Genomic DNA, 144,179 nt, shown 5'->3' on the forward strand with positions numbered 1-144,179 from the left:
AAAACTTGGCTCTTTTAGTAGCAAATGGTTTTTGACTGCTCCTTTTCAAGCAATTTTTGTGATAGGTGCCGGGAAACCCTTTTTGGGTAGCTGCGCGCGCTACAAAACTAATTTAGTAATAATAATAATAAAAATAATGACTATAATCTGGAAATACATTATTCTAATATTATGGCCTGGCTGTCATTATTTTGCCCCCAGAATCAACAATGAAATGAATCAATGTGATAAGGGTTCTTCTTGCTTTTTTTTCACATGAATTTCTAACCATATGTCTCTGGAGATATTGGAGGAACGCTGAGTACTACAACTGGTTGTTCCATTCCCAATGCACCATTTCCAACCTTTGATAAACGTCTGTTAGTGGATGCATGGGTTGGATACACCCTTGATCATCTCCTCACAAATCCTGGCTTCCATTGTCGTTGACCTCAAAATAAAAAATCAAGAAACCAACATGACATTTGTGAGGGCGTTCTTTGAGGCAGTTCAAATCCACACTGACCTTGTCATCTGAGTAGGTAGGGATACATTTATTATTGTTTGTATGGTGCACTAACAGTGTGGAAAGTGCTGCAGTGGTAGCAAATCAAGGTGGGCCTGTCTCTGAACAATAACTTCCTTATCAAACATGATTGTGTCCAAGAGTTAGAAGTATGCTAACCATGGCATCAATACATAGTTGTTATCATCAGAACTGTATGACACCGTTATTATAAAACAAGCATTGGCAAATCCAATAGGTCTCAGCAATGTACTTCAATGTGAATGTTTTTTTACCATGTTTTCTTGCAGCACATCTGCTTTTCAACATAGCTGAAAGTTACTGAAAGCCCAGAATCACAGGATGTTGAGCCAACGCCGAGTCTTTTTGACACATATGGTGGGTTATTGTCCTGCCCCTCCTAACAGAAAAAAGCAATATGATGTGTCAGCACTGCCCCATCATAGCACTTTTTTCAGTCACTTTCAGCCATGCTGAAGACCAGAGGTGCTGCTAGACAACATGGCGAAAAGATATTCACATTAACATGGCCAACATCTCGGGTGTTGCCAAGATCTTTTGGCTTTGCCAATGCTTGCTCGGTGAAGACAGGGTTTTGCTGAACAAATGTGGAAGTGATAGTGAGAAATAGTTGAGGAGCTTTGTAGTGAAGGGAGGACGTGGCGTAACAGCCAGAGCCGTTGACAAGGGAACCTGGTTCAAATTTCAGAGTCGGCTGAACAATTTCTGATTCTGGGCAAATCACATGCCCTTTCCCCTTCCTACAACAATGAATGTGTCATGGTGTAATGTAACTGGTAAGTTCTTAAAGTGCTCCAATGCCATTGGCTGGTGTTAGCACTATCGCAAGATGAAGGATGGAATAGGTGCTCCATTACAATCGGAACGTGCAAAAATAAAAAGCAGAAGCAACGTGCTGGGTAGTGGCAGTATGGGTCAAGCAGGGAAGCAGGCGGGTTAGGGAGATGGGCAAGAAACGATGGGAAAAAACCTTAATTGAAGCAGGATCAGTGACAAAAATTAATATGCCATTGTGAAATGTAACTGGTGAGCACTTAAGTGCTCCAATACCAACGGCTTGTGTTCATGGTATGGCAAGATGGATGACGAAGCGAGCATACCAATACCATCGGATCATGCAAAAATAAATAAACAAGTGTTGCTGTTTTAACTGTTTTTTAAGAAATGCTTAATTTATGTGCACACGCAGACTTTTTAGTGGTATGAGTGTATGTGTACAAAGGGAGAAGGCGTGAAAACACAAATACACCTATGAAGTGCTTAATAACGAAGAAAAAAGTAGCTCCATAAACAGGGATCAGAGTAAGGAGACATATACTTGGTCCATGCATTAGGAGAGGTCCAAATACAAGAAGACAGAATGGTGCCCACATCCCATGACGGATGGCATTAAAAAAAGGAGAGCGATGCTGAAGTTACATATGGGCAGCCTTTAAGCTCACACATAGAACATAACATTTATTTTTGAGACAGTGCATGCAGTGTCTAGCCGAGACCTATAAATAGTGTTGAAGGTTTCACGTGCGCAAAAAGCATGTACATGGCGGTATTGGTGGTTGTGGTCCGTCCGTCGCTCTGTCTCATCATTATTTTTCGCAGCACTTCTCCTGATATGACAGAAACACTCCACAACTCTCGCCAAGCATCAGGAGGCTGCATTGACTTTGAAGTTAACCTTTAAAATGTTTATGTATGCACAATCTTAGTAATTTTATGTTAAGTCACAGGCTGCGAGTGTGTCATTAAGCATTCAAACACGATAATAGAGGAGGGACACATAAATATACTCGCCAGGGTTTCTCAAGAATATTTTACTTTCCCTGAAAGAATGTCTTAACTTAGATTTCTGCAAAAGATATGCGCATGAATATAGATTCACAAACGGGTGTTTTTGTTTTTGATCATTTGTGATTTACAGGACTCTTGTTTTTTATTTATTTTTTAGCTCAAAATTGACCTACTCCTTGATTTACTCTCAGAATATTGATTAATGGTTTAATTGTTTGACATCAGTAAACATCTTACCTGAGTGGCTTAATTGTGAATGCATAAGGACTTCAAAAATTAAACACAGCCAGAAAAGAACAGAACAAGAAGTCAAACAGACATTTTTGATCGTGCCGGCGCCTTCATCAGATCTGGGGATTATTATACACTACCGTGGAGATATTGGGTTTTGAGTTGGTACATGTGTTTACCATCTGCACCACCATCAATAGCATTCATTTCCTGTCTGTCAGGAAGGGAAATAGACGTAGTCAAAGAAAGATAAGGCCTAGGTGACCTAGTTTCAGAAATAACTGCAAAACGTTATCCTTTCTGACAGGAGGGGGACAAAAATCAAATGCTGTTGCTAGCACAGCATCCCTACACAGCGACAATGACTTTTCAAGCTATGAGTTTGTGAAGAAATTGATGCAAACTGATTATATGGAAGAACATGCACTGATTGTACAAAGCAACAGTATTTATCTGCAGAAAAACAATCATTTGAGTCCTAGTCACAAAGGTAAGTTTGCTTATGGATATTGCCGTGCACAGGGATATTAGCCTATGTGTAGGTGGAGATTTCCGCTTGGATTCAATTCACCAATTCTGGGTGAAAATCTCCATTTAAAGGAGGTTTCTGAGTCTCCACCTCCTCAAATGAAGAATGACATCTCTTGCAACGGTATTTACCATTGTGGAGGACAATACTCGTAACTCCACTCTCATTTTTCTGCCTGCTTGGGTGATCTCTGCCACCGGGAGCGGGGGCATCTCCATCAATGGGCATGTTTGGTAATGAAGATGTCACATAATCCATGTATTAAGCAGGTCGTTCTATTCAAGTAAGATGTGCCAGGTAGAGCCCCCACCAGGAGCAGCCTTCCTCTTGCTCAGCCCATACTCCACATCCAGGCATCCTCACATTCCATTACATCACCATGCACATCAACATTCCACTGAACATTCACACTGGCTGAGCAGCAGGTATAACACATCTCCTTCTCTTTATACAAATGACAAAGAAGCTCTAAAAAGAATAACATTAAAAATAGCGCATGCAAAGGATGACAATAAAACTATTACATGCAACACAGAGACATCAGAACAAATGCAAGCAAATAATCACAGTAGCAAAGTGCTGATGCGAAAGCATGCAGATAAAAGATATAAACATTCCATGCATGTGTACAATAAGTGATAAAATAAAGATTAAAAAAGGGATATAAACACATCATCTCCCTTTTTAACCAAACCAAGATAATGCACACACTACCACGCCACAAAACACAAACTAAGCCCAGATACCAAAAAAACAAGCTGGCTGGCCAGGCCAACAAGAAAGTGCTATGAAGGGTACCGACTGGGAGGCGTGGTAGGGAACCATGCAAACAAGAGCAATTTAAAAAAAAAAAATTCAACTTCGAAATGTAGCAAATCATTCCACACCAAACACACAGCATGAACACTGCCCTCCACCCTTACCCATAGTAAGGGTGGTACGTGTGGCACACAACTCCAAACCAAACAAATGGCATTAAAAAATTGCCCTACAGTCAAACCCAAAGTTAGGGTGGTACGTGTTGAAAGTCGCTCCACACAGAACATATAAAAGTGCACAACTCTACAACCAATCAAGAAGTAGGAGAAAACAGCAATGACTAATAAAAACACTCACTCATCAATAATATGGCTTCAACTCAGCCCTGCACCCAAACCCTAAGTAAGGGCGGTAAGTATGGAAAGACGCTCCACACGGAACATGCAAAAGTTTACAACTCTATACCTAATAAAGTAGTAAGGGAAAAATAGTAATCAACAGCAAAATTTCAACATTATAAAGACGTACCATTAGAAAGGTTTAAACTCAGTAACTTGCTCACCAACAGACAAATCGATGCAATAAACCCAAATCTCAGCACAATAAAAAGTACAAATGGGGGTGGGGTCGCACACTACTCACACACCGGCGGTGTCGCCCCTAAGGACTCTGGTTAGTGTAGTTATGTGTTCGCAATGCATCATCTTTCGATCTTCCGCTATCTTTGCTGTCTTCGCCATCCCTGGACACGTGTTTCGGGGTATCACCCCTCGTCAGCAGGGATAGGCCGTGTTCTGGGGTTGCCGATGGCTGCCAAATATCTGCCAGGTATAGTACCACACAGGCGCGTAGGTGCGGGATCCCAGGCTCATCAGCCAAGAGCTCAAGGGAGCTTTAAAGTTACAAATGGGGGTGGGGTCGCACACTACTCACACACCGGCGGTGTCGCCCCTAAGGACTCTGGTTAGTGTAGTTACGTGTTCGCGGTGCATCATCTTTCGATCTTCTGCTATCTTCGCTGTCTTCACCATCCCTGGACACGTGTTTCGGGGTATCACCCCTCATCAGCAGGGATAGGCCGTGTTCTGGGGTTGCCGATGGCTGCCAAATATCTGCCAGGCATCGCGAACACGTTACTACATTGACCAGAGTCCTTAGGGGCGACACCGCTGGTTGTGTGAGTAGTGTGCGACCCAAGCCCCATTTGTAACAATAAAAAGTATGTAACAGATGAATCACAGTCAACTCAAGAAATTCAGCACATCGCCAGAACTGGTCAAGAATGGTAAAAACAACAACTAGATACCATCAGAAATGATTCCCAAGCACAGGGATCATGCACTCACACATTCTAGTACACCACTAAGTAAAAGGTAACAGTACAAAATATTCTGGCCATTTGGTAAAATAAAAATAAAAAACATGACAGTGGCAGAGGACTAGCAAAGTGTGAAGAGATCAAGCATGCCCCCTAAAGTCCCTGGTGAAGGACGTTCATCCGAACCAGCACAACTGCATAAATCCAAAGAGTTTCTAATCTTAAATGTGTGAATGTTGAACGAATTCTTCACCACTGTAGAATACTTGCCAGAATCACTGAAATCCAGAAAAAAAAGAATAATAAAGTACTTGTTCCTAGTCTGACAGGCTTCCCAGATTGTAGACAGAGATCTTAGTCTGCCAACAACAATATTTCACTCCAACACTCGCCGTTTAAAAAAAACAAAGACAGTACATACGTTTAAGCCACAGTACTCTACACTGACTGAAGAAGGAGATTTCCACAGGTTTCATTTCCTGAACTCTTGGCTGTGCAAAAATGTCACTTCGTAACACCTGCAGGGGCACAGAAACAGGCAGGCAGGCATAGAAGAATCACCACAGACAGAAGAGAGATATCCGAGACTCTCCGGCTTCATCAAATAAAATGGCGTCACGCTGTGTAACATGCGTCGAGTGGCTCCAAGCTTGTACGCACGCTAACATTGAAGTGTCATGAAGAATTCCAGGAACCTCGAGTTGAGACGTAACTGAAGAGGTTCAGCACGGAGCAGCTGATCAGGTGAGGGCACGCGAGTAGATTCAAACAGCGCTCTTTCAAACAAAAAACGCAATGCTGCTGCCAAACCGTCACTGTGTAAGTCACCTGTGTCAGCAAAAGACCAGTAAAACACGGGTTGATGCGGACAAACAGCTGCAAAAATTGCAATGGCGGTGGAAATCCAACTGTAATGAGTAGTATCCCAAAATCCTTAATTGGCAGGAGCATACGCTGGCCAGCAACCATCGTAAAAGGGTGCGGGAGAAATCAAATACACAAGCTGCTCACAATGGCTTACAGAAAGCAGTGATGTGGCAAGGCAAGGCAGAGGCCACGCACATTCACCATACTTTGTTTAGTAAACACCACAGCCAAGAACAAGCAAAGCGTAGCTCAACAGGATGCTGTTTAGTATGCGCCGGGTGGTAGGCTGTCCACAGGTCCACACCAAGAAATCCATGAAGAAACACAGCGGTATCTGGCACACCCAGGTTGAGGTTGACTGGTCTTGAGGTCACTTGTAGAGAACAGGGCTGCCAGATTGCTGTTAGACACTCCGTGCTTAGTTTCAAACAAGAATTTGCTTCAGGCTTAATATTTCATTAGATTATGTTTCCATTAGTCTTAGCTTCCACCATTCAGTTCTTAGACGCAGATTCTTTTACAAATCGACGCCAAAATATGTGGTAATGAAGATGTCACGTAGTCCACCTATTAAGCAGGTAGTTTTATTCAAGTAAGATGTTACCAGGTAGAGCCCCCCCGGGAGCAGCCTTCCTGCTGCTCAGCCCATACACCAACTGACACTCCACATCCAGGCATCATCTCATTCTATTGCATCACCGTGCACACCAACATTCCACATCAAATGTACACTGGCTGAGCAACAGGTATAACAGGCAGCCATCTCAGCCACCAGGGCAGCCATCTCAGAATGGACATGAATAGGGAATTATTGCACACCTGAGCAATATCACTCATGCCTGAGATGTATTTATGCAGCAAACAGATAAATAAAGCTCACACTCTAGGCTCCATCCTCTTTGTCTTGGACTGCTTCACTGCCATGACCCCACATACCAGTTCCAGACACAAGGACTCAGCCAGTGCCACACAAGCGAAGAGGGACTGAGGAGGTGACAGGCTTTTTACTTATTATTATTATTATTTAAAATCTTATATAGCGCGCAGCTACCCTTGGGCATCCCGGCGCTTCCAGACAACTTCAGATGGTAGAGGGGACAGCATCGAGGCGTTATGCCGGAAACAGAAAGGTTTTAAGACCTTTGCGGAAACGCAGTGTACAGGGTTCAGCTCGAAGTTTTAGGGGGAGCGAGTTCCAAAGCTTTGCCATATTAAATGAGAATCTTCTCCCACCAGTGCGGGCCTTTTTGACTCTAGGCACCATCAAGAGATGTTTCGTGTCTGATCGCAGTGTTCTGCCAGCTTTGTAGGGAGTCACTAGATTTTTTAAAATAAGGGGGCCTTTACCTGCGAGAATTTTATGCGCGGTGCAAAGTGCCTTAAAGGTCACTCTCTCCCGCACGGGGAGCCAATGCAATGCCTTCAATGCCGGTTTTGCTGATTGCGTCCTCGGAATGTCCATAAGCAGCCTTGCCGCGGCATTTTGGACCTGTTGAAGGGTCTTAAAGGTTGATTCAGGGGCGCCCAAAAAGATGGCGTTACTAAAATCGAGTCTAGATGTTATAAGACCCTGAATCAGCAGCTTCCTCGATGTTACCGGTAGTAGAGGGAAGATTTTCCGAGCCGACCTGAGCAGGGCATAACATACTCCTGCTGTTTTCTTGGCTTGTGTGCGGAAAGACAAGTCTGGTTCTAGCCAGACTCCAAGGCTTTTGATCGCATCTTTGGGGGCCGGGGGATCGCCCATACATCCCGGCCAGCTGAGCGGCGGGAGAAGGGTAGTTTTACTCCCCAGCAGCATTATTTCCGTCTTTGAGCCGTTTAACTTGAGGGAGGAATCTCCCATCCAAGTGTGAACATCTGCCAGGCAGGAGTTCAAGATGTCAGGATTGTCGGCCAGATGTGATAAGGAAACCACTAGCTGCGTATCGTCAGCGTAGCTGACGATTTTGATGTCATATGGGGATACTACGTCCTCCAGGGGGGCCATATATACATTAAATAATGTGGGGCTCAATGACGAGCCCTGTGGCACTCCACACTGGAGGGGAATGGATTTGGATCTCTCAGGGCCATTCCACACCTGGTAGGAACAATTCGAGAGAAAAGATCTCAACCACTGCAGGGCCACCCCGGAGACCCCTACCTCAGCCAGCCGTCGGATCAACACCTGATGGTTCACTGTGTCAAACGCCGCGCTGAGGTCCAGGAGGATCACCGCCACTGACCCTCCTGAGTCCAGGATGCATCTTGCTTCCTCGACAACTGCCAAGAGGGCCGTGTCTGTGCCCTGACCTGGGCGGAATCCAGTTTGTGATGGTCGAAGGAGTCCATTCGACTCCAAAAAGGCTGACAGCTGCCTGTTGACCAACCGTTCAGCAACTTTGCCGAGACCTGGCAAGAGCGAGATAGGTCTAAAGTTTGCCAGATCATTAGGGTCCAAATTGGTCTTTTTTAAAAGAGCCTTAACAACAGCCATTTTCCAAGTGGGTGGCACCACACCCTGGACAAAAGAGGCGTTCATAAGGTCTGTTACGGGAGCTGCAATGGACGCTGTTACCTGCTTGAGAAACTTCATGGGGACCGGGTCCATGGGAGAACCACTTTTAATCGACGATAGAGTTTTGGCGACGTCGCTCACTGATACTGGGCCAAAGGTGTCAATGTGGAAAACGTTCTCTCTGGCCCGAAATCCCACGACCTGCTTGCCAATGTCCTGAGATAGGTTCGGCTGGGGCAGAGAGATTAAGATCTTCTCAATTTTTGTGTGGAAGAACTCAGCCAGTTGTGTGCTTTTTTGTTTGTCATGCACCACATCCGGCTCCGGAACTTTGAGCAGTTCTTTGACCACTTTGAAACTCTCCCTAGAAGAGCTCGAAGCAGATTTGATGCGGTCATCAAAGAATAGGGCTTTCGCGCGTCGCAGGGCGGACTTATAGCCCCTAATTGCAGCCCGATATTCTTCTCTCCTAGAGACTTCCCAGTTCGTCCTCCATAACCTCTCCAGCCTTTTACATCCCTTCCTGAGGGTGCGAAGTTCTCCGGAGTACCACGGAGCCGAGCCAACTCGTTTGTCCCTCTTAGGAACTCTCTTTTTAGGGATCAGAGCGTCCAAAGAGGCGGAAAACCAGCTGTTGATATTGGCATCGGCCTTAACGGGATCCGACTCAGGAGGGGGAGGCAAATCTTTCAGTATAGAGGTCCAGTTATCAACCGATAGTCTGGCCCAGGCTCTGTCCACTAGGAAGGCCTGTTTGGTCCTTGTAGGTGGTAGGTCGATTTGCCACAAAGCTGATACCAGAAAATGGTCTAACCATGGAAGGGGAAGGGCCGGCCTAGCTGTGAAGCGGGGAATGTTCGAAAACATCGGGTCGAGTAGGTGTCCCTTTTCGTGGGTGGGGCCGGAGTTAATTAAGACCAACTCGCGCTCCTGTAAGTCGCTCTGGAGATCCAGCGCCGTTTGGTCAGTGGGCTCGTTGAAGTGAAGATTGAGATCACCCAACACCATGAAGTTGGCCGTCGCTGCGGCCAGGGCCGTCACTGATTCTGCCAGGGAGCTCACAAAATTACCCAGTGCGCCCGGAGGCCGGTAAATCAGCAGACCCGATATTGACACTGTCGGGGATATCCTGAGGGCGAAGTGACAGCTCTCACAATCCGAGAGTTGGCCACTATGCGTCCTGCAAACAAACAGGCTCCTATATACAATAGCGAGGCCACCCCCTCGTCCCTCTGGTCTGTCCACCTGACAGATAAGGTAGCCCGGTGGTGTAGGTCACCACAGGCAATTACATAGGTTGCCTTCATGCAATCTCAGTGGAGCTGAGAAGGCGGCCTTATGGCAGGAAGGTATAGACTCTTTCAATTCATAGAGGGAAGAGGCATGCCTCTGGGGGGGACATACAAATTGGCAGGATGAGAGAAGGCAGATAAAGGAGAAGTCCTTCAAGATTCAGGTGTCAAAGGCTATTACCTGAGGTGGATCCCCCTCACCAAGGAAGGTGCCCTCTTTAAGTTGCATTTTGATATGCCTGTTCCTGAAAACCTCAAACTTAGGCCAGTTAAGTAATTATAATCCTGTCTTCCAACAAGTTATCCTCTTTAACTCATGCTGCTCAAACCTACCCCCAAAATAATCATTTAGTTAGATACACACACTTGACCCTATTGCAGAATTTCTAACACAACCCTCTTTGCAGAGTAAACTGATTAAAGTTTGACACAAATCCTACCTTCTTTTACACATGGTCTGTCTGAACCCGGAAGTAAGTGCTAAACAGGTATGTTTCAACTCCTCCAGTGCCCAGACCACTATAGAGTCTTCCTTCTCTATGGCTCACTACCTCTGTTCCCGGGAGAGTAGCCTCCTACTTATGAAGGCTACAGGGTGTTCCAAGCCCTCTTCATTCAGCTGTGGGATCATGGATCATATGCCATGCTTTGATGTGTATCCGGACAATCAATTATTTGGAGAAGTCAGGGGACATGAGCAGCGGTGCTGTGCACATGGCTGTCATGATCACCCAGAGTACAAAATCATTCTTATCAGTGGTGTAAGACAGGCCCCCGGGCACCTGTGGTGCGGAGGGCCCCGAAGCTGCAGGGGGCCCCCTCAGCACAGTAATGTGACCTGAGAGCTCCTTATTGAATCGTGAGCCGCCCCCCCCCCATGTTACTTGCAGGGGGCCCCTCATGTTTCGTGACACCACTGATTCTTATCCCAGAATGCCACTAGTATCTGCAAGGACACTTCTTATGCCATCAACTCACAGAACTGCATCAACCTACAGAACTGGACCTTGTGGGTGCAAGCTTGGAGAGGCAAGTTGTGGTGTACAATCATCAACTCACACGACATCTGACAAACACCACTTATCACTGCAACATCAAATACCACAGTAGATGAGAAATGTGCATGGTATGTGTCTTGCACGGTTCTTGAAGAGAGTCCAAAAGTTGTTCAAATGCTTATGTGAAGAGTGAATGGGTAATGCATGGGTAGCACTAGCAGGACTTAGAAGAGATAAAGCAAGCTGACACATTCTCTAAAATCTTTCATAGAAGTCTTGCATGAGTTTAAATTCTTGGGGTCCTTTTTGCGGTGGAGACTATTTAAACAACACACTTAGAATCCGACCATTTGATAGGCAATCAGTGTATTGAGAGGTCATGCCTTTGTGGCTAAACTCACCTGAGGCAGATGCTGAACTCTTGCTTGGTTCTATGCTGGAGTGGCAAATACTGATAAATCCTAGTGGCAGTTGCCGCCCTAATCTCCAGCATCAGCAATTCCGGAAAGAAAAAGACAAAGAAAGACAAAGTCAGTGAGTACGGAAATCAGGGCGCATGATCACACACAACACAAAGTTAGTGCTAACAACTAACCAATAGAAAAGGACTAATGATCCAACTAACACATGCAGAGTACACAGGAGACATAACTCTAAAGTCACACTTGTGGATCAAATGGCATGAGCGAGAATTTCCAGAACAAGTGCATTGTTAAGTGCAGCACTCTTCACGGTTTATCTTCCCACCAAGACTTTGAATGTAACCAAAGGAGTACCCTTGGTGCTAAAATGCTTGATTCTTCAGTGTTTCATAGCTCCCCTCATTATTGAGACTTTGAACATTGAAACTTTTGAACATTTGTCAGTATAGCAAGTCTTGTGCTTATTGTTTAATTGGCTATTCCAAGTGTAATCTGGGGCTAACCAGGTAACAATGCTTGCATGAGTGTGAAATGTTTTACCTGTTAGTGAGGTTAATAATGGTTATGCAATTCTGCAATTGTAATACCTGTGCATGTTTGTTATCTCTTCCAGCAGAATGTGACAACACAGGTGTGCTTATTCTGAAAGTTGCCAGGGAGACGAAGGCAAAAGTGTGACAGCAGCTGGCCTCTTTTCTTATTTTGTTCCGACTAACCCTCGGCGAACGCGGCGCCTCTTCCCGTCGGGATTAGACCCGCGCTCGCCGAGACCCATACTGATTGATACAACGATCACAGGGTCAGTCGGTAAGAAGGGCTCACATAAGGAGCTTGGATGACCTAAACATTCCCTCATAGGCTGGTATGAGAGACAAAAGCTTAATGAGGTCTTTCTTGAATGATGTGTCCAACTTTGGTGCTGTGACGAGCTGTCTAGCCCTAAAGAAGTTGCCGGAAACTGTAGGCAATGAAACATGTTGGCATGTTAATGGGTATGCATAAATAGCAACCTGCACACATTTTTAACTTGACAGTTCACTCCTAGTGAATAATAAAGTAATTCTGTGAAAGGCGTGCCTGTCAATTTTAATCACATTTCGTCACTATTATAGAGTCCACTTACTTGTTACTCTCTTGCACCCACACAATTTGTTGTTTTTGGACACTTTTTTGTTTTAGACAAAGTGACTACCAATGATGAGAACAGTGGGCTTTGCTGGTGAGTACCTGCTTGTTACCCCCTTGGTGGTTCGCCCGTGAGGGGTCACTTTGTCTTCCCCACATTTTTTCACTGAGATTTGGTGTGCACTGCTTATTTAGAAGCGGTTTGGTAGGTTGAAAAATATATAGAAGTCAGTAACCATTTGTCTTCCTTCAGAAACACTGTCAGTGTAAAGGAGTTTTTATAAAACTTTTTAGGCATGGAAGTGTGGAAATTACCCATAAGTAAAGAATAGGTTTTTTTGCAGAAAATTAAGTCTTGTGATGCATACACTTCGTAGAGTAGAAAACCAAAGCGATTTACACATGATATCCTTTGCCTTGGAGAACGGGTTTTGTTGATTAATGAACTACATATGCGAAATACCTCTAATAATGACCTATATTGCTTTTTAACCGAGAGTAAATCTAAACGATCTTTATACAGAAGAGGATGTCAAAGAGGAAAGCTAACACTTGAAAGTATTATCAAAACATATTTTTACTTATTTTTTTATATGTATACTTTATATCGTTTTTTAAAAAAAATGTATGCATGTGCATATTTCATTATGTCAGTTTACATATTACACAGAGATTCACCATAATACAAAAAACAATTGGTGTAAATAGAAGTGCAAAAATGAAACAATTTGACTTAAGAAAAAGTGCCCCTAACAATATATTCGATCCTAACATTCTCACATACACACTTGCATACCATACATACCATAATAGTTATTAAAAACATTCCTAACAAACATTGGGAAACAAACTGGACATAATAAGACAGAGAGACCCAAAAGGTGTACTTGGTAGATTGCAGAAAGAACCTAGATGAGGTGGTTCTACCAGTTTAGAAATTGGTCTGTGTAGATTTGACCAAACTATATCCAAATTTGTGGATGCTGGGCCGACGTACGTTTCGGTGACAATGTCACCTTCCTCAGGGCCAAGGAAAACACATAACAAGGTAACATATAGGTATATTCTCCACACAGGTTAAAACAACAGGGGCATTGCACAGTATATTCCTTTTCTGAAAATAAAGAAAACATGTGTAAATTTACAAATACTATTTATGTAAATATTTTATATTCTTTGACATCCTATTTGGTGCATCTTTGGCATTAAATTATTATTTTCTAAATTGTTCGCACCATCTGCTCAGAGTTAGCACCAAGAGCCTTATTAGAATAGAATCTAAGTAAGGTGAAATATAGAAAGTGCAGCAGAGAGGAGTTTCAGTATGGAAGAAACAAGGGAGATTTGAGAGGTATAGAAGAGCCAGGTGGTAATTTAGGATTGACACCCAGTGTGCTCATATTGTTCTTCTGGTGAGCAGTGTTTAATTTCCCAAGTTGGAGAGAAGGATTTGGTGTTGTTACCTAAAGAGTGGGGCTCTGTATGATCAGATGCTTGTAGCTGTTGAGTCTGGGTAAGACATAATCTATAAGAGACGTTGAAAATGGTGAGTAGAGGTAAAGTAAGGGGCTACACCTACGGGTATTAGGTGTTTTTGCGACATGTTACCTTTGCGGCGCAGGGCGTGTCAGACAAAAAGAGATCCACAGCTATTTGGCAGAGATTTGAATCAATGGGCGTTCAGAAATGAGTGCAGGCGCTATTGGTCCTACTGTATAAAAGAAGATGGTATCTCTATTGGTATTAGGACATTTCACAAAGCACGTGCATGCACTGATTGGGCACAAAGAGACATGTTGTTTGAAAGTACCTGAGTATTTTCTTTCCTGAAGTTGAAAGTCTAGCACCAATCAGCCACTACATCTGTGATAGGATAATAAGATTTTATCAGGGAGCTTGTATTTAAGTCACTTATAATTACAGAGGCATTTTGATATTAGAGTTTCATGAATGAGCATGTGCATATTAGGTGCGGTTTAGCGCTGTAATGGGAGCATGATTATAGCAGTTGTGAAGGTGGCATCCCACAGAATAAAGCAATGGAAGCAGTAGCCGCACTCCTAACCAGAACACCAAGATCCAGACCTAACACTTTCATACTGGAATGTCTCAGACTAGTCTTACAAAATAACTTCTTTGAATTCAAAGATGACCTATACCATCAAGTCAAAGGTGTCAGCATGGGGGCCTCTTGTGCCCCCAGCATAGCCAACATATACATGGGAGAATTCGAGCTCAAAAACATCTTCAATGAAATGGCACCATTCTTCGAGAACATCTCCAGATGGCATAGATTTATTGACAATGTCTTTTTCATCTGGTCAGGAACAGAAGATATGTTAAAAGAGTTTCAGGAATGGCTCAATCTGGCAGACACAAATCTAAAATTTACCCACAACTATTCATCTGACAAAGTGGAATTCCTGGACATATGGATACGACAGACAGATGGAGAACTGACAGTCGATGTATATCGTAAACCGACAGCAAAAAATACCATTTTAGAACATGGAAGCTTTCACCCCAACTGTCAGAAAGATTCCATCCCGTTTGGGGAATTCTTACGAATAAAAAGAAATTGTACAAGCACTAAGGACTTCGTGTTTCATGCAACCAAACTAACAGAACGCCTACTAGCAAGAGGATATCCCAAACGCCTGATACGCAACTCCATGAAGAGAGCGAATATTTACAACAGAGATGCTCTGCTCAATCCAACACCGAAAACACAAGAAGAAAAGCTAGTATGTGTACTAAATCACTCGACTGTTAACAACAAAATAAGAAAGGTGATAAACAGCAACTGGAAGATCTTAAACACCAATGACCAGGAAGAAAACTATGCAAAACAACCATAGCCTTCAGACGGAACCAAAACCTACGTGACAAACTTGTACACAGTAGATGGAAAAACAGAGACACAAACAAACAGAGTACAATGGACGGGAAGCCACTACCCAAAGGGAACCACAAATGTGGAAATTGCCACGCATGCGACCAAATTATCACAGGTGACAAATGGACATATGGCCAAAAAAAAGGACATCTAAAAGAAATGACGAACTGCAGAACCGCAAATGTTATATATCTCATCAAATGCCCGTGTGAGATAGGATACATAGGAGAGACATCCAGAGAATTTCGTACAAGATTCTCCGAGCACAAATCTGCCATAAGAACTCAAAAATCAAATGCACCCATGGTACCTCATTTCCTTCAATATGGCCACACAGAGAAAGACATGAGATGGCAAATTCTGGAACGTGTCTTTGTACCGCCAGGCAAAGAACCCACACAGGTTCGCAAGAAGCGCGAAACATTCTGGATACATCATCTGGATACTGTCCGTCATGGACACAACGAAGAAATCTCCTGGATAGTCACGTTATAAAATCATAGATCACTTGCTTTCCATGCTCATCCTTCGTCATCTTGGACATTGAGCCAACTCACTATGTCTACACACATATTTAGCCAATGATGAGCGCTCTATGAATCACTTTAAAGCTAGGAAACTATGAATCTCCACAAAGCCCAATGAGCTATCTTATTTTTGCTGTTTTAAAAAAAATGTCCCCACTACATTTGCTAACTCGCATTGTCTAGGTTTCTTGCTCCATTCCAGCAATAGACTAACTATTGGAACCCATCCCAACAAGGCCCCCCTAACTGGTCACCATCAAGTCCCCAATTTATGCTCACCACAAAGCGTCGTGATCTCATTCATTTTTGGTGGTTTAAAAATTCTTACCATTATCATTTACCCTTTTTGTCCCAGTTATTGTTCCAAGTTTAGCAAAATACTGCCCATAGGAACCCATTCCAATATGGCCCCCTTAATTCACCACTATTTAGTCCCTCATCTCTGTTTCCCATCTGAGGCTCTCTCACTAGTCCATTGTTTCTGTCAACTTGCACCCAGCTGCAAGCAATAGCCTATCACACTTGGGAAACATTTAAATTGAGCACCACAATTGCTACCCTCTCTAGCAAAACAGACCTCAGAACCCCCAGATACGGCACCAGCCCGCACAAAAACAGGTAAGACCTCAGCCGCGTAATGTAAAAACTTTTGGCGCTCATTAGAATGCGTCCTTGCCCCCTTTTTAACCTGGAGGCTTAAAAACGTGCAGTTTAACCGTGCTGCTTGTGTGTCTCCGGGGCTCCCCGGGTGGCCTCTCGGAGCCTTCGCCTGTGTTTCGGTGTGTGTTCGAACGTGTGTTGATGCCGACGGCCGCGTGGGGGATTGGCCGGCTGTGGCCCCTCTCGGTGTTGTCTATGTCAGCACTCGATCTCTGCAACACATAGCAATTAACCGACCGCCATCATTCCGAGCATTTTATTTTTCAAAGCGCAATTGTAAACTCTCATTCAGAATCCCCCCCTACAACAAATCAAGCATGTACTGCGTTATACGTGGGCCAGCAGGCGAGGAAACGCCAGTATTTCCTTTTAGTAAAAGCAAAAACAGGAGCCCAATAGATCTCCCCACCGATGCCTTGGGTGTGCCTCTTTTGATAACAATCACCTTCACAACTGCTATAATCATGCTCCCATTACAGCGCTAAACCGCCCCTAATATGCACATGCTCATTCATACAACTCTAATATCAAAATGCCTCTGTAATTATAAGTGACTTAAATACAAGCTCCCTGATAAAATCTTATTATCCTATCACAGATGTAGTGGCTGATCGGTGCTAGACTTTCAACTTCAGGAAAGAAAATACTCAGGTGCTTTCAAACAAAATGTCTCTTTGTGCCCAATCAGTGCATGCAGGTGCTTTGTGAAATGTCCTAATACCAATAGAGATACCATCTTCTTTTATACAGTAGGACCAATAGCGCCTGCACTCATTTCTGAACGCCCATTGATTCAAATCTCTGCCAAATAGCTTTGGATCTCTTTTTGTCTGACGCGCCCTGCGCCGCAAAGGTAACATGTCGCAAAAACACCTAATACCCGTAGGTTTAGCCCCTTACTTTACCTCTACTCACCATTTTCAACGTCTCTTATAGATTATGTCTTACCCAGACTCAACAGCTACAAGCATCTGATCATACAGAGCCCCACTCTTTAGGTAACAACACCAAATCCTTCTCTCCAACTTGGGAAATTAAACACTGCTCACCAGAAGAACAATATGAGCACACTGGGTGTCAATCCTAAATTACCACCTGGCTCTTCTATACCTCTCAAATATCCCTTGTTTCTTCCATACTGAAACTCCTCTCTGCTGCACTTTCTAAATTTCACCTTACTTAGATTCTATTCTAATAAGGCTCTTGGTGCTAACTCTGAGCAGATGGTGCGAACAATTTAGAAAATAATAATTTAATGCCAAAGATGCACCAAATAGGATGTTAAAGAATGTAAATATTTACATAAATAGTATTTGTAAATTTACACATGTTTTCTTTATTTTCAGAAAAGGAATATACTGTGCAATGCCCCTGTTGTTTTAACCTGTGTGGAGAATATACCTATATGTTACCTTGTTATGTGTTTTCCTTGGCCCTGAGGAAGGTGACATTGTCACCAAAACGTACGTCGGCCCAGCATCCACAAATTTGGATATAGTTTGGTCAAATCTACACAGACCAATTTCTAAACTGGTAGAACCACCTCATCTAGGTTCTTTCTGCAATCTATCAAGTACACCTTTTGGGTCTCTCTGTCTTATTGTGTACAGTTTGTTTCCCAATGTTTGTTCGGAATTTTTTAAATAACTATTATGGTATGTATGGTATGCAAGTGTGTATTTGAGAATGTTAGGATCGAATATATTGTTTGGGGCACTTTTTCTTAAGTCAAATTGTTTCATTTTTGCACTTCTCCTATTTACACCAATTGTTTTTTGTATTATGGTGAATCTCTGTGTAATATGTAAACTGTCAAAATGAAATATGCAGATGCATAAAAAAAATTTAAAACAATATAAAGTATACATATAAAAAAATAAATAAAAATATGTTTTGATAATACTTTCAAGTGTTAGCTTTCCTCTTTGACATCCTCTTCTGTATAAAGATTGTTTAGATTTACTCTCGGTTAAAAAGCAATATAGGTCCTTATTAGAGGTATTTCGCATATGTAGTTTGCTTTTGTCTCCCCCCTCTGGACCTAAAATCATTTGGGAGAACTCTCTTTCTCTGTTTGTTAATTAATGAGCCAGTATATCCGCCCAGCCTCAGTCTAATGTTTTTCTGCAGATTGCTTCCCTATCTGCCGGGAGGAGCTTGAGGGCATGCAATGGGAGAACTCCTTCAAATTTAGGAAGAATGGCTACTTTTAAGAGGTGCACCTACACAAGTATCATAGACTATATTTTTGCTGATGTTAGAATATGGTCTTTAGTGGAGGATATGATAATTGAACCGAGGACAGACAGCGATCACATTTCTCTGTTTTTAAAACTAAAGGGCAAGGATCTGTTTAGGGGTGCTCATTGTTATATTTCTAAACTAATAGAGCCAAGTCAAACTAATAACCGTAGGAGAGTTAGATGGCCCAAAATCCAAGCTGATCAAGATCTTTATGCTAAATTATATAAATCTGTAGTGGCCACCTTAACCTGTATGTCCAGTCATAATGATAGCACTTGTTTCTCTAACACTTTGTATGTTACTGCCGCACAAACACCTTTTTGAGGAGTTGCAGTTAGTATTTTTAAAACCTAGGCAAGTTGGGAAAAGTGTCAGTGTAAGATCTCACAACTGGTTTAATGACAACTGCAAGAGTGGCAAAAAGGCACTACAATTAGTAGTCAGGGGGCGCTCTAGATTGGATTTAATTCTTGCCCGCAACAAATATAAAGCCACTCTTTGTAAAGCCAAACGTGAATACGCTGACACCAATTGGAATGATTTAGTTTTAGCAGCAAAGGCAAGAGATTGCCGCAAGTTCTGGTTGATTGTGTCAAAGGGTACTGCAGAGTATTCCACTTCTAATAGTCATATCCAGCCGGAGGTTAGGGTGGATCATTTCTCTGGCTTATACTCTGATGATAGGGTCATTATAGATGCCTACGCATCTTCAGACGTCACTGTTTCTGATGGGACCACAAATAATCCCCGAGTGTTTTCAGTCTTAAGGATACTCTGTCAGCAATACAGAAACTAAAAACAGGTAAAGCCCCGGGACCCGACCTGATATCTGGGGATTTGTATAAGTCTGAACCTGCAATATAGGTACCATACATTAACCTCTTATCTAACTGTATTATAGCTGGTGGTGATATTCCTGAAACTTGGAGGGGGGCAGAGGTAATAACCATCTTTAAAAAGGATAACCCTGCTATCTCCTCTAATTATAGACCCATCAGTTTGAATGACAACCTACAGAAGGTTTTTGCCAGACAAGCTTTAGATATGCTCCAGGACTGGATGGATGAAAAGATGATACTGTCCCCAGCCCAAGCTGGCTTCCGTGCAAAAATTAGCACATGCAACCAAGCTTTTAGATTTCTCTGTTAGCATGAAAGTAGGTGCTACTTAGGAAACAGCGGCTTTATGTAGCTTTCGTGGACCTGCGAGCTGTATTCGATTTGGTCCCACGTATCCTACTGTGGAAGACTATGCTTGATCAAGGTGCCCCGGTTGACCTGGTGTCTGTGCTTGTTAGATTGCATAAGGACAATTATGCCCAGGGTAGGTGGGGGGGGGTAAATGGGGAACTCACAGGGAGGATTCCAATTGAACGTGGGGTGCGTCAGGGGTGTGTCCTCGCCCCCACATTGTTCTCTCTGCATATCAATGATGTGGTGAGTTGTCTATTGAATTGTAAAAATGACGCCCCTTTATTGAATAATGCAAAAGTACCCATTTTGCTATTTGCTGATGATTCTTTATTAATATCCACTACTCCTATGGGTTTACAAGTTCTATTGGATAAAATCCTGAGCTTCTGCAAGGAGAGGAGGCTGGAACTGAATACCACGAAAACCAAATTTATGGTGCTCGTTAAATCAAGCGGTGGCATACGACAGGTCAAGATCAAATATGAGCCCCTGGATCGAGTAAAAGATTTTGATTACTTGGGCATTGGCATAAATGAGTCACTTAGTTGGGAATATCAGCTGTGGAAGAGTCTTTTAATGTTATGTCAGAGATCGAAATCAGTTTTAAGATTTTTTTAAAAATCCTACACACAACCCCTGTCCCCGGCTCTTGAAATATACTGTGCAAGGGCCCAAATTGGAGCTCTGTATGGAGCGGAGATCTGGGGATTCACTCCTGTAAATCAGTTAACGACTTGTGGGAACAACTTTGCTAGGGCTTTGATCACACTACCTGTCACAACACCACTTATTCCACTTTTTTGTGATCTAGGGCTAAAAAGAATTGGTGATCTGGCTGTCCCTAAACCCTTAACCTATTGGTTGGGTCTATGGCTTACCCCCAACTAACTGAATATCTAATTCTCTTCGGGAGTTATTGGCGCTCAACGGGGCTAAACAACTTCCCTGGTTCAAGCACATTGCTAAGTGGTGCAAGCTATTGAACCCTAATGGGCTTATGGGAGTATCCAGAAAGTTTTCAAAGAAAAGCAAAGATGTCCCTACAAAAATGGACAAAATGAAGGTGCGTCCAATTTCAATGAGTGTTCCCTGGAGTAAACCTATTATCTAAAAAACAGCACGCCATCAATTGGGCGGGAAAGGCAAAGGTACAAGGCGATGTGTTCAGCTTGTCACAATATGTTCAAACTGGACAACCAAAAAGTTATTATTCGAATACTGCTGTGTTTGATGAAAACCAAAATTAAAAAGAGATGATCCCCACACTATAGGTTTGGTAAAACTCTGTTTAGATTTATTCTGGTACAAAAAATGTTTTCATTATTCATTATCACAATATTTAAAAACACATGTTATACATTTTATTAAAAATTACAATTAAAAACACAAAGAATCAAACAAGTCGACGCGGCGTTTCGGTATTCTGCTAGTACACCTTCTTCAGGACTGATTCTAATTGGAATGATTGGAATGATTGGAATGCTACATAAAATGCTAGAAAAACTGGATCTTCATAATGTTTGGTGCTTTAATGTAAAAAGAGGAACTAGTGTTTGAAGAAGATATCCCAGGAATAATAGATCAAAGATAAAGGGTCTAATTCCAATCATGAGATGATGATATGATGTTGGTATCAGTGAGATGTACTTTGAATCTGCACCAAAAAAGAATGATAACTCTGTGTTTTTAAATCTATTTAGAATCAGTCCTGAAGAAGGTGTACTAGCAGAATACCGAAACGCCGCGTCTACTTGTTTGATTCTTTGTGTTTTTAATTGTAATTTTTAATAAAATGTATAACATGTGTTTTTAAATATTGTGATAATGAATAATGAAAAAAAATGTTGTACCAGAATAAATCTAAACAGAGTTTTACCAAACATATAGTGTGGGGATCATCTCTTTTTAATTTTGGTTTTCATCAAACACAGCAGTATTCGAGTAATAACTTTTTGGTTGTCCAGTTTGAACATATTGTGACAAGTTGAACACAACGCCTTGTACCTTTGCCTTTCCCGCCCAATTGATGGCGTGCTGTTTTTTAGATAATAGGTTTACTCCAGGGAACACTCATTGAAATTGGACACACCTTCATTTTGTCCATTTTTGTGGGGACATCTTTGCTTTTCTTTGAAAACTATCTTCCCCCCAGTCCCCTATAAGTCTGCGTGGGGTCCTCCTTTTATTTTACAACAGTATCCAGAAAGTGCCACCAGTCGCGAGATTTTGTTTCTTAAGGCTACTTTCTGGAAGGTGGTGGGCGAGCACTATATGAATAACCCAACTAGCGGTCAGCTAACTACAAACTTCCTAATCATAAAATCTTGCTCGCTTAAAGCTTAAAGCTTGTATATCAGGTTTAGGTATGGTAATCTGTTGTTGAAATTTCCAGGGAAAGAGGTGAAGGGCCTAACTATAGAAACTTGCCTGGCATGCTGCGCAGCTGCCGAAACTGAAGAACACATTCGGTTTGTTTATCCCAAGTATAGGCAGATACGTAGGAGATGGATTAGACCTATGTGCCTTAACATGAGTATTAGGAAGTACCAGATTGCATTTAGAATTTTAAAAACAGACACTTTTGGACCAATTGTGTTTTCTCTTAGTCGTTTTCTGTTATCTTTTTGGTTGATTTGTAAAAAATGTCTTTGCTAATTATGACACCATTTTCGAACCTTTTTTTAACCTATCTTTTTATGATATATATGTATCTCATACCCACAGCTGACTCAAATGGCTTAGTTTCATATGCTTGGTGATTGCATTGTGCCCCTCCTTTAGCATGATTAGATTGTTGGTACATGCTTTTATGTTCTTAAAATGATTCAAGATGTCATTTGGATTTGAGATTGCAATGGTTTAATACTATTTTAATTGTAGATATATTTATGGTTTATTCCTTCTGTGCTTTGATGGCTTTTTTTTTACAAATGACTGAATAAAGATATTATTATGATTATGATACAAAATATTCTGTATTTGTATAAATTAGGGTTGGATTTTTATTGTATTGTGTCTTTTACTTATTTATTGGTTTGGTGGTCTAAAAGGCTTTACACATGCCTGTTCCCTAAGCTAAGCCTAACTGCTCCTTTTCCAAGCTACCAAAGTTTGAGCAAGGACGAATTTACTTAGATTTGACTCTACCTATTAGTGACGGTGGTATTTTCACTTTTTGAGTGTGACCCCCACGTACTAATAATGAACTTTCCTTCACAGATGTTAAATCAAATGTGCTGAAGAACCTGGCAGTTCCCAACCAATCTGTGAGCTCTTCAGCTCTGGGCATGGAGTGAACATCAGTCTTGATGACCACATTGAGAGCCCGTAATCCACACATACCCTAGGTTCTGGGGTGGTACCTGGAGAAGCAGCCTTGGGGGCCAACACTACTGGGCTGGGCCAAGGGCTGTTTGAGGGCTCAATAAAACCTAACATCAGCATCATGGAGACCTCCTCCTTAATGCTCACTTTCACCTATAAGGCAGCCTGTAGATTTTACTCTTCACAGGAATGCTATCTCCAATATCAATATCATGGGCATACCATGTAGTGAGTCCTGGGTTAAGGGAGAGAAGTGAGGCAAATTGTCCCTGGCAGCAGTCTCTCTGTTGTTTTAGGGTTAGGGTAGAGAAGAAGCTGACACCCTCCATTGACCCATCCTGCTTCTTGGAAGACAGGCGTTCAGGGAGATGTTCACACTTCTCCTCCACCCCATCATCCGTGACCAGGGGTATGGTTACTTCGGACTTTTCAAAGTAGGGTTTGAGATGGTTGTATGGCAATACCCCCAAAGGATTACCCTGAGTCTTGAGATCCACCAGGTAGGTGACCTCACACTTGTGTTATTTCATAGGGCCCAGACCAGCAGCCGTACAGGGCCCTTGGCCCCACAAGCTCCGTCAACCACACTTTGTGGCCAGGCTGAGACTCAACCAGAGTGTCCTTCTGGTCATTACACAGATTCCTGACCTACTGTCTGGTTTTTAGATTCCTTGGAGCTTTCTTCTGGAAGTGCTTCATCTGAGTACAGAGTGCAGACACCTGTCTGACAACATCCTGGTAAGTACTTCCTGGGAGCTTCTCCAGGCTCTCCTTCACCAGACTGAGAGGTCCTCTCACAGGGTGTCCATACAGAAGTTATAATTGGTTGAAGACACCCCCTTCTGCGGCACTTCTCTGCAAGCAAAGACAAGACATGGCAGCAGAACGTCACACTTCTGCCCCAAGGCCACTGACAGGCCCATGATCGTGGCTTCTAGGGTCTTGTTGAACCTTTCATCAAGCCCATTAATTTGGGGGTGGGACGGAGTGGACAACTTGTACGTTACATCACACTTCTTTCATATAGACTTCATATATGCTGACCTGAAGTTGGTACCATGGTCAGATGCCACCTCCTTGGGCCACTGTGGGAAGAGTCATTGACCTCAGAAGTATAGTCTCTGGATACCGGGTGGCATTGTCCACCAAGACCAGGATGAAACTGTTGCCAAGGGCTGTCTTCGACACTGAGACCCAGCAATGTTGATGCCCACCCATTCAAAGGGAGTGCCAATGGCAGGGAATGGTTGCAGGGAAGCCTTGCACTTCCCACCTGACTTTTCATTGGCCTGACAGGAAGGCCATGACCTGCAGAACACATTTGAGGCCATCCTCATCCAGAGCCAGTAGAAATGGATGACAAGCCTTTCAAAGCCCTTTTCCTGCCCTAGATGACCTGTCAGGGGTACACCATGAGCCAGCTCCAGAAAGAAGGTGCTGTAGCACTGGGGGACCGCCAATACATGGGTTGCACCAGGCTCAGATACCTCAGGCCTACTACACAAGAGACCATTCTGCTAGTAAATCAGGTGATCACCAGAGGAGGCACCAGCTGCCTTGACCCCGGCTTGTTGCAGGAGACCCTCATGAGTAGGGCACTCCTTCTGCATCTTTCAGAACTCCACAAAGGGAACACCTTCCAGCTGTCAGTTGGTCAGCTCAGGTAGGTTTCCCAGGGTGGCAATGTTCTCCCCTTTAGGTTCAGGGCAGTCCCCCTCAGGTTCAGCCTCCTCCCAGACTGTGGGAGTTTCAGGAGTTGGTTTTCCATACCCCTTGCACTTCCACCTTTTCACAGGCACATGGGCCATTCTTCCAAGCTCCAGTTCCTCATGACTACCCTTTCAAGCGGCCATGGACCATTTTTCAAGCACATTCACTCAATCAACCCTAACATCTGCAAGTGTGCCCTGAGCTCTACCTCCTTCCAGATGGTGTACTCTAGGCCATTGCCAAGCAGACAATGCACATCCATGGACAGACTCAGAGCTACCGTCAAGGAACCAGAGACATCCCCCACTCAAAGGGCACCAGAGCCACTGAGTAGTGACTCTCATTGTGATCGGCTGCACCAACTTGATGGAATTCATTAGGGGCTACGTGCTCTGAGGTCACCAGATGTCATCTGACAATTGTCAAGCTGGCTCCAATGTTGCTCAGAGCCTCTACCCTCTGCCCAGGCATGCAAGTTCTCTGCACCATCTCCCCTTCACCCAGGGACACCAGGATAACCTCATCTCTATTGCCCACACTTTCTGAGGAAATCTTATCTTCAGGTGCTACAATAACCAACTCAGGTATCTGCCTACTAGTGGGGGGCTGTGCCTGCTTGGGACAATTGGCATCCCCTTTGTAGTGCCCAAACTGTTGACAATCATAACACTTAGGCGTTACCTTCCCTGATGACTTACAATTAAGTAATCACTTCTTTTTCTGCTCAGGTGGGGAGTAGTGGTCCTGACACTTAGAACTAGTTTGGCGACCTGTAGAGTACTCATTGTTTTTATGTTTGTCTTCCCCTCCTTCTTCTGGTAAGGAACCTGCATACCGTTGTGTTTTTTCCCACCCTTCGATAACTTTTTGTGGACCCTGGTGCCTCCTTAGCAAACTCATTGTGATCAGTGGGCTTACTGTCAATAAGTGCTGGTGCAGATTTGCAAAACAAAGATTGAACATATGCTCTCTTGCAATCAAGCTATACAGCCCCTGATAATCCTTTACTTTACTGCCCTTCACCCAATCCACTTAGGACTGCTGGGGCTTCTGGCTGTTCCTAATCTCCTGCCTGTACTTATCAGGTGTGACTCAATTTTTACTGACTAGGTTTTACTTCATAGAGGGTTACCTCACCCTGTACCCCTTATCTAGGGCTAGTACAATGTCTCCTCCCTCTCTAGCAATGTGCTTCCAGAGGCTGTCCCTTGTCCTTCTAGAGGAGCTTATGCATCTGCAGAGCCACCTCATATGCTTTAAACCACTTGTCAATATCGTCTCCGGCAACAAAGGCAAACACCAGACCTTTGGGAATGTGGGACTTTCTATCTTCAGAGGAAAATGCAGGTATGCTGACACCAATAAGGCTGGACACTGCCTGCCCAGATTTGAGGTCCAGCAATTTGAGACCCCTTCCATGAGCCAGTAGCTATTAGGCCAATTTCTCTTCCATGACCTGTTTCCTTTTATCCGTGGCCAGTTTCTTCTCTTCCATTCTCAACTGGGCCACCTTCAGCTTCACCTCCTTCTCTAGCTTCTTTTCCGCCAGCTCCTCAAGCGGGACAGATTGCGGGAAGGCATACTGCTCCCTGCTCTGGCAGGGAGTTCTAACTTGGGGTGTCAAGTTTTCCCCCTCAGTTAAAGGCTGCATCTCAGGGAATTCCTCGCCCTGTCCTTCCAACTCATCATCCCCTTCTTTGGCTTCAACCAATGACTGGTGAGCTTCCGCCTACGCCCTCAGAGACTTTTGGAGTTCAACCTTCCTGGTGGTACTTTTGGCTGGAAGCCCCCGTTCCATGCAGAACACCTTGAGCTGGGCCACAGTGTACACTTCCATGTTGGCTAGCTCTATTTCCAGTCATGCAGGTGTGGCTTCAGACAAAAAAGAACTGTACAAAGAGAATTTAAACCCAAATTTGTCTCAGATATGGAATGGTAGTGTACACACAAAAACTGAAAGGCACTGCACCAAGACAAAACCTAATCCTCACTGCTGATCATCAGTGTAAGGAATTGGGTTATTGGTTGACTGGGGTGTGATTACTGGTCAAGCAGCATCCACAATACTTGTCAGGGTGAGGCACAAGCCAACCGTATATGTATCTGTGCTCAACCCTCTGGTAGCTTTGCACAGAGCAGTCACGCTTATCTTAGAGGCAATGTGTGAAGTATTTGTGCATCACTTCAAATGAAAATAAAATGAAAAACACCACACAATAAGGATCCCTCAACGACTTTGAAAAACAGGCCTTTCTTTATTCAATTAAGCAAGACCAATAAAACAAAAATCCAATCAGTACAACTGGAGATGTGTAATTTTCAAAAATATTAGGGAAACAGCATTAAAAAGCACAAAGTGCCAACTGTTGATATCTGGTAGCACAGGACCTGAATAAAGTCACAAGTTCAGGCCGACTGCAATGGAGTACTGGCCAGCTACAGGGACCCATTTAGGTCCGCTGACAAAGTACCTTAAATTCTGGTTTGCTTGGCTTTGTGAGGATCTGAACAAAAGATGCGTCGCTCAGCTGAGACGACGCATCGGTTGTGAGGGGCGGTGAAGCTGTAATGTAAGATACTCCATTGGCATTGAGGATCTCTTGGCAAAGGGCTTGCAATGTGAAGCCCGGAATTGAGGATGCGTCCTGCAGTTGAAGCAATGTGTCGGTTTCCAGGAGCTGCGAGGCTGTGATGCTGAATCCATCGTCATCAAATCAGCTGTCGATGAGAGATGTGAGGGCCTGTGCCGTTGATTTGTTTTGCAGTGGCAGTTCTGAAAAAGTTGCAAACTGTGCTGGCGATGCTTGTTTTTGCAATGGGTCCATTCCTTACAGCAGTGGAGATACATTGGTTCTGCTCAGGGTAGTGCCAGACAGCAGAGGACATGCGTAGGTTTGCTGGAACCATACAGGCTGGCAGAGCACCTTGGGCCCACTTCCAAGTGTCCACGACCGGGGTGGCACCACTTGGCAGGTTATACTCAGAGATGGCTGAGTCCAGGTGCAGGGTTGTTGGAATCCTATTGTGTACCTGAGACATCAGCTCAGGAAGCCAGCCAACAATCCCTTGGAGTCACTCTGGGATAAAGAGATGCAGGTCCAGTCCTTCTTGCTAAGACAGGAGAGCAGCATGCAGCAGGCCTGGACAGCTGGGCAGCACCCCTTATGAGCAGCAGTCCCGTAGAGTGGCAGTCCATTTAGCAGCATATAAGAACATCTTTCTGGCAAAGTATCCAAAAGTCCAGAAATGTCCTGAAGAATTGGTGTCTGAGGTTCAGTGTGTATACCAAGTTGTGTCATTGAAGTGGGGAGAAGCTTCTAGAAGAATGTTTTTGAACTGTACAGGTGCCCTTTCTTCCTGGACCTGGCTCCAGTCTAACTTCAGAGGGCATGCAGCCCTTTGTTTGGAGGTAGGATAAAGCCTACTCAAGCATCAGTGGGGCTGTGTCCAGATCCTCCCCCCCATGCTGCCAGTGATGGTCCATCCAGGCACAACTAACCTTCCTATAGTGTGCGGCTGTCTATGAGGAATATACAAAGCCCAACTGTCAACTATACCCAGCCATATGACCCAGAGAAAGTCTGCATGCCACAAATGGCTAAGACAAAAAAATGACACCAACCTTGATTAACAGTGAGTCTAAACAAACAATGTACCCAAATATACAAGAAAACAACAGGGAGTAGTTTAACAAAAACGAGTTCCCATCAGTCCATCATCGAGACCGCCCTTCATCATCTGGGATCTCTTGTACATATGTATATATCACATTCAGGAGTCAAAAACCTGTGCTGGCAGATGATACACCATGCGCAGGAGTAACCACAATATTAATGCAGATGTGAAAAGAATGGCGTGTCTAATGGGGAACTGAGTAGCAGTGCTTAGAAAAAAGTGTATTGTGAAAAGAAAGAGAAGAAGGCTCTAAAATTAGGTCGTGATCAGGGAAAACAATTTTTAATATACACCCTCACACTCCTAAATCAATAAAAACAGTGCAAGTTAGTGGTATAACAAATGACCACTAAAAAGAGATGTAAGGTCGACATGTTTCTGCAGACAAACGGAGTCTAGAGATCTCCTGCTGCTTCCTCAGGACCATTAGTGCTACTGCTAAATGTAAACAACATAAACCATATCACCTGAAAAGTGTATGTATAATCGTCTTCTCATCCTAAACGTAGGAGGAAAAAAGTATATATAAGGGTACAGTGTCGAAAATTACATTAAAATAACATAACATGCACGTTGTGCCATCGTTAATGTTATGTAGTTTGTGCTGGTCATGAACAGTTATTGACCAACATCAAGACCGTCAAATTCGGTCACAAATCACCAATTAGTAAATTTGCAAGTTTAAATTCACTCACCCACGTGATGGGAAGGAACAGCCCCACCTCACCTGGCACGAGCTCAGGTAGTGGATGCACCGCACTATAAAGAAAAACAACAAATAAATAGATGTGTCTACACCTATATACATTCCTAGTCTAACCAGTCTCAACACGCGCCACACCGGGCGCCACATGCCTGCCAATGTCAGGAAACATCACCTGGTCGTATTAACTGATTATGGAAAAGTATTGCCAGTTGTTATCGGTCTTCAGACTCAAAAACCAATCAATAGCCGACCCACAAGGCCCACACAATAGCCGACCAATAGCCGACCACAAGACACACACATCCAGATTCGTAATCCTCGGTGGTTCTGAATGGAACTCACCTCTCTGTCGGTGCACCGGTCGTCCCTCTAAGCTCTCTCGTAGGGAGGAACCGACTCGGTGCACCGGAGGGACATAAATGCCTGTCTTGCTTCGGCCAAGAGCGTCTGGCGTGTCCAATAGTGCGGGAGATGCCTACTTTCCTTAAGGACACTAAGGATGTCCTAAGGATTTTGCCTGATATTGAATTCAATGAAGATCTTGACCTTTTAGTGTCTTTTGATATGGAGAGTTTATATACATCAATTCCACAAACCGAGACATTAGAGGCCATTGAAGCCCTTTTGACTAACAGAGATCTTAATTCGATCACCCCGGTCAGTTTCATTATGACTCTGGCGACGATCGCCATGACTGAGAATTTCTTCCAGTATGAGGAATCGATCTACTTACAAGTTAGCGGGACGAGCATGGGAAGTGTTTTTGCTCCTAGTCTCGCTAACTTGTATGTTCATACCTTCGAACAAACACACGTACTCGCAGACACTAACCCCCATCTTCGGTGTCTGCGAGTATGGAAAAGGTATATAGACGACATCTTGGTCGTGTGGCGAGGAACGGAAGATGAACTTCACCATTTTCATGCCTGGCTGAATGAAAGAAATCCTTTTCTGAAATTCACCATTGAGTTTGATAAACATCAATTATCATTTCTGGATTTGATAATTTCTGCCTCAGGAGGGGGTCTACAGTCTGAGCTATACCGGAAACCAATGGCAAGAAATTCCTTGCTAAGCTATGACAGTTTCCATCCTAAAGCATTAAGGGATAACCTACCCTTTGGGCAATTCCTCCGCATTCAGAGGAATTGTTCCACTAAAATGGCTTTCAGTACACACTCCCAAGCCCTGGAAAGAAATCTACAAGACAAAAAATACCCTAAACATCTTATCAAGCAATCAAAGAAACGGGCTGCCAATAACAACAGGGATTGTCTGTTAGAACCGGCACCTCCGAAAACTCAACAAGAGAGAATTACCTGTGTAAATACATACAGCACGCTCTCCAATAAAGTTAAAAAAATTGTTAAAAAACATTGGAAGATCCTCAATACAGGTACTGATTCAATATCTCCCCCTCTGTTTGCCTTTAAGAGAGGCCAAAGTTTGAGAGATCAGCTGGTCCATACCAGACCTAAAACCATGATCCCACGTGCGATTGGTACTCTATGGGACATGCCCGCAGTTACTGGACACCATCCTTGTGGTAGCTGTGCGGCTTGTCCCCAAACGACCAAAACACTCACCATAGACATAGGTACCAATAGACCTTGGCAACTTAGACGGTTCACTAACTGTAACAGCTCGAACCTGATCTATTTGATAACATGCCCCTGCAAACTGAACTACGTGGGGATGACCACCAGAAAAATCAAGTTAAGAATTTCTGAGCATAAAAGTTCGATTCGTTGCTGTAAACAAGCCACGAAACTGACGAATCACTTTTTGCAAGTGGGTCACCAACCTTCTGATATCTCTTGGACGGTATTAGACCAACCATGGATTCCTCCTTCTGTAACTGACACCTCTAAATTCCTGTTCAAATGTGAACAAAAATGGGTCTACAGACTTCGGAGCGATAAATATGGGTTGAACGAAGAAATCCCATGGATGTCCCTTTAAATGCTAGTAATTTTTCAATATTACATTTATCCAACTCTGTCCCTTAGATATCACACGATATGTGCGTAATAAGTGGCCTGAATGTTAATATTGATAATGTCATAGCTGATTTCAAGAGAGGATGTGGCTAATCCTTATATATACCACTTGCAGGTGTGACACGCATATTGTGATGATTATGACGTCGAGTGTAGAAACTTCCAACTATCCCTTGAAAGTTCATTGAAAGAGTAAGAACATGGCTTAATCTTAGCCCACTCGGTCATTTCCATTTTGTGGTATAAGAGTCTGAACAGGGATCAATACTGTTCCTTTCATGGCCAGGAGTAATAATGACTAATACACAAGTTCAAGCTATATAATTGTCAACCATTAAGAATCAGCGATAATTTATCTACTAGGTATATTTACATCCCCCTTCGGGGATTCGAACCGCCAAAACGGGATGTAACGTCCATTAGGAACTACATTTCCCTACAGTAACAGCGCGCCCGACAGCAACAGCGCGTTTGACGTCATCATGCGCCGGGCACGTCTGGACACGCCCGACGCTCTTGGCCGAAGCAAGACAGGCATTTATGTCCCTCCGTTGCACCGAGTCGGTTCCTCCCTACGAGAGAGCTTAGAGGGACAACCGGTGCACCGACGGAGAAGTGAGTTCCATTCAGAACCACCGAGGATTACGAATCTGGATGTGTGTGTCTTGTGGTCGGCTATTGGTCGGCTATTGTGTGGGCCTTGTGGGTCGGCTATTGATTGGTTTTTGAGTCTGAAGACCGATAACAACTGGCAATACTTTTCCATAATCAGTTAATACGACCAGGTGATGTTTCCTGACATTGGCAGGCATGTGGCGCCCGGTGTGGCGCATGTTGAGACTGGTTAGACTAGGAATGTATATAGGTGTAGACACATCTATTTATTTGTTGTTTTTCTTTATAGTGCGGTGCATCCACTACCTGAGCTCGTGCCAGGTGAGGTGGGGCTGTTCCTTCCCATCACGTGGGTGAGTGAATTTAAACTTGCAAATTTACTAATTGGTGATTTGTGACCGAATTTGACGGTCTTGATGTTGGTCAATAACTGTTCATGACCAGCACAAACTACATAACATTAACGATGGCACAACGTGCATGTTATGTTATTTTAATGTAATTTTCGACACTGTACCCTTATATATACTTTTTTCCTCCTACGTTTAGGATGAGAAGACGATTATACATACACTTTTCAGGTGATATGGTTTATGTTGTTTAAATTTAGCAGTAGCACTAATGGTCCTGAGGAAGCAGCAGGAGATCTCTAGACTCCGTTTGTCTGCAGAAACATGTCGACCTTACATCTCTTTTTAGTGGTCATTTGTTATACCACTAACTTGCACTGTTTTTATTGATTTAGGAGTGTGAGGGTGTATATTAAAAATTGTTTTCCCTGATCACGACCTAATTTTAGAGCCTTCTTCTCTTTCTTTTCACAATACACTTTTTTCTAAGCACTGCTACTCAGTTCCCCATTAGACACGCAATTCTTTTCACATCTGCATTAATATTGTGGTAACTCCTGCGCATGGTGTATCATCTGCCAGCACAGGTTTTTGACTCCTGAATGTGATATATACATATGTACAAGAGATCCCAGATGATGAAGGGCGGTCTCGATGATGGACTGATGGGAACTCGTTTTTGTTAAACTACTCCCTGTTGTTTTCTTGTATATTTGGGTACATTGTTTGTTTAGACTCACTGTTAATCAAGGTTGGTGTCAATTCTGTTCAGGGGGCTTAACAGGTATGGTCTCAAAACTTACCTCTGGGACCTTTTCTTTGTGTTTCGTAAGACAAAAAAATGCCAACTGCCTAAAAGTTTGATCAAATAACAATGACTCGGTCTATGATTTGTTGAAGGCCACTCTATTTATTTTTGAGAGATCTAAAGCATATAACCAAACCTATTCTTAGATGCCTGCATTTATCTTCAATAATTTCATCATTTAGCTTAGATACATTTATGCAATTTCAAATGTCCAAGTTTTGAAAAAACCATAATATATAAAACGATCATATGATTGTGAAAAATCAAATCAAAACAATAATGCATGAATACATTGGTTACAAAAATACTTCATACGATTCAAAATTCACATTTACTACAGAACACCAGTACTTTTTTAAACATATAGGTCCTATGTATCGAATCTTTCTATTCTAGGACCAGAGTCGCAGGGAAAAACATTTCAAATAATGCAATTTTCCTTATGAAGCCCTCTGCAAACAATAATAAACTCTACGAGAAACAGCCGACGTGTTTCCAAACCCGATAATGGATTGTCGGGTTTTTCATCAGGGCTTGACTGGGTACCTATTTAAAAATAGAGGGGGAACAGTTCAGTATTTTGGACGTCACCTCTTATGGTGTTGCACGCTGTCTGTGTGGGAATAAGGAAAGTTACCTCTGTCTCATAAAGGTTACTTGGTCACTGTACCAACGGACCACGCATGCAAACTGGGATTCAACCTGGACTCCTCCCTCTCGATGACCAGACAAGTCAACGCCGTCTCATCATCGTGTTTCAACATCCTACGCATGCTCCGAAAAATCTTCCATTGGATCCCCACTGAAACCAGGAAGACGGTCACCCAGGCACTCGTCACCAGCCGACTGGACTACGGAAACACCCTCTACACCGGAACCACAGCCAAACTGCAGAAAAGACTCCAACGCATCCAGAAAGCCTCTGCACGACTCATCCTGGACACCCCCCGACACAGCCACATCTACGGACACCTGAGAGACCTGCACTGGCTCCCCGTCAGCAAAAGAATCACGTTCCGCCTCCTCACCCACGCACACAAGGCCCTCCACGACCTGGGCCCAAGGTACCTCAACAACCGCCTGACCTTCTACACTCCCACCCGCCAGCTACGATCAACCAACCACGCCCTTGCAGCCGTTCCTCACATTCGCAGAGCCACCATGGGAGGAAGATCCTTCTCCTACCTGGCAGCCAAGACCTGGAACTCCCTCCCCATCCACCTCCGTCTTACCCAAGACCACCTCTCCTTCAGGAAGCAACTCAAGACCTGGCTGTTCGAACAGTAGTGGACCCCCCCCAAGCACCTTGAGACCCTCCGGGGAGTAGTGCGCTATACACATTTCTTGATTGATTGACTGTGTCCTTATGCTTGTCTACAAGCATAAGGACACAGTCAGTGACCTTATGCTTGTCTACAAGCATAAGGACACAGTGAACAAGTAACCTTTATGAGACAGGGGTTATTGTGTATGCTCTCTTTGAGCCCCTTTGCTGGCAGTTGGCTTAGGTTGGTTAATTAAGTGGCATGAAACATTATGGGAAGATTGAAGCGCTCCCACTTAAGTATGGGTACCTCATTCTTTTACTTAACCTGGTTCAGCACAGTCCATATGTCATAGCTATTAAAACTGAAGTAGGTAATTTAGACCTGATTGCAGACTTGCTCTTCTCAAGGAAATGTACCCATGAGATTATATTTATTTTAAAATAGAATTTGTCACTATTCTTTCGTTCCAATTTACAAAATATTATAGTTGTATCTTTGGGCCCTGTAGCATAATTACCAGGTATCTGTGTAGTTTCTACATTATGCAACTGTCACTTTGATCTTTTGGGAAATACATCATTCTCGACGACTGACCTAAAAGCAATGACGAGCGTAGCCTGCAGTTTTGCCAAGGCCTTACATTGGATTAACCTAATTGATAATTTGTTGTTTTCATCCTTTATTTTGAAAAAAAAAGAAATATATATATATATATATATATATATATATATATATATATATATATATATATATATATATATATATATACATAGGTTAATTTCTGCTTCCCAGGCTGAAACCACAGAAAATTACGGACCACCACACGGCTCGCAGAGTGTTCACAGCAAAGGTTTATTATCCATTCGCAGTTAAGGTAGGCATGGCGCGTTTCGGGCAGGAACTGCCCTTGATCACATGGCGGACATGCAGTAGTGTTCACTTTAAATAGGGCACACACTCATTTTTTTCATAATGACACCACGTGCTCTAATGATGGACATGGAAAATAGACTTCTAGTGTGGGGTGTTTACATGTGCACAAAATTGATGGCATTGCAAAAACGGCATTTTACAAGCATAACAGCACGTTAATGAGCACATATAATATTGTCAATTGTTCAAGTAACAAAGGAACATTTATAACCGCATAAATGCGTTTAAATTGTGCAAAATAAGCTAGCAGCATGATATTGTTTGATTAATACATCTAAAAAAATATATATAGCAGTTCACTCCATGATACAAATGCACATAATAAATAACATATAAATATGTTAAAATTGATTGTTAAAAAAAGACCCTATTTAAAAAAGCCATTTAATGATGCTTATATAGCATATCTGCATTCATGTTATGCTAAAATAGATGTGCAAATGACAATATGTATTGCCGCAATGGTGATTCTTATAGTTCTAGTGTATTTAGATGTGAATACATACTCGAGTTGCCTAGCTAGAATATTATGTTAGCCCTCGCGTTACATGTTTATATGGACAAATATCATTTAAAGTGCTGGTGCTGAAATGGTTAAGCATAGATAGTTTAACTGTGCTGATCCCAGGATAGAATCCTAGGTGGATTAAATAACCATTTATTGCAAATCTGCAATCCAAGTCTAAAGTGCTGAGTGATATTAGTGCAACCAAAAAAGAAAGTTTAAAAAGTGATAATGGGAAGAGATAAAATTCAAGGTTTAAGAGAAGAAGCTCATAGACACATTTTATATTGTCATATATTTACAAACGTAGCTATCAACAATTACTGGCAGGGAATATCTGCAATTAACATGACCATAATTAGAGAGATGGATTACGGGACAGGACACAGTAAGTTCTATTATAGAAAGGTATGCATATCCTCTCTATCGTTAAGGCCGTTAGGATGCTTGCTGTTAAGATTGAGAATGTATCTTGTTTCTAACTGCCTTAAAGCCCTGTCCCTGTCTCCACCTCGCTTGAGTACCGGTGCCTGATCAATCACAAAATAAGTAAGACAATTAACGTCTTTGTTGTGGCTTATTTTAAAATGTCTGGCTACCGGGTAAGCCGGGTCACAGTTAATGATGGCACGGATGTGCTGCAGGATATGCATATATACAGGATTTTTTGTACTGCCTACATACCGTAAGCCGCATGTACAGGTGAGAATGTATACGGCGTACTCAGTGCGGCAGTCATATTTACCCCTAATAGACTGTTCTTTGGTTTTAAAGGGGGTTCTGTATGTGGCAGTATTGGCTCCAAAGTTACATGCCCTACAAGTCGCGCATTTGCGAAAACCATTGCTTGTGGGCAGCCATGTTTGAATATTGGTAGACCCAGATGGGATCTCTTTAGATAAGAGATTAGCCATGTTTTTAGACTTTCTGAATGTTACACTAGGATGTTCTGGTAACGTGGTTTTCAAAATGGGGTCAGTTAACACTATGGGCCAATTTTTATTCATGATATATATATACAGCAACCTCTGTCACCAACGCAAGCTCGTCCTCCCACGAAAGCGCACAGGAAGCAGACACGGACCAAAGGTATTTGGATGCTCGTTTCTTTATTCTGCTGTCGCCATAACGTTTCGGCTCACCTGAGCCTTGATCACATGACAGCGAGTTAAGGTGAAAGGTGAATTTTTAAAGTGCAAGTGCTAACAGTTGATTGGGTCACAGTTTAGTTAACAGTGAAGACAGACCTGAATTCACTTAATATTGCCGTAACAATTCAATACTGTTTCTAGTACATAAGAATAACTAATTGTATTAAAATCAGCAATATATGATTTTTGCAAACATAACTCGTCATATATATCGACGTTAATGTTAGTAAAAACAATACTGTGTTAAATCCCCAATGTACAATGTAATGCCAAGTTAATCTAAACTATATACATAAATACAGGTAAACCATACCTAATGTGCTAAATACGTGTATGTGCAAATGTGCAAATAAATAATATTCAAAAATATATGGTTTTAAAAATATCCATTAAAACAGACTGAGCCCAGTTTGTTTTGATCCTAAGACATCATGAAGTAACCTTATGTGCTCCCTAATTTTAATATTTAGAGGATGTCCAACACATCCCTATTGGACATAATCGAAAATACTGATCACAGATGACATACCGATAATGCTAAGAAAATCTAAAACATATCCTGGGTATGGCGAAGGAGAAGAAATCACAGTTAGTACACTTCACATCACCTATGTCTCTTTCCGCGAAGACATTTGACCACAATTTTACCAGTATGTCGGGGGTAAAGGTCTTGGGAAAAATAGCGCAAAACAATTTCATCTATTGTTAATTCTGGATTACATTCTGTTATACTATACATGATGGTAAAAGCTTAAAATCAACAGTCATATTAAAATAATAAATAGTTGAAACACTAAAAAACCTTATTAAGAATTTAGATTCCAGCACTATTAATTATAAATGTAGACTATCTAACAAAATACTGCCAGATCCTAATGTAAACAAGTATACAGGTCTTGCGTGAGATTTAACCCACAAGGCTGCTTGGTGTTGAGCCTTAGAATGTATTTAGTTTCCAGTTTGCGCAGCTTTGCCTCCCTATTGCCTCCACGCCTACTGGCTAGTATGGCGTCCACCACAAAATATTTCGATTCCTTGTTGTTGCTTTGGTGTAACTGCTTAAAATGACGTGCAACCGCATAGGTGTTATCCTGAGACGTTATTGCTCTAAGATGCTGCAGAATGCGTTTATGTATGGGGAGCTTAGTGCTCCCCACATAACGTAGATCGCAGGGGGCACTCAAGGACGTATATAGCAAATTCGTTTTACACGTTAGCAATTTGCTATTCTGTTGTTCATGATCACTAAATCCGTCCTTGTATGTTAGTTTATTTGTGCCGTGTGTGCAGGCTTTGCAGGTTTTGCATCTGTAAAAACCTTTGTTGTTCTTCAGCCACACAGATTTATCCAACATCTCAGGCCCAGTATCCAACAACCTATCCCTCATGTTGGGGGCTTTACTGAATGTGATGGAGGCCTTTTTAGGTAGTACATGGCCAATAACAGGATCTTTAAGTATTATTAGCCAGTTCCTATTGATGATTCTCCGAATTTCTTTATGTTGGTTACAATAACCAATTTTAACCCGATAAGGATCTACTGTATCAGCGTCGCCTGCACTAGCTACTGTTCTTTGTTCAGATATCTCAGCCGAGGTATCATATTTGGCCAATAGTGCAGAACGGTCTATTTTCATGAATTTTAGTGTTGCCTTATTCATGACGCTGATGTGGTAACCTCTTTCTCAAAACCTGTTGGTGCTTGCTGCCTGTGCCTCCTGTAGGTCCTTGTCATTTCTGCAAAGTCTTCTGAGGCGTAACATTTCCCCATATGGGATACTCATTACCAAATGAGCAGGATAGGTGCTACCAGCATGTAGAGTGGTATTCCTGGCTGTGCTTTTACGGTACAGCCTGCTCTCCAATTTGTCACCGCTGGCATACACTTCTGTATCCAAGAAGGGGACTTGTTTCTGACTCATAGTAACAGTGAACTTAATATTGTATTGATTTTCATTAAGTTCACCTACAAATTTTACTGCCTCTTCTTGACTACCCCTCCAAACCACGAACAAGTCGTCTATGAAACGGTACCAGGCAATGAAATTAGTTGCCACTTCATTTTTGAAGCAAGTTCTGAGGACCAGTACCTCCCAAGCTCCCATGTGCAAACATCCGAAGCTTGGGGAAAAACTGGCCCCCATTGCTACTCCCTGTCGCTGTCTGTAGAGCAAGCTATTGAACATAAAAACATTATTTTCCAGGCAAAACTTAAGCATTTCAATGAGCATCTGATTATGTTGATCAAAACTGTCATCCCTTCATTCAAGGTAGTATTTTACTGCCAAAATACCGTCATGATGACGGATGCTGGTATAAAGGGCTGTAACATCTAACGCCAGCATCCAATCACCAGACTGCCACTGGATGTTCTTGAGTTTACATAAAAAATCCCATGTGTCTAGGATATATGAGTCCAGGGACTTGACATAAGTTTGTTAGAAGTAATCGATATACACTGATGTTTTTTCAAGAAGGCCCCCCCTGGCAGTGATTATAGGTCTACCTGGCGGGTTAGTAAAATCCTTATGAACTTTTGGTATAAAGTAAATGGAAGGGGTATCAGGATAATCGGTTTTCAAATATTTATATTTACAATCAGATATCAGTTTCATTGTTCTCCATCTAGACAGCAGTAAATGAAACTCACTCTGCATATCCTTGATCACACCTGCATTCACTCTTACATAATGATCACGATTATTTAATTGTGCATATGCCTCTTTATCATATTGAGCCCTTGTTAGTAATACAACATTGCCCCCTTTATCACTGGGGCGGACAATGATATTTTTGTCATTGTTGAGCTTGAACACCAGCAGTTCATAATCCACTGTCAGTTGGTTATGCTTGTAATGACCCTTGCATGTTTTTCTATGTAGATCCTTCAGTTCAATAGTCATGTTCTCATGAAATACGTCGATACCATCCAGTGGCATAACAGGGCAAACGGTAGATGACGGTTTAAATGGTGTCAATGGGGCAAACCCTGAGGTACTAATATCAGGTACAGGACTATTAGTGCCAATCGTCATTGAATCTGCTCCTTCGGTTACCCATAGATCTAACATCTCTTGTGACAAAGTAGTCGTTGAGTTCTCCTGACTTTACGCAGTGCTCGCTGGCTGAATACTGGCTTTTTTTGTCATATGAAATTTTTTCAATGTAAGTTTCCTTGTTGCTTTATATATGTCAGTTCGAGCCGCCGCATAGTTCAAATTTGTCTTGGGAGCAAAGGACAGTCCCAACTTGAGAATATCCTCTTCCCTGTCTGTTAGAACCATTGGTATAAGATTGACGATAGTTAATTGTGAATTATTAGAATTCATCACTTCTTGGTCCACTGGCCCCTGTCCCGTTTTTTGGGCTGACCCCCGTTTCCTTGCCCTTTGCCTCTGCCTCCTGACGTAGTTTTTGTGCTTTCGCTGTAATTCTTTCGAGTTCCAGGTCTTAGGGACTGGAGACGTTCTTGGTATAAAAAACCTATTTCATCACCTGTGACGGTTTTTTCTTTGCCGCTATGGAAGCAGCCCCACATTGTTCGGATTCTGACTCGCTCCCTGCTCCTGAGCTTAAGTCAGAAACTGTTGAGTCTGGTTGATTTTTGTGGGCTTTATTGTGAGACCATCGACCGCGAGTACTGGGTTGTACTCCCCCCGCGGCACCTGTGTGCAAAGAATCGTACTTCTTGGAGAACTTAAATATCTGACCAAGTTCGTAATCCGTTCTATCCCTTTGGAACTTATAGATCTCCTCCTCTTTTTTCATTTTGATTTTCATTTCATTAATCAATTTGTCTTTTTCATCTTCTGGACCCATAGATTCTAATTCCTCTTGTAATGCTGCAATTTCCTCCAGAAGTTTGGTGCGGTCTATATCAGCATACTTATTAAGAATTAAGACCAATCGCCTTGATGCTTCCAAATTACTGTCCGCCCAATCCCTCATGAGATCCGGATTCGGATTCTCGTAGCTGGGTGCAGTGAGAGTACGGAGCCCCCGAGGTATTCTGTTGACATCAATATACCTCTGAAGTGACTTCCATTCCCACCATTTACTTTGCTCTTGTCAGGATTTCTTCTCAAGTATTCTAATTTTCTCATGCAGTGAATCATTTCTGGGGCCACTGGTAACATCCAATCTTTCTCGGATAGCAGCTGGTACAGGGAGATCATCCGAGAATATAGAATTCGCCCGAGCCTCCCTCTCCTTAACGCTGTTGGCAGACATAGTGTTATGCAGTACGAATAGATGCGGGTCACACAAACTAGTTTGCACTTGTAAAACAAACAAAGTTCCCCCGCGCATCCACAGAGCTCTCCTCCCCTGAAATACCTGGTACAAACGATACACTGAGTCCAAAACTTGTCCCGGATACCCGCGTCCTTGCTCTGCGGTCCTCACAGGAATTGTTTCACTTCCGGTGTATTCCTCCAGTAACAGGAGGGTCAGACGCCAATCTTCCTCCCGGAAGTTCAAACCACCCAGGCACGCCTGGGTTCAATACCGCTTAGTATGGGCCGACCTTCTAGCTTTTCTTAAAGATAAATTACGGAAAGGGTCACATGTATAGCCGCGTGATATCAAACGGCTAAATATAAACAGCAACCTCCGTATCCAACGCAAGCTCGTCCTCCCACGAACACGCACAGGAAGCAGACACGGACCAAAGGTATTTGGATGCTCGTTTCTTTATTGTGCTGTCGCCATAACGTTTTGGCTCACCTGAGCCTTGATCACAAGACAGCAAGTTAAGGTGAAGGGTGAATTTTTAAAGTGCAAGTGCTAACAGTTGATTGGGTCACAATTTAGTTAACAGTGAAGACAGACCTGAATTCACTTAATATTGCCGTAACAATTCAATACTGTTTCTAGTACATAAGAATAACTAATTGTATTAAAATCAGCAATATATGATTTTTGCAAACATAACTCGTCATATATATCGACGTTAATGTTAGTAAAAACAATACTGGGTTAAATCCCCAATGTACAATGTAATGCCAAGTTAATCTAAAATATATACATAAATACAGGTAACCCATACCTAATGTGCTAAATAAGTGTATGTGCAAATGTGCAAATAAATAATATTCAAAAATATATGTTTTTAAAAATATCCGTTAAAACAGACTGAGCCCAGTCTGTTTTGTTCCTAAGACATCATGAAGTTACCTTATGTGCTCCCTAATTGTAATATTTAGAGGATGTCCAACAGATCCCTATTGGACATAATTAAAAATACTGATCACAGATGACATACCGATAATGCTAAGAAAATCTAAGACATATCCTGGGTATGGCGAAGGAGAAGAAATCACAGTTAGTACACTTCACATCACCTATGTCTCTTTCCGCGAAGACATTTGACCACAATTTTACCAGTATGTCGGGGGTAAAGGTCTAGTGCAAAATAGCGTAAAACAATTTCATCTATTCTTAATTCTGGATTACATTCTGTTATACTATGCACGATGGTAAAAGCTTTAAATCAACAGTCATATTAAAATAATAAATAGTTGAAACACTAAAAAACCTTATTTAGAATTTAGATTCCAGCACTATTAATTATAAATGTAGGCTATCTAACCAAATACTGCCAGATCCTAATGTAAACAAGTATACAGGTCTTCCGTGAGATTAAACCCACAAGGCTGCTTGGTGTTGAGCCTTAGAATGTATTTAGTTTCCAGTTTGTGCAGCTTTACCTCCCTATTGCGTCCACGCCTACTGGCTAGTATGGCGTCCACCACAAAATAGTTCAATCCAGTGTTGTTGCTTTGGTGTAACTGCTTAAAATGACGTGCAACTCGGTAGGTGTTATCCTGAGACGTTATTGTTCTAAGATGCTGCAGAATGCGTTTATGTACGGGGAGTTTAGTGCTCCCCACATAACGTAGATCACAAGGGGCACTCAAGGACGTATATAGCAAATTCCGTTTTACACGTTAGCAATTTGCTGATCTGTTGTTCATGATCACTAACTCCGTCCTTGTATGTTAGTTTATTTGTGCCGTGTGTGCAGGCTTTGCAGGTTTTGCATCTGTAAAAATCTTTGTTGTTCTTCAACCACACAGATTTATCCAACATCTCAGGCCCAGTATCCACCAACCTATCCCTCATGTTGGGGGCTTTACTGAATGTGATGGAGGCCTTTTTAGGTAGTACATGGCAAATAACAGGATCTTTAAGTATTATTGGCCAGTTCCAATTGATGATTCTCCAAATTTCTTTATGTTGGTTACAATAACCAATGATAACCCGAAAAGGATCTACTCTCTCAGCGTCGCCTGCAGTAGCTACTGTTCTTTGTTCAGATATATCAGCCGAGGTATCATATTTGGCAAATAGGGTAGAACAGTCTATTTTCATGGATTTTAGTCTTGCCTTATTGCAGCTCCCCTTATAGAAAAGCAAACTGCTTTGCTTCATTGAAGCGAGAGCAGGTTTTCTTGCTCTCGCTTCAATGAAGCAAAGTAGTTTGCAATGACAGGGCTGGAGCCACGAGGCTCCCACCCTGTCACAGCAAACATCAGTGTGCCGGGGGTCGTCATCCTGGGACACTGAAGGAGCGACCCTGGGGGGGTGGCGGTCCCAAAGGCCATCACTGGCTCCAGGAGGGGGCCGCACAGCCCCCTTCCCATCATTGACAAAGCCCTAGGGGGTGGTTGTCCCCGGGGCTCAGGGTCCATTATGGCTGCAAAACTATTCCTTCACCTTTAAAGTTTGACAGGCAGCAGCACCAACAGTAGTGGCCTTCCAGCGCGATTTCTGAGCGCCATATGCATTTCAGGATAGTCCCCTTATTCATTGGTATTACTTGTGGTGTAAAATGTGGTGTTGCGCTCTAGTCTACGAGCGTGAACGCGATGACGCGTCACGCTATAGACAAGAGCGAGGCGCGCGCAGCGTAGGTATAAGAAGAAAGGCGCGAAGGTGTGACAGCATTTGGCGACCGAAGCAGCTACTGGCAAGACGCTCGGCGCTCTATATGATCTTGAGTTGCGCTTGTTGTTCAATAAAACTATATTGAACTTAACCTTGCTTCAGTGCCTCGTGTGTGGGGAGAAAACGACGTACATTACAGTGGCGACGAGGTTTGGGATACCCCCACTGTCCACACAGCACAATTGGGAACCGGGTTCCGGAAACGATAGGAACCTCCCAGGCCGAGAGAGCAACAGAGGAGAAACTGCAGCAATGCGGAATCATAGAGCGTGGCAGAAGCGCTCCACCACAACTCGGCAGCAGACTAGTCACAGGCCACACCTCAGGTCAGTGCGGTCCCGGAGGAGTGGGGTCCCCCAGCTTGCACGCTGGCAACTAAAGGCACAGTCCAGAATCAAGAGGAGGGCGAGCAAAGCTCCAAACCTCCGCGAGGCACCGAGGACAACACCCCAGGCAGCCCCAGGAGCCAAGGAGACGCCGCAGGAAGTGCGGGAAGCTGCGGTGCACCGAATAGCCCCGGGGCCCAAATAGAAACACCGAAAGATGTACCCAAGATGGCGAACCAATCCTCTGCGTTGATGGCACACATCCCCTTCTTACCCAGGCCGGGTGAACCCCAAATGAAATGGGAAGACTGGAGGGAATATTTCAGGAACTACATAGAGGCGCTCGAAGACGAAAACGGAGGACCATATGCCCCGGCTCGCAAGAGGAGACTGTTGCTCCACAACTTAGGCCCAGAAGGAGTGAGGGTTTTCGCCAACATAGTTCCCAAGGAACGCGAAGCAACAGAGGACGACGTATTCAAAAACGCGCTGGAGGATCTAGACAACCACTTCCGTCCTGCTGTGTGCGTCTCCATAGACCGCTACAATTTCCAACAAAGGAAACAAGAAGCAGGGGGGTTCATCGATGACTACGTAGCTGCTCTACGGCGCCTGGCCATCACGTGCAAGTACGGAACACTACAAGATGAGTACATAAAGGACCAGATAGTGATGCACACCACCAACAAATCGGTCCAGGACAAACTATGGGCACAGAGCGAAACATCGCTTAAAGACGTCATAGCTATGGTGAAAAAAGCAGAAATGTCGAAGCGCTGCGCAGACGCGGCCAAACGAGAAAACACACAGAAACAAATGGTGAACAAGATCGATGAAGCCCCGATCATGCACAAACAAAAATGCTCTTTTGGAGACCAGAAGCAAGAATCCAGATGGACGGGGAAGCAACCCAACCGACCGCCCTCAGGAAACAAGTTCTCGTGCTACAGGTGCGGCAGCACAGCCCACTCGGCACAAGACAAACGTTGCCCAGCGTTTCGCGCCAGATTCGCGTTCTGCGGCCTGGTCGGCCATTTTGAAAAAGTTTGTCGGAAAAAGGAAAATAGATCCACCGTGAAGTGTGTCGAGTCGGCACCGTCAGAAGTGGGAATGGAGAATGACCTGGAAGACAGCGACATGGTGCTATGCATCGAAGGCCAAGTACTAGATGTGACAGGAAGGCGCACAGACAAACCGCGCACGGACATGTTCATCGGCGGGGTGAAAGTGCACGTGGCGGTGGACTCTGGATCCCCGTGGACGATAGTACAATGATCCATATGGGAAGGAGATTTCGTGCCCACAGTGGGGCCGGAGCTGCACCCACCGGACATCCGCGCCATGTCCTACACCGAGAACGCCATTCCCATGCTAGGATTCCGACCTCTGAAATTTGAATTCCGAGGCAGGTCGGCCACCTGCAAATTGTACGTGGCAGAAAGGGGCCCCTGCGTCCTAGGTTGGTGGAGATGCAGGATACTTAGGAATAAGACTGGATCCAGGGGGCAAAGAACAAATCCTCCTCACGGAAGAACAGCCCATCACGAACGGCGAAGAGTGGAAAGAAACCTACCCCAAAGTGTTTGATGGCACGGTAGGGAAATTAGACAAATTCGTCCACAAAATAATTCTCAAGGAAGGGGCGACACCAGTGACACACAAAGTCAGGAACATCCCCATATCTACGATGGAAGCCGTGCAAGCTGAACTCCAGAGACTCGAGAAGCAGGGCATCATAGAGCCCATAGACAGTTCAGAGTGGTTGGCCCCCCTGGTAGTAGCCAAGAAGCCCAATGGCAAGGTCCGTCTATGCGTAGACCTCCGTGGACTCAACAAGTCTCTTATTGTGGAAAAGTTCCCTCTGCCAAGGATTGATGAAATGCTGGCGAAAACGAAAGGCGTCACCCACTTCTCCACCATCGACCTCACGTCGGCTTACCACCAAATCGACCTGCACCCTACAAGCAGAAAATACACCTCCTTCATCACGCCCTTTGGGTGCTACCAATTCCTCCGCATGCCCTTTGGCCTGGCATCGGCAGCCGCGGTCTTCCAGAAATTAATGCATCGGTTGTTCAAAGACATTCCCGGAGTCCAGTACTTCCAGGATGATATCCTGGTAATGGGAGCCAACCGGGAAGATCACGACGGAAAACTCACCAAAGTGCTCACGGTCCTGCAGAACAAAGGCCTCACAGCAGAATGGAGTAAATGCAAAATAGGGTTGCCCTCCGTAACCTATTTGGGACACGAAATAGGAAGCCAAGGCATATCGCCGAAAGGTACGAACGTGAGAGCCATCAAAGAAGCAGAAGCTCCGAAGTCCAAAGAAGAGGTACGGTCGTTCCTTGGAATGGCAGAGTACTACAGTCGGTTTGTGAGACACTTTGCGACAAAGACGTACAGGATGCGTCTACTCATCCGAGACAAGACGAAGTTTGCATGGGACGCGGAAGCCCAGGATGAGTTTGAAAAGGTGAAGAAAGACATTAGTGAAGCTGTCCCGTTACAAGGCTATGATCCTGCAGGGAACACCATCCTGACGACAGACGCCAGTGACAAAGGCCTGGGGGCGGTGCTGGCACAAGTGAGGGAGAACGGCTCCGTAGAGACAATCAGTTTTGCGTCAAGGGCCCTATCCCCCACAGAACAAAGATACAGCGTCATTGTAAAAGAGATGCTGGCGGTGACGTGGGCAATGAGCAAGTTTCGGCAGTTCATCTGGGGCACCAGGTTCAAACTCCAAACGGATCACAAACCCCTAGTCAAGGTCTTGACGTCCTCAGGCCATGACACTGCCACCCCGCGCATTGCTAAAATGACGCTCAAATTGCTAGACTATACATATGACGTCGAATATCTACCAGGCACCCAAAACAAAGTAGCTGACTACCTCAGTAGAGCATCTGCCATGGAGGAAGCGCCAGTGACAGTGCCGGAAATGGACGAGATGGTAGCGAACATGATGGACAACGAGAGGTCGATAAGCTGCCAGGAATGGGCAGCAGCCTATGAGCGGGACCAGGAGATGTCAGAGGTCAAGCAACATCTCACATCCGGATGGCCAGACAAACGGAGGCTCAAGGCAGAGGTGAGGAAGTTCTATGAAATTCGTGAAGAACTGTCCCTGAGTGACTCGGGAATTTTTCTATACAGAGGTGAGAGGGTGGTCCCTCCCGAGACTCTCATACCGGCATTGCTAAAACAATTACACGAAGGCCACCTAGGCATTGTAAAGACCAAGGCCAGGGTGAAGCAGATGTATTGGTGGCCAGGCATGGACACCCAAATTGAAAGACTGGTGAGAGAGTGCGAGCAATGCCAAGGAGCTGACAAAATACTCCGACCCCTCAGACCAGCACTGGGAAAATTCGATAACCCCCAAAGCCCATGGGAAGACATTGCCATCGACATCCTGGGGCCAGTATTGGACAACAGAGGGATAAACAAATTTCTGTGCGTAGTTATCGACAAATACTCCAAGTGGCCGGAAGTGGACGTGCAGGAAGCCATGGACACTGAGACTATTTTGAGATTCTTAAACTCGTTGTTCCTAAGAGAAGGCATACCCAAGAGTATACTGAGTGACAATGGACCTCAGTTCGTCTCAGAAAAATGGTCCAATTTCATGAAGAGGAACGGAATCAAATCAAAGCACACGGCAATATACCACCCAGCGAGCAATGGCCAAGTGGAGAGGTTTAACCGCGTGCTGATGGGAACAATACAAGCGGCCATCATGCAAGGGAAGGACTGGGAAACTGAAGTCCACAACATGTTGTGGGCGTACAGGATCACCCCCACTGCGGTTGGATACAGCCCCTTCCAAATCCTAAGGGGCCGGTTCCCGTTCACCCGGGACAACGTGGTGTGGAAGGAAAAAACCGTAACCAGCAAATGGTCTCCAGCAGTCGTACAGCACAACTTAGAAAAGGCTCAAAAGGTGTACGCAGCCCACTATGACAAGCGGCGTAACGTAAAGGAGACTGCATTGGAGGAAGGGGAATGGGTTAGAGTCAAATTACCCATCCTACAGAAGAAAGGAGAGAGCAAGTACAGTCCGCCCTTACAAGTCAAAGAAATTCGAGGCAGAGCTGAGCTACTCAGCGACGGCAAAGTGTGGTCTCAAGATCGCATGGCAAGAGTCAATAAGATTGTAAGGTGGCCCAAACCAGAGGAAGAGGAGACACGTATAGGAGGAGAAGAGGAGACACCCGTGAGTGGGGAAAGCACAAGAGAAACCTTTGTGGACAGAGAAGAAGAAGGTGGACATGAAACACAGACTAATGAACGTGCACGTGACCAATCCAACCCCCCAGCTGAAGGAGAGAGAGACAATGAAAAAGACACTGAGAATTCTCCCGAAGTGAGCGGTGGTGAGGAGAGCAACCCGGTAAGGCGGACCCGCATGGGCAGAACTGTCGTCTTACCAGCCAAATATAAAGACTATGATATGAGCGGACTATAGTGTTCCTCCCCGGTTTTGTTAATAAAGTTTGTTGTGTCAAAGGGGGGAGATATGTGGTGTTGCGCTCTAGTCTACGAGCGTGAACGCGATGACCCGTCACGCTATAGACAAGAGCGAGGCGCGCGCAGCGTAGGTATAAGAAGAAAGGCGCGAAGGTGTGACAGCATTTGGCGACCGAAGCAGCTACTGGCAAGACGCTCGGCGCTCTATATGATCTTGAGTTGCGCTTGTTGTTCAATAAAACTATATTGAACTTAACCTCGCTTCAGTGCCTTGTGTGTGGGGAGAAAACGACGTACATTACATAAAACAAATGTAAAACGTTTCCTTGCACTCAGGATCATCTTTAAATAGTCCCGCCCACCTGGGCGTGTGCAACAGTGCATGATGGTTCTTCTAGTCAAAGTTAATAAATTCATAGTGGTGCTGCTGTCATTATTCCCTCCATTATTGCAAATCCGTCAGGTCGCTGTTCTGGACAACGCTGTCATGTTGCTTTTCTTCTGCCACACCACACGGTCAACATCGCTTCTTAATTGTGCTTGTAGTTAAAGGGCAAGGCCCCGCTCAGGAGCAGTGGAGTTTCTTCTTGGCCAGAGCAAAGTCACTACACATCCACTTGAAAACTGCTCACACATTGAAGACACCACACTCGACGTTAAAGATTCGCCTTTAATGTTTGGCAGGCATCAGCCCCAACAGTCGTGGCCTTCCAGTGCAATTTCTTTGCAACATATGCGTTTCAGGATAATCCCCTTGTTCACTGGCATTACCTGTTGTGGAAAAAAGCTGCAAAACTTTTCTTTGCACTCGCGATCATCTTTAAATAGTTCCGAACCCCTGGGCGTGTGCAACAGTGCATGATGGTTCTTGTAGTTAAAGTTAATAAATTCATAATGGTGCTGCTGTCATTATTCCCTCCATTATTGCAAATCCGTCAGGTTGCTGTTCTGGACAACGCTGTCATGCTGCTCTTCTTGTGCCACACCACACGGGCAAAATCGCTCCTTAATTGCGCTCGTAGATGAAGCGCAAGGACCCGCTCAGGAGCAGTGGTGTGTCTTCGTGGCCAGAGCAAAGTCACTACACATCCACTTGAAAACTGCTCACACTGTGAAGACACAACACAGGATGTTAAAGATTCACCTTTAATGTTTGGCAGGCAGCAACACCAACAGTCGAGGCCTTCCAGCACAATTTCTGTGCGCCATACGCGTTTCTGGATAGTCCCGTTGTTCGCTGGCATTACTTGTGGTGGAAAACAGCTGCAAAACCTTTCCTTGCACTCGCGATCAACGTTAAATAGTCCCGCCCACCGGTGAGTGTGCAACAGTGCATGATGGTTCTTGTAGTTAAAGTTAATAAATCCATAGTGGTGCTACTGTCATTATTCCCTCCATTATTGCAAATCCGGTAAGTCACTGTTCTGGACAAAACTGTCATGCTGTTTTTTTTGTGCCACACCACAAGGGCAACATCGCTCCCTTAGTTCTCTCGTAGTTGAAGCGCAAGGACCCGCTCAGGAGCAGTGGGGTGTTTTAGTGGCCGGAGCAAAGCCACTTCATATGCATTTGAAAACTGCTCACACAGTGAAGACCTCAGACGCGATGTTAAAGATTCACCTTTAATGTTTGGCAGGCAGCAGCACCAACAGTAGTGGCCTTCCAGCGCGATTTCTGTGCGCCATATGCATTTCAGGATAGTCCCCTTGTTCACTGGCATTACTTGTGGTGGAAAATAGCTGCAAAACGTTTCCTTGCACTCAGGATCATCTTTAAATAGTCCCGCCCACCTGGGCGTGTGCAACAGTGCATGATGGTTCTTGTAGTTAAAGTTCATAAATCCATAGAGGTGCTGCTTCATTATTCCCTCCATTATTGCAAATCCGTCAGGTCGCTGTTCTGGACAACGCTGTCATGCTGCTTTTCTTCTGCCACACCACACAGGCAACATCGCGCCTTAATTGCGCTCGTAGTTGAAGCGCAAGGACCCGCTCAGGAGCAGTGGGGTGTTTTAGTGGCCGGAGCAAAGCCACTACACATCCACTTGGAAACTGCTCCCACAGTGAAGACACAACACAGGATATTAAAGATTCACCTTTAATGTTTGGCAGGCAGCAACACCAACAGTCGTGGCCTTCCAGCACGATTTCTGTGCGCCATACGCGTTTCTGGATAGTCCCCTTGTTTGCTTGCATTACTTTTGGTGGAAAACAGCTGAGAAACTTTTCCTTGCACTCGCGATCAACTTTAAATAGTCCCGCCCACCGTTGAGTGTGCAACAGTGCATGATGATTCTTGTAGTTAAAGTTAATAAATCCATAGTGGTGCTGCTGTCATTATTCCCTTCATTATTGCAAATCCGTCAGGTCACTGTTCTGGACAAAACTGTCATGCTGTTTTTCTTGTGCCACACCACAAGGGCAACATCGCTCCTTTAGTGCACTCGTAGTTGAAGCGCAAGGACCTGCTCAGGAGCAGTGGGGTGTTTTAGTGGCCGGAGCAAAGCCACTACATATCCACTTGAAAACTGCTCACACAGTGAAGACACCACACGCGATGTTAAAGGTTCACCTTTAATGTTTGGCAGGCAGCAACACCAACAGTCGTGGCCTTCCAGCACTATTTCTGTGTGCGCCATATACGTTTCAGGATAGTCCCCTTGTTCGCTGGCATTACTTGTGGTGAACAACAGCTGCTAAACTTTTCCTTGCACTCGCGATCAACTTTAAATAGTCCCGCCCACCTAGGTGTGTGCAACAGTGCATGATGGTTCTTGTAGTTAAAGTTAATAAACCCATAGTGGTGCTGCTGTTATGTATATATATATATATATATATATATATATTCACAGAAAAAACCATAGGTTATAGTGGATATATAGTTAGGAATTTGCATTTACAAAACCTTGAAAATTCAATGAAAAAACCATAGGTTATAGGCCATATATAGTTAGGAATTAGCATTTACAAAACCTTATTTTACTCGCATAAAACCATTGAAATTCCATATATAGTTAGCTAACTATAAGCGCTAACTATATATCGCGCACCCGCAATCCACTGCTGATGATGTCACATATTACATCATTCATGACATGGTCAGTGACATCACTGATGACATCACTGATCACAACATCCAGTGATTGTATGTGTCTGTAAAGTTTAAATATTGAAGAATGAGTGGATGTATAAGTGTCTGGATGAAGAATTTAGTAGGTGCATGACTGACTGTATGAGTGAGTGATTAAATGTGTCTCATTGAGTACATGGGTTAGTGACTAAACTGTCTTAATTCGTGCATCAGTATGTTTGATGTTGTGTAAGCTGCTGCATGTGTTGATCAGTAGCTATAAGAGTGGCCATATGGGTTATTGATTGGTTGCCCAAATATTTGAATGGGAGGCTGAGTGTGTGTGTGGGTGGCTGGGAGGTGCGTGACTCTGTGCATAGATGTGTAAGCAGTTGATTCACTAGGAGTATGAGTTCAAGAGTGCATGTGGAAACAGCTATATGGGCGGTTGACTGTGCATGGGTGTGTTGGTGAGTGAATGGATTTCTCATTGCTACATGTGCAAGTAAGTACGTATGTAAAACACAATACATGTGAGAGTTGAGATATATAAATAACTGAACATAAGAGCCAGTGAATGTGTGAGTGGCTGTATCGATCACTGTGAGCTTGTATCAGGGATTATATAAGAGAGTAAATATGTGTTATTATATGTTTGAATAAGTAAGATGTGTATAACTGTATAGTTGAGGAAATGGAGGTGTGATTGATTCTTTGCATGACTGACTAGGTGTGTGAGTAACTCCATGGATGAGTGACAGTCTGTGAGTGTCTGTTTATACTGAGTGTATGTAAGGTTATATTAGAGTCTGAAGAGGTTCATTGTATTATCACATGAGTGATGTGATCAGTGATGACAAATGAGATGTCATCAGTGATGTCATTTGAGTTGTCATCAGTGATGTCATTTGAGATGTCATCATTGATATCATTTGAGTTGTCATCAGTGATGTCATTTGAGATGTCATCAGTGATGTCATCAGTGATGTCACTGACCATGTCATGAATGATGTAATATGTGACATCATCAGCAGTGGATTGCGGGTGCGCGATATATAGTTAGCGCTTATAGTTAGCTAACTATATATGGAATTTCAATGGTTTTATGCGAGTAAAATAAGGTTTTGTAAATGCTAATTCCTAACTATATATGGCCTATAACCTATGGTTTTTTCATTGAATTTTCAAGGTTTTGTAAATGCAAATTCCTAACTATATATCCACTATAACCTATGGTTTTTTCTGTGAATTTCATTGGTTTTTTAATAGCAAATATGAAAAGCTTTAAAATGTCAAGTACGTGATAGATAAAAACATTTTCGTATTTATGCACGCTGATGTGCTTTGAACGCTGCCCCCCCCTCCCCTCTTTTGCCTTAGTAGTACTCTCTCTTTGCAGATACAGAAGGGTAGTTAACGCAGGCCTTTACCCCCGTTGTAATCCGTCGTACCTCCTTGTCTCTCCATTTGATTGATTGTTGTCCAAGCATTTACTGTTTTAGAATTGGTTCTCTTTGGATCATTCTCTATTTACAAACAAGCACAAAGTCGCAATACTCTGTTTAGTCTTTGCAGATAGTGAAAAATCGTGTAAAAAAATAAAAGTAATCGAGCAAAATCAGTAGGCCACTAATTGGATCTCTTTTTGACCTCGCTAAAATAGAAATATTAGGAACAACCCTTCTTGAGAAATACGAAAATAGTGAGATGAACTGAGCTCCACACCATGAGGGCTGCAAGACAGCTCGGCTCCATCACCCATCCCGCACAAAATAATGACAAACCCTATGCAAATATTAAAAATATAGACAACACACCAGCAAAGAAACAGGGTAAAACATTTTATTAAAAAACTATTTACATAACGTTGGTTTATAAGATGATGTCAGTAGTGGACCGATGTGTGAATAGATCGAAAACAGCACAAGGCTCCAAGATCCGGATAGCAAGCTCCTGGATGTTGGGTGCCATAGTTTAGAGTTCTGAATTTCAGCCTTTTTCAATGCCTGTGCTTTGTTGAATCAAAATGGCGGCTTGACACAAAGCTGACTCAAGCGTTGCTACTGATGCTATGCAGACCAAAACTGGTTTTCAGTTTGTACATTTTTCTAGATTTTTCAATCCAAGTTTGGTTGACTTTGTAGAACGATGGCTTCAGATTTTCAACATACGATGTGGTGGCGCTGACTGGGAGGGGGCGCTTCGCTCCTGCCCCCTCCCCAAGTAAGATTTTCATACGTGAAAGTACGTTAATGGTTTTGGTCCCTGAGATGCTTCGATGTCACTACCATTCTCAAATAGCATAAGTTCTAGATGTTGGGTGCCATAGTTAAGAGTTCTGAGCAGCGCTTGTAACACTGTCTGAAGCTTATTTCCACCTACTGCAGCTTCACTATTCTCAAAGTAAGTGAGTGTCGTTTGTGGACCTGACTGCATTAGAAAACAATGTGATATGTTACCTTCCTAAACAGCTTGACGGAGGCCCCTGAGGGGCGCTGTGATGGCCATGGACTCGGAGAAGACGCTTGGCTCCGACACCCTCCCCAAGTCTTATAGCACTGGTGTAGCCTGAGATCGCCCCCGACATAGGCGGCCGGCTCCCGGGGTCCGGCGGTACTTTTTGCCTTTTGATGACTCTTCAATTCTGGACCTTGTCCCACAATCCGTTTGACCTGAAGACAAGCTGTAGTGGGGCGCCCCTTTATCGTTTTAGTTGCCATTCCGCCCGCTTTTGCTACACTGTGCCTCTTCCGCCATTCAGCTGTTTTCCGCCCGCTCTTGCGACTACAGCGTCTCGCTCACCATGTAGTTGAGATGCGCCCGCTCTTGCGGTGCAGCGATAGGCGGCTGCCACAGGACTCTCAAAATGGCGGCCGGCTCTTCGGTTTTGGGCCTGGTCCACTAAAATGGCCCTGGGACACCTTGGAACTCGGACGCTTGTCTGCTAGGGCTTGGGTCCCATTCTCGAAAAGCGTCCCCTCAGCCGTGAAGATTCTACAAAAGTCTTGGGGGCCTCCGACTCCCGCAGGCTTCTGGTGGGGAGCGGCTGCCATGATTGCTCGTGGAATGGCCACGACGGAGCTACGAAATGGTAGTGGTCTCATGCTGACGCCAGCTTTAGTCTGAAACATCCAGAAACACTGTAGACTACCAATTCGATCAGTTCCGGTAGCGCCCCAACATGACCCGGAAGAGAAGAACTTGCCCTCCCCTCTTTGACTGATGGTTCTTGTTGCCTGTCCCCTCTGTTGTCATTTAACAGAACTTTTTGGACTGCTGAAAGGGGTTGTGTTCTGAACGCTGGTTGGTGGAGACATTTAGACTATATTCTTGACCTACGTTGTCGCGTAATGCGTTTTATGACACGCCGCGTTAGCGCACCCGGAAGTGATCCGAGGCGCGGCGCGCAGCGCGTAACGTAAGCATAACAGGTCATGTGACTTGTTAATAAAACTTTTCATTGGTTCATTTTACTTTTGTTAATTTAATGATGAAAAGCTTGGTCATATGACCTAAAAATTACGCTTTTTATTATTTTCGAACAATATTTTTTTTTCAAACATATGTTATAATATTCCAAGCTAATGTACTTTCCCGGAAAATTTACAACTGTCTTGCAAGTAAAATATATTCCTTTTTCGAGAAAAAGGGCGTTTCTTCCTTCCATGACGGAGCCGTTGAGTAAAAGAGATTCGGCCTGCTGTCTTAGTCGCCGATACGCCTGATTATCAGATTCTTATCGATCACTTTATGTTGCAGACATGAAAAACACAACTGCCCTTGACCATTTATCTTTACTGCGTTCCTACATATTATACCTTTTATCCGTCATGTAATTGGACTGCTTTATTTCACTTGCCTTTTACTGATTCGAAAACAGTCACTAAAAGTAAAAACTTTACAAATGAAAATACTACTACCGTGTTTTGTTTTAAAAACCTTTATTGTGAAAATGTCAGTATACAAATACGGGCCTATAACCACGTGGGCCGGCCACGGAGCAAACTCAAATCGTATATGATGAGGAGACATTTACACTGTAGAAGAACGTAACGAGCGGGCCATTAGGTGACAAGAACAAAGGTGTCTAACAGTTGCGGAATCGGTGGACGTACATTTTGTAATTAAAATACGACAGGGCCACTTACAATAACATTTTCTAGATATACATTTGCGGGCAAAGAGTTACGAGTCCCATTTATACCGGCGCCATTTTGGGCGAGGCCGGGCAGGTCCAAGATATAGTCAAAATGTCTCCACCAACCATCGGCCAGACCAGAACCCCTTTCGGCCCTTTATGTTACAAGATGGTGTCTTCCATTCAGAAAATATTGGTGGCAGCATTTTGAAAGGAAACAGAAACAGCCGTTCTCCTAGTGAGTTTCACATTGTTACATTTAGGAAGAATGTTGAAGAGTAGTATGTGGAAAATCTGAAGCCATTTTTCTACAAACTCTCAATCAGACTTGGATGGAAAAAAAAACCTGAAGAATGTACAAACTGAAAACCAATTTTTGTCTGTATAGCACCAACAGTAACGCTTGAGTCAGCTTTGTGTCAAGCCGCCATTTTCATTCAATCAATAGCGTCCCCCTGCACACATTCAGGGACCTGGTCGTGTCTTCAGATGAAACGCATTGTAGGAAAAGATGCAGAAAGGAAAAGGAAAAAAGTTCCGCCGGACCTAGTGAAGCTGCAGCAGGTGCAAATAAGCTTCAGACAGTCTTACAAGCACTGCTCAGAACTCTCAACTGAGGCACTCAACATCCAGGACTTGCCATTCGGATCTTGGCGCCTTGTATTTTTGTTTTGTTTTTGATGGAGGGGAAAGAACAAAAAACAGACATTGAAAAAGGCTCAACAGTGCAGGGCGCCTTGTGCTGGTTCCGACCTATTCACACATCGGTCCGCTACTGACATCACCTCATAAACCAACGGGGCACCCCACGCCGACTTTCGGCGCAGCATTGTAGGATGGCCACACCAGTGCGGCAATTTGCTGGACACCACCTCGGTGCCATCCAGATCTCGGCGCGTTCATTCATTCAATAGCGTCCCCCTGCACACATTCAGGGACCTGGTCGTGTCTTCAGAAGAAACGCATTGTAGGAAAAGAAGCACAAAGGAAAAGGCAACAAGTTCCGCCGGACCTAGTGAAGCTGCAGCAGGTGCAAATAAGCTTCAGACAGTTCTACAAGCACTGCTCAGAAATCTCAACTGAGGCACTCAACATCCAGGACTTGCCATTCGGATCTTGGCGCCTTGTGCTGGTTCCGACCTATTCACACATCAGTCCACTACTGACATCACCTCATAAGCCAACGGGGCACCCCACGCCATCTTTCGGCGCAGCATTGTAGGATGGCCACACCAGTGCAGCCACTTGCTGGACACCACCTCGGTGCCATCCGGATCTCAGCGCGTTCGAGTCACTGTGCCGGAAGAGTAACCGGAACTCAGCTGAACACGCCGTCTTTCGGCGCAGCATTGTAGGATGGCCACACCAGTACAGCAATTTGCTGGACACCACCTCGGCGCCATCCGGATCTCGGCGCGTTCGAGTCACTGTACCGCAACAGTGACCGCAATTCTGCTGGACACGCCGTCTTTCGGCGCAGCATTGTAGGATGGCCACACCAGTGCGGCAATTTGCTGGACACCACCTCGGTGCCATCCGGATCTCGGCGCGTTGTGCTGCCTTCGGCCTATTCGCACATCGGTCCGCTACTGACGCCGCCTCACGTGCCAACGGATTTTCTACGCTTTTTGTAGCCCTATGTCGCATAACAGGTCATGTGACTTGTTTATAAAACTTTTCATTGGTTCATTTTACTTTTGGTTTCCTAAAGATGGAAGGCTTGGTCATATGACCTAAAAATAACACTTTTCATTGGTTTAGAACATTTTTTTTTCCCAAACGATGAAAGCCCCACCTTGTTTCTGGATCATTCAGACTGAAGCATGAGAGCACCACCATCTCGTGGCTCCGTCGTGGTCATTCCGCGAGCAATCATGGCAGCCGCTCCCCACCGGAAGCCTGCGGGAGTCGGGGGCCCCCAAGACTTTTATACAATCTTCACGGCTGAGGGGACGCTTTTCGAGAATGGAGCCCAAGCCCTAGCAGGCAAGCGTCCGACTTCCAAGGTGTCCCAGGGCCATTTCAGTGGACCAGGCCCAAAACCGAAGAGCCGTCCGCCATTTTGACAGCCATGTGGCAGCCGCCTATCGCTGCACTGCAAGAGTGGGAGCAACTCAACAACATGGTGAGCGAGACGCTGTAGCCGCAAGAGCGGGCGCAACTCAGCTGGATGGCCGCCACCTGGGGAGGCCCGTTCACGCCGCCTCACCCCCCCCCCCCCCCCGGGCCGCCGCACGCCAATTTTCGGAGCAGCATTGTAGGATACCAAAACCAGTGCGGCAGTTTACTGGACATCACCTGGGTGCCTGTCGTACATGTTGTGTCAGCCATGTGACACTGGACACAGACCGCTACTGACGAGGCCTCCCCCCGCACCACCCGGGACGCCCCACGCTGTTTTTCTGTGCTGCATTGTAGGATCCCTAAACCAGTGCGGCACCCAGGCGACATCACCTGGGTGCCGTCCAGAACTCTGCACGTTGTGCTGCCTTGGGACTATTCGCACAGCAGACCGCTACTGACGAGGCCTCCCCCCGCCCCACCCGGGACGCCCCACGCCAATTTTCGGAGCAGCATTGTAGGATCCCTAAACCAGTGCGGCACCCAGGCGACATCACCTGGGTGCCGTCCAGAACTCTGCACGTTGTGCTGCCTTGGGACTATTCGCACAAAAGACAGCTTCTAACCATTGTTGCTTTTTGTGTTAATAAATGTTTAAATGTTTTTAGTTTTTGTTCTGTTCATTATCGTTAAAAGTTAATAAAGTTTTATAACCTTAATTTGTTGGAGTGTTATCTATTTTTTGAAAAACGGGTGAATGGGGCCTTGAATCGGGTTATTGTCATGTGTGGGCTTTGGAAGTGTGCTGCTGCAGGATCGGACATTTCAAACTCAAATGCACGTTCTTTTTCTTACCTTTCCGAAGCATGGAGCGCAATAGCAGGCAGAGAAAGGGTGATGCACGTGTTGAACACTACCTGACCTGGCAAGTTGCTGGCAGTGCCCCCCCGCCCGCTCCTGAAAGAGGGCACACACACACCGCCGCCCCGAGTACTTCACAAATCTTTAAAAGACCATGCGCTTGTTCATGAGGCTTAAATGGTTTATCACCTCTTCTAGAACCCCTACATCGACCCTCTGACGTTTCATGGAAAAATTACCATGTAACACAATACCAAGCCCTGTCAGCTGAAACCCCCAAGGAATCGTGGGGCATATTATCAAGGGGGTTTATCTCCGCTTTTTTGGCTTTAAAAACCATGAAAGCGGAGATAAAATTATTTCCCTATTATCAAGCTGTCGCTAACACCAGTTAGTGACACCTAAAAGGAGATAGCGACCATCTTGGGCCCGGCTTTGCATGTCAGTGATACTTATCACTAATGACATGCAAAGTGGCGTGCCAAGATGTTAGCGACTGGAAACAGTCCCTAACATCGCTACCTTCTATTACCAACTTTTGGACATATTCGCGCTAAGCGCGAATATCTCCAAAATCTAACACCTGCCCTGAGCAGTTCTTAGCCATGTTATCCAATGGGAGGTGGATAACATGGCTAAGAGCATTTGCTCGATAATACATGAATATCGCTGACTTTTCTGCGATAATAGCAAGGTTTATCTGCGATAAAAATCGCCGATGTGCGGCGATAATTTTTGTCTCTAAACAAGTTATAGACAAAAATTATCGCTAGTTGTTCGTAATATGCCCCCGGGTTTTTGCTTGCAGAAATCGGGAGGCGGGAGACTAGCACTGAAATCAGTACTCACACGCCTGAATCAGGAGGATTGGCATGTCTGAATTCTCTACAGCTGGGGCCATAAACTACATCCGCAGGGGTAGGTGATAGCCTGGGACCAGCCTGGCATCTAAAATGGCTGCCGTGCACGACAAAATTGTGGCATTCGAAAAAAGGCAAGATGGCGCAGCCGCTGGAAGAGATATATCAACATATATCAGCCTCCTCAGCCACCCTCAGGAAACATAGGGGATTAGGATATGTCTCCCGCACCCCCTTATACCTAGTACTTTAATTAACGAAGCACAAAATGGCGAATTCCCGTTTCGCTACCAGTTTGCGGCCCAGTTCGCGGCCCGTGAAGCGCTTCTACCGTGAAAAATCATTTTTTTTTTATTTTCCCCACGGGACCCTTTAATAACCCCAACAACATTCCTAGGGGGTCAAGAGGGGGATACCTTGCCCCCTTTCATTAAATTCCCCCTTAGTTTTTCACCTTTTCTTCTCTCTCGATCCTACCGAGAGACAAGATGGCGGCCGCTCCGGACTGTCACGCAGCAAAAAAAAAAAAAAAGCTCACGCACAGCCGCTGGAAGAGATGTATCAACATATATCAGCCTCCTCACCCACCCTCAGGAAACATAGGGGATTAGGATACGTCTCCCGCACCCACTTATAACTAGTAATTTAATTTACGAAGCACAAAATGGCGAATTCCCGTTTCGCTACCAGTTCGCGGCCGCGCTTCTACCGTGAAAAATCATTTTTTTTTTATTTTCCCCACGGGACCCTTTAATAACCCCAACAACATTCCTAGGGGGTCAAGAGGGGGATACCTTGCCCCCTTTCATTAAATTCCCCCTTCGTTTTCCACCTCTTCTTCTCTCTCGATCCTACCGAGAGACAAGATGGCGTCCGCTCCGGACTGTTTAGAATGTTGACAGACACCGGAGAGCCAATCAGCTTTCTGCGCGCAAAGTTCCGATAAGCGAAAAGTAAGCGGACCGGATCGCTGCCCAGAGCGCTGTTACAGATATATATCTTGGTTTGAACGTTAATTTCTCAAAAACTACTGGAGCACATATATTGAGACCTAGCAAAGGCACATCGGGCTAACAGTCCCTACAATTTTGCCAAGTTTCGTGCAAATCCATTCAGCCGTTCGAGCTAAAAGTGAGTCCAACCGCCCTATGGAAAACTCAATGCAAAAAACGCGTTTTGGGACCCCCCTTTTTTCTCAGCCCCCCCTTGACGAAACCCCACCAAATTTTCAGGAGCTGCTCAGAAACAAAATGTGCCATTTTCCTGAAAATTTCAGCCGATTCCATCCACAAACGCCAAAGTTATTAGACATAGAATTTTCAAAAGTCCCATAGGGAATTTATCCTAACTATATATACCTACTGGCGAACGCCAGTAGGTAATATATATATATATATATATATATATATATATATATATATATATATATATATATATATATATATATATATATATATATATATATATATATATATATATATATATATGTGTATGTATATATATATATATATGGTATTAAAAATGGAGAAGTCCCTTAAAGATCAATTTTTCATTGTGCAGAAAAAGGGAGAGGGCCAAAACCTTCAGGTGCAGGATGCAATGCTAAGGTACATTCTCAACTCATTCTTCATATCATAAACAATTAACTCTTTAGAATACTTCTGAACACCTCAGTGATGTAGCCGGCCTTGGTAAGAAATGGTGGACTTTAGAACTATTTAGAGTTAGGCAGATAAGATACCAGGTAGCGAAGGTGAGAAATATCCAGTCAGTTGTATTACAAAGTCGAATTTGTTGCACTGCAATAGTAATACTGTAGATAGGACACCTGTCATGTTTGTGACAGGGTATCTTATCACCCCTGTTGTAAATGAGGCAATAAACCAGCTGCCAGACTAGACATAACACCCCTTAACCTGTGCAATTCACTCTACCTCCCCTACCTCCAATGACAACCATTTCCCTCCCTCTCCACTACAATCAAGGAGCCAGTCTTTTATGAATAATGTCATCACTGTGGCAACACAGATTAGAGTTGCATTTTTCTCACAGATAAAAAAAATACAATCCTCTACCCCTCCTTTACACAATTTATAGTAAGAATGTACCTATACCACTTTACTGTCCCTGCATAAACTTAAAACAGTAAGGGACACTTATAAATTATTTTTGTTCTCTCAGTAAGGATTACTTACTCCTGGAATTTCAGGAGTAAATCACACCTTTATCTGAAGTAAGCTTCATTAAATCACGGAAAATAACTTTGAAAAGCAGTGGAATAATCTATAAGCAGGAGCATGATGTGGCCTGAGGATATTAATGCATGGTAAAATACTCCCGGCAAGACAAAGAAAACTGATAAACATTTTTTTTTTAAATAGAGCCACAAACAGACAGACAGATGGACAGATAGATAGATAAATATATAGATAGATGAATAGATAGATAGATAGATAGATAGATAGATAGATAGATAGATAGATAGATAGATAGATAGATAGATAGATAGATAGATAGATAGATAGATAGATAGATAAATAAATAGGTCAACATCACCACTGTTACTATAATTTCAGGATTCTCTTATGTTATGGTACTAGATGTTTACATTATATTCAGTGTGGCTGTACCTTTCATAAAAGTTCAATAAAGCAAATATTGTAGATTTGCATTTTGTTCATCATGGAAGGGAGAAATGTTGCAACTGTATCTAGTGGTTACTGACACATAGGCACTAGGTAAACCCATCTTTAATCCTTGGAGTCATAAAGGGCCCAATTACGATGTGGGGCATAAAGCCTCCGACCATCTGTTGGAGGCTTTCTGCCCAAAACCGTAGGTTTCAGTCTGACCGCCATATTAGGATGACTGCAGTCAGAGTGAAACCTGCAAGGGATTCCAATACCCTTCCCAGTCTGACTGTCGGAAGCCACCATCATCCCCTAATGATGGCAGAGCTAGGCTTGGCTCCGTCATCAGGATTATGATGGCACTTTCCGACAGGCTTTCATGTCAGCCTTTCCGACATGCAAAGGATGTTGGAAAGTGTCTTTGGGAGCCCCTTTCAGGGCCCCTTCCCACGGCCCTCGGCTATGGGCTTGGGGGTCACCTATGGTATGTGCCACATGGTATAGGGATGTTCACAAACATCCATTTTACAATGGCAGCTTGTACTGCAGGCCTTCCCTGTCCGCCGCACACACTGTCATTATAAAATGGATGTTTCCCACCGTCCATAGAGTGGTCACATCCTAATTCTGAGGTCGGAACCACCGACCTAAGGTCGGACGGTACCTGACCGCTGCGGTGTTGTGCAGACATAAATCCACCCGATATTTTTAATGACCCCCTAAGTGTCAAGCAAGGGAGCAGCACGGAAATCTGTTAGGATAATGAATGAGAAGAGATATATGCCTAGATGCATCAACCTTTTTAGGAAGTGCAAACGATGCGATTCGCAAAAATCGGCCTTTTGCACTTCCTAAATTGGTTTCTGGGATGCATCAAGCATTTTTGGAAATTCGCTATTTTTTGTGAGTTCCAAAAATGCGATTGCTTTTAAGGAATCGCAAATTTGCGATTCCTTAAATGCAATGCATCATCCTCAAAACATTTGCGATTTTACAAATTGCAAATGCAAATTACCACGAAGTTGAACTTCGTGGTAATTTGCAAAAATGTGTAAAAACGCATAAAAATGCATTTTTTAAACGTCTACGTTACAGACACACATGTCCTTAGGACATGTGTGTATGTAACTCACATGTAAAAGTGCATTTCATGGGTGCAGGGGGGGGTCCTTTGGACCCCCCTCTCCACCCTTGAAAGGCTTTGTTGCATTCCGATTTCAAATTGCGAATTCGCAATTCCCATTCATTCCTATGGGCATTTCAGCCCATAGGAATGAATGGGAATTGCGAATTCGCTATTTGAAACTCGCAATTTTATTGGGATTCGGTAAAAATTGCGATTTTTACCGAATCTCAATAAAATAGCGAAATTAATGATGCATTGCCATTTGCGATTCCTTATTTGCGATTCCTTATTTCTCGCAAATAAGGAATCGCAAATGACAACGTTGATGCATCTACCCAATAGTGCTCTCATAAGAGAGATACCTGAGGTGGTTATGCCTGGGTACCGTAGGAGGGAGGAAATACATGTCAAGAGGGAGGAATTTTAAGTGACAACATGCTGCAGAGACCTATTTAAAAGAGATAGATGTAGGAATATCATACAAAGAAAAATTGTCTGTCATAAATACTTCTAATTCTGTCGGCCCAATGCAATAAGATTTTCTGTCACTAAATCCAAAGAGCTAATATTATTTTATACAATATTTAGGAGATGGTATTTACGCCAGACAATACTGTGACACCAATGTACTGGTACTACACCAGAGAGACACCAATTGGCGTCCTGCACATGATGTAGGACCACACAGTGAATAATATTTAAAGACGATTTATTTCCCCTACAAAACAAACACTTAATAGACAGGCAATTTAGTTATATTCATTCTGACCTTCAGAACCACACATTAGGAGTGCACTGCCCTTTCACAGTGTGCACCGTTTGGGGCCCTTGAAAGAGGGGAGGAGCACTGTTGTTCACTGGATGAGGTGCAGTGCTGGTGCAAATGTTTCATGATCAAGGCTGAAAATGACTGCTCAGGAGACTGGCGGTGCAGTGCGCAAATAACGAGAAAAGAATGACGACCTCTCGATAGGTGGGTAGGGGAGTAACTAAGCCTATGAGCAAAGTATTGCTTGATAATACCTTGCTGCAGATGGATTCAGTCAGCCTTGCTCTTCTCTTCTTTTGGTAGTATTGGGATGCTGGATGTTATTGCAGTGGCACGTTGGACAAGCTGGGGAAAAATCAATGATACAGGATGACCCACTGATTTTTGTACAGGACATCACTTAGCTAAGTGATGCCTGACTGTGCTTGTGTATTATTGGGTTTAATTGAAAATGGATTTGTAATCTCGGACATTTGGACACACTGAACACTGGAAAATTAAATCTCTTCAGGGACATTGTGCTGTAGTAAGCATAACCTACATGAAAAAACTGTACAGCCAATTATAAAATCACAGTAGTTGTGCACATTTTTAAGGACATATTAATGCTTTGTGAACCAGCTTAACATTCGTTTACTATCATTGTCTTGTTCAAGTATATGCAACAATTAGGAAGGAATCATGTACTAAGAAGAAGATCCTTTGATTTACACAATTAATGTAAGTTCCTTTACTTCATAACTATGTTGGTTTCAATATTCTCCTGGAGAAAGCATCAGAGAAAGTGGGAAAAGTACAGAGGCTACAATGTCAAATGTTCTGCTATTTCCAAGGTTCATATACAAAAGATGTTTTCTGCAAATCTCAGAATAGTTGTAACACAGGTACACCATGTTAACCACTTTATAATTGGCAGCAGCTATTACAAGAAATTCTCGACTGGTGTGCCATTGGTTTCCTATTTTAGCTGACAGCCCTACATTGAAACATTAGCTGTAAATCTAAGACAACATTAAGCTAGTCAAACATTTAATTTCATGATGTTGTTAAAAAGGTTCCCTTTCATAAAGAGAATACTGAAATGCAATTCAATGTTGGATTATCTGAAGACCCTGTGAGAACGATACAAGTTTTTCCAGGGTGTAGGTGACAACCTGGCCCCAAAACACACAATGGGTATACTGTCTGGGATTGCAATATAGTGTATCTTTAAATTGGTGTGTCTGGAAGAAAAAAAAAATGTTGCACTCAAATACCCAAAATACACTCAGGCCCATATTTATCATTCTTTCACGCAGATTCATGCAGCAACCCACCGTGCTGCGCTGCTTGAAAGGGCACAATGTGCCCTATTTAACATTATACGGCGCATTCCTGTCCTTTTCAATGCTGGTGCACTTTAGGGTGCCTAGTGCCAATGATGTCACCCTTGCGTCATGGTGCAAGGGTATCTCCAATGTAGACAGGATTGTTGTTGTGCCGTAAGGGACACCTTTTTGCACAAAAACAATCTTGAGAGGCATTTTCCTCTTTCTAGATGTCCCACAGAATGCAGTACATGTAGAAAGAAGACAAAATGAGGAGTAGTAAAAATATTTGTCCTCTTTATCCCTCACCTGCGGATGCATAGCATTTTGAGGCATTCCCAGGTCTACCACTAATGGTAAACCTGTGAATGCATCAAAGTCCGCGGAGGATGCATGGGAACACCCACATTCCCCCATGGGGCACCTTCCTGGGGCAGAGTAATGCAAGGCAGCAATTTGTGCTGCCTTGCATTACTCTAGATTTATCAAGCCATTCAGGGCCACTCAAGGTGGGCTTGTGTGGCTTGCTGAATCTCACTTAAGTTTTCCGTCGCCCTTGTCTCTCCTTGCGTGGCACAAGTGTGATGCAAACCTTGATAAATCAGGGCCGCTGTGTTTAGCTGAGATGTGAACCTTAACAGTTTGCATGAGTGCTAAGGAGAGTACATTTGTGAATGACAGCCTTGGTTTTAAATCGTGCTCTATCATTCATTAGAGTCTTACTAGCGTAACAAAAGATAGCTTGGGAAACTCGACACATAGATCTGGGACATGATCTCATCCATCACTCCGCATATCATCTTCCTGACAGAGACCTGGCTGAATCCGGCCTCCATGCCAGACTTGGGGGTGGAATTGCCATAATCAATAAGGACACCATCCACTGCATGACCCCCCCAGATGACTCATCCCTGATAATGGAACATCTAAACATCCAACTCCAAAGCACCATCGGAGGCCCCCTAGCCTAAGACCACCAGGACTACACCCCAGCTTCTGCAATGCCATCCCTGACCTCATCGCCCCGATTGTGATAGACTCCGAGCACTACACCTTCCTACAGGATCTTAACTTCCACCTCGACTGCCCGAGCAACACCAACACAACAACATTGTAGGACATATGCTTAACCCCATTTTTCTGACCAGCTGCACAGTCAAGTAGCGAAAAAGAGAACAAGGGAAACCCTACTCACAACGGAACCAGGGTAATGCGTTTATCCAGAAAACAATGGTTCCTGTGGCGTATTACTTATATAATACTTGGTCAATGTAACAAGCTCAATGGCAATTCAATCATTAGAGAGAGAGTGGCAAAAAGAAAGAAACACAATTGTACCAGTTTAAAATGTTTTTTTGTATTTCAATCAAGACAGATAATACTGCAATTATATCTTTGACATACACAAAATATATCAAAGTGCAATGTGTCCCAAGTGATATTGTGAGCGAAACAAAAAACATGTAAAATTGAGTGAGCTATACAAGTTTCAGCTGTGAATATTTACAGGGAAGGAAAATTGACCAAAAACAATCATTTAACCAATTATTAAACAGTGGCTATCTACAATCATAGACACTGTATTAGTCTGGTTCATTTCCTATTACGTCGACCCTTAAGGTAGGGGTCTCGTCAGGACTGGGCAGTGAGGAACATCTAAAAGAAAAAATGTGTGAAATAGTAACTTTATGTGCAGTCGCCATGAATATTATGTATTCACGGGTAGGGGATAAGAAATGTACCTTGCAGTGGGGTATTTTCCAATAGGTAACCCATGCGTGAAGAAGTAAAATAAATGTACTTACAGTGAACCCAGCCGGGCACTGTCGAGAAGTAAACAGAGGGATACACAGTTAACCACATGTCAGGAGGTGTAAATAGCGTAAGGACAAAGTGGGACTAACCCAAATGCTGGACTTACCACTGTGGATAACAATGGGCAGTAGTCCTATTTTAGATATGGCGGTCAGTGCCGTCAGTGCGAAGAGTATTCAGGGAAATGCCTGTGGTAAAAAACGCTATTTAGATAAGGTAATCAAAATGTTGAAATTACTAAAAGTCTCCGTTTAGGATAAAGGTCTCTATCGTACCTGTGCGCAACTTCGGGTTAGCTCAATCACTTCTTTCGATCGTCTGTGAGATTACAGAGTTTGTGTTCCTCACATCACAGCCCACCTCAAGAAGCTGCACTGCCTCCCGACCCAGGAGAGATGTCAGTTAAAGATGTTGACCCACACATGCAAAGCCCTGCAAAGTGAAGAACCAGAATACATCAACAAATGCATGACCTTCCACCAACCGACCAATCACATACGATCCACCTCCCTCTTCCTAGCAGACACCCCCTAGATCCGCTGAACCAACAGCAGAGAATGCTCTTTCTCACACCTGGATGCTAAAGCTTGGAACAACTTTCCCTTTCACCTCAGGGCAGGCTCATCTCTCCAACAACTTGAACAGATCACAAAGTGAACAGATCACAACGCAGCTGCTATCAACTGCAAAGTCTTGAGACCCTCACAGGTGATTTGCTGTACTTAATAAATGATTGGATTGATTGGTTAAGCAGTAAGTGATAATTATCACACCAGATACATTTCACACAGTGGTGGCTGATTTTATCGAGTGCCATAATTATCCATCCAGCACCATGGCGCTTGTCATTGATGACACAGTATACTGTCCTAAAAAAAAGATAACCAAAGTACAAAGGGTGATTAACTGCTTTGTATGGAATGCAAATTCTCAACAGACACATAGAAAAATATGAGATGAAGTATCTGTGTGGGGGCTAGAGGGTGGGCTCTACTTGACGTACAGCTGTACCTTTATAGTTGCTAGCAAAGGAAAATGAAATACATTTGAACTAGACAACATAGATTGCCACTACCAAATTCTATGTAGGGTTAGCTATTTTAATGTGCTCATGTGAAGTATGTCAAACACAATCTGAATATTTTGCAGGTTTAGGCAAGAACATGTGCACTTTCAAATGCAATGTTGTGTCTAGAGTTAGCGAGCACGTATTATTGACAAAACTGAAGTTTTCCTGAAACTCTTGTTCAGAGTGGGCTAAGCTGCATAAAAATATTAGTCCATGGGAACAAAAGTTTTGCTTTGAGTAATTTTAGTTTTTAAATGTAATTATAAGCTTCCATTCCTATGTCTTAAATTGATGAACTGTAAATCCCCATGTCTCACTCTCACATGAATTTGGGAACAAACTACTCTGTGATGCTGCTCCTACCCGTCGTTAAATGATGCTATGAAGTTGTTTTCTCTGTTTACCTTTTGTGTTCCTGGTTTCTGCTTGATAGCTATATTAACCTCTCACTCACCCTATCAACCGTTAATGTTAATTACATTTAATTTCTCAGCATTTTGTGTTTTTTTAATCAATACGTCAATATCTTTTTTTAGCCAAGTCTGCATTTCTTCCCAACAGCTGGCTGACTGGCTTGATTTTTTTCGTATACTTTATCCAATTATGTTTGTTTTCTATAGATCATCTGTTAACGCGTCTTTGGTAGAAATGACTGCGTAAAGATTGTGATCATGAGGGAGATTTTAAAAAGAGCGAATTATCTTTGATCTTCTGTAAGGAGGAACAAGTTACACTATTCCACTCCAATCAAAATGTTACCAGCCATATAATTAGTTGCCTTTGTGTGATGTCTTGTGTAAGTCATTAGTGCCTTATTACAATCCTTCCTCCTTATGTGAGCCACGATGAACGATTGCTTACTTTTTATCTCTTGCTGTATTTCCCACAGTAATTACTTACGCCGCGATTCTCATTTTTTCGCTGATATGGCATTCGTTTTCCTGACAATTAACATTTTTCACTGTCATCTTCGTTGATATCGCGCCTCCGAAATTCAAATTAAGACTGATTACCTGTACAGGGGACTCTTTTGAAGTTAACATCAATGTTGGGAATTTTTTTTCAGTCCTAGCAAAATATTCAGTAGGTTGATGTTCAATTTAAAGCCTTATTTTCCATACATATTATATTTTAAACACTAGCGGTTAGGAATCATCGTACGTTTTAAACAGCCTGTGTTTGTCTGTATTGTTTGTTCTACGTTTTGCATTTTGTATAATATTTACATGTACTGATTGTTTTATTCGATTGACAGTGCTCGAAAGAATTCAGTGAAACGAATCAATAAATGCATTAGTTCAACTTGCACTTAATATGTATACATTGCATGCAGCCATAAATAGACCACTCGGGGCACAGCCCTGCACTACTGCGGGAGAGGAATAATTTATGTTTGCGATCACCATTCATGGTTCATAAGTATAATGTAAGTAACACGTTTATTATATCCCATCTTATAGCCTGAATTGGACATCTCACAAATGTAGCATAAATTGCAATACACAAGGAATTTGGACGTTTTGACTGCAAGCAGCAGAATACATGCTTATTACATTTGTTCATGTCATCAACACCAAAGCTCTACCCGAAAATGACTTTAGGTTAGCCCCTTCATCCTTTGATTATTTTAGATCACCCTTTTTAGGATTTTTGTCCCATTAGTGCAATTTTCTTCACTGTAATATTCTTTTTTTTATACGTCAGAGAGGGACCTTTATTAGATTATATTCCGACTATATAACTGTTTAGGTACTTCGAAATGCTTTGCACATTTTCATAAGTTAAGCTTGCCTACTCTGTGTTACAGCTACTAAAGATTGACCCCAGGTTTAAGTTACTGAACTGTACTGGACCTAACAAGAATATGACATTATTACTTCTGGTGGACTAACATTCATTCCAAATAATAATCCCCTTTATCACACAGAGCATAAAGGGGATGTTAAAAATTAAACTCAACAGGGGGAGCAAAAGCTGAACAAGCATTTACAGGATTGGGGAAACATGGCGGCTGATTGCTAGCCGCTAGCGCCCGGAGCTCTGCGCCAGCCTCTATGGACCCAGAGAGCAACAGCAGCCCGTAATTGAACAGAGGAGGGGGAGCAGGAATACGGGGGCCGTTACCTGAGTGTCAGAGGTTGGAGCGTTTCTTCGCCACTCTCGCCGCTAGTGGCGGTGCCGGTTTCCTTCCGTGAAGCCAGGAAGCAGGGAGATGCCGGGTCATCACATGAGCGGCGCATGATAGGACTTTTTTTTCCACTTCTCGGATTCTCTTGTCTCGGGCCGGTGTCCGTAGACCGAGGTCTGGTCCTGGGTCCAGCTCTTTCGCAGTTCCTTCGTGGGGGCCGCTGAGGAAACGAGCTTGCTGGGGGAGCTAGGGATGTGAAGGGAAGTGGAGGGGATACGTTTTTCTACGCCACCCCGCCTGTTGGAAGCCACGCTGGAGATCAGGAGGGGGCGTAAGTCTGTAGCGCAGTGCCTCCTTAGAGGGGGCAATACAACCAGTATCACCTGCTTTTTTTCAGCGAGGGAAGGACCTAGATCACGGCTGCAAACAGGAAAACAAAGAGGTGCAGAAAGAAAACTGAGTCAGCGGTAAGGTTGGAGAGGGTGGGGAGGCTTTGGAGGAGTTTATTAGAAGCACTGAAGGCGTTTTAAAGGCAAAAAGGTCTTCTCCTTTATCAGCACAGCATTCTGAGACACAACAGTCTACCCTTAGTATACGGGAGGCTACCTCTCCTAACGCTGGAAGTTTACAGGTAGAGGCTGGGACAACACAAAAGAAATCTATAGGAGGGGCGATAGGAGGTCCTAAGAAAGCTATCGTAAGTGGTAAAAAGGTTAAAAAATGTATTAAAACTACCTTTGGAAAAACAAATAAAAGGAAGGATCTCCCTGAGCTGGCGGCGTCACAAGCTCTTGCTGCTGCCGAACTCTCCTCTTCCTGTGGAGTCCAGGTTTCTCTTCTCGAAAGAGCCAAGCTTACTGGTGGTGACTCAGCCTTTCAGGTTTAACAGGTGGAAGGGAAGTCTATTAAACCTAGAATGCCAAAAAGTAGGGTGCCTATTAACGGGGTTAAAGTGACTCCTTCATTACGCTCCTATTTTATGGTTCAGCCAGAAGTGTTGGTTATTGGCAAAAAATCAGGTCCTAGATCTCTGCGTCAGTGTCCGGTTAGTTTAATTCCTTTTACACTTCCATCTACCCTACCGGCTGATTCCTCAGACATAGCTCCTGTGACAGGAATGGAGACTATAGTTGAATTAGAAAAACCTACAGAGGTGGCCATTCTAAAGGACCTAGTCTCCCAAGTCACAGGTCCGGCCCTCCAGTCCAAGGATTTGGGGACTCCTTCAGGGGATTTGAGCGCTCTTAATGAAGATTTGTTAAGTGTTGTCTCAAGTTTAGCAAAACCACTATCAGGAGCGTTGGATACAAGCATTTCAGAATCACCAGAAAGGAGTTCCCTTTCAGCTCAGTCGGCTCAGCCGGCTTTGACTCTGCCTGTGGGTCTGGAGAATCTCTTTGTTGCATTAACAGAGGACATAAAGAAAGGGTTCGCAGCATCAACAGCGAAACTAGGGGAGATTAGGAATGACTGTGAATCCTTGGAAAAAAAGTCGACCTCATTAATTCCAGAACTGTAAATTTAGAGAATGCAGTGGGGGATATGAAAGAAGATCTGGGCCAGGCAACGTCGGAAATTGAACTTTTAAAATCCGAACATCGGGTACTCAGAGACAGAGTGGAGAAACTAGAGAACAACGCACGCAGGAATAATTTACGTTTATTGAATGTACCAGAAGGACGTGAAGGATCCGACATTTGATCCTACATGGTTTCTCTACTTAAGACCACATTACAGCTCGAAGTCCCTGAAAAAGAGCTTAGCCGTGACATTCAGAGGGAACATAGGGATCCTTTCTGGAGGAACCCTAATAGACCCAAACCCAGAAAAATTCTCATTAATTTCCTCCCATTTGCCTTGAAGTATAAAATTCAAAATTTAGCACTGAAATTTAAATTGGTGCGAGCAAAGCAATTTGCGTTCGAGATTCAGTCAGATCTCTCAAGCTGTACTTTGGAGAGGCAATGGGAGTTTGGCAAGAGACTGGAAGGGTTTAAAAAGTTAGGGGCGGTAGCCCAACTAAAATTTCCGACCTTTTTAAAGGTGATGTTTAACAATAAAATGTACAACATTAGGTCGGTACAGGAAGGGGATGAGCTACTGAACAATAGGTGAATAGGTGGCTTAACCTATAGTGTAGTTATCGAGATGGTACCCCTCTTTACATAAAGAAGGTATATTTGGAGGTGTGAGGAGCACTTCCTTTCTGGTGGTTCCTAGTATGGTTAGGGCCTCCCCGCTTCTCCCCCATCTTTTTGAAACTTATTTAACCCCTTGCATGCTGATGACGGCCCCCATTCGTCATGCACTACGGTGCTCGTGTGTTGATGACGGCTGGGGGCCGTCATAAACCTGCCCACTCGCGATTTTGCCGCACAGGCGCTCAATCGCTGCAGCATGCAAGGGGTTCATTGTTCGTTGGGTGTTTTGTTTTGGGGGTGTTTTATTCATTAAGGCTGGGTGGCGCAGATGTCTCCGGGACGCAATTGCCTGGACTCCATCTGTCCAGATAATTGGGGTTTGGGTTTCCATTGATGGGGGAGGGATGGGGCTTGGCACAGGGTAGGGGTTGGGGCTGAGTGTAGCAGAAAAAACATAAAAAAATCCTCATTTGCTGTTTTTCAGTTTGGTATACACTCACGCTGGGGCTTGGTTGAGAGTTTTTAGAGCTAGGCTGGACTTTTTGATAGTCGGCTACTATGGGCCCAATCAAGATGATCCTTAAATTCCTAACCACCCCCACACCGCCTGCAACTAAGAGCGCTTCGACGATTACATAGCGCCTGGTATCGTTGGCTCATTTATTTAATGCTGCCCTGCATTACGGTATTTTGGCTGATCTGTGTGTTACTGTTGGCTGTGCTTCGATTACGCTGCCATTTTTGTTGTGCTGTTTACTTCTGCCCCGTGTCTCCTCCCAGCTCCTGCCTCCCAGCTGCCCCTCCCACACACTAGCATTACTATCGAGCCCCGTCCTCCTTTCCCTCTGTGACCGTCTGGACTTACTTCTTTACGGTCGCTCCCCTCGCTCACTGCCCACCCCAGAGACGCTCTGCTGCCCGACTTCCACATCGCCTGCCCTGATTGAACTCCTAACCACCCCCACACCGCCTGCAACTAAGAGCGCATCGACGATTACATAGCGCCTGGTATCGTTGGCTCATTTATTTATTGCTGCCCTGCATTACGGTATTTTGGCTGATCTGTGTGTTACTGTCGGCTGTGCTTCGATTACGCTGCCATTTTTGTTGTGCTGTTTACTTCTGCCCCGTGTCTCCTCCCAGCTCCCGCCTCCCAGCTGCCCCTCCCACACACTAGCATTACTATCGAGCCCCGTCCTCCTTTCCCTCTGTGACCGTCTGGACTTGCTTCTTTACGGTCGCTCCCCTCGCTCACTGCCCCCCCCAGAGACGCTCTGCTGCCCGACTTCCACATCGCCTGCCCTGATTGAGCTCCTAACCACCCCCACACCGCCTGCAACTAAGAGCGCTTCGACGATTACATAGCGCCTGGTATCGTTGGCTCATTTATTTATTGCTGCCCTGCATTACGGTATTTTGGCTGATCTGTGTGTTACTGTCGGCTGTGCTTCGATTACGCTGCCATTTTTGTTGTGCTGTTTACTTCTGCCCCGTGTCTCCTCCCAGCTCCCGCCTCCCAGCTGCCCCTCCCACACACTAGCATTACTATCGAGCCCCGTCCTCCTTTCCCTCTGTGACCGTCTGGACTTGCTTCTTTACGGTCGCTCCCCTCGCTCACTGCCCACCCCAGAGACGCTCTGCTGCCCGACTTCCACATCGCCTGCACTGATTGAGCTCCTAACCACCCCCACACCGCCTGCAACTAAGAGCGCTTCGACAATTACATAGCGCCTGGTATCGTTGGCTCATTTATTTATTGCTGCCCTGCATTACGGTATTTTGGCTGATCTGTGTGTTACTGTTGGCTGTGCTTCGATTACGCTGCCATTTTTGTTGTGCTGTTTACTTCTGCCCCGTGCCTCCTCCCAGCTCCCACCTCCCAGCTGCCCCTCCCATGCACCGCCCCCTCCACTCTCCATTTATGACCAATGTCCCAACACGTAGCGTCCACGCTCTGCGGCCGTGCCGAAGGTGCGCCAAAGGTAAGCCCGTCTACGTCCGTCCGCGCCTGGAACCGTGCCCAGCGCCAGACCCCCTGACCCCCGCATCACCCACCCCTCCCGCATTACATACGACGCCTTCACCCTCTTAGCACTTAACCCCGGCCGACTCCCTAACTGCGCCCAAGCCGCACCGGGACACACCCATGGACCCTTCACCTGCCACTCCTGCAAATTCAACTGCATCAAGACCCACACCAAATCCACAAACACCAAACAGAGATCCGACACCAACCACCTTAAATGCATCCTTCTCAACACCCGCTCAGTTCACAAACACGCCATCGACCTTTGGATTCTACTCAACACCATTTCTCTGGACATCGCCTTCCTAACAGAAACCTGGATGAATGCCTCATCAGCTCCCGACATCGCCATAGCCATCCCGGACGGCTACAAGATCATCCGTAAGGACCGCACCAACCAAACAGGAGGAGGCATCGCCATCGTCCATAAGAACACCATCCGCATCACGACCAGCTCAGACGTCAACCTCGCTATCGCCGAACACCTTCATTTCCAGATCCACACCGACCCCAAGACCACACTCAGAGGCACCCTCCTCTACAGACCACCAGGACCCCGTACACTATTCAGTGAAGAAATCACTGACTTCATCACCCCACAGGCCCTCCCCTCAGAAGAATATATTCTACTGGGAGACCTCAATTTCCATCTGGAAAAGAGCAACTAGAGTAACACTACCACCCTTCTGGACAATCTCGCCAATCTCGGACTCAAACAACTTGTTAACACCCCCACACACTACGCAGGACACACACTTGACCCTATCTTCACCTCCAGCAAGCATATCTCCTTCACTCACACCACAGCCCTCCACTGGACGGACCACAGTTGCATCCACTTCATTTACAATAAGACCACGATCCACAACCACCCTCAACCAACTCTGCGAAGAAATTGGAACAAAATCACCATCGACCAGATCTCCACATCGCTTCTTCAAAAAACCCCTGCCTATTCAACGAACCCTAACCGAGCCACCATCAACCTCACACAATGGTTAACCCAAACCGCCGACAAACTAGCACCCTTGAAAAAACATCAAATCAAGCAAGGAAGCAAGAACGCCCCCTGGTTCAACGATGACCTTAAGAAATCCAAGAAGCTCTGTCGCTCCCTTGAGAAAACTTGGAAAAAAGACCCAAACACTATCACCCAAGCCGCCTTCAAAAACACCACCCGCAAACACCACCAACTAATCCGGACAGCCAAGAAATCAGCACTCAAAGACCGACTAGACAACAACGCCCACAACAGCAAGGAACTTTTCAACATCATCAAAGAATTCACCAACCCCACCGCCAGCTCCAACGACATCACCCCCTCTCAAGTCCTCTGCGACTCCCTCGCCTCATTCTTCCATGACAAAATCGCCAACATTCATTACAGCTTTGACAACCAACCCGTATCCAGTCCACCCCACTCACCTCCGAACCTGTACCGCCTCCGAACAACTTTTTCGACTGGAACCCAATCACCACAGAAGACACCATTCGCCTGATGAACTCCATCCACTCAGGATCCCCTACAGACCCATGCCCCCATCACATCTTCAACAAAGCAGACTCCATTATCGCACCCCATCTCCGAGACGTCATCAACTGCTTCCTCAACTCCGCCACATTCCCAGAAAGCTGGAAACACGCCAAACTCAGCGCTCTTCTGAAGAAACCCACAGCTGACCCCACCGAACTCAAAAACTACGGCCCAATCTCGCTCCTCCCATTCCCTGCCAAAGTCATTGAGAAAGCCGTCAACAATCAGCTCGCCGCCTTCCTCGAATCCAACAAATCACTCGACTCCTCGCAGTCCACCTTCAGAGCCAAACACAGCACCGAGACCGCCCTCATCGCAGCAACAGACGACATTCGAACACTACTGGACAACGGAGACACAGTCGCCCTCATCCTCCTTGACCTCTCTGCAGCCTTCAACACAATCTGTCATAGCACCCTGATACAATGCCTCAGCAACATCGGAATTCAAGGATAAGCATTGGACTGGATCATCTCGTTCCTCGCTGGAAGAACTCAGAGAGTCCTCCTCCCCCCTTTAAAATCAGAGGCCACCGAAGTCATCTGCGGCGTCCCGCAAGGATCATCACTCAGCCCCACCCGCTTCAACGTCTACATGAGCCCCCTCGCAACCATCGCACGCGAAACACAACCTCAACATCATCTCCTACGCTGATGACACTCAGCTGATCCTCTCCCTCACCAAAGACCTAATCACCGCCAAAACCAACCTACATGAAGGGATGAAAGAAGTAGCCGAGTGGATGAAGCACAGCCTTCTGAAACTGAACTCGGACAAAACGGAAGTCCTCATCTTAGGTACATCCCCTTCCGCCTGGGACGACTCTTGGTGGCCAACGGCCGTAGGAAAAGCTCCCATACCGACGGACCACGCACGGAACCTGGGCATCATCCTGGACTCCTCACTCTCGATGACCAGACAAGTCAACGCCGTCTCATCATCATGCTTCAACATCCTACGCATGCTCCAAAAAACATTTCGCTGGATCCCCATCGAAACAAGAAAAACGGTCACCCACGCACTGGTTACAAGCCGTCTGGACTACGGAAACACCCTTTACGCCGGTACCACCGCACAACTGCAGAAAAAACTCCAACGCATCCAAAATGCTTTAGCCAGACTCATACTAGACATCCCTCGCAAAGACCACATTTCCGGTCACTTGAAAGACCTGCACTGGCTCCCCGTCAACAAAAGGATAACGTTCCGTCTCCTCACCCACGCACACAAAGCCCTCTACGAACTTGGACCTGATTGTCTCAACACGCGCCTTTCCTTTTACACCCCCACCCGCCAGCTGCGTTCATCCAACCAAGCCCTCGCCGCTGTTCCGCGCATCCACAAAGCCACCATGGGGGGAAGATGCTTCTCCTACTTAGCGGCCAAAACCTGGAATTCCCTTCCCATCCATCTCCGCCTCACTCAAAACCACCTAGCCTTCAGAAAACAGCTTAAAACCTGGATATTCGATAAATAAACCTCCCCCCTTTCCTCAAGCGCCTTGAGGCCCTATGGGTATGTAGTGCGCTATATAAATTTTAACTTGAACTTGAACTTGAATGTAGTTCTAAATCCCGCCCTGGATAAAACCTCAAATAGTAGAGCTGCAGTGCCTTTTACATCTTGTGTTTATCTTTTGGAGGCATTGCAGCAATTTGCCCTTTTAGACATATGGAGGGAACGATCAGGCTTACAACAGGGGGTGTCATTTAAAAATCATAAATATCGGCACCAATCGAGAATTGATTTTTTTGGTGATAAGCTACTCGCTCAGGGATAGTGTTAATGACATCACTTATCTGGCCAATCATCTTTCTGACCATCCAGGGTTTTTTTATGCCTGGAGAGTCCATCAGTAGGGCTTAATTGCACATGGTCATTTGACCGTTCTTTACTATTGATGGAGGAGGAAAAAGCTTTCCTGATAAAAGAAACTGAATTGTTCTTTGAAGTTAATTTAGAGTCTTTATCAATATTAAATATCTGGGACTCTTTTAATTCTTTCCTGCGGGGTCAGATTACAAGCAGGGCAAGCTTCAGGAATAAAAAATACAAAGAGGACGTATCTTCCATCGAAGGGAAGCTGAAAGATCTTGAAACGGATATATCTCTTTTAGCTTCGCCTGTAGCCCAGCAAACGTGGAAGGATAAACAAGATAACTTAAAAGGGCAATTAAAGGGTATATTACAGTCTAGGCTCATACGCAGATGGGAGGCGAGTAAAATTGCCCATTTTGATTACGGAGAAGGTGCGGGCAAACTTCTTGCCTGGAAGGCCAAGTCTAATTGAGTAAGGAATCAGATTAAGGAGATCATTAGCGGAGAGGAGATCTTCCTCTCAGATTGGGAAATCAGCCTGGCCTTTCAGAGGTATTTCGAGGAGATATATTGTGAGTATAAATGCCTAGATGTTACCAGCATGCAAAATTGGTTAAAGGATATCCCTCTTCCCTTGCTAGGACAGGACCAACAGGAATATTTGGATCAAGCCTTCACTCAAACTGAGGTTAGAGAAGCTATCCAACTCTCCAAGTCTGGGAAAGCAGCGGGCCCTGATGTCCTTCCGGCAGAAATACATAAGATGCTGGGAGAAAAGATCACCCCTGTCTTAATGCAGCTGTTCAATCATGTCTTGGAGGTCCGTCTAGGGGTTCCAGTTTCTTGGAACGATGCTCTAATAATTTTGATATTAAAACCTGGGAAGCCTTTGTCAAGTTCTGGGTCATTTAGACCCATCTCGCTCCTAAATGTAGATTATAAATCTTTGCTTCGATTTTGGCAGTGAGATTGGGTCTTATTGTGGGAGATGTCCTTCATCCAGATGAGAAAGTTTTTTTAAGGAATAGGCAGCTTTCTGAGCTCACATATAACCTTATTGGGGCTATAGATCTTGCCTCTAGCTATTCCCTCCTGCTGGCTGCTATGTGTTTGGATGCAACCAAGGCCTTCGACAGAGTGAATTGGATTTACCTGATTGAGGACTTTCACCAATTCAACCTAGGGAGCAGATTTTGCCACATGGTACAGCTGATCTACCAGAATCCCACAGCTAGACTGCTGGTTAACCGGAATATCACCAAATTCTTTAGGATCACAAGAGGCACCCAACAGGGCTGGCCGCTCTCCCCTCTTCTATTCAATCTCTATATTGAGCAATTTGCTCAACGGCTTAGGGTGGATTCCAACATAGTGCCATTTAAGTATGAGGAGTGGGAGAGGAAGGTAGCCCTGTATGCGGATGACATTTTGGTCCTCTCTACGCATCTACAGTCAGCTTTTCCAGCGGGTATTATTTTGGCCAGGGAGTTTGGCTCTGTCTCTGGGTATGATATCAATGTTACAAAAACAGAAATTATGGCTGGAATTTGCCGGAGACACAGCAGGGTTACCAGCCTAGCTCCAAAATGAAATATCTGGGAGGTCAGGTGGTGCAGGACATCACAAGATAGCCGAGATCAACCTAGCTATGGTGGCAAGGGAGTGCAGAATGCTTATGAAATCATGGTCCTGTCTTCCTCTTTCAATTCTGAGAAGAACTAATTTAGTTAAGATGACGATACCCCCAAAGATTTCTTTTATTTTTAATTGTATCCCTCTTTAGTTTGAAAAATCCACGATTGCGAAGCTTCACAGCGTTATTAACTCCTTCATCTGGGCATCTAAGACTGCTAGGATTGCCTGGAAGAAACTGGGTAGAAGAGAAAAGGGTGGTCAGGCCTTACCAGACCTTCAGCTATACACCTTGGCGTTCCAACTCATGCATGTTATTGAGGATGCAGTAGACATCGGCTGGAGGGATGGTTTTGGCCTTGCTGAGTGGTGTTAATATGTCAGAGAATGGGTTTCAGTTCAAATTTGGAGACCCGAAGTTTAAAATAAAAAAAACAGGCTGAAGGTGCTCCAGGGGGTAGCTAAAACTTGGGCCCAAGTTAGAAGGGCAGTGAGACTTGATTATTTTTCCAGCTTAGCTCCCCTCCAGGATTTTCCTGGAACCCCAGAGTGCCTAAGAGATAGTTTGGCAATCCCTGTAAGGAATGCCGGGTTATTGGTTTGGGGAGACCTCTTTGAGGACGGTACCCTTCCTTTTTGCGAACATATCCAGGAAAGGATTGTGGGGGGTCTCTCTCGGTTTCAGTACTATCAACTTGTAAGTTGGGCTCAATCTTACCCGCAGAGGAATGCCTTGGGATGCGGAAATATTTTAGAACATCAGCTTGTTACCAAACTCCCAGGGAAGAAAGAAGTCTCCTTTTGGTACCAAATCCTGCTTGAGGAAGTAGATGGTGAATTTAAGCACGCTGAGGAACTGTGTGGGGGGGGGGGGTCTTTGCCCACACCGGATTGTGCTAAATTATGGCAGAAATCTTGTAAGATCTTATATGAAGTTGTGAAAGCAGCCTGGCTAATAGGAAATCACCTGTTTACCATCCACAGGGCTTATTATACTCCCCATAAACTGACTAAAATCTCAGTTGGACCTCCAGTTAGTTGTAAAAAGTGTGGCCTGGTTTCCGCTTCAGATGCCCATATGTTTATGGAATGTCCTTCTCTTGCTACTTTCTGGCAGGAGATTGGAGATTTTTTGTCAAGTGTTTTAGGCTGCGCTGTTAATATAAATTTGTCCTTAATAATATTTCGTCTCGCAGAAAACATCACTGGGCTCGCCAAAACTTTTCTTTTTTATTCTGTGTTGTTAGCTAGGAGGCAAATCTGTATAAAATGGATGGAATCTAGCCCTCTTACCTTTGCGGACTGGCAGTCATCAGTTTTAGCAGCTTCAAAATTGGACTTGGACAGACAAGGAAGCAGAAAAAAGAAGGCATTCTGGAATCTTCTCAAACTTAGATGGAACTCTCAGATGTTGGGGTGAACTTATGTTTTTTGTTTCTTCCTAGAGTCCTATGATTATGCCGCCAATACTTCTTGGGCTAAGCTTTACGCTGCCAGGCATGGTGGTGGTTAATCAGCAAAATCCATCCAGCCCTTGAGCTTGGCAGGTGGAGTATCTCAGTGGTTTCTTCTTTTGACACCCAAGGCAGGTCTGGTACTAGTAGGAGGGGCTGCATTCCAACATTCCAATAGCCTACTCCGCTCAGTGTTATGAGAGTGAGTAGACACCCACGGTGGATATTGAAGTGAGATAGATGGGAAATGAGGCCAAAAAATATATAATTAAACTCAACAGGCTTAAAGTCAAACCAACTTTCAATGCAAAATGGACAATGCAGGTAAATTATATTGGAAATGGGACGAGAATTTATAATTTTTTTCTAATTTCAAGTCAATGAAGCTTAGTGATGTGACTGAAACTTGTTACTAAAGCAAAAACATATCTGACGTGCAGATATCAAGATCTTCTCCCTGAGGCTGAACATCATTCATTATCAAACAATTCTTATTGGGTTTTATCAACTATAATCATTAGCATTAGTTGTAGGAGAGTAAGAACAAAAATGGTGCCTTTCTTATTTAGACATTAGCAATTGTAGCAGAATAAGAATAAAAATGAAATGAGTAGCAATCGTCAGATACATTTCAATTTCAGTACATGAAAGAAACCAAGCTTCAGTACCCACACAAATAATAGTCTAGGACTGGATTGCATTGGCTGATAATGAGGTAAACTGTCAGAATCCATCAGCTACATGCTGCCAAGTACAATTCCCTATCTGTGTGTCCTTAAAGGATGAGAGGGACCCAAGGAATAATGGGGATGGGTTGAGAAGCTCTCATCCATATACACAGTGCCGTGTCATTATTCTTCTAAAGTCATGGTTCCACGTGCCCTGTTACAGAGTGAGGGTGCACTGACATTAAATGTGCAAAGGAATAAACCTACACCCTGTGGTTTCCAGGATTCTACAGCCATGGAATTAACAGACCTAGTCGGGGTCACAAGAAGCTTTAAAACAACTATAAAACAACTTTCATATGTGGTTAGAATCGTTGCTACATTCTGATTTATATACATGATTACTGACACTATGTTACAAATGAGCATAACAATATGATAGAATCAAAATGTAGGTTTTCATGAGGATGAGGCTAATTTGCCAGGCTACAGACTGGAGCAAATGTAAGCAATTGAGGTATCCATATAGCATAAGATCTCGGGGAGCAATTTGATAGATGACATTTCCTAAACTCCTCCTGACCTTAGTGGATTGAGTGATGAAGTGGACATTTCTGTAATTTTTCTTCTTATGTTGCCACTTAGGAGTGTCAGGAGTAATATGCCTGGATTAATTGTGTTGTATTGAGAAACTGCACGTCATGACGACAAAAGCCTCCTGAGCTTAACGTAGTGAAAGTGTAAGATTTTGTCTGGGTGCGTTTTCATTACATCTAGGCATGGCTGTTAAAATGTTCAGTTAACCACCACGAATCAGCAAATTTGTATTACAGTAAAAGCCATAACCACCTGCAGCAGAGACCAAGTGTAATACTGAATGACTGCAGGTATTTCAGTTCCATAAATTCATCAAAATTGAAGTCTCCAACCAGACTGTACTGTTTTTTCCCTATATCTGTTATAGCAGTAAATATGTCCACTTTGTGATCTGGCAGTAACTTTTGTTGCATTTTATATTCATATTTGCATACACATTTATCATCTGAGTGAAGAGTTTAAATGGACTATTTTCAACCAGTAAATTCATTTTTTACAGAGTTGTGGGACTACCCACAAAGAAGCAAATACATTGAGCTTCCTGCACAGCATGTCATACTTGAAAAACATGGAATCTAGGTATGGGGTTGCTTATGTTCCCATCTGGAGGGGACCTGTCTTGGCAGTAGGGGTTGGCAAAATGTTCTGTTCCACCCTTGGAATTGGCAGAATTTTGGCCACTGCATGTTACTCTTTAACACGGAGTTCAGGCCAAATTACTCCAATCGCTGCATGGCAGAATTTATCACCCACAAGGCTACAGAATAGGTGAGCTAGCAAGCATGAGTAAAATATGGCATCCCCTAGTGAAATTTTGTAATGCATGCGGTCGCTGGCATTCACGTGATGTCGTGGTTAGAGTGCTGCTGTTTGATTAGATTTGCTGCTGTTTGAGTAGATTTTCTACTCCAGTGGCTGCAAAATTAACTTGAATAGCTGTTCACTCCTGCAGAAGTTTGTGCAGTTTTCCAGCTCTGTTCGGACTACCAGCGCTAAATTGCAGTGTGAGCAGCGCGAAACAGCACATTTGCTGCCCATTGGTGGTGCTTGGATACATTTCTCAGAGTTTTTCCGTAAGCCTGCAGAATTCTGCAGAGTGAAACAACACGAGTTCCACCCACCCATACCTGACACTTGTGGCTGGACTGTTCCTATTAGAGCAGTATCAAGACTGATTTCCATGAGGCGAGTATCATCTAGAATGACAGAGTAGATAAAAAATGATCATCTGGAATGCTGCCCCAAGCAATCATCACAGGCTGAAATTAATGTAAGCATTCTTTCCACCACCTTGTTGTAATTATTGTTGACAACGACCAAACGATTGACAGCCATCAATTTGCGGTGTTTTGTGGCTGTGCTCCACAAGCGCGGAGCCACCACCGCAATTTACTGCCCGCAAATACATGTGTACTCCACAACTTCCGATACCACTGGTAGCGGGCGCCGCCACCAGGGCCGGACTGGGAACTGAAAGCAGCCCTGGCAAATGTTGCCAGACCAGCCCCCGTCCTGCGCGTAGCGAGCGAATGCAGGAAGCGAGCCTGAACCACTACTAGGGGGGGTTCTCCCCCGAGAAAGTTTTGGAAGAAGACAGAACAAAATGGCGAATTTTAAAGCACATTTTTCATTACATATTCAATTGCATCAACTTTCAAGGCACAGTACATAGTAGATGACGACCCTAAAGAGCACCAGGTTACCCACCCATAGACATTCTTTCAGAGAGCACCAAAAATAGACATGAGTAGTGAATCAGAGAGAGCAAAGTAAAAGTAAAAGTGAGACCAGCCCCCACATGGTGTACAGCGGGCAAGCGCAGTGAACAACCACTACTAGGGGGAGTTTGGGGGATTCTCCACCTAAGAAAATTTTGGAGACAGAAAGGCCAAAACAAAGCATTTTTCAACACATTTTTTTATTACATATTAGATTGTATTAACTTTTAAAGCATAGTAAATGATTACCTTATGGACCACCAGGATACCCAGTCATAAATCACAGACATTCATACAGAGACCACTAAAAAAAGGAAATGTCCAGCACGAAACATGAATTTAAATATAACCTATTTGTTCTTCATACAAAAAATAGTATAAAGACATTCAAAAACGCACTAGAGTTCAAACAATTGTGCAAATGTTCAGAGGAAAAAATGTACAAGACAATGTGCAAACACTCATATAGTGCACAACATGCAGACACCAACCACACAAGACATGCAATCACCTACCATACATAACATGCACATACCTACAGTGCATGATATTTACAAACCTACAATGCACAACATGAACACACCTATAGTGCACAACATGCACACACCTACCATACATGACATGCACACACCTACAGTGCGCAACATGCACACACCTATACTGCACGACAGGCAGACACCTATATTGCATAACATGCATACACATACCGCACATGAGATGCACACACATACAGTGCACAACATGCACACACCAATACTACACAACAGGCGGACCCCTATATATATATGCATTCACCACTTGGGTGTGATGTCCAGATATCTATATTGCACCACCTCTAAAGCACGGCATGCAGACAATTGTGGAGGCTCATCCGTGTACACTGTTGTGTTGGTTCGCAGCAGACATGCTGCCTAGTGCTCACAGCCCAGGCCTGTTTAGCGGAGCTGAGGAGCACATAAAGTTGGGCCTCAGAATAAGTGGGACACAGACACAGGTGTAATAAGTTATCAGCATCCCTATAGCGGTCTCCCTGACCCCGCCTGCTCAGCCATCACTTTTCAATTTTTATAACTCTAGTATTATGTGAACTTTTTAAGGAGACCCTAAGAATCAAGGGTTAATTTCATAATTCCAGTGGCCGTGTCTGCAATCACTTTTCTGCCAACACTGTACAGCCCGGGGAGATGCCAGTAGTCACTCTATTAAGAAAATGAGGTGCGCTTGGTGTGCCCTTTTAACTACAAAGCCCCACTCTGGGTCTCACTCCAGATCATGGATAGCCCTTAGTGCACATGCATGATCATTGTATATGCTGATGCGAGGGACAAAAACATTACAGCTTCCTATGGCCCATGGAACTTCGAGACAAGGTTGTGCGTTGTGTTCTCCGGAGCAATGCAGGGGACTTTATCCAGCCCAGCAAGCAAAAAACTCACCTTTTTGTGCAAGCCCGATTTTTGTAGTTACTCATTGTACAAGTAAGTCTTCTTTTTTTATTTTTTTTACATTACTGCGACCGTGTAACTTCGATTCTAGTGAGATCATTTGGTTTATCAAGAAAATGTCTTGAGGAAACTGTCAAACTAGATGTGTGCCAATCCATGGTGTTCTTTGCACAATTATAAGAACTGGTTGCACACAATGTACCTGTAAAGTCGATGGTGAAAATGAGGCCCTTGCAATAAAAATGCATCGAAAAAGCCCTGATTTCGATTTTTATGTATATGACCACCAGCAGGCTCCAGCACCTCACATGACGCACAAGCATTGCACATATTAATCTTAGGTGATTACACCCACCCCTCTTCTTTAAAGTGTTTCAGCTTTTAACAAATAAAATAAGTTTCAATTAAAATGCCTGGAGACTGGACATGGCTTACCACGGCCAGTGGTAAGCCACTGGCTGTGGCTTACCACCTGCACCATGCAGTTGCGCTGCGGACACCAAATAAAAATTGTAATCATGATGATTGTCACGGTCCCTTACGGTGAGAATCATCATGATAAAAATGTTTGATTTATTGCCGCATCGGTGCACAACTCAAGCAGGCCTGAGCTCAAGCCACCTGCCCTCGTTCCACCCTGCTCACAATTAAATCCACACTGCGCAGTCAGATTAGAACCTGCTTTGTTTTAATCCCGGCCAGGTCACGACGTCCGCCCAGTGCCCACTGCCACCCTCCTGTTGTCCTTGTTGCCCTCCTGCCATAAGAAAGCAAGCATTTGGCAATTCTAATAGGTCTTGCATTTGCGAGATTTTGTGCTATTGACGTAAATGCTGCGCCTTTTAGCTATGTGTTTTGGTTTGAAGTGGAGTGGAGTGGATGTATGTGATATGGAGTGGAATTAAGTGGAATTATGCAGGTTGGGTTGGAATTCTGTGTGGTGGAACTGTGTGGTGTGGAGTGGATTATGTGACTTGGTGGATAGATAGGGGTGGAGCTGCACAGAATAGATAGTCCATATCAGGGTGTATAGACACCAATATATGCTGCATTGAATCTGACCCAGGCTGGCACAGTCTAGTTTCCACCAGCAATTTATAGCTTAGCCTTTGTAAAATCACGCTGGTCTGAATGTGGAACTGTCAAGCTCACGTAGGTAAACTAGTCACATAGGTAAACTGTTGTGCACTTGTTTGTGATCCCTGCAAGGAGGGCAAAGCAAAGAATATAATAATAATAATAATAATAATAATAATAATAATAATAATAATAATAATAATAATAAGGACATTTGTAAAAGGCCTGGTTACGCCATCTCGGCGTGTCCCCACGCTGAGTGAGAGGGAGAGCAGAAGAGCGGTAGCCGGCAGATCGGGACTAGGCAGTGAACAGAAATGTTTTAAGCAGTTTCCTAAATTTAGGTTCCGAACTTTCTAGCTAAGCGCGAATATCTCCAAAAGCTAACACCTGCCCTGAGCAGTTCTTAGCCATGTTATCCAATGGGAGGTGGATAACATGGCTAAGAGCATTTGCTCGATAATGCATGAATATCGCTGACTTTTCAGCGATATTCATGCATTGCGGCCGTTTTTTATCGCATTTGCGATAAACCTTGCTAATAGCAAGGTTTATCTGCGATAAAAATCGCCGATGTGCGGCGATAATTTTTGTCTCTAAACAAGTTAGAGACAAAAATTATCGCTAGTTGTTGGTAATATGCCCCCGTGTTCTGCTGATAAATTGATAATGAGGGTTGCCCCGTACCTATGTGGGGTGGTGGAGCAGATGCGGTTCATGGTTCAGGGGTGCCCGTTGCTCTACAAGCTCTGTCTGCAAGTCATTCTTCACACTGTCCCCAAGAACAGATCATCCCTCAGAACCACCTCAAGTAAACCCTAAAAGGTGTGTGGGATTCAAGGGGGTGGCTGCCAGTAACCGGGCATCGTGACACACTCCTGTAGGCACAAAGAGTTGGACGCGGTCTAACAGGTGGGGCGTGGAAATAGACACAAAAACGTTTATACTTTTTAACCCACAATTATACCAACACCTTTAAAAAACGTATGCCTGCTGAAACAAACTAAAAAGATGAAAAAGTATATTGCCAAGAACACGCTACGCACACCCTTCACAAAAACACACATTTAAATCAGTGAGAACAAACAAACTTATGAACATATGCAAACTCTCAGCAAAACACGCAGCTCTACACATACAACCACTTACTTACATGCAAACATTTTCAGCAAAGAAGACACACACACACACAGGCTGATAAGAGACACACAGAAAAATAATAGGGAGGAATGCAAACGCCATCAGAAAAACAGGGAAACACAAATAACTAATATAGATGCAGAAACAAACGGAAGAACACAGGCACACAACAGTCAGTCTCTCAATCTCTCTCTCTCGCTCAGGCACACCCAGACACACAGACAGGCACAGGCACATGCGTAGACGCACAGCAACATTGTTTTTCCGACACATACATGGACAGATGGCCATACACAGGAAGAAATTGAATCATTTTCTGTGATGTTCTATACTTCTGTAAATGTTCCTAACACTGCCTCATGTAGATGCATAGCAACAAACAAAGATGCACGCCTACACTAATTCAAACACACAACAACACATTAAATACGCAATTTGCCCACCCACAACAAACAACAAATAGACAGCAGAACACACATGCCAAAGCTATACGCAGCAAATATTTGCTGACAAATGCATATTTTGCCACAACCAACTTAATTATTACAAAAATGTATGATCGGTACAAGCGCCAAACAGAAAGACTCGCTAACTTGGGGATGAATATTATACCACCTGGCCATTGGAGCGTAGTAGTGGAAAGAATTCTGCCCACGATTATTGCCAACAGCCAGGGTGGACGAACAAACTCACCTGCTGCAGGCGGCAGACAGGGCCCAGGCCAGGGGCCTAGGAATATTTTAATTATGGCCACAACGGTGCCTCTGCTCCAGCCTCTGTCTCTCTCATGCCAGGCAGTCACGCGCACTTGCGCGAGCCCCAATGCGCATGCGGCAACCCCACCCTAAGGGTGAAATTAAGAGTAGGTGGCGCGCAAACGCGGTGGCGGCGGAGGAGACATCTGCGCGCTTAAATTCAAAAGGCTGACGCTCGCTGCTGCTTCACTGGGTGGTGTGCAGTGCACCACTGCAGTTGTGCTTTTTTTCTCCGCACAATCTGTCTGAGACTGACCTCCGCTGTTGCTCCGCAGCGGTGGTCAAAGAAAACCGGCCCCCAGTAAAAAATCCGGCCCCCACCCCACCAGCCTACCGGGGGATTGCCCGGTGCCCGGAATTGCCAGTCCGGGCCTGCTGTTCAGTCCTACACACATTGGAGCAAAGCCTTCTGTGTGGTCCGCCGGGTACTGTTGATGCCTTGGTACTTTACTGAATTGGGTGAGTCCAAACCTTGCATATCTGCTGTACCACTGGATTTCCACAGGGGCAATCAGTCACAATAGCTCACTGTGGGGATTCACCACTTGTTTTTAAAGTTTTAGATGTCCTCTAACGCATTTGCGTTCACTCAATATGAGTAAAGAACAGAAGTCAGAGTCATCACGATGGTCGCGTCCACAACTGTTGTGAACCATGTGTGCTTGAATGATATCTATATATTTTTCTCCCAGCACAGGTAGATCCAGGTCACAACAAGTACATTTGTCAGTAGACACTTTTTCTGCTGTGAAATAACTGTATTATCAGTAAATTTTAGGTGTAGGCAGTTTTTTTCCTTTTTTCTGTCCTGAAGAATCGCTAGTACATTGATGTTAACCAAGAAACATGTTGACCCACATTCTCTAACAAAGGGCGCTCCTAAACGAGACATTATACTCGGATGAATGCCTTGTTCACTGTTTTTATTTAGGGTAGGAGAACCCCAGAGTAAATTACTTCTTGCTAGGTACTCCCAATCCTATTTTAAACCACCTTACTACATCTACACAGCTCTAGCCCCACACCCGCACTTCACCATACGGCTGTTTGATAAAAGATCTCCAATAAAGTGCCCCTTTTACAGGGAGCCCGTTGGGTATTGCACCGCAGACCCAATGAGGAGCAGCCCATATAATGAAGCATGACACCTGAGAGGGTGTGTGAGGGCATTACAATCCAACAAATGGATTCCCAACTGTAGACCCCACGTGGGCATAGCTGGTTCCGGTCTTTTGTTGACTCTGTAACTGCCATTTGAGGAACATCATAAATCCACTTCTTGGATAGTGACAGCTTCCTGCCACCTTCTCCACTGATTTTTTTAAAGTAAAAATTGGTTCTGTCGGATCTTAGAGCTACAGCTTACTTGTAACATATATCAATGACTTGCGATGGGAAAAGAAAATAATAACACACACCAAAATTAGAATTCAATATTATATTCAGAGAAAATCAAATAGTTATTGCTGTCACAATCTTCAATTTCATTTGAAATATGAAAAACTTGACTGTGGTGAAAAAGTGACATGTGGTGGTTGGTGATAAAAACAGTACACTATATACAGAAACAATTGCACGTGCAATAAAAGAAGGGAGAAAGAAGGATTTGCTATTATGTTCTTGTTATTTTGGCACATATGCTTCAGGTTCCAAATGAAAAAATAAGACTGTGATAATGAGCGTTGTGCAGACATATGTAGTACGTTGACATTTCGACCCTGTAAGTTGTGCAAAAGTGAAATGCGTCAAGGTGGGTCTTCTTCAGGACAGGAGAAGCAATGGGCACCCAGAAAGCAGATTCTTTTAGTATCACTGCATTTAATCTAAAGTCTCCTAGTTAGATATGGGTTTCAAATTAAAACCTCATGCACCTCCACCAGCCGGTTGGAGCCTCAAGCTTATTCTGAAAATGACTTCCACCCGTCGGTTGGAGTCTTTATAATTGCCAGTCAAGTGATTTGCGTGATCTGGCAAGGAAAACTTTCATTCGTCCATCCGCTGCTTCGTTTGAACTACTGTTCACCAAAATAGAGAAAGGCCCACATGATAAATCTGTTTCTACCTTAGTAGGTTCCAGTTGAATGTAAAAATCATCATGCACAATCAATAGAAAATGCAGTTCAAAATGATTTATTGTGCCTAAGCAACGGGGGGGGGGGGTTGGGCAGTATAAAAATACTCATAGGTTAGGATATACCCCCAAAGGTATGTATATGCCCTTCCAAGGTGAGTGAGTGTAGTTGTGCAGAAACCAGTTTATTGACCCCGTATATGATGTGGCAGGGGGAATCTCTGACCATAAACTGACATTGGTATTGTCAGCACCCTAACCTTGGGAGTGATTGGAGCCATAATGCAGTATTAGCGTAACCAACTCTGAAAACAGTAATGGGGGACGATGGGTAGTAACAGCTACATAGCTGATTAGCCCGAAAGTACCAGGTCCTAGGGTATATACGTGTTGCTGTGGTGCCAACACAAGGCAAGTTATAATCAGTAACGAGAGACAGGGGCAATTACCCACCAGAAATTGCCTTTTCCGGTTAGTAATAGGAAACGAGGGGCACTACCACGCTATAAAGGCCGTTTTTTAAACTGGGCTGGCACGAAGTTAAAAGGCCCGATATCCCAACAGATTTACTTGTTAGTGATCAGGACTCTGTGGTCTCACCTACCCTCCTCCATCGTCCTGGAACACTGCGGCTGCGGAGAGGGATCTCTCTTGTAGAGGTGCGGGTCACCTGGATGCATGTTCGTTTAATCGAACTGCTGTACTAGTTTCCCATAGGATGGGCATCCAGTTCGGCTGCAATGTTGGGGGTGAAAAAAGTATGTCATATTTATGTTTTTCATTTCTTGGGTTTGTTGACTATTGTTCCAAATAACGTGAATAGAAATAAGGATACAAGTTAAAATAGATCTTTACCAGGATGCCATAACTGTACCTGTAGCCCAGGTAGGTATGTGGTGAAAGCGTTACGTAAAGGTATAAATAGTAGTTGGGTTTAGCGGCCCTATTGGGAGTGGTAGAGATTTTGGTGATGTAGGTAGGGGACGACCAGGAGAGGCGGTCTCCAACCCCAAATTACACTTTTTGAAATTGCTGTAAGATAGCATCTTGTCATAGGAACAGGGGTTTAACATGGGGGCCTTGTGGAGGCGTTAACATAATTCATGTATGTGGCCATTAGAGATGGTCTAAATCATCAAGAAGGGAGGGAGAAGGAAGGAGTGATCCATTCAGCTTTCTTGAACTTAATATGCAAAAAAATCAAATGGGGAAAGGATCACTTGTCCTGCATAACCTGGGTATGCAATATTCCGACGTGTTCGAATTAAAAACCCTCATACACGTGTCTTTTAGATAGTAGGGGCGGTATATCTTGGTTCTCCATCTATTAAACACGTGTTTGCATCATCATCAGGTTAGTGATTATGCAACCTCCACCCGGAGGAATACCCCTGGTTAAAAACAGTAGTGATCAGTGATTTGTTTGTAGGGGCAAACTCTATAAAATACTCGTACAGCCAGAATTGGATTTTAATAGGTCTGGATTCGAGATAGGTGTTAAAAATATCTGTTGTACGTTTCTAAGAGTGTTTAGGGCTCTCACGCACTGCATGAGCTGGTATACTTAAAATGGTCGACATGTTTCAGCCCTTGTTTGCACAGGTGTGTCAGGTGGGCTTTCTTCAGAACCAGTGTGCAGCGTGATCAGAGATTGTGGGTGTCTATGAAAGTGTAATCCTAAAAAGAGATTTTCTTTTCAGGAAACAATGTGAAAGAATAAGATATATTAGTCTTAGTCTTAGTAAGGTCTTGTAGATAGCTGTAATACACAAGAAACAGAGGGGAAGGGAAGGGGTTTACGGACACATGTAGGAAAACATGTTTCCATATTGTTTACAGCAACTAGAAAATGGCAATACTTCGTGAGACCACACAGCCATCACATGGCAAAGAGTCACTCTCTGACTCCTTTAGTTTTCATCAATAAAGGTCATAAGTGCAAAATATCTCTACTTATTCTTATTAAACCTTTTAATGCTATAAATGCATTAGGGCGATGGAAATTGTCAACACATTGTTGATATGTTACTCTGACCATTCAGTCAGTGTTGATAATCGTTGGTAATAATCGTTATCGCCATGTAGGAATGCGGCAAATGACCAAAACACACCATTACTTTCATTTGCTACCTTTTTGTTGCGTGAAAATTGTTTAATGTGCTTTTTCACTCTCACAAAATTCACAGTGATGTCTACAGTGATAACGGTACTCTGACCATTCATTCAGTGTTGATAATCATTGTTAATAGTCGTTATCGTCATGTGGGAATGCAGCAAACATCAAAAACACGCCATTACTTTAATTCGCTACCTTTTTGTTGCGTCGAAAATTGTTAAATGTGCTTTTTTACTCTCACAATATTCACAGTGATGTCTACAGTGATAACGGTCTTGTCGTGCGGATTACGGCTTAAAAAACCCAGCCTTATTGCGAGCGTTTAATGTAGAGGAAGCCGCGCCATTGATGTGGGTGTTTGTTAGAAGAAACTGCAGCGTTTAACCGCCGGTATTTAGAAAAACCTCCCACGTACCTTCTATGATAGAATTAGGTGCCTCAACGGGTGCCCGGGAGTGTACGAGGCCTGCTAATTGAAGTTTTGACAAAACGGCATATTTGGTAAAGAAATCAGATACTTTACAGTTTTGTAGGGAGGGTGTTGATTCCCGTGGTACCTGCGGTCTCGTTTCAAGCACGACTTCTGCTGACTCCTCCACTGTAGACCCGGATGTCTGATACTGCATCCGGGTGTTTGTTTTATCGTTTGGGAAAAGAAAGACGGTAGGGAGACTTAGGAGTGAAGCCTACCTCTTGTTTTTTTTAGATTTACTGGTTACAAGATTCTTAATTTAAATTAGGTAAATGAATGTTGTATCATGAAATGTGTATTATGAAGCATGAAAAAAAATGTTGGTAAACGTAAATTGGAAAACAGACTTGCATTAGCGGTCTTGCCTGATTTTTGAAAGGAGTTACTTGGCGCCAATATTTCAAGATTAGATCAGTCATCAAGAATTAAACGCTGATAACATCGCTTATTGTTTTCTTGTTTACAGGGTACAGATAGGGTGGTTTATTAACCGTGTCCCTTAGGATATAGCTAGTTAGGTGGGACTACGGCCAATTTTTGGGAAAAGTGGATGTAGCATTCTCTACTTCATGAGGCTCATATCCCTTATTAGTATTTTGAAAAATGTCAGTTATTAAGACTCAGCCAGGGAATATGATCATTGAGTCCTTGTGTGTCAGTTTTTAATCTATTCACCCATCTTTGCTCCTTTTCAAACAGAATTATCTCCTCGTTGTTGTTTTTTACCATCAGGGTTTCCAAAACAATCCATTGTAAATCTGCTATTGTGTGACCTGCTTCTATGTAGTGATTACTCATTTTTGTTGTGCTTTTCCTGCATTTGACATTGCTTCTATGCTCGCATATTCTTTGCTTCACTTTTCGGCACATCATGCCAATGTAGCGCATGGTGCATGGACATGTGATCATGTAGATCACAAGGCTAGTATTGCAATTTGTGTGATTTCCCATTGTCCAGTTCAGGTTAGGTAACAATTGTATGTTTTTTACAGTGCTTGTAAGGGCGCAACCTGAACAATTTCCACATGGGAAGTACCCTCTGACTGGGGCGTGGACCCATAATCGGGGGATCTCTGTACCTTGTTTTTTGGCTGGTGGTCTAGTGTGGACTAGTATATCTTTTAGGGTTTGTGTCCTTTTATTAGCAAACCTAGGTTTAGGCCAAGTCAGATTTGCAGAGGTCAGGATCCTCCAGTTTTTGTTGATTATTTTCTTCACATTATTGGACGCTATACTGTATGTTGTTACACATGTCAGTTGGTCTTGTTCAGGAGCCCTTTGGACTGTTTCTTGCATTAGCGATGGTCTCCAAGCCCAGCTGACACTATCAGAAGTGGGTAAGCGACAACTAGTGGGACCAGAGGCTAGACGATGTACCCTCAATGAATTCCCTGTGTGTACACCCCCTGCTGGCCCAGGGGGAATGCACCCCAGGTTAATGGAACCGGGGAAAATGCAATATACTTATAAGGCTCTAGTAAACTACCTGTCCCATGACCTGTTTATTGAATGCTACAAGTGTGATGCAGTACTCATTGTGCCACCAACTAAAGTAGCACTGTAAAACATTTCTTTGACCTACTATTTTGACCCGGCAAAACATTTTTTTGCCTTGACCTAAAACATCCTTCATGTACTTAGAAGTCACCCCTAAGGTAGATACTAGAGGCTCAGAGAGCAAGGTGCATGGCATTTATATAGTAGGATACGTGTATTTAAGTTTTACATGTTGGGGAAATGAAAATCTCCGAAAGATAATTCTTCAATGGATTAACACTGAGTTACCTTATGACACTAAAATAATTATAACTTCAGTTTGGAAGCAGGTAGAGAAATACTTCTTCCACTCTTTTGAATTACAATTTAATGGCAAATTCTGATTTTAAACTACTCTTCTGAAAATGCCACTTTTAGAAAGTTGCCATTTTTCTGTGTAAAACAAATGTGCCTTTTTGCAAAGGTCGCATGATGTTAAAGGCTCACTTGAGGTGTGGTGTGGTGTGTTTTCCTTCCAGAGGTGACAAAAGGGACTTGGGCATGGGAAAAGCAAGAAGGATAGTCTGAGGGGTTATACTCAGCCCTTTCTAAACTTCACAGGGTAGACTGAGGGCTGGGTCTATCCCCATCCTAGGTTCTGAAGCTCTCTACCCTGTCACAGGGAAATGCAGCCCACACCTGGACCTTGCTGTGCTTTGTTACCCTAGATAGACTAGTGCCAAACCCAGGCAGGGCATAGGGAAGAATAGATCAGAACCAGTTTAGGGATAGATAAAAAGAGGGACCACCAAACGCAGGCTGGCACTCTGCATAAAAGTGGCATCTTGCACTTCAGCACAGGAACACTATTTTAGTAGTTATGCGCTTTACAAAACACCTCCATTCATTCATTCATTCATTCTACCTAAGAAGCTCTCATCAGAACACTCCTGGGCCTGAGAAGATTCAGGGCTGGTTGCCTTGAACCAGGATCCCAGAATTACTCAAAGAGAGCATTAGCTGACCTCCTGTTTGAGCTACTGGGATGCAAAAAGCTCCCAGAGTACTTTCCTACAGCTGCCCAGCTGACCAGTCTTAACTGCATATGCATGGACCCTCTGCTGGAGTTGAACCCTGAACAAACTGGTGTTGGTTGAATAGGTAGAAGGAGAACTAGTGAAGGATATTGTTGGTGAACCTCATTGGGAACATATGAGGGTGAGATGGTCAATTGTTTACATCCCTTAGAGGTACCTTCCAGGTACTTGGCCCTTGACTGGTGTCAGAGTGTATACCTCCAACCTAAGACCTGGACTCCAATTATTAAGAATGAGGTTCTGGAATGCTCATTTGAAAAGGAACAATCCCTGGTCTCCTCACTAACATTAGCTTACTTCAGTAATACAGGACCTGCATCAGACTAATGAATCAATTGTCCGAGTTACAGACTCTGGACTTCACCTTGATGGTGCTGTTCGCATCAAGAACCACTGTCCATCATTTCCCGCAAATGTGAAGCTCTAATTGATAACCATCTCTTTGTGCCAACAATGATCTTCTTGCAGTCCACTGCAAACATGAAGCTCTGACTAAGTGTGCCTCACATGAAACTGAAGCAAGTTAAATGATAAAGTTTCCACCGGGACAGTAATGCTCCTTGTATTTGAGTAGTGCTCCATCGTAGTCACTCTGAATTTGTGACTTTGAACCGGTCCAGCATGAGCAAGTAACTGAAATTAGCAATTTGTACTTCTTGCTGCTATTTTGACCTAATACTTTCACAACTTGTACTTGCTGGATTTTTGTTGTTTGGGTGTCATTTTATGTACTACAATTCACTCTATTGTTCTAAATTGTTTTGGGACATTTCTTTTGTACTGTTTTCACTTTATTACTGTTTGAGTGCTGCTTAAATACTTTACCCATTGGCTCTAAGTTAATTCTGACTGCTTTTGTACCAGGCCACAAGAGTTACCCAGTTTGTTTTGTGACTTTTGTGGTCCACCCCGAGATGGATTGTGTTTAGTATTTGAGTGGTGTCAGGCTTTCCGGAGCAACAAGTTAGAATGGCCCAGAAGGGTGTTTGAGGGTTGTTGAAAGCTAAGCAATATGATTGCCATCCCTAGGTTAGCATACATCAAGATTGCCTTTCATGATCTAACCTTGAACCTTTATTTGACACCCTAAGATGTATCGGTCTTCAAACCAAGGATCTGGTTAAACAAAGATTTTTACCTCATAGACAGGAGGCCAGAATAGTTAAGTCACTTGCCATGGCCTCAGTTTCCGGATAAGTGCCAATCTCCACAGCCTCAGGAATTAAAGCTTACTTGACATGGATTGTGAAGCCTGAATATATATTTTACTTAAACAGGTTAAGATTAAACAAAGTTCATTTTCTAGTTGCATTTCCCTTGACAGGCACATGGCTTACTTTTCTTCAATGCTGTCTATGTGATGCTGGTTCTACTAAATCCATGATGCACTTTATGCTTTTTTTGTACTTTGTATCACACTTTAAGACATTCTTTACATTAGATTTTAACTTGTATGCACTTTACTTCATATCATGAAGGGTTGAATATTTTACAATGTTTAGCCTCTCCTCCAACTTGTTATGCCATGCTTAATTATACTTTGGCTGTATAAAGCTGAGAAGGAAATATGCCTTATAATTTGTTTAATTACAGCTTATGACTAATTGTACCGAATGTATTTGCTTTTAACCAATATGATAAGATTGCGTGCTTTTTTTTTAAATCATAGTTTTTTCATGTTTATACTTAGTGCATACAGTGGATTACTGATTATAATGGATTACTGAGCATGCCTATGTAATAAATAGTAAGTAATGTATTCATGTAATATGCTTTATCACATTGAGCATGTCGATGAGGGTGAACTAGAGTATCTCTTGTTTCTTTTTGGAGCTTGTGCTGCCCAGGAGGTTGATGTCACCCATGAGGGGAGTGTCAGCATGTGAGAGGGAAGAGGTGGTTATAAGTTTTGAGAATTCATCAATGAAGTCATTGTGCTGACAAGGAGGCTTGTAGAGGAGATAGAAGGTGGTGGTCTGAGTTTCCCACAGTGTGAAATAGCATGTCAGCAGCTACATGGAGTTGTGTGCTACTTGTTGCCTAAAGTATACAACTGGGAGGACTTATGGATGACAGTGTGTCCTCCTTTCTTCTTATGTGTGCAGTCCACATGGTGAAAGCTGTTGCTATAGCCTATGGCAAGAAGGATTTCTAGGAAGTTCCACATTGTGGGGTGAAACATGTTTCTGTGGTGAAGAAGGAATTCAGCTTATAATGATGGTGGGGTCTGTGATGCCTGGTGTGTACTGCAAAGTGAGAATTATTAGGCATAAGTTGGAATGTGTGTTCTGTAGTTTAATGGTAAGTATTAGTAAGTTGGATGTGTATGAGTTTAGGTCTATGTGTTGAGGGAATCCTATATGACTGTTTTAGTCAACGAGATTACAGTGTGGTGAAAGGGATTGCCAGCATGGGGTGTTGATGAAGCACATGATTAATTCTTACCTTGTGCTTGTCAGTTGAATAAGGGTTCTAGCTCGAGACCCTTCCTGACCCTAACAACCCATATAGGCAATAACCTTGTCTGAGTCCCTCCTTAATAGTTTCAAACTGGGGATATTCTTGTCTTTGTTCACATGTAACAGGCACAAACAGATGGTATCCTTGTCTGTGTCTGCCCTTTCAGAGGAATTCCCGGAAAGTGCGAGTTTATTGAAGCAAAGAAAAGACATGATATGATGTCACTTTCTGTACAGATGGATGATAGAAAATGCAGTGATGTCACTTCCAGTGCAGATGGATCATCGAAATGAGTGCTGATGGTATACTTCACAACCCGGTAGATGGATAGGCGGGCACTGTAATGAGCAGTTCTGACATAATACAACCATAGGGAAGTTGCTAGAAAAATACAAGTGTGACATTCCAAGAAGGAAGATATCTTTATATCTCTGTTGCCAAACCCTATGAAGATCCAGTTCATGTCTGGGGCAAGGTCCTCTCAGGCTCTCGGGGTGCATCCTTGGATAAACTCTGCAAGATCCACTGCAGATTGCCTTTAATGATTCCAACCTGCTACATAAAAGAGCAAAAGTAAGAGGGTGGGGGCTCCACAAGTCTATAATCTCTGTAATTAAATGACAACTTGTAAAACCCTTTGTAAGATCTATTTTGGATGTTTAAAGCATCTAGGCAGGGGCCAGGTCTGAGAAAACACAGAGCACCGAGAACACAGCTGGATGCATTCAAGCGCCCTCCTCTCAACTTCTGTCATGTATCTGGGCCATAAGTAGAAACAAAGACAGGGAAAATCTGCTTTAATTAGCACATTTATCAGAGCTGCCCAAGTGTCAAGCGTTCTAAAGCTCTATTTGAAGATTTTTCATGCGGAGTAATCAAAATGTGTACAGAGCAAAAAGATGAAGCAGCAGAAATTGCTAAAGACATATGTTATTTCGTGTCTTGTGGGTTAACAGCTCGCATGACATGTCCCATGAATCGGCATCATATGTAATGTCTGCATTTTGATTAAGGTATAGACGAATACTAACAATGAACATTTATATAGCCAGTGACACAAACGTATTTTTTCATGGTGCTTTAGGTGTTCTATCCAACTCCATAAATTCAATTTTTTCGAGCTCAAAAGAATGATCCTTAAGGTTAGTCCTGCATGGATTCAAATGCTAGCTTGGTATGTTGCATGTTGGTGTTTCCACGAGGCGCAAAACCCACTGAGCTAACTTACAAAGATTCGTATGTGTGACTTGTATGGTACGCATTGATCTTTGAATCAAACAAAGTATCCTATTCAGCTAGTTGGGCTCTTAACCAGGACCAATAACACTTTGAGTTATCTAAATTATATTCTGGACTGACAGACTACATACACACCTCTTCCGCAGTCATTGCAGTAGAAAGAAATGCCAGCACTTTCCAATATTCCCTTGATAATCAGTCAAAGACCACATGCTGAGTACAGTTGAACAACCTTTAAACTACAGGAAACATGTAATTGACGTGATTAGTAAGACTAGAAAGAAAATGCCATTAAATTAAGTTCTCTTAGCGAACAAATCTCATTTTTGAAATATTTCTGCAATTCTACAACAATAAATAATGTATATATTTATTTATCTACTTATTGATTCTTTTAACAGTTTTATGTAGCACATAGCATTAAGGTATAGATGCGCTTCATATAGTAGCAATAACAGCGAAGACAGTCTTTCAATTAACTGGAGCTGGAAACAATAAACTGGAAATTACACGGACTGGAAGATGGTGGGTGACAAGGAAGAGGTAAATATTAAAAATGATGTCATAAATATAATGAAAAATATGAAATATAATGAAAAATAGATAAACACATAAATAAATATGATCAATAAATAATAGAATATAATGGCTATACACAACAGGCGGTCCCACACAACCTTACGAGCGTGTCAAGTTCTCAATGCTTAGCTTTTTTATGAAGTTTTCTTCAAACCATGCGAGCATTACGTCGTGTCAACTTTTAAAAAATATGGTTAAATCATACAAAGAAATGCAAATGTATTATCAAGTGGCAATGACATACAGTAGTGAGCGAACATATGGCGATACAGAGCCGCAGATGTCCCACATGGATTGCCATAGGCACTATTTGCACAGTTGCAATCTAAAATGTGCTAGGATTAATTTATTATTTAAGAGTGATTCATTGGAAAATTGAGTCCATAGATGAAAGCAAATACATTGGTGGTAAACAGAGGTAATCATGGATCATATCTGCGAATTTATACTTACACTGACTAGGTAAACGCGAGAATAAAATATTTATAAATGAGTAACAACTGCCTCTTGCAAGGTAGTCAAAGCTATTGTTATGTGATGTGCTATACCCCCCATCACACCTTGCCTCAGAAGACTCCAAAGAGTCATGGCAAAGATGCCCTGCAATCTCTTTCATTCATTATTACTAATGTGATCGCTCACACTATTAGGCACTGAAGTGCAACAGGTAACTATTCAGTAAAAAAACAGGTAAAACATGTGACGAATATAAGGTTTAAATCAAATTCTAAAAATGGAAAAAATCGAGGGATAAATAAGGAGCAGCATTTTCATAAAAGTGGTTATTCGTTTACTCCTGCTGTGTATGAACCACTAAACAACCACATGTATCAGGCTATGGAATACAATATGTTTCCGTAGGAAATGGGAATAATGTCCTTATGACCCTTTTAGAAAGTTAAGTATCTGATGAGTGCTCCTTGAGGATCAGGAAAAGTGTGTGCAGGAGCTCACTGTGGAGAAGTAATGTTGAGACAAAACAACCCAGAGGTGCACAGCTTGTCTGAAAGTTGGTGAGACGAATTCCTTTCAGGATTAGTGTTGGAGTCAAGTAAGTTTTTTTCCAGTGACTTTTTCAGAAAATATAAATTTCCAAGTCAAGCAGTGTAAATATACCACTCATTGGGGTCTAGAAATCAATGTTTGCAGTGTTTGGATCCTCCAAATCGGAAAGGATTCTTCAGCCTGGTCAGACAATGAACGAGCCCAAACTCCTTCTATGCCACCTGACGTACCATCTGAAGAGAAGTGGCTGCTCCTCTTGCCGCCCCATGGCTTTAAGAGTAGTGCAGCGGAAAAATAAAATGATAATAACATGGTTATTATAATTGTATTATTCACTATGGGCTGGGTTATGGGGGGGGGGGCAGCTAGAGTCCTGGGGGAGGAGTGGTTTGACCACTTCAAGTGTGAATGACTGCCAACCAATCCTGCACACCTTGCATCTTCGACACTAAGCTTGCTTTACACAGCCTGGTGGGGAACATGCAAAGCCTCCCAGTCCCCGTCTCGGTGCCGAACCATGGTGCTCAGACTTTGAGGAGGAATCCAGTGTGCTTACTGCATCATTCCGCTATAGAAGCAGAGGAGAAGGCGACTGAGGGGACCAAAGGGGAGAGACAGCCGGCGGGCAGCAAAAGGTAAGTAGATAAAAAAAAGGCTTTTCTTCCCGCTTCCCCTTTCCCAACTACCCACCACCCCGTCCCCTGCCAGGCGCCACTGCTGAAGAGGGAGTTTTGGCACTCCAAGGAGCTTCCTGCTGCAGTAATTCCCGATCAGGGCCAGACTGGCCTACCGGACATTGGACATTTCAATGGGCTGGCAGGGTGGGGGCCTTGCCTCTATTCTTTGAGTAACAGATAACAACACCATTCTTCCTATTAGAGAGGTTTAACCCCTTCACTGCGGCGGCTATTCCGCCGCAGTTCTAAGGGGGCGGGGTGGAAGAGCTGCGGGCGCATGCTGGTGACGGAACCGCTCCATCACCAGCGTCAGTTGCGCTGTGCTTATGACGGAGCGGTTCTGTCATGGCCCCACCCGCTCAATTGAACGCTCAGCGCAGACGCGGAATTCGCGCCGCGCAGGAGCGTCGGGTGGGCCATGACGGAACCGCTCCGTCATCAGCACAGCGCCACTGCAGCTGATGACGGAGCGGTTCCGTCATCAGCAGGAAAGGGGTTAATAATGTAGAAGGTGTGTGGTGGCCGCAAAGCCTGGAGTTTGTAGATTGAAGGCTTTGCAACCAAAGAAATCCCACTTGCAATGTACCACAGGACAGCTGAGGCCCATGCAGGTAAGAGCTTTGGGCCAGGTAGGGGGAGATTTCAACAGAGGAAAACGTAATTATTTATTTAATTTTCCCTCGTTGTCATCTGTCAAAATCCCCCCCCCCCACCACCACCCGGCTCCTCCGCACCACCGCTCTTACCTGCACAGGCTACGGCTCCCGAGGAATATTACTAGAAGCAAATGTTGCAAAAGTAATTCAGAATCATCAGTAAAAAGGGGTATGAGTTGGACTTTTCGTTTCCTGGCAATGTGCAACGCAATGTGGTGCTTAATCATTCAAGAAATAGCACCTCAGAGGGGGTGATATTGAATTTGGAAAGTGAAAGCTGTGCAAGAGGAACAGCTTCCATCATGTGGGCAGCGGGTATCAGAGAGAGGACAGCAGCACAGGTCAATGCAGCATGCTCTTTTCTGAGGTGCCTTTGCATCACATCTTTTATATAACATTGCAGGCAGTGGCAAATATCAGCTAAGGAATGGCGGTCATTGGTACCAATCACAAAGGGAATCTTATCTAATAAATATGTATGAGGCAGACTTTTTAAAGAATTTTTCCAAATGTCAGATTTTGCGCTGTGAAGATAAGCACGTCGGTTGAAGGATAAAATACTCTCAGATCACAAACCAGTAGCTGTCCAAAAACTGTGAAGGCTTGGAGACCTCATAATAACACATCAAGATTTATTTCTAAGATTCGGCTACATCCAAAGCACAGTCAGCTATCACTCAGAGGCAGGTAGATGTATTACTCTCTGAATTTGGTACTGGTCCACTAAGAACAACACCTGTTCCATCTGGATCAGTTAGCCTAACTATGTTTCTTCCTGAGCGTTACAGTTCACTAGTAAAACTGTCAGGTTAATGCACATGATGAGCATGTTCTACATTGTTTCAGCAAAGTTTTACATTTTTTTAAATTTAGTATTAGTTTTAGTGTTAGAATTTATTTTAATGTTTTTTTTTACAGTTCATCTTACTCTAATTGTTTAATTATTGTGTGTCGTTAAATAGGTGGAATCCATTTTCAAATATTTTGTTAAATTTAATTTGTTACATTTTAATAATAATTGAAACTAAACCTGTTTTCTTACTGTGGGTGTAATGCCCCATTCATTGAAGTTACTGATGCTGCTTGAGAGCCAATGGATCTCATCAGTGGACAGGAGTGGCTGACAGATTGTTGTGTACCATTTTAGGACCCTATTGTAATTTTCCCGATTCATGCCTTTATATATGTCCTTATATAGGCATAAGAATCATAACCATATTTACACATAGCTCATGCAGTCCAAATACGTCAGGGCTAGTTCCATTAGTTCCGAAAATCTATAACGATTTCTTGGAAAACTCGGCTTCAGGAGCTAGGGAATTCCCCTTGCTCGTGAACTGACTTGTCCAAGAACTCATGGGGTTTTCAAAGAACTGAGACTCTTTTATGACGTTATTATGCCCACCTTTACATCAAACTCGGCAACTTCAAGGTGTAAATATGACCACACTTGCCTTAGCAAACACACAGTGGTTTGGAGCAGTTCGACTATCTACTTGCCAGACGCGCCCTGCTACTGCAAGTTCCGAAGGAAGCCGACCCTCCAGCAGACGCACTGAGAGAGATGCTGTCTTTTCTCTTGCCAAGAAATCCAGCTCCAGTGTTTTCAAGCTCCCCTTGCACGGTGTTGGGAAATCAAGTCTGGAGCCTGACCTTCTTCATTCCAAATCAAGGTACGGAGCTGATTAGACCCTAAGAGAAATCTTGGACAGATTCTTGGCAAAAGAATACTATATTTATTCTACACCTCACTTACTTCTTCCCTCGTACTAAGCTTAGGTTAGGTACATCGGGGTAGGCGTATTTTAGAAACACCAGTTGAGTACTTTTAGCCTCTGTTATATATGTATGCATTTATTTATGATTTAGGAACCATACAATGCTCTTACAGTATTCTTTTATTCTACTCTTTCTACTGTATGCATTATATTTTGCAACCAGTTTTACGATTGTAGCAGTTCATTTCTTATGCTTGAGAAAGAAGACTGTTCAATAAAACCTTGTATTGAAAACGCCCAGCTATCTATTTCTCAGCACCTCTGGTGAAACGAAGCATGCACGATTGACTGAGTAAAATATCTGTCTATTGTTTCCATGACTCTGAAGATCAGTTTTATCTTGGGGAAACAAAGTTGTCATGTTTATGCGGTTGTCAGAAACTAATCCCTACTTGTTTATTCAAGAAAGTTTCTAGTGATCTCTGAGATAGCTGGCACTCACAATTAAGTCTAATATATTTGTTAGAGACCTAGTAGACATAAGTGCTACGTCACATCCATAGGATATATTATTCTAATGTGCAGAGCCTATTGGGAATACAGGAACTACACTTCAAGATGAGTGTTCCCGATTGGGAGGCAATTATGTCTTTTATTGTTCTGTCATTTTTATGCCATCAAGACTGATCTATGTTATTCGAGAGAAGCCATGTGCAGTTGACGTATTCTCTTTATTGACTTGAACTAGACAACACTCTGGGTCATATGTACAAGCCCCTATTGCCACGTGAAAACCACTTTCTGTGACGCTTCCATGGCGATAGGGGCTTTGTCTTGTTTACAAGGCAGCATTAAGCCACTTAACGTGGCTTAACGCTGCCTAGTGAATAAGGCCCCCTTTCACACTATGCTTAGCGTGAAAGGGGTGGGCAGTGGGTGTTGTGGTGGGCGATCCATCCAACACTCATTGATTTTGGCGCAGCCACCTATTTACAAGGGCAGCATAAATAGGAGGCATACGCCAAAATTAAGACCAGTCAAAACCTGGTCTTAAGTTGGCAAAACGAAGAGAAATGCTTTATTTCTCCTCATTTTTGCTTTTTCCATGTATGCTGCCTTGTTCAATACACATGGAAAAAGCACAAAGCTTTGAATTGATTGTTTATGTACAGGAAGGTGACCCATCCTGTACACCAAAAATATATATGTTTTTAAGTACATTTTGTGACTTCCATGTGTGCTGTATTAAGCAGCACACATTGAAGTGACCCCCAGGGACCCCCAGTATTCAAGGGTATTTAGTTCCCACTCTGGAAACGCGCCAGGGGGCTGCGTTGCAGAAAGGTGTAATGAGGCCACCCGCCTGTTTACACCTCTCTGCAATGCAACCCCCTGGTGCATACTGGAGGTTCCTAGTGGGCTAGGGGCAATGACGTGATGTGTTGCTGTTTGAGAGGACAAACAGAGACTTCCTGCCAGCCCCCTCCCCAAACTTTAAAAAGTGTTTGAACAGGAAGAGGAGCTCTCTCTGGGGTGTGGTCTGCTGAGGAAGACTGGTGCTGGAGCCTGATCCTGATCAGTGCCAGGAGAAGAGACCAGGACCAGTGCGCAGAAGCAGGGTGCTCTGCGCAGGGAGAAGAAAGGCCCAGGAGGAGAGCCAGGTGACAGGTTGGTGCAGGGAGCAAGTGAAGGCATCTCCCTGCTGAATCCACCCTCTGTAAGACCCAGAGGGTGAAAGAGAGTGCTCTCAGTGGCTGGGAAACTCCACCAGGAGCAAAATGAGGCCAAAATCAGGAAGATCAGACCCCTGGGAGCTGAGATATCCCCCCCAGAAGGTAGGCTACCTTTGACCTATGGCCAACCGGCTACGAAGCACGTGGGGCTCCACGACCGCTCCGGAGAATGCCCCTGGGTTGGGTCAGGTCCCGGGGGATGCCTCCCTAAGAAGAAAAGTCGGGGAGCGCTGTCGCGCTCATCGTGAAAATACCCCCTTGGGGTTCCAGGAGCCCGCCCTGGCCCCCACCAAAACCGGAGGCAGAGGAGCGCTGTCTCACCCCCCTGGGAATGGGGAGAGGAGCCTAGGATTTCAACTCCGGCCCGCCGAAGCTCGCCGTGAAAATGATGGTGCCATGGAGGATGACGCTGGAAGGTAGGTGGGCACGCCGTCATGCAACTCCCCTTGTGGCGCGAAGTAAAGCCGGGGAGCGCCATCGTGCTCCCCGTGAAGATGACCCCAAGCAAGGTGCCAGGAGCCCACCCTGGCCCCCGCAGACATTTGTTGGAGGGGAGCGCCATTGCCCCCCCTCGAAGATGTTAGGGGGTCCGGGACCCCAACCCCAGGCCCGAGTGCAGGAAGGGGGGAGTACCACTGCACTCCCCTCCGTGGCAGGAATGAGGGGGGAGTGCTGTTGCACTCCCCCAAGGCCTCGCTGGTCCGGCAGCAGTCTCTGGGTCCACCCACCAGAGCGGGCAGACCAGAAGAGGAGTGTCGGCTCCCGCGGTAACACGCGAGAGTACTGGGCGGGCAGGGAGGCAGTGGGGCAGCCGGGGGTGAACTCCCCGGGCTGCCCTCCAACGTGAAGGCAGGTGGGCGTACCAGGTGGAACCGAGACCCCAAGGGGACACTGCGGGCTGCCCGGGTGGGACCGGGCTCCCGTCGAAGAACGAGTGAGGTGCAAGAGGCCCGAGTGAAACTGGGCCCCCGAAAATGCGAGATCAGCCGGGGGTGGCCTTCCCAAACCGTGCGACTCACCTGGGGGTCCAGGTGGGACTGAACCCTCCAACACAGCAATGACGCAGCTGGAAGCCCAAATTGCGGCTCTCCCCGAAGCAGCGGGAGAGCAGCTGCTCTAATATGCAAAAGTGCCCATAATGCCTTGCAGGCCCGGACCGGCCTGCAAGGGCAAACAGCGGTTCCTCTGGTTGTGGTTGCCCCAGAAGAATGGGTGACTAGGTGCAGGGGGAGATGCAGGAGAACGCAGCCTCCCCCAGCACGAAGAAGAGGAGTCCCTCCCTAAGGCTCATGGGGACTTGAAAAGAGTATCCCCCCTCAAGGGCTCTGCCAGCATTTTAACACCTCTTGGGCTGGAACATATGTTCTACAGCTGGGTGTGTATGGAGAAGTGCACTAAGGGATGAAGGACGGAGCTGGGGATGTCTGGAGGAGGGCATCCCCTGGAGATGAAGAGGTGTAATTGCAACAAAACTGCATTTACTAACGCTATTTCTTTTTAGAGGGTCTGCCAGTCACATGTGCAATGTGAAGTGCCTGAGTAAGGTAATGTCATAAGCAAAGTAGGGAAATGTTGCCAGAAATTCCTGCTAGGGTGTCTGGCTGTATACGCTTAATCCTGTGATTTTATCTGTGAAGCCTTTAGAGCTGTAATTGCAGTGCATTCTAATGACCAACAAATGTGATGAGTACTGTCATTCTAAAGTGATGCTTAAAAATTGATTCTTGCTGCTGTGCTTAGGTGAAGAACCCATATTGTTAGCCCTTAAGATGTAGAGGTGTATACTTCATGGTCAGTAGGAAATGCTCAGTCAGGGTTGTGTGTCACCAATGCAGGTGTATCTATTTTAAATGCTTGTGAAGGTAATGGGGTGGGTCACCTCTGGGATGATGCCAGTGTGCAGGGCCCTCGCGCCAGGTTATGTTCAAATAACTGCAATCGGGGGCATTCATAGGAGAGGTGGTACTAGACCCCAGCCCCCTGCGGGAGGGGTGGAGATATTATGCAATGCCACAAAGTAATTCCAACAGCTTATGTCTATTTGTAAATTGGTGCATAGTATTGAGTAGTGTGTGTGTTAGATAAATGTACTCTTACTTTTACAAAACAAAGAACAGACTGCACAATTAATTAGAGTGTTATTGCTGCGCACCTGTAATGAGTTGAGTATAGGTGTATTCGATTTCGTTTTTGGTAGTTTCTGAAAGTCTTCAAACGACCTGATGGTAGGGACAATATAGAATCCCCTATTGGTGACGTCTCACGTTCCGGTGCTTAGAATTTTGGCAAGGAAAGTCAGGTCACTCCCTCCTCCCACAATCGTTTGTAGGTTCCGAAGTTGTGAGCTTGGGACCATCCATGCCGTTGCGGTGAGACGACCGAAGATATTTCTCCAGGTGCACTACTTCGGAACCTACAAACGATTGTGGGAGGAGGAAGTGACCCGACTTCCCTTGCCAAAATTCTAAGCACCGGAACGTGAGACGTCACCAATAGGGGATTCTGTATTGTCCCTACCATCAGGTCGTTTGAAGACTTTTAGAAACTACCAAAAACAAAATCGAATACACCTATACTCAACTTCAAGGACAAGTAGAAAATTCAACCGTCAGGAACAAGAAATACAAACTCAATCTATAAATCTGGAGGATCCATACGTGCGTTTCCGGTGAAAATTCTTGTCGCCCTGAAGAAACTCCCTGGTAGGCAATGAAACGCGTTGGCTGATTTGTTTGTAAAGTGCACGGTGATTGCTTTTAAAAGAATGGACAAAAATAAATAAAGAACTTTTCTATATACGCACGTGACTATCTTTTTGGACTTTTTTCCTGGTGCCCCCCCATAAAAAACCAAACAAAGGATTCTGGAGAGGTTTTGGGTCTCCTCATCAGCAGCACAAGCTGCATGATGGCACAGGTCCGATGGCCCCTCCTACCACTCCTACCCACCTGAGCAGGACTTGTTGGTAGTGGCACAGTCAACACTGAGCCTCCTTCCTCGTTGACAGTGGTGTTGTTGTCCGCAACTCCAGAGTGCCCTGTGTTGCTGTGCTGTTGGTGGTGCCTCGGGCTAGTGTTTCTATGAGATTAGGGGTCAGCTGGGTATTGTTAGCTGAGGCAGGAGTGATTGCAGAGGATGCTGATGTTACTGCAGCTGGTGCTGTGGCCTAACCCACACCTGATGTGCCAGGTAGTTCATTGTTGTCTGAAAACTTTTCAGAGACCTCAATGCCGGAGAGCTCAGGGTTAACCAAAGTCTGCGACTGGCTATCTTGATGTGTTCCAGAGGTGTTTCCAGCTTTCCCTTTGGGTACATGAAAGGCACAATGATTGATGTGAATGTCCACAGACCCTCAAATCATACTCATTACATAGACTAATGAACCTAATGAAGAGTTTATGTACATAGATTGGCCTCCTTCTGCCATGATGCTGTCCTATGTTTTTAGAATGTAATTTGGATGAGATGGGGATTGATGAGCATGTTCAGCTCTGTGCAAAAATGAGCATGTTGTATTTAGTTGACATTACATGTCCAAAGACATTGACTGGTTTGTGATACCCTCTGAATGACACATGTGTGTTGGTGTTTTCCACATCGGTACTTTCACAGTGACATAGTTACTCTACTCTTTCTCTCCCAATGTAGTTATTTTTTAGGCCTGTGTACTGGGCTTAGTGCATGTCTTTAGCAGTCACATTGGTGTGGCTACCTACACATTCAGAGTGGTTTTTTTCAGATTTATTTTCAATTCTTTAAAGTGAGGTACTTCTTGTTTTCAACTTATTATACATGTGTGAATAGCTGTAAGTAGCACAATGTGTTACTGCTTAGCTTTGTCCCTACACAGATCATGTATTTTGTACATAAGAGTGTGTGTAGAACAGAGCCTTCTGAAAGATGTAGTCAGGGCTAATATTCCTCCTACCACCCAGTCTAAACAGTCCACCATAAACAATGCTTACCTGCCAGTGAGTAGAACTTTATGTTAAAGATGTTTGACAGTGGTTCATGTTGTTTGACTTGACTGCAACACACATCAAGGCCTTCGGCTCCAGTTACCATGCAACAGTGTAAGCCATTTTGGCAGCTCATTGCCAGTCACTGTCAGGAAAACAGAGTCTCCGGTAAGATATTTGTAATGGCTGACAATGTTGCATGGTGTTTGGAGCACAGGCCCTTGATGGGAGTTGGCTTCAAGTTAAACACTATGCAGCAGTGTTAGCCCCCTTACACTTCCCCTCACTGTGAGGTAAGCATAGGGCCAGAGGACTTCTCTATCCAGGGTGTGAGAGGAGTATTTCCAGAGGCTGAAACTACCATCAAGCCTTGTCCCACACACTCCTTCCCACCCAGCACCAGAAGCCTACCTGTAACTCAGCTTCCATGACAGTGGACCTGTTGCCAGATCTCCCGAGGCTTCTCCGGGAGCAACGTTACTTTTAGAATCTCTTGACTTTTTATCTCTCCACCTACCTGCACTGCTGCAAAGCGCCTCGGACCCGGCGCTCTGATCCTTCCTGGCTGCCCCTCTCCTGCACGCGACCAGACCGCCACCGCTGATCGCCCCCTCCTCGCCTGACTCTCGGAGGGGGACGGGCGGCTCCACCATCGTGGGCGGGTCTGGCCTTGGCGCTGCAGCTCTTTGGCTCCTCCACCCCCTGCCACGCCCCCTTGACCCTCCTCCCTCATGTGTCATCCCTATATAACAGCCCCTGTATTCCGGCGGCGCAGCGGGTGGGCGCAGCGGGCGCGACGAAGGCGTGCCGAAGTTGCGCCTAAGTCAAGCCCGTCTGTGCCCGTCCGCGACGGGCCGGGACCAGGGGCCACACACCCTGCTCCTCACTTGGTCTATACCTCCTCCCAACTCATAGCACTCTCTGCCTTTTCCTCCCCCTCTGCTCCTCCCCTACATCAGCTACACACACTTGGTATTCTTTCGTCTCCCTCGCATCACCAGATGCCGATCTCTCTCAATTCTTCTCTTTCTCCTATTAAATCATCTCCAGTTTCTCCTCCCCCCCTGTTCTTACTGTGGCCTCTGCCTGCTTACTTAACATCCGGTCTGCAGTTGAAAACATCAGGCAGTACTCTTTAATCTCTTGACCACTGATTCCCCTGACTTTCTATTTCTGACCGAAACTTGGTTTTCTGCTGACTCTCTCCCTGATCTTTTAGCCATCCTCCCCGGCCCCTACTACGCCCTCCGAGCTGATCGCTCGGATGGTAGGGCCGGTGGAGGAATGGCGATGATCATCCGGTCGGCACTCAAATTTCAACTTCTCCCTCACTCCCCCATACCCAACGTGGACTACCTTGTGGCCCGTTCCCTTAATCTTCCCTCTCCTCTTACTGTTGTTCTTGTCTACCGTCCCCCCAATCAATGCCTTCTTTCGTAGCCTCCATCCAGGACCTCTTGGCCACCTTGGTGATTAACAATTCCTCCGTTTTACTTCTCGGAGATTTCAATTTCTGGCCGGGAGATCACAAGGAAGATCTCCCTTCCAAAGATTTCTCTGCCACTCTTCACTGCTTGAATCTCACTCCCTATGTCACAGCCCCTACCCACGCTCAAGGTCACATCCTTGATCAAATCTGGTCTTCTTGCCCCCTCGCCTCACTTCCCTCTATTTCCCCTTGTGTTTGGTCGGATCACCATATCATTTACTTTTCTATTCACTTGGGTGTGGTCGACAAGCCCTCTGTTCCCAAAAATCTCCTGGTCCGCAATTGGAATCAGACCGACCTGGACTCTCTTTCACTTTCTCTGGCTTCTTCCGCTCCTGATCTTACCAACCTCCCTCTTGAGTCTCAGGTAAATGCTATCGGTACATGGCTCTCCTCTTCGTGTGATCGAGTGGCCCGCTAAAAAAGATCAAGGCGGTCCGCCCTTACGATGCGCACAGATGGTTTTCTCCAGAGCTCAAAGCTTTAAAACTCGACCTCAGGCAGTCGGAACGTCTCTGGAGACGGCAGTACTCTCCCTCTCTGCGCGCTAAATACAAACTACTCCTCACCGATTACAAAAAAGCTATCCTTGCGGCCAAAACCTCCTATTTCACTGAGAGAGTAGCTCTCTCTGCAAACAAATCTCGTGAAATCTTTTCCCTAGTTCACAACCTTGCCACTTCCGATCGCTCTTCCCCCTGTCTGGTCCCCTCTCAGTCCCTCTGCTTGTCACTTAATGACTTTTTTATAGACAAGATTGTGAAGATTAAAGCTTACATTCCGACGGTGCCCCAACCCATTCCCACCTGCCCTGCTACTCCCTCTCTTTCCTCCTTCGGCACTACCTGCTCAAGGTTAAATCTGGCTCCCCTATGGACTGTGCACCGGCGCGCATTCTCAAAACTCTTCTCACTAACTCTTCTGCTCTCCCGCTTACTTTGCTTAATTCCTCTTTGGCCTCTGGTTCCGTTCCCTCATCATTTAAATCCGCCGTTGTTCTCCCTATTCTCAAAAAACCCGGTCTGGATCCTTCCCTCCCTGCTCATTTCTGTCCCATCTCCCTGCTCCCCTATTTAGCTAAGATCCTCGAGACCCATGTCACTTCTTGCCTCTCCTCGTATATCGAGGACAACGGCCTTCTAGCCTCCCACCAAGCGGGCTTTCGCCCAGGCCATTCAACGGAGGCAGTGGTTCTCGCGGTTCTGGATGAACTCAAGGGGAAGGCAGATTCCAACCTCCCCCAAGCCCTGGTCCTTCTCGATCTGTCCGCTGCGTTTGACACGGTCGACCATTCCATTCTTCTCGACCGTGTCAGCGCAGCGGGCATTCGGGGCGCGGCCTTCTCCTGGCTAGCGTCCTTTCTTCGGGATAGGCACCAGGCGGTTCATCTCTCTGGCTTCTCTGCCCCCCCCCCCCCGTCCGGTCACCTGTGGTGTTCCCCAGGGCTCGTCTCTCTCTCCTCTTCTCTTTAATCTTTACATCCGTCCCCTTGTCACTTCTCTTCTTGAGCTGGGGGTCTCGGTGTATAACTACGCAGATGACCTCCAGCTCGTCTTTGATCTTTCTTCCTCTCCTGATTCTCTCCCCAAGTTCAGTTCCACCTTAATTTTCATTTCTGAGTGGATGAGCGCTAACCACCTTAAGCTCAACCCCAATAAGACGGAGCTTGTCCTCACGGGTGGTCCATCTAACCCTTGGTCCCCAGCACATTGGCCCCTTTCTTTTGGTCCCCCTCCCACACCTTCCTCCTCTGTTCGCACCTTCGGCATCAAAGTTAGTTCTGACTTAACAATGCACAGTCAGATTAGCTCTGTTGTGTCTTCCTGCTTCCTATCCCTCCGTCTCATCCAGAAAATCTCGCGTTTTTTCACCACTGACGCACTCAAAACCATAGTCCTGGCTTTAGTCATCTCTCAACTTGACTATGGGAATGGCCTGTACGTGGGCATCCCAGCCTACGAGTCCCGACGTCTACAGGCCATTCAAAATCAAGCTGCTCGCCTCATTCTCTCCCTTCCCAAATCCTCTCACATTACTCCTGTTCTTAAATCTCTGCACTGGCTCCCTATCTGCTTCAGATCTCTCTTCAAGTTAGCCTGCTTTGCCTTTCGAGCTCATTCCCACTCTGCCCCTGTCTACATCTCCTCCCTAATCTCCTCCCACTTCCCCAGTCGTATCCTTCGCTCTTCTTCTCTCTCTCTTCTGCACATCCCCTGCTTCTGCAAATCCAGAACTGTTGGCACCCGCCTCTCTGTTTTGGACCCCCAGTTCTGGAACAGCCTTCCACTTCACATTCGCTCCATCCCCATCTACACCCATTTCCGAAAGGCCCTTAAAACCTTTCTTTTGACCCAGGCTTTTCCTTCTTAGGTCCCCCAGATTCCCTCTGTGAGCCCTGACCAGGTCCCCAGCGCCAGGAAGCCGCTTGGCCGCAGTGCGCTTTATTAAATATCTTTTTCATACATTCATTCATTCAGTGAGTGGAACTGTACTTGCAAGAGGTCTGACATCGATGACTGGCGCCTATTTGTCCATGAACTTCCAGCAGGGCCCAGTGGTCCAGAACACCAATACCCTGTGTCAGACATATTGACAGTACATTTCCACTCACCATTAGAGACAGCATGGTCTTCGGTGTGCTGTTTAAGCTTGGTGGGAAGGTGTGTGTAGGACAGCGCCTGATGGTAGATGTAGTCAGTACAGACACTCCTCCTCCCAGGCAGCCCAACCAGGCCATTATAAAGAGTGATGTCCTGACAACTTGTAAAGTGTACATTGAAGATGTCTGAAACTGGTGCCTGGTGCTTATTTTGAGCCCAACTCCCATCAAGGGATTGTGCTCCTAAGACCAGTCCCCAATGTCAGACATCTTTCCAGTACTTTTCCACTAACTATCAGGTAAGCATGTTTCCTGGTGTTTTTTGGACTCTATGTGAAGAGGAGCATTTGCACCAACTTTAACTCCCATCATGCCCTGTCTTCCACACACCTTCCCATCCAACCCAAACATAAGACCTGGGACTATGCAGTCCCTGAGCCTGAGAGTGAGTGAAAAAGTACTGGCAACATGTATGACACTGGGGTATGGTGTTTGTTTTGCCCACAACTCCCATGACGGCCTTGTGCTCCTGACACCAGTCCCCTGTGTCAGCCATCTTTCCAGTACTTTTCCACTCACTTTCAGATAAACATGTTTCCTGGTGGGCTTGCTGGGCAGTGTGGGAGGAGGAGTATTTGCACAGATTTCAACTCCCATCATGCCCTGTCCTCCACACACTTTCCCAACCAGCCCAAACAGAAGACCTTGGACTAGACAGTCCCTGAGAATGAGTGGAAAATTACTGGCAAGATGGCTGACACTGGGACCTGGTGTTTGTGTTGCCAACAACTCCCATCAAAGCTTTATGCTCCTGACACCAGTCCCCATTGTCAGCCAGCTTGCCAATACTCTTCCACTCACTGTCAGGTAATCATGATTCCTGGTAGACTTGTTGGGCTGTGTGGGTGGAGGAGTATTTGCACAGACTTCAACTCTAATCATGTACTGTCCTCCACACACCTTCACATCCAGCCCTAATAGCAGACCTGGGACTATGCAGTCCCCGAGAGCGAGTGGAAAAGTACTGGCAAGGTGGCGGACACTGGTTCCTGGTGTTTGTAGCACATAGCCACAATGGTATTTGGCTTTAAGATCAACACCAGGTAGCAGTGAGAGTCATCTTGCAAGTACACTTCCACACACTGTCAAGTAGCCATAGGTACAGATGAGCTATGCAGAATGTATGTGAGAAGAAGGTTTTGCTGTGACTACAATGCTCATCAGGCCTGTACCCACACCCACCTTCCTAGCCATCCCAACCAGCCTACTGTGACTCAGCTGTCCTCTGAGTGTGTGTAACTGTACTGGAAAGATGGCTGATGCTAATTACTGTTGTTTGGAGCAGTAGGCCTTGCTGTGAGTTTGTAAGTGGTATGCACATGGTTTTAATTTGATAACTTTTAAATTTAACTTCAGGTATGTTGTTAGTCAATATGGCATACACGTCACCTGCTTATTTACTCTAGTTCTTAAAATTTGGGAAACAGTCATTTGTATCACTGTGTCCTTGACAGTGATTTCTATGGATGTGTAATTGCTAACAATATTGGAATGTGCAGTGTGTACTCATCAGGCTCTTGTGCTTCTGGTATTCCATAGGTTCCCTCCAGCGGAAGGATGTCACAAACCTTCTCCTCCTAGGAAGTGTAGTGCACTGGGGGAGCAGGAGGGTCACCCCCAGTCTGCTGACTTTGGGCGTGTTCTATGCCCATCAATTTCTTGACACTCCTTTGCACATTATGGTACCTGTTCCTGATATCATCCATTGTGTGCAGGCATGGTGCTTTAGCATTCACCTTGTAAACTATCCTGTCCCACATCCTATTTCTCTGGGACAGGGGGGTCTATTGGACTTGGTTCCCAAATAACTGTGGTTCTACTCTGAGTATTTTATCTACAAGCACTTCCAACGTCTTCTCTGTAAACCATGGCAGCTTCTTCCGGGGCCTGGGGAGAGTGAGCTTGAAGATGGGGGTGAGGGTGAATGTGAAGGTGAGGGTGAGTATGAATAAGTAAAAGAGTGTGTTTTTGAGAGTATCCTTTGGCAAAATAAAAATGTGTGCAGGCAATGTGGTAGGTGAAGTGAGAGTGTATGAGGCAGAGAACAGTGATTCTGTGGTTATTCTGTGTCCTTTCAGCTGTTAAGTTGGTGCAAAGGATCATGGTCATCTGTTTGGCCCTTTATATAGGTGAATTGGTTTATGACTAATATTTAGACCAAAAAATGGACATTGCCAATGCTTGCTTTCACAATATTTGACATCTTCCAGTTGCCTTTTGTGACACAAACTGACCCAGGATCATAAACTGCATCCTATCTATCTTTCGCGGGATAAACCGAGACGGAATCATGCCTTGAATGCTATAGTTCAGCGTTAACAAACAAGTTAGTCGCATTGGGCTTGTCTCTGAATTAATCGATCGGACGGATTTCGTTCCGAACGAACCAGTGGGAGTTTACATGCAATGCGTCATACTCTGGTGTTCTGGCCACTACCGGTCGACTTATTCTGAAAACATTCCAGAACAGATTCGGTAGGAATGCTTTCTGGACGAGACCTTAATTGGCCCCTAGATGTACACTGATGTCAAGCACAGCACTATTAGGTATTTAGTTTTCATTAATTGTGATTCAACTGTATATATGCCAGTATAACAGCTACCTTTGATGTTTATCTACACTTGCCACCCTATTTTTTCCATTGTTTATGTCACTTATTCATTGTATATCATGACCACGTCAGTTCCTCCTCGCTTACTGTGATAAAGGCTACGAAAGAAGATGCATTGGTGAAGACATATTTTGTGATTACATTTTATTGCAAATTCAGGATTGTCCATTGCAACCTAAATGTGTGTGAAGTAACTGTGATATATATACATGTTTATAAATAATATATATCTATTCATGTATATATATATATATGATATAAATGTGTACAAATTGTATTTCTACATATATACACACACACACACAGATAGACAAACGGATTTGAGGCCCCTTGCTGCACTTTTGCACCACCGGAACATTCTTTTTTTGACGTTCCGGTAGAAAATGGCCGCAGCATATTTACAAGGTCACATAAAGCCACTTTACGTGGCTTACCATGGGCTTGTAAATATGTGCTCTTTTCATGCAGAACACAGCGGGAAAGGGGCATTCCATGGGTGTTGCTGTGGGTTTTCCCAGGCAACACTCATGGAATCTGAAGCAGTCCCAGATTTCAAAGAACTCATAAACCTGGGAATGCGTCAGAATCTAGGTGGTGTTAGGGAGGTGCAACAGGGAGAAATTTTCATTTCTCCTCTTTTTTTGTTTTTTTCCTTGTTCTATGTGTACTGCATCTGCAACGCAGGCACCCTTGCACCATGGCGCAAGGGTACCTGCGTTGGCACACAGCAGTCCATTGTGTGCTGGCACAGGCGAAAAGGACAGGAATGTGCCATATCTAATAGATATGGCACATTCCAGCCCTTTTGTTTTGAGGTATAGCAGCACCGCAAGATTCCTGAAAATATTGCACATAGGTGTAATCATACATACATTTTAAAAATGATCATACATTAAAAACCGTTTTAAAATGAATGCATAAAAAAAGAAACTTTTAAGATTCTGCGACACATCAAGTAACACGTTTAATACCGTTACTAGAAAAGGACGGTGATGGGCAGTAAAGTTCAAGTTGAAAACAGGTTTCAGTGCTCCATTGCAATATTATAAGCAGTAGGTCTACATAGGAGAGCATAAGAAGGAGATAGGAGAGTACAAAAACCTCAAATAGGGTCTGCCATGCACTCCTACTACCCCCAGGAGTAGACCCAACGTCTCTGCCTATTTTTTAATACATTCTGCATGAAACAAATCTGACAGACTAGCCCATCATGGTGCGTCTAACCCTAAATGCTGTTTTCACAAAAGCACAGACAATGAATACAATTTTGGTTGAACAGAGCGATTGTAAGTAGAGAAGAGCTGGTCTACAGCGGCAGAGAACGAGCCTCCATAACAAGGGCCTTAAAAATTGCTTTTGTGCCAGGCTGTGCAAATTACAGAAGAACATAAAGTGCAATAGTGACTGTGCAGAATGATTATCACAGGGATAGAAGAAGACTGTATTACCCGCTAAATCTTCACAATGTCTAAGAAATAAAGAACAATAAATTGTCCGTGCTCAGAAGCGGAAAAGAAGCAATTGCTCCCATCTTGACAGATCAAGGGACAAATACAAGGGGGGGACATGTGTGTGTAAAAGACTATAGCAGTGCAACACCGAGGCTTTAATAACTCATGTTTCAGACTCATATTTGCACACTATTACTTAAATAATGTTTTCACCTCCAACTTGGCATTTTTAGGGATATGTCATGGATCGATAAACCACCAGGATAAGCAGAAGAAACCAAGGGTGTCCTGTATATAACTCAGCCAGGGTTTGGAGCGTGCCTTGTCCAACGGCTGGCAGTCATATATAATGTCCTTACAGAGTTTAGCAGCTGGGTTCAACCTAATGCTGACCCATAATAAAAGTGGAGCCAGCTGAATCTTATCCTCAAACAAAACCCTGGTTTAAGTCAAACTAGGTAATAAGACTGGGAGTGGGTGGCAGGGTGTCTAGCAGCCTTCACAAAAAGTGGTTTTCCGCTGCCTGAAGAGAACAGCATTCACTGAAACTCCATACTCCAACTCCATAGGTAGCTACACTGATACATTGCGAGTTGTACACTTTCAATGGTGGAAGCACAGTCCCCTTAATTTGAGGTCTAATAAGGTTACAAACAGTACCCACAGTTTTATTTAATTTAGCACAGTCCTGAGCAAGATGAGCAGTCCATGACCCTGTTGAACTAAAGTTTAAACCTAAATAACAAAAATTCTCAACAGTCGTCAAAACGTGCCAATTGATACTAATTTTATCTAGCCTTGATTTACCCCGGACACAGGAAATGATGTGCAACTTTGAATAATTAGTGTTTAGGTTCAGATTGTGCATAAAGGAGGCAAAGCAGTCCACCTGATGTCTCATTGCTTTTGGTGAAAGAGCTAACAATACTGTGTCGTCGGTGTACATTAAAACGAGGACTGGGGAGGCTGCAATTCTGGGTATATCTGTATGGGAAATAGATAAAGGGCTGTTAAAATATTAATATATAAGATAAATAGTAAAGTGCCAATATACAACCCTGCCTCACTCCACTCTTTAGGGGCAAATCAGAAGAAAGCTCCTGATTTGAATTTAAACAAACCTGTGCTGAGGGATCTGAGTGCAACAGTACAAAAAATTCACCAAAGGGAGGTCCAGGTCTAGATTCAGCAATATTAGCCAAAGTTTGGTTCTGTTCACTGATTCAAAAGTGGTGGCTAGGTCAATGAAAGCTAAATAGATGGGGGAACACTTGGCCTTCATGTATTTAGATATGGTCAGGGCCAGATTCAGTCATTGTTTGTTGGTTCCTAGTTTTGGCCGGAATCCTGATTGAAAAGGGGAGAGTATGTCCTTGTCAGCTGCCCATTCCAACGGTCAAAAATGACTCTACTGATAGTTTTGATAGTGCTGTTATGAGTGGGATCAGTCGATAGCACTTGGGTGACATACGGTCACCCTTTTTCAATAATGGTACAATTGTTGCGGTAGACCCTGAAGGGGGAATAGATGTAGATAGGGATGTGTTAAATGTCTTTGTGATGAGGGGACCCCATATTTCGGGCATGGATTTCACCAAATCTATCTGTAACCCATCTGGACCTGGAGCTTTCTCACCCTACTATGGTGGATGGCCGACTCAACTTCCCCCAAAATTAATGAAATTGGGGGCGGGGAGGGAGTTCTGCAGTTTTTTAAGGAAAGTAATAAACGTAATTGGCTCATCCTCCGTGTGGTAGATAGAATCAAAATGGATTACCCAGTCCCCACCTAAGATGTTATTTTTGAGAGGGGAAATGATTGAAGAGTTCCTAATTTGGGTTAACTTTACTAGGTACCAAAAGGATTTATTTTATTTTCCCCTGGACGCCAGTTCCAGACATTCCCCGTTTTGATTATATACTACCCTCTTCCTATTGATAAGTGCGGTTTTGTACTTAGTGAGTGCCAGGGAGATTTCAATCTTATTCCTTGGGCGGGCGTTTAGGGCTTTCTTCAACTTCCTATTTGCAAGGGAACAGACCCCATCTAACCATTTTCGGTCCGTATTTGAGGCACAAATTCGCTTGAGAATGGAGTCCCTGAATGTGTGTATTTGCCCATTGTAATTTAAGGGCATGGATTCCTGTAAATTCTCTGTTAGGCCGTAGAGGAATTTGTTTTAGTGTATCTTAAGTAAGGCAGCTAGTGACACTTTTGGATCTTTCAAATGCCAGACTAGTCGCAGGCCTTTGGAGGAGTGATGTATGGTGGAAGCCAAATGGCCATTACAGGCGGGCCCATAAGCGGTAAAAACATAGAGGCGCTCAAAGCGTTATGAGTCTGGTGGCAACATCTCTCCTTTCGAGAAACAGGAAAGAAAATCAGAGCTAACAAACATATAGTCTATAAGGGAAGATCTCCCTCCCCCTCTGAATGATGTCAGCATGTTGCATACTCCCCCTAGGATTTCGAGTAAATTGACCAAGTCATCGGCAGTAAAATATTTATAAAGCTCTGCGCCCCTTGCGTCTTGTGTTCTGCAGTGCCCGTTTGTGTCAGAGTCTTGTGGCTTGAAACCCCCACTGATCTTGGCATTAAAGTCACTGGAGAAAAGGAAGTGAACTTGAGGAGCGCGGTTTTCTGCCTTGGATTGTAATAGGGATAAAAGATTAAATAGACTGTAATAGTTTGTACAGCTGGCTTTAATAAAATCATTATTATAAAAATGTTTCAAGTAAAAAGCCATGTTAGTCTTTGGCACTCTGACTATCAATGTCAAAAAGGAAAAGGACCTAGATTTAATCTGTAAAACCTCTACCTAAAGACTTTTGCTGACTCAGGTAGCTAATCCACCACCTGCACGACCACGAGTAGAGAGAGTTGCAGAACTTGAGTAACAGGCTTAACCCTCGAAGTGCAGTGTAACAGTGCCAGGCCTCCTGGAAAAGAATTAAATCAAACTTGGAAACAAATGTAGTCCAGTCTACTTTATTAACCTTCCCTTTGAGGCCCGCCACATTCCAGCTAAGGATAGAAAGAGCTGTAATGTGAGTGCAGATTGTGAGTTGTAACTACCATTTTTTTTTACTGAGTTTTATATAGCACAAACGTGACCCAGTATAGGGTATCAGAGTGCTTTACATAGCACCAGTTGCGTTACATGAGGACAAATTAATTTTTGTTAGGCACTGGAGGTTCAAGTAATTTGCCCAGAATCACAGGATGTTCAGCATCATTGCCGAGACTCTAACCCAGTTCCCCAGATTCGAGGTCAACCACTTTAGCCATTAGGCCAACTCCTCTCCCCATTGTCCTTGAAGGAGAGGTAACAAAGGTTGTCCCAGTAGGATTGTCATTCAAAGATGTAGTACAAAGAGTAGGAGTAGTTATAACTGCTTTAGGGTCTGTGAGTCAGTCCGAGTAAGAGAGTACGTCAAATCTATTAAAAGTGGGTAAAAAGCACAAGACAGAAGAAGCGCTGAAAGAGTGATTGACTAGCTGGAACTATCTGTGCTATGTTATCTAAGTATGTGTTGACGTCCCTGTGGTAGTTAGATGTAATTGCATTGTGTGCACTACGGATTGAAGCTGAGTTGGGTAGGCACTGCCTATAATTAGAGGGGGGTCTATAGAAAAAACCAAAGAGATGGAGGGAGTGACCTGATTACTGGGTCTGGCATTAAATAATAGATAGTGTGCCAAGTCTGGAAGGCTCAAATTATTCACCATACAGTTTTCTTGTGAGTCCGGCCACCTTGGCCTAATACCTGCGCATCTCCTTACATGCAGGCTATCCTTAGTATGCCGGGAAGGCATGCCCCTATTTCATGCCAGCAAGTCTAAGGTTTTATTGAAGAGTTGTTTGTTGGATTCGCATTGGTACGCACACAATTGAGGTACCCCTCTCAAGACAGCCACGTACGGACATGCAGCAGGGGGGAGGTTAATAATTGGTAGCTACATCTGAGAGTAGGATGAAGCCGGTCTACCCTCTGAATCCCTTGTGTTGTTATTACAATAGGAAGTGGAGGTTGGTAATTGGATTGAATTCTGGGTGGTGAGAAGCTTATTGTTATGTGAGAGATCCGCCTGGACTAGCAGATTGCTAGAGGTAGGCAAGGCTTGTGTTGCTGGAATACTTTTTTCATAAGAACCATGTTGATTCCTGTTCAGGAGACAGTGCCTGGTAGACTAGTTGAAACTCCTTGGCAGAGCCTGGGAAGTTGATACCAAGTGTGAACAAATTGGATTCAATAGTAGATGTGAGACCAGAGAGGAAAGTACAGTATTATTCATTGAGCAAAGCTTCTCTGAAAAAGTGTTTAAGTAGTTAGCCAGAAGGTCGTTGAAGGAATCAATGAGGTAAGATTTGTAAACCAGTCAAAGTTGGAGTGAGGTTTAAACTGGAGCCTCTGTGACATCCGCACCTGATACCAGAACAGGCATTGGCTCGGGCATGAGTGCATACAGGGTCTTGGAATGGTATGAGAGAGGGCTAGACACCTGTTAGAGGGAAAGTCAACACTGCTATGGGGTAAAACTGTAGGCATGTCCCAGGGAGGGCAAGGAGAGCAGGGAGACAGGCCAGGGAGGCCCCCATTAAGAGCGTCCAGATTGATGGAAAGCCTCCCTTCTGTCCTGGCAATTTTGCATCATATGGCACTAATGGCTTGTTCAAGCATCCTGTTGACAGAGGTAGACTTTGGGGTAGGCTTTACTACAGGAGATGAGGTAGGACCACAGTCAACCACTTTTCTTCTACCCATGCTATCGGCAAATAGTCAGACTATTAAAATAGGAGGCTGCAAAAATAGCGACAGCCTACTCAGACCCAGGAACTGGGGTAGGAAGTCACTATTGATAATTAGAGTGAAAAGAAGAACCAGTACATCTCAGTGAACAGTGACTCACCTTCCAGACGGTGGTTTCACAAAATTTACACTTAATTGAGTCCACTGGAATGAGAAAACAAAAGAATTAGGGGCAGATTTACAAACCCCTTGTGCCACTTTTGCGTCACTTTTCCCATGTTAAAAGTGACGCAAAAGTGGCGCAAGGGGCTTGTAAATCTGCCCCTTAGAGAGTGAGCCCAGCCTCGGACGGGCTCAGACGGGCCCGTCCTTGGCCTGGACATGGGCCAGGCCTGTTCTTGTGCATCCAGCACTGCGGGAGCAACCAAGACTAGTCACGCCTCCAACGCCGTCGCCACAGCGAGCGCTGAGGGACCGAGTCCCACCCCAATAACCAAGGAGGAGAAAATGCAGGTGGGCCTCCACCGGCCCGTGAAGTGAGCCTTCCCGCGCTGTGGGAGCAACAAGAGTTTTTCTGGTGCCGGGAGGACTAGCCAAGCCTCCCGTGCCACCGCCGCAGAGAGTGCAGTGGGACAGAGTACCACCTCAGCAATCGGGAAGGATAAAATGCAAGCGGGCATCCACAGGCCAGTGAAGTGAGCCTTCCCAGGCTGCCGAAGCAACCAAGAGTTTTTCTGGTGTCGGGATGAGTAGTCATGCCTCATGCGCCTCAGAGAGCCTGTGGAGTGAGTCTTTAAACAATCTTAATAAAACATCATCGACAAACCAAATATGTATGACATTAATATCCTTGTACATGCAAATAAAGGTGTGCAGATATGACTTATGTTCCCTCATTGTGAAACCAGCCTCTTTCTGTGATTCGTATGTCCTACGCATTTCTTTTATTACCCAGACTAGTGATTCTACAGCAACACAGCAAGCATGCATAGTAAAAAAAAATACAATACATAGCTGTAAAAGGTACAGAAAGAGGTAGGTTGCACAGAGACTCAACACAAATAGTGTCTTCATATCAGAATCCCTTATTTGCATGCACTAGCGTTACAATCTCGCTTATTGGCTTGGCAATGACTGCTCCTTTTTTTTCTATAGGTTGAAGCAGACAGCCAACACAGTATTTGCTTGACCTAAAAGGCAGTCACTCACAGATGTAGCTGTTTGCAATTCTGTCCTCAGGTGAGAAACTCATGCTAAAACTTCCTGGTTCAAATAAAGATGCTGTGGAATGAGAGTGGCATGTGATGTCTCTTTGTCAAGAAAATACTTACTTTTTATCCCCCAAAGGAAACTGTAACTTTGCAGAGAAAAGGAATGCAAACAGATGCTTTTCAGTTCTACATTTGAATTGTTTTTTATGGAGTTAAGGGTGCTTAGAATATAACAATCTTGCCAGAGAATCGTCTGCTCTTATGAGAGATCGATGAAGGGAGTCCAGAATAGGCACGGAAACAATCGTAGGTATTTTATAATAATTAGTATCTATAATTTGCCATTCTTTCTTAAAACATGTAAGTATGCATTGATATAATAATAACTATCTCAGAAATTATAGATATTATCAGAGTAAATAAGAGATACACCAAGATCATTCTTCATCACACATCCCTAACAAATGAGTCTACAACTGCCGATATTCCTGGATGCATTATATTAACATTTTTTTTTTGTTGCAGACTCGTGTAATAACCCAAAACTCTACGATCAGAAGGTCTGCAGTGTTCCAACTGAAAGTATGCATTCCAGTAACTGGCTCTATATATGCCTCTTCAAAACGAGGGTGAGTTTTTATACCTTTTTGCCTTTGGTATTTCTTTGTAGCGGGTGGGGGCATATATGCTCTGAATCATATGTTTACAACACCAAGTTGGAAATTATGCTTTTATTTGAAGCATCAGCGAAATATTAATTCTTGTTACTTAGCACCCAGTTAGTCACAGAAGCTAAAGCTTGTACCAAGGTCACCCAGAAGAGCTCTTACATTCAGTCATTTCTCCTTTTGGTCATGCTCATTCCTAATTTTCCACAAGTACATAGGAATTATTCACTGTAGTTGAAGCAACGTAGAACAGAAGATGTGGCAATTTTTTACACCCAAAACATTTGATCAACTTTCGCAGAATAAAGAAAAGAAAATAGCATTCACTTAAAGAATTGCATTTCAGGCCTATTGCACCTGTGCTTTGTGTATAAATACAAAATGCAGCACAAATAGAAAGAGGAAAAAACGAGAAGACATACAAATATTTCTCCTCGTTACGCCTCACCTTGGGAGGCGTAGCATTTTGATGTATTGATTCCCATCTACCACTAATGGCAAGTCTGGGAATGCGGCAAAATCAGTGGCCAACGCAACTCAGCAATTTGCATTGTGTTGCTTTACTCTCGATTTACCAAGCCACGCAGGGCCACGCAAGGTGGTCTTGCGTGGCTTGATACATTTAACTTAGTAGTTGCGTCAGCCTTGCGTCTCCTTGCATGGTACAAGGCGATGCAACTCAATAAATAAGCCCCTTAGTGCACAAACTCGACTATGTCATTGTGCATGAAAGTAAAAAAGGAGTTATCCCTTGGCTAACACAATCATAGTGTCATGCACATGTGTTCCTCTAATATGATTTATATAGAGGCACTAGGTCCCATGCACTATAATACATCCACACAAAAATTATATAGTTCTAAACATTTATTCTTATTAAAAAAGTCTTCAGGTTAAAAATATACACTTTTAAAAATTCATAAGCACAGAAAATAATCACAATGTAACATATTACAATTCATAAGCACAATTTTGTACACTTGAATGGGTAAAAACACAATGAGTACATTTTTCGCACTAGTTATAAAAAAAGGAGAAATCACATTAAAGGAGAGACATACAAAAGACATTAATAATTAGTCATTAAATATCACACATCTGAGACCCTAACAATTTCAGAATCTAAACCTGGGCCCGTTATTTTCTTGACTACAGGATAGATTTGTTCTCTTAATTGTGAATAGGTGGCGTCGACGCGTTTCGATTACCTAACATTGATATTCTGTCATCTTTATCAAGACTACGTAATTAGTCTCTCCTAATTTCTGGGCACTGCATGGTTGCCACTGACAGGAATTTTCCTGTAAATAAACAATATTCTATCAGATATTTATACATGAAGATCACTTTACATTTCATATATGCTTTATTTACATGCTCACTCTACTCATAAGAACACCATTTAACTAAGGGACAGCCCATCCTTAATCCTGTTTTTCTATATGCTGTACATTCCTTCCTCGATCACATATTTTTGGGTACTTGTTGTGCATGAAAGCCTTAACTGCATATCTAACACTGTCAATATGAAAATAATCATGCTGCATTTGTCATCTCACCCAATGAGAGTGAGTCAAAACTGAGAAAGTATTGGTTTTGTCGCACCAGTGGAGAACTCTAGTTAGATATCTATTGCTTTCAATGACCAAGACATCAAGGTGTGCGTGTGGGAGGCTTCGGGAAACCACCGATTAAAAAAGAGGGTCTCTGCTGAATCTGATGCTGAGGTTTATGCATTTTTTTCACATGCCTTCCTTTGTGATTATGGTCCGGACAAAGAAACAAAAGGTAAAACGAAGGTTATCAGCATTCTTCAAGTATGTGATAATATTCATTTAATACAAAATTCAGTGTCTGAAACAAACACACAGCAATCATTGAATGTGGGATGACCCACAGCTGGTCAATGCCAAAGAGTTATTATTTTGAAAGTATGAAGAATAACCTCCACTCAAAGTTGTGCTTCAATAAATCAATGTCGTTTCTGTATTTTAACTGTCAGCTTCCTCTTGCCATATCTTTCTTTTGACTTGGCATTTGCTGAATAAAACATTTTCTGTTGTGACAATGCATTTTGCCATTGTCGAAGCTACTTCGAAGAGATATTACAAATTAGTTAGCAAGAGCATCCCAAGCTAAAGATATCATAGCCAAAAATGCATTAAACATGTGGTAAAGGTATAGATTTAATTTACCTTGGTTTAACCCAAGAAAATTCCGTTTTGTAATTGTTGGAATAAAGGTCGAATGAAGCAGCACAGTGCTATTGCATAGAGGCGTGGAATGCAACATACACCTCAGACACACGTGGCATCACCTGTGGGTTCGACAAGGATCCTCCTTGAGCCTGACCCTCATTAATGTAAACATGATCCCTCATCTAGCATCTAGCCCTCTAGACATCAATGTCCTTCCCTACTTCAGACGATATGCAACTTATTCTCTCCCTCAAGGACAAGACTCTAAGGGCCTCATTACGATGTATCTCCACAGCATGCTGTCCCGATCAGTATATTTCTACCTCACACCGTAGAGGTGGGCACAGGTTTCATCAGATCGGCAGTCAGCAAATATTTGGAGGTTGAGCCCTGATCACAAGGGTGTGCTTCATCCCACCACACAGACATTTAGCGGGTCACCCATTGCAGCTGCACAGCCAGATAATAGAGCTCAAAATCAGGTGCAGCCAGGACACCCTCTATCACTGGCAGGTGCAGCTCCTGAAGTGCTGTATGGCTTCGCGAAGTGGCACAATAAACCATCAGTAATGTACCATCAATTTCCAGAATGAACCTCAGTGGGTATGCATAGGGATATCTGCAAACTAATAAATACGTTGAGACAATACCACCATTTTAGTAACAGCCACATGGTCACCCATTGACAACTGTGCCTTGGTCCAAAAGGCCTAGATCCTCTTAGAGTTTTGTCGGGGGGAACCAAGGTGCACATGTGAAGAAGTAGGTGGGTTGCCAGGACTTTGTTCAGAGTCCTATAGTCCGTCTTCGCCTCGAGGAATCGTTAAAGCGGGTCACGGGTCTAGGAACACGGTCCGCAGCATACAGAGCATACAATTCTATGTGCAGTCCATCTAAGCCAGGGACCTTCTCCCTCACCATCTTCCTAAGATGTTGATTCACTACCAAAGAATTGAGGGTTCGCACTGAAGAATCTAGAATGTAGCTAAACATATCCACTTCACTACCCGCATTCAACGCAGAATACAAATCACTGTAATGGACCGCATTAATCCCCTGCTAAGTAAAGACATCATGTCCCAAAGCATTACACACCTAGTAAATGGTATGCCCCTGATCCTTACTCTGCAAGAGCCAGTGTGAACATTCTGCCCAACATATCCCTAGTGGCTTGAGCCCGAGTTACATAAGGTCTATAGTCAGACAGCCAAAATGTTCAACCAGACCAAACAGTTTCTATTTCTCTTCCAGTAAGCCCTCCCTACCCTTAGGGGTCCCCTTCAACTCACTGGGAACTATAGATCCTGCCATCCAGACCTGTAAGTCATGCAAATTAGAATGATAGGATTACATCCTGGCCTTCTGGGTTTGTACCCTCCAACAAACAGTCAGATGCCACTGTGCAGCACAAGTGCTGGAAGCCTTCCCTAATCTACACAAGGGTAGGTGCGATCTATCTAACCCCAGGCCCACTACACAATGAAAGTCTCCCCCACTATCTTCAAATAAGGAATCATCAATCGGAGGAGAGGTATCAAATTGGTCAGAAAGATAAGTTGGTCCACATTTGGCACAAAGAATGTATGGGCTGATTTCAATGTCAGTCAAAGTTGCCTCTGATCGACGCTGTTTCTGTGTGAGATACAACCGACCATGAGTCAGCAGTTCCCTACACCTCATTACTATGCGACCACACCATTTCTCTATGGGAGCTTGTGCGGTCGGCAGGAACCCTCCCACAACACAAGCTCCCATTGAGAAATGGGAGTTTGTGTAAATCCCTGCACCGTGTGGCAGGCACCTCCTAGGTGGCCCTCAGGGCCACAACCGAAGGCCAAAGAAGGATGGGGGCACTGCTAGGGGCCCCCAAAGATACTCTCTGACAGCAGATCCATATCAGAAAGGCCGACGTGGAACTGCTATCGGAAAGTGGCATCACAATCCTGACGGTGGTAACAATGTCCGTTAGGGATTATGAGGCCCTTCTGACTCACGTCAGAAGCATGTCAGATTCCCAGGCCCTTTTGCACTCCAATAGCCGTCATTGTAACACTGCAACCGACATAAAAATCAGGCCCTTACTCGGGCGACATCACTACTGTCCAGATGACCCAGCACCAAAGAAATCGACCATCTGGGTCATTAACTGGCCTATATAGCTGAAAAGGCACCCCAGGGCTAAACCCGCTAAGGATAGATAAGTAGTAGTGTATAACTGTCCCCTCAAGAACCCGCCGAGGGCCTGCTGTCATGTTCTGTAAGGTGACTCTCCTGAAAGAGTGCAATGTGAACCCCATGCGCTATAAATAGGTCAACACATTCTAATGTTTGGAAAGGATGAAGAGAACCTGCACATTCCATGTAACCAACTTAATCTGGGTTTCCATCAAGATCCATCCAAACAAGAACCCACAGACCCCTAAAAATCTCTCCAGCTATGGTCTACCCACTCCATTCAGAATGTGAAATATCCAAATCCATACACCCCCTACTGGAAGAAAATATTACAAAGACACAAACAGCAAAACTAAACTATACCTTCCTAAAACCCCCGAGGGCTGTGATATAAAAACATCCTGCCAAACAATAAAATATTCGGCCCCCCAAAGAAGCCAACTAAAATTCACAGCACAATTGCACAATCAGCACCTTATGTAAGATCCATAGCTATTACCATGTATTCCATGGTTACACAAGATCATTAGCCATGCCCAAGGTAACCCCTGGAAGAGTGTTATCCAGACCAAGCACCACGTAGTCCTCCAAACCGTAAGTAGACCTACAATGGGCCAGGAATTCTCGCTATGGGGAGCCCTCTCCAGCTCAAAGTGATGCAGCAGTCTTTAGCACACTCATCTATTTCAATGCCACCTGGGACATGTTGGTCTGATATGCTCCTCTGCACAAGGATCTGCAATGCCATGGGCGCAGAGGCTGCTGTTGTTCTGGAAGTTCCGATCTTACGGTGCTCTTATCATATAACTCAAGCCAGTTGATTCATGTAGATCAATCTGTAAAGAAGTGCACCTGATGTACTCTGTTTGCACTCTCAGCCGAGCAAGGAACAGTAAGGAGTAGAGTAAACCCAGCTTGCGCAGCTTTTTCCTAACTGCGAGGAATTAAGGACTCTGGGTCTGAACCCGGAGGGTGAAATCAATATACAGGGACACACTGAGATTATCCTTTCCAAATATGCAGTGGAAATGAGCCCGGGCCTGCTGTAACAAGTGAACCCTGTCTCAATAATACAGGAGAAGAGCAATTACCACGTGAAGTGGGGACCCACGGAGAGGTTACTGTGCCGGTACATGATGAGCTCACTCCAAGGCATATCATTTGGACAATCCCTCTGAGGCCTCTACCTCCTGCAACCAATCTTCCAGAAAAACCAACAAAGAATCACAATCAATGTTTTCCAGGAGCCCCATAATTTGAATAGTATTCCACTGGGACCACCCACCGTGGTCGGCAAGTTGAGCAGCCAGGCACTTCGTTTGGACCTCAAGCACAGTAATACAATACTCAGCTGACTGAACAGTCAGCGCTAAGGACTGCACTGTGCTCTTCAGATCATTTACCTTCTCAGCCTCCTTCCGGGAGTCTTCTCGGATAAGGCAGAGATCTACTGCAAAGGAGTCAATCGTGCCCTCCAGCCTTTCCCCAGAAACATAGATCGCAGTCAGAAGTTTCTCAAATTTGCTGTTGATGTATGACATGTCAGCACCACTGGCACCCTGTTTGATCTCCCCCTGGGAGGTGTTCATAGATGCATCCTCCTTAAACCACTGAGTGCGCCCCATGATAGTCCCAACAGTAAAGGCAGGAGCACTGACACTGAGCACAAAGAAAAAGACAAGCCAAACACACCACTCAACAGAGGCCCAGTGCAGGGTAGGCTCCGATAGTGTCCCAGTAGAAGCCTGACAGAGCTCTCAAGCCACTGCAGAGACAGCAACAGGTCAGGATTCAAAGTTCTAGGGAGTAGCAGTAGATTATGCACCATCTCATTCAGGCACCTAATTTGGAGACTTTAATAGAGAGCAAAAGATAGGGGCCAGAGACCAGCCCAGTTCTTGCCAGTATATGGAGTGAAAATTCAACCCCGTTCAGACTGAGGGTGGTACTGTGTGACCAGGATGAAGTACCTGTATCCACCAAAGCAGGAACATTAGCGCATTCTCAGGTGGGGCAACGGTCCTCCCTATCCGGGGTCACTCCAATTGGCCCCCACCACCAAGTACAGAATTCTTGGTTGCCATTCTGCAGCATCCCCAATTATTATGGGGGCTCCAGGGGATGTAGCATCAGTCCTGCCCAGCATGTGATATTCCAAGGAGCAACAGGCTAGCTCCAGGGGTTCCCCACATTAAAATTCACAGCAATGTGCTACCCCCCAAGGGATACTCACAATTTCAAATATTCTGCTGCTGTATTGGTGGTTGATTGCTCACTGTGGGGCAAGCTTGGTGGACTCACGGCCCTGCCAACTCCAGCGGGCCGCCATCTTGTTCACTGCAGGCCAGATGCCCAGTCTATCTCTAGCACTGTAAAGTATGACGAGTCAGCCCCCCAGCACTCAAGAGTTCCCTCTGGGACCCCAGGCTCTCCAGTGCTCCCTGGGACATGCAGTGCTGCCACGGTCAACCGAGCGAATTGGCAGGACTGCCCACACTAGTGGTGCTGGTGAAGGCGCCCACGGTCCTCGGCTGTCAGGCTACTGCTCCCACCAGTCCTCGGGGAAGGGGGACACCCACGGGCCAGGCTGGAGCGAGGACCACTCAGAGGCATTTCCCGAGTGGAGCAGGATGCCTGCTGTGACCACTGATGGCAGGGGGTTTGTGACTGGTGTGGAGCTAAAGTCAGGTGATCCTCAGTTCATTGAAGCTAGGTCGTCTGCCATGGGAACATCCTCTATGCAGGTATCAGCAAAGAACTCACCAGAAGATTGCAGATCATTTAGAACTCAGCTGTCAGAATTACTCTCAACTACACACTGTGCACTCACATCCCATCACACATGATGGCGCTCCACTGCCTCCCCATATATTTGCAAGCACATTTCAAACTCCTGACCCACACTTTTAAGGCACTACATAACACTGAACCAACATACCGCAACAATCACATCTGCTTTCACAAATGTTCCAGCCACCTTCCCTCATTTGGACTACTTGCACACATCCCACGCATATAAAAAATACAGATATGACAGTTGAGCCTACCTTGGCATCTCCCCTAAAGCATGGAACTTTCTGCTACTACAAATGAGAGCCACTTCCTTAATTCTTGAATTATGTAAGGTCCTAAAAAATACTAGTTTTCCAAGTAGTCCCACTAGACCATAAGTTTGTCTAGACTCACACCTGCTCAGCATCAGGACACCCTCCCAGATGATAGTACACACTACAGATTTGCATACCTTAACATAACATATGCTCAGGATGCAGGCGCTCCTCTAGGGAGCCTGGAAATCCCTGATACTACTGGACCAAACAGTTGATGCCTATCTCCAGATACAATTCACAAACTTTCCAGCAGGAGGAAAATGGGAATGGGAACACAGCACCAGTGCACCTGCACTGTTGGCTCGACGGCATTGGTTCTTTGTGTCACTGCTCCTGAATTTAGCTTCTATCATGAAACCGTAAAAACATTCCAACATAGCCATCATGCTCAGTACTGGTCCTGAATGTGGCACACATCTATAAAATTTTATTCTGCTTTAGGATGGCCACTGCATCCAACATTTGAATGCGGCAGCCATTTTGAAATGGTAACATTGTTAAAAGGTGTCTGCCGCATTCAGCACTGATCTTGAATGTTGGAAGTGTAACACCATTCATAAACGACTACCACATTCCACAAATGTCCACCATCAGTGGTGGACCACTCCTCTGTAACATTAAGCCAGCAGAGTGGGGGACTTGCAGTGAGTGCCCTATTGTATCCAGGGTCTGTATCCACAGCCCACTCCCTTACAGAGCCTGAACAGATGTTCTCTCATCAGATGCAATCCCAGAGAAACTCCTTTTCGATTTTATCCTGTAAAGCAGGAATGCAAAATTTCATATGTCCTCCCCGAAAATCTGTACTCCCAATGGCTGTGAAGTGGGCTGATCCTAACTAAATGTGAATTAAACTAATAAAAGACAACGGCTGAGTGGGTCTGCCCTGAAGCCTATCTCTATTTATTATTTGAGATGTGGTAGTCACCTTAAGCTGTCTCTTACCAATCTAAAAATTGCCTCTTCTGTACAGATCATCAAGCTTGAATTGTGCCACTCTAAGCTCAGAGCACGAATGTGACTATACCGGTGAGAAGGGTTGGGTCAATGACATGGACACACATGAATGCAGAGGCAGAAAAACACGTCTCGGCCCTCATGTGCAGAGACACGAAAGGCAACATTTCTGGAAATTCTCCCTGGGCGAGGAGTGATTGCTAGAAAACGGATCTTTACATCAGAGGCCTGGTCATTGATACTGTTGCTGACGCATTAGCTGCAAATCTTTAATCGATTAATCTGCTACAGCTGTCAGTAGTGCAGTGTCTCTTGACCACATAATGGGTATTTTTATTACATTTTTAGCTGCCCAGGAATTAATATTCAAAGTTTTGCATGGGCATCGAGCAGTATGCTACGAAACAAGTACCATATTGGTTCTCCGTCTCTTAAAACTGAAATATCAATTTTTTAAACTTTTTAAGAAATTAATAAGGAATTTGCATAACTGTGTGAATGCTATCTTTGATACTTTAATGTGACAGTGTGGACATCATGGTGGATGGCATACTAGGTTTCTATAATTTAACATTGTTTCTCGTAACCAGATTTAAATAGTTCACTTACCAAGGTGGGGTAACTGATTGAGAATTAGAGCATGGTCATATAACATTGCTGTGTTAGTAATTGATGGCTGCCAGCCTGTACATGGTGTAAGTGAGTGATGACATAGGAGGCATGCATTGTGACTTACTATTTTGGGATTGTATCTCTCTATCCAATAAACTCTAATGATTATGACATTTTGGAAGTTCTCGGTGCTGGAAGACAATGTTCGCCTGTGTACTGGTGGGATTAGCCTTCACATTCCGCTTATGCCACCGTGGTCTGTTCAGTTTCACCAGAAAGAAACTGTGTGGAAGCACAATTGTATTGTACAGAGATGAAAAAAAGCATGGGATCCGAGCAGGCTCTGTCATTCAGACGAGAGGTCATGCTAGATAACTCAGAGCCAAAAAAAGGATAATTACCCTGGGAGAGAGTTATGCCCTTTATTATCGATGTTTCACAGGAAGCATTCGCGACATCCCGTAAGCATGAATCACAGTTTTCTACTGGATACCAAGAGAAATGTTCCCGCCACCTTTATAGTTCAAAGAATTATGAATTTAAGTGAAATAATAATTTGCAGAGTTACCAAATGCGTAAGAAACATAGAGAGAAAGTGAGTGAGAGAGAGAAAGAGAGAGCGTGAGTGTGTGTATATATATATTTTCTAATTGTAAAGAAACAATTGCTTGATATGGTTAATACTCTAAAATCTGTTTTACTATTTATTTTTGCTTACATTTTAGAATAAATTAGCTTAACTCGTGTCTTATTATATGCTTGTTGTGTGTTGCTTTGTGTTATATGTTAGAACGGGGTATTGAATCGTGTTTTACCGGAATTTCCAGTTTAAAAGGGCTAGATATAGGTAATCACAATTTACAGATTCTTAAATACCGAATTTTACCAATTTGGTATTTAAGAAGCGGTAAATCTGATGTAGGTAATAAATTGGTAAAATTTACCGATTCGGTAATATTCCTTATTACCCAATCGTTAATACTGATTCGGTAATGATGAATACCTTCCCATTCATTCCTACGGGCCTGGAGGCCCTTAGGAATGAATGGGAAGCCATTCACTATTACCGATTCGGTAAATACCGAATCAGTAATAGCGAGAGCATATTCAAAAGTGGCAGCGTGTCACATTGACACCCTGTTGCACCCCTGAATCGTGCATGTGTGCACATGTGGTGCACATACATGCCCTAAGGGCATGTATGTCTGCCACATGGCACTTTATAAAAGCAAATAATTGCTTTTTTAAAGGTATTCGGTATTTACCACCAACTTGTAGTTGGGGGTAAATAACGAATCCTTAAATCAAAAAATGCATTCCCTTGAGTGCTTCCTACATAGGTTTTAAGGATATACTAGCAGATGCATCAAAGTAAATACCGGGGGCAAATGGGCAGATTCTCAGAATCTACACCTTTGCTCCCGGTATTTTTGCATTTGGAATGCATCATCCAAAATGCAAAAATTGCAATTTAAGGAATCTCTAAATTGAGATTCCATAAATTGCGATTGCATTTAAGGAATCCCAAATTGAGATTCCTTAAATGCAATGCATGAAAGTAAAAAAAATAGCGAATTCGCTAATAGGGGGAGCAAATTAAGATGAAGTTGGACTTCATGGTAATTTGCTAAAACTTTGAAAAAAGCACTTTTGTGCATTTTTCAAAGTTTCATGTTGCGCACAGACATGCCCTTAGAGCATGTGTGTGTACAACATATGTGCATAGATCAATTTAAGGGGTGTAACAGGGTGTCATTTTGACACCCTTGCACCCTTGAAACTGCATGAGCAATTTGTGAATTCCTAATGGTACTCGCTAATTGCTCATGCAATCTCCAATGCATTCCTATGGGCCTGTAGGCCCATAGGAATGAATGGGACAGCATTCCTTAATTGCGACTAGCAATTTGTGAGTAGCAATTAAGGAATGTTAAGGAATCACTATTTTAATGGCGATTCCTACATGCATAGGCTTTTGCTATTCCTAAATAGCGATTCCTTAAAAATCGCTATTTAGGAATAGCAAAAGGCTACGTTGATGCATCTGCCAGTTGGTAATTTACCGATTCCTTAAAATAAGGAATCTGTATTTTACTGATTCCTTAAAATAACGAATCAGTAAAATACAGAATCCTTTTTTAGAGCTTCCTACATTGGAAAGAGCTAAATACCGGGCGGTAACAGGAAAATCACCAATTTTCGGCCGTTACCGACCGGTATTAAGCTTCCCACTATGCTAGCTGCATGTTGTTAAAAACCTAGATCTTCTCGAATGCACCATTCTTGCCTGCCCCCCACATCATTCATTTTTCATTAATTGGCCCGTTAAGCCAGGTCAAAAAACAAGCATTGGCATAGCCAATAGGTCTTGCCTTTAGGACCTTATACGTATTTACCGATGCAGGACATTATCCTGGGTGCTGTACATGACAAGTTCATTAACTCCTTAGACCCCACCCACCCCTGCAAATAGATGAGGCAGCCGCAAGAGTGGACTTAATTTGCAATGGTTTCTTATGTAGCCCTACAATAGCCGACGCACTGATTACAAATTAATATTTAATAATAAATAAATGTGCTTAGAAGAAAGATTGTGACAGTCAAAATGCTGTTAATAGTTTAAAGAAAAGGTATGTGCAACGTTGAAGCCAGCTGGCAACTCAGTAATCTTAAAATTAGGCAAACGAAATGCAAAAGAAGACCCATGCAGTATCTAAAGTCAAAACAGAACAAAGGTTTTAATTTGTAAAGAAGTTGGGGCATGATATCAAGACACATATCGCCGTTTTTTTCGGTACATAGCGCTGAAAAAGCGGCGATTTTAACATCGCACAATCATCAAGGCGGTGCTAACATGCATTAGCGAATGTTAGCTGCCGTTTTCTGAACGCCTCGCATCGCTAATTAGATGCAAAGTAGTCGTTCCTCACATAATATCCTTGTAAAACATCGCTAACACAGCATTGAGATATTTACAAGGATGCCCCAGAGCCGCAAAGCAATGATAAAAGTTGTGCTAATGCCCCATAATGCTGGATTTTTACTCCTGCTAAAATTTCTACTTATCGCTCTGAGACATGGGAGGTGGCTTGCAAGGCTAGGTCCACACCTGCCTATTATCAAGGATTTTGTGATCGCAGGATAATTATCGCTGCTGTTCACACGTTAATGCAGGTTCACACCATCTATCGCTGGATTTCACATCGCCTCGGTGAAAGGAGTTGTTAATATGTCGATAACCTGTGGCAGGAATCCAGCGATAGACGGCAATAATGTAAATCACGCTATTTGCAATAATCATCTTATGTCCTTGGTAATATGCCCCTTGGTGCTCAGATTACAAGCAGACCACACCCCAAAAGAAAAGGTTATGCTGTCACATTCCCAATTATTATACATCATTTCACCTGCAGATGTTTTGCAAGGTTGTGAGAGTATTACCCTTTGTTGTAGTATGTCAAAACCTCTGAAATACATATGTCAATACCTCTGAAATACATACTGTTTCCTAAAAAACAACCATTGCAATACAGACTATTACAAGAACTGTGGAAGTTCGTCAAACCACTCCCCGAAAGAGTAATCAATAGAAAAGTGTACTGCAGCCTGGAGTGTGTAGTGCCCTGCATATATATTGTAAGGTGTGTTACCAGCCCTGTTCAGCCCAGTGCTGTGCTCTTTGATACATGAGGAACAGGGGGTCCCCGCAAAAAGAAAACAGGAAAGTGATAGTCATATATCAATTAATTTTTCCCACCCTTCTTTTAATTTCCAGATCTCGGCCCCCACCCCTCTTCCCCGTTCTACCCTTCAGTCCTGATGAAGACCCCATTTACGGAATCCACTTGACCTACAATACAGGGGTCGAAACGTCGACGGCTTTTGTTTGGTTTTTTCTGACATCCGGTCCCAAGTCCCTGACATTACCATTGACGTGGTTGCACCGTAGAATGTCTTCCCTGCAATTGTACCAAATTTAGTCTCCCAATTTTTAGGATGTTACATTTGAAATGTTTAATTACCTTTGAATTTTGTGATTGGTCTGACTCAATATGACTATCACTTTCCTGTAATTTCCTCTAATGAGCACCCCCTTTCCTTTCCTTCTTTTTTCCCCTTGGGGCTTTTTAAGCTCGTTGATTGACTATTTGAACAGATGTCATTTTTTTGATGTATCCAGTTTTGTTAATAAATTGCAATACTGTGAGAAAGTTGTTGTATTATTTAAAATAACTTTCCGAAACTTTAATACAATTTTTCTTTTTGCGGGGACCCCCTGTTCCTCATGTACCACATAGCGCCCAGGTCCCCGCGACTGCATGGGTAAACCCCCCTTTTAAGTAATGCAGTGCTGTGCTCTGACTCATTAGAATGTTGGAGTCTGATGATGCCTCGCAATGTTACACCTACATCGTATTTATATTGTTTATTGAAAACAGAGGGAAGTTGTAGTTATACTGTGTGTATCTACTTTGCCTTTTCTCTGTTTTCCTATTCGTCCAGCTTTCCTCGTGGTGTAATTGTCATTACCATCCCTGGATCTAAACTTCTTGTTGTCGTCTTTTCCCTCCAGCCTTCCTTCGTTCTTTTTCATTCTTTTCCTTCCCTGTTAAGGAGGAAATCTGATACTCCCTCTTTCCTGTGTCTGTGTGGAGGCTGGTGTCCGTTTTCCATGGTGCCTTGTTCTTTCTTCCCATCCTGCCTGGCCAGTGGGTGCGTTCGGGGGTTAGTCTTTGGTGTGTCTGAGTTCTTCTGCCCCTTGCTGTTTCCATCTTCTGGTTACTCGTTTTTCCCTCATCTTTTCTATGTCCGTGAGTCTGTGTTATCTCTATCGGTTTCCGCTTCACTCTTCTCTTCCACCTCTTCTTCTTCCTCCTCATTTTCTTCCACCTGTCTCTTCGAGCTGCTTTGCATACTCCTTTCCTTGAAATTGTTTCTGTTCCTCTGCTATTCTTCCTTGTTATCTCTTCCTTGGTTCTCTTTCGCTATTTCTTTTTCTCTTATGGGTTTAATGCTTCTGTTAGAATGAAAAGGGATATGTAGTAGCCTGCATAATATATTGTATGGTGTTTTACCAGCCCTGCTCTGCCAGTGCCTGTGCTCTGACTCATTAGAATGTTGGAGTCGGATGATGCCTTGGAATGTTGGGACTGAGAGAGGCAGAGTGACAGTTGGTCATGGGCTGAGCAGCTGACAGGCAGCTCCTGGTGGGCCTCTGATCTACCACATATCTCCATGATGTCCTGTACCTTACAACCTGTTATCGTCATGAATTAAATCATCTTGAAATACAACCTTCCTGTGAGGACCTTCTTCACTACAGAGTGACATTCAGCAATCTCTCCAATAAGGTGCAAGCACTAGTCACCACCGTTTTGAAATGGACGATTGATAAATGTAGAGGTCTTGTAGAAGACCAGGCAAGGACATCTGAAGCCGACAACCACCGAACACTGGAGCCTGGGCTGCTTCTAGGATTTTTGTGGACCTGGGCAGAGAGGGAATGTGCGAGGCCCCTCTAAATTGCATAGATGTGACACATTAAAGGCGGTTTGCAGCTGAATAGATGCCCCTGCTCCTGAAGCTGCAGCCCCTTTCTCTCAGCAGCCAACAAGCACCTCTGAACAGCTCATCAAGGGCTAAAGGAGTGACGGTTGCTTATCTCCAGAGATGGTTAATATTGCCAGGGAGCTAAACAGCAGAGCAATAGCCATCTCATTGTACCTCTGCGTGGGTGGATGTAGGAGGCCTAATTGATGGACACACCTGAGGAATGTGTCTTCAGCCAACCTGGAATAGGCCCTCCATCCCCTTGGGTTCCCCTTGCATCACCATAGCAGTAAGGCCAGGGTAGAGGGCCTCCTCAGGTGGCGCACTTGCAAGGTGGCACCTTTCATGCTGTGGTCTGACTCTGTCGCATTGGTGCGGTCCCCAAGTTGGAGGGCTGACTACGGGGCCCTGGGCAGCTGCCCATGCTTAGCACTGGCCCTGACTGGAGCACCCCGAGTGGTGGCACAGACTAAAGCAGAGCGGGTGCCTTAGCCTATGGGAGTAAGGGGAGTCATGGATAAAGGTGGGGAAGGAGGGGTTAAGCAGGAGTGGTAAATCAAAGACCGCAGATAAGGAAGTAAATATCTTTATTACATGAGCCCTCAGTTAGTTGCCAGGAGCAGCGTCGACAGTTGGACAATGTCGAAGCCTCAGTAGTTGTGCTAAAATTAGCCCTCCTCAACATTCCACAGCACAAGACCCAAAGCTAACGGGCACAGAAGGTGCTTCTGGATGCAATACAACTTCAGGCCGGGCGGTGCCATAAAGGCTGCTGAGTGGCTAATTGTGAAAAGATGGCTCTATATATACTGTACCAGAATAAGGTACAGTGTGTATAGAGTCCACAAACCCCAGACGTATAACAGAGGTTAAAGCCAGGTGTGACCTTACTCTCTAAAGTGGTAGCTTGGTCAAGCAGTAAGGCAGTACCAGAGGACAGTGTAAAGCATTTGCTGTACACACTCAGTTAGCAAAAAGTTTCACACACTCAAAGACTGAACTCCAGGCCAATTGTTCTTATATCAAAAGGTATAATTGTTTTATTTCTAGAACCAACAGGAATCAAAAATATACTTTTCTCAATATGAGAGGTCTCAGACGAGTACTTTGCAGAAAGGCAATACACTTTGTAAAGAAAATAGGTACAGGGGTTGCAGTAGGCAACACAATTCTACACACAATTAAGCTCAATGGATTTTCTTACATAAACACAGGTGATTACTCTGTAGATTACTTTGGTAATTCCAGGACTGGCTCCTAGGTTCAGCCCTTGGGTCTAAGCTGAAAACAGTTTAGCAAAAACGTTTTAGGTATTGTAGAGATTTTTCAGGAATAAAAAGCTATTTTAAAAGTTCACACTTAGAAACTTTTCAACAGAAATTTGGCAATGTTATCCAATTGGAGAAAATTCAGGTTGCAGGTAAAGTACGATCTTGTTACTTTTGTAATCCAGTACTGGTCTCCTGGGGCCAGCACTGGGGTCTCAACTCAAAACAGGTAAGTAATTACGTTTCAGTATTTCGTATGATTTTTAAAGAATATTTCTAGTTTTCAAAAGTAGACAGAAGAAATTTCATAGAAAAGCAGACAATGGATTCCCATGAAGAAAATACAAGTTACTAGTAAACCCGCTATGGATTACTTTTGCGTTTCAGCACTGGGCTACAAGGTACAGTACTGGCTCCTCTCCTGATCACTGGTGAGTATTTCAGAATTCGGAATTCGGATGATTTAAATGAATATTTCAAGTTTTCAAAAGTAGAAGATTTTTCGAGTCAAACCAGTCAATGTTATTCAATGGCAGGTAAGTGAGTTACTGGTTTCCTGATGGGTGAGTGCTCAACAGGTGAAGTTTTGGTTCTGGGCATGGACTCAGGGGTCCCCCAGGGTCAGGTAGGTACAGTTGGTTCACCCGAAGCGGTGCAGGGGCGGCCGGGTGCAGATGTAGTCAGCCCCAATCTTATCCAATGGGGGACGGGGGACCTCCGGTTGGTGGCTGCTGACTAGCAGGCCATGTGGCTGTGGGAGCTGGGCTCCTGGTCACTAGCTCAGGGTAAAGGGGAAAGCAGGATAGGACAAAGGGGGCACAACCCGCGGTACTCGGGAGGCTGGGGGCAGGGTGCTTTTGAGCCGTCGGATGCTCAATGTTATCCAATGGAAAAGGTCAATCGGGAACAAAGGCTGCAGGCTCAGGGGCGAAGACTCTCCAGGGGCGACCAGCATGTCGAGAGGTAAGTTGGGATCTTGGAGCACAGGTAGGTACCCCAAAGGGAGGCACAGGGGTGCCTTTGGGTGTCGGAAAAGCTTACCCTCAGCTGGTAGTGGTTGGGGGCCCCAGGTTCTCAGTCTGCAGGCATCATCTGGTTCGTCGAGGAGGGTCTTTGGGCACTGGACTTCGGGTCCCAGTCACCGGGGGGATGCCCTCGTAGTCTTGGATCACACGGGCATGGGCCGGGCTCGGCGGGTGCAGAGTGGGCTGGTCCGGAGCTTCCTGGCTGCCACCAGGGGGGTTGTTGCAGCAGAGCCTCAGCTGTTAGGAGTCCCAGTCTTTAAGAGGGTCAAGACAGGCAGGTCCTCTGGGCGTCCCAAGGTTGCTGTCCGCAGGAGTCACCGGGATTTAGGCAGGAGCAGGTTCCAGGATCGACAGCCAGTAGGGCTGGGCCCTAGTCAGTTGTTGTTGTCTTGTTAGCAGCTGCGCGGCGGGTCTTCTTCTTCTTGATCTTCTTTCTTCTTTTGGTATCGGGATCTGAGGAAGGAAGGTTCAGGGAGCCCCTAAATACTGAATTTAGGGGTGTTACAGGTAGGGCAAGGGCAGGGACCAATAGGTCTCTATCCTGGGGTGGGTACCCCCCTCTAGCTTGCTCCTCACCTGTGGGGGGGGGCAGGAGCCTAGCTGGGAATGGGCAGGGCTCCCCATCATCAAGATGGCCAGAGCCCGGGGTCGTGCTTCACCTCATCTCCCCCACCTGAGGGGTGGGGTTGGCATAGGCTGGCACCCCCCCTTCCTGACGTGGTGGTCAGAACTGGTGGGGGCCAGTTGCTGGGTACAGCAAATGGTCTGGAGAAGCTCACAGAGGTGGCATGCCTTTGAAGCTTCCCCCTGCCCATCCGGGGGGAGCAGACCTAGCACCTCACCCAGGATGTGCATTATTGCAGGCCCAGGAGAGTGGGGGTCTCTCCACCCAGGGGTCCAGCAACATGCCTGCTGTGTGGCAGCCTCTGCAGCCACTCAGCCCAGACGTGGATTGTAGGTTAGGTTTTCAGGGGGCATCTCTATGATGCCCTCTGGTGCATTTTACATTAAATCCCACACTGGCATCAGTGCAGGCTTAATGTGCTGAGAAGTTTGGTACCAAACTTGTCAGTCTTCAGTGTAGCCATTATGGTGCTGTGGAGTTCGTAATGACAACCTCCCAGCACCATATACTCTTAATGGCATCACTGCCCTTACAATGCCCAGGAATGGCCCTGGGTACTGTATGGGCACAGGGCTCATGCACCTGTGCCCACACCTCTGGGATAGGGCACCCAGCTAGAGGGGTGACTGAAGTATACCAGGGCAGTGGGTTCAGTGGGCATGGCACACAGGGATGTGTGCCATGTTGACTCTTTGTTTAGTTCTGTACTTAGAGACTCAGCCTGCAAAGGCAGTGTGTGAGTGTCAGGGTACAGGGCCCCCCGGGGTTGGCACAATACGTGCTGCAGTACTCAGGGGTCTTCCCTGGTCAAATATGCCCTGAGTACCTGAGGTATCATACACTAGGGGGCTGATAGGTGGATAGAGATGCCAACTGGGTTTTAGTTTCGACACAGTTTTAGGTAAGGAACACAGGCCCTGGGTACCTGGTTGGCAAGGACCCAGGGCACACTCAAAGCACATCAGCAGTTCATAAAAAAGTGGGGGCATACCAAGGCAAGAAAGATGGCACTTTCTCACACTAATCCAGGCACCAATCGGCTATGGCCTGCATTGGATGAGTATATACTCATCAGGGGTTTGTAGTGGTTATGATTTTAGTGAAGGACTCATCACATGGGTTAGGCGTGAGGTAATAGCAAAGCCTTCAGTGTTTCCAAAAGATAAGTGGTGCTAAAGATTCCTACCTGCAGTGGGGAAGATGGTGAGGGACCCTCCAGTTCCTTGATTTTATGATGCCCTGGGAGATCGATCCTTAGATGCAGACAAGAGCTTCGGAATAACCTATTGGCTGCTTGTGACTGTTGAATAGCTTTGAGAGAAGTGTTCAGAAGACACATTTGGTGCTGGACAGGGATGTAAATCCAGCAGACCAGTAAACGTATCAGCACCTCCATTAAAATGCACAAGGGATAGTGTTAGAAAAGGGATTTCTAGCTAGCTGAGACTTGCGCTAAGGTGCCGCAGAAACCACCACTCTAGTCAGGATAAGGGAGTTACACTTCTAAAATAACCCCTGCTCACCCCTTGGTAGCTTGGCAGAAGCAGTCAGGCTTATCTTAGAGGTAGTGTGTAAAGCATTTGCACATAACCAACAGTAACTCCGTCCAGCTACCAAGGCGTTATGAACAACAAATCCAACAGTTCTGGCTGGTCGTTGGCCAGCTAAGTTGTTGAGAAGACCCGCAAACAGTACTTTTTAGAAATGCAGGGCACTCGCGTTGCAGGTCGAGCTCCTCTCTGGTGGAATCAGGAGCGCTGGCACCGGCAGGCGTTGAGTGCTGCGGTGTGAAGTGCAGCAGTGCGGCGCGGCGCCCCCAGGTCGAGGTGTGAGCAGCGGCTCGGTGGCGGCATCAGATGGCGTCATGGGTGAGACCCGGGTCGCGGTGCGAGATGAAGGCGGTGCTCGCCACAGTGCTAGCAGGCCACTGTGCAAGCAGCGGCGTCGTTGTTGCTGAAGCGCTGTTGTTGGCTGACGAACTGGAGTCAATGTTGCCGGTGTCCGTAGTATTATTTCACAACAAGTACTGCCTTGGTAACTTAACCCGCCATTAGGTG

The sequence above is a fragment of the Lissotriton vulgaris genome, chromosome 8, assembly GCF_964263255.1.
Source record: "Lissotriton vulgaris chromosome 8, aLisVul1.2, whole genome shotgun sequence".
Taxonomy (NCBI): Eukaryota; Metazoa; Chordata; class Amphibia; order Caudata; family Salamandridae; genus Lissotriton; species Lissotriton vulgaris.